Raw genomic sequence first — 144179 nt, forward strand, 5'->3', positions numbered from 1 at the left:
TATAGTAGTTATATTCTTGTACATAGGGGGCAGTATTATAGTAGTTATATTCTTGTACATAGGGGGCAGTATTATAGTAGTTATATTCTTGTACATAGGGGTAGTATTATAGTAGTTATATTCTTGTGCATAGCGGCAGTATTATAGTAGTTATATCCTTGCACATAGGGGCAGTATTATAGTAGTTATATTCCTGTAGATAGGGGGCAGTATTATAGTAGTTATATTCTTGTACATTTGGGCAGTATTATAGTAGTTATATTCTTGTACATAGGGGCAGTATTATAGTAGTTATATTCTTGTACATAGGGGGCAGTATTATAGTAGTTATATTCTTGTACATGTGGGCAGTATTATAGTAGTTATATTCTTGTACATAGGGGCAGTATTATAGTAGTTATATTCTTGTGCATAGCGGCAGTATTATAGTAGTTATATTCTTGTACATAGGGGGCAGCATTATAGTAGTTATATTCTTGTACATAGGGGCAGTATTATAGTAGTTATATTCCTGTAGATAGGGGGCAGTATTATAGTAGTTATATTCTTGTACATAGGGGCAGTATTATAGTAGTTATATTCTTGTACATAGGAGCAGTATTATAGTAGTTATATTCTTGTACATAGGGGGCAGCATTATAGTAGTTATATTCTTGTACATAGGAGCAGTATTATAGTAGAAGTATTCTTGTACATAGGAGCAGTATTATAATAGTTGTTTTCTTGTACATAGGGGGTAGTATTATAGTAGTTATATTCTTGTACATAGGAGCAGTATTATAGTAGTTATATTCTTGTACATAGGGGCAGTATTATAGTAGTTATATTCTTGTACATAGAGGCAGTATTAAAGTAGTTCTATTCTTGTACATAAGGGGCAGTATTATAGTAGTTATATTCTTGTACATAGGGGGCAGCATTATAGTAGTTATATTCTTGTACATAGGAGCAGTATTATAGTAGTTGTATTCTTGTACATAGGAGCAGTATTATAATAGTTGTATTCTTGTACATAGGGGGTAGTATTATAGTAGTTATATTCTTGTACATAGGAGCAGTATTATAGTAGTTATATTCTTGTACATAGGGGCAGTATTATAGTAGTTATTTTCTTGTACATAGGAGCAGTATTATAGTAGTTATATTCTTGTACATAGGGGCAGTATTATAGTAGTTATATTCTTGTACATAGGGGGCAGAATTATAGTAGTTATATTCTTGTACATAGGGGCAGTATTATAGTAGTTATATTCTTGTACATAGGAGCAGTATTATAGTAGTTATATTCTTGTACATAGGGGCAGTATTATAGTAGTTATATTCTTGTGCATAGCGGCAGTATTATAGTAGTTATATTCTTGTACATAGGGGCAGTATTATAGTAGTTATATTCCTGTAGATAGGGGGCAGTATTATAGTAGTTATATTCTTGTACATAGGGGCAGTATTATAGTAGTTATATTCTTGTACATAGGAGCAGTATTATAGTAGTTATATTCTTGTACTTAGGGGGCAGCATTATAGTAGTTATATTCTTGTACATATGAGCAGTATTATAGTAGTTGTATTCTTGTACATAGGAGCAGTATTATAATAGTTGTATTCTTGTACATAGGGGGTAGTATTATAGTAGTTATATTCTTGTACATAGGAGCAGTATTATAGTAGTTATATTCTTGTACATAGGGGCAGTATTATAGTAGTTATATTCTTGTACATAGAGGCAGTATTATAGTAGTTGTATTCTTGTACATAAGGGGCAGTATTATAGTAGTTATATTCTTGTACATAGGGGGCAGCATTATAGTAGTTATATTCTTGTACATAGGAGCAGTATTATAGTAGTTGTATTCTTGTACATAGGAGCAGTATTATAATAGTTGTATTCTTGTACATAGGGGGTAGTATTATAGTAGTTATATTCTTGTACATAGGAGCAGTATTATAGTAGTTATATTCTTGTACATAGGGGCAGTATTATAGTAGTTATATTCTTGTACATAGGAGCAGTATTATAGTAGTTATATTCTTGTACATAGGGGCAGTATTATAGTAGTTATATTCTTGTACATAGGGGCAGTATTATAGTAGTTATATTCTTTTACATAGGGGGCAGCATTACAGTAGTTATATTCTTGTACATAGGAGCAGTATTATAGTAGTTGTATTCTTGTACATAGGAGCAGTATTATAATAGTTGTATTCTTGTACATAGGGGGTAGTATTATAGTAGTTATATTCTTGTACATAGGAGCAGTATTATAGTAGTTATATTCTTGTACATAGGGGGCAGTATTATAGTAGTGATATTCTTGTACATGGGGGCTGTATTATAGTAGTTATATTCTTGTACATATGGGCAGTATTATAGTAGTTATATTCTTGTACATAGGGCAGTATTATAGTAGTTATATTCTTGTACATAGGGGCAGTATTATAGTAGTTATATTCTTGTACATAGAGGCAGTATTATAGTAGTTATATTCTTGTACATAGGGGCAGTATTATAGTAGTTATATTCTTGTACATAGAGGCAGTATTATAGTAGTTATATTCTTGTACATAGGGGCAGTATTATAGCAGTTATATTCTTGTACACAGCTGCCATTATTATTATTCCCACATTGACACACATTAGCTCATCGTGTCCCTGGTTCTTTTATCTTTATGAGCAGTGAATTGCCATTGTCCAAAAGAAAATAGCCTCCTATAAAAATGACCATACTGATAAGCTAGGAGTCGGCCATAAAGCTGAGCCGACCATTTGTCACCTTCATCCCAGCTCTCCTATCCCCTGGAGTATAAAGCCAGTGCACATTGCTTACAGATGAGGATGATGATGCCAGTGCCGCCTGTGTCTCCATACTGTGCCTGACACAGATAATGAGGGGTTATTGCTGAGGGCTCTGGTGACATCTCCTTACATCAGGGTCACAGACCAGGAGCAGCAAAAGGACATAGTACAGGAGGGATCTAAGGCCATGTTATCACAGTAAGTAGAGGACTATGTGCGCCCCGCCCACTTGTCTCATTTCTTGACAACTTGTTACAGCAATCACCCTCGAATGATTTTTATCCAAAACAGATTTGTTTCTGCAACTTTCTAACATACTTTTTAAGATCTCTGCTTGCTGTTAGTTATGAGGTGCATTCTTCTTCTTCGGTTGTTAATACTCCTACCTGAAAATAAAGCCACAATCAGGGGTCTGGCTTCTGAAACTCACAGTGATCCTTTTGTAATAGCCGGGGAAGGTGGGTCTAGTAATTAGATTTGAGCAAAATGATTCACACTGCACTGATCCCGTGTCCAATCCGGTCCTCTATCCAATCCGGTTCTCTGACCAATCCGGTCCTCTGACCAATCCGGTCCACTGACCAATCCTGTCCACTGACCAATCCGGTCCTCTGACCAATCCGGTCCACTGACCAATCCGGTCCTCTGTCCAATCCACTCCTCTATGGCAGCTAGACCAGGGCAGTCTTCACTTCAATCGGTGGCATCCTTAGTACCTATGGCGTTTACTAGATCTCGCACCGTAACAACATCACGGCACAATGCACATAATGGCATTTTGTGAAGCTTAGGACTAGGCCTTACAATGTCACGGAGCTTAGTCCTAGGATGGCAGGCCGAGGAGGAAGAGTGAAGAAGTGAAGACTGCCTGGTCCGCCTGTCATGGAGGATCATACTGGACAAGGAGGAAGGAAGGGAAGAAAATTGGTTTGTGGAGGTTCTCAACTTGAAATTGCTGTTAACAGGGAACAATAGACCGCATTCAATTACACACCAATGATAATATACACTTGCGCTGCGCAGTGACTTGTGGCCAAGCAACATAAGATCACAAATTCAGCAAGTTTGGATTTGTGCAAACTGTTGTGCTGCAGCAACTTGCGGGTCGCAATGTGGCCACATTTCCGCTGCCTGGTTGCAGCACAGCAGAGCGATCTTAGGTTGCATCACTTATCCATAGCTTTAGTATATCTACCTGTCCAAGTCCTCTGCAAATACATTGATAGACTAGATAAAAATTAGTGAAGCTATCACAGTGATCCTAAGTGATTATTCGACTGTGAGGCTCCAAAGACTTTGTCTCCATTAGAGGGACTCTTCACTTGATGTTACAGGCATGGACTGCAGACCGTTGGCCTGTATTGTAGTCGAGAGCTGCAATCATAGTTCAGCTAATTGTCGTTGGAAACAGTCAGCAAGCTTGTTATCTTCTTATCTGAGCTCCTGTATTTCGACCAATCTATATGCAGACATTGATTCAGCAAAGAATGTTAAGAGATTTCAGCTCTGAAGCATGCAAAGTTTAAAGAGGTTAAGCCACTAAATCACTAAATACATTTATCACAAATATATGATCACTGGGGGTGTCCCAGCCTTTCCCCAAATCTCAAGTTTCAATGGAGCACTAATGCGCATGTGTGATCACTATCAAAGTCCGGCCCCGATTGGCAATGTGCAGTAATGGGCAGTTACCTGGTGGGCCACGCTATCCAGGACTGGATAGGCAATGTGCCTTACCGGGTAATTTCCCGGCAGGCCGTACAGCCTATCGCCACAATGGTCCACCTGTCCCAAGCCCTTTAAATTCCATAATTGTTTTTTTTTATACTGCAAGTCTCAGTGTTTTACTACAGTATGCAGCACACAAAATCCCCCCCATCCTTCCTGCTGCTGGCCAGACATTCTGTGTTGGCGGAGCTAAGCCACCTTCAAGTTATTTTACCCGCTTCTGTCGTTCCTTCTTGTGCACAACCAGGCACTGAGCGGCAGACTTTCTTCTTCGCTTTGTCCTCTCTTGAAATCCAGCTCCTTATGGTGGGCAGCGATCCTGCCTGGTGACAGGGTGAGTCAGTTTCCAACTGACACGCTGAGCAAGTGAAGACTACTCAGACCAGATTTGGAGGAGACCACCTAGATGGCTGCTGTGCAGTCTCAGATGACCAGTCCAGGGATGACTGATTGTGGGCTGAATTCCCTGGGGAGATGATCAGTGCTGACTATTTTCTATATGGATTGGGCTGATTTCTGTTCTACTGGCTAATATTTTAAAAATTAATCATACTTTCAACTAGCATTTCAGAATAAGCTGTCACGTGTGTGTAGATGAGGAATAACTATTTCTGGCCATTATATGACTTTATATTCTGCATTTTCATCAGTTTTTCTCTTTGCAGGCTCTATCTGTTATTTACTATTGACTCTGAGCTGGTGGGAAAATACTAACTACTAAGATGTCTCCCATACACAGCACAGCACACAGAGAAGGATTTCTGCTCTTCACTCCTTTTAGAGCACCTAGAGAAGCAGCAGCATGACGTAAATTATACAGCAGTGCTGAGCTGTGTGAATGTGAATCAAGCTCTGATGTGGAGTTAAAGACTTGTTAGAAAGCTCAGCACAATCTTTCTGTGTCTCCCTCTGCTTATTTCCTCCTCACTCTTCCATCTCACCATCAGTGAGCTGGAATGATCTTGCTTGAGCAAGACAGATTTGAGCCGTTTTTAAGAGTGGATAAGTTCAAAAGGCCGGAGGGAGAAGAAAAAGGGGGCTACTAAGTGGAGAAAGAAGCAGATTTCTCTGATAAATTACATTACAAAGTTTCTTATATTTACTTGTACTTTATTTTAATTTATGCTAAGTTTGTTGAAAATACTGGTCCCACTTAAGTGAGTGCCTATATTAATTACCAATAATGTTTTGGTGGACTGGAGACAGTGCAGGGGAAGTTGCACTCTAAATTCCTCTCTCCTACTGTCAAAACATGCAAAATCTGAGAAGAGCAAGTTGCGAGCGGTATTGTTTTTTTCTGTTTCCCAGCCTTCTAGTATCTACCGTCAGACTGGTGAAGGGCTCCTTCACAAACCGAAAAGCTGTCTCCAATCGACTTCCCTACATCATTAGCGGAAGCCGGCACGGGTCTAAGAAATTAATATGCAGGTCAAGTCGCTGGAACGGAGAAACATTCTGCCAGCAAAGCAGTGTAGGATACCATCAGTGTGCACAGCAGAGCTATGTGCTTGCAATGTGCACACAGTTTGTTTCCTATCCACTGTATTAAGCATAATCATAGTTTGGCTTTCTGCACATTGCAAAGTATCACTCGTCTTCCACAGCCTCACCTTTTAGCAGAGTTTGTCTGTTCCGCACCCAGTTTTAAACCTCTGACACAGCTATTTCAGTTAATGACTGTTTTTCAATCTACATATGAAAATGATGATGATTGTCACCTGTTTGGTATAATTGGTTACTCATAGGCCAAACTGTAAGGCACTTACAGATGGCACAGTACACAGTAGTATCAAGCACCAGAATTAGGAAGGCACAGAAATGTGACATAAACCCGAATTATGGATAAATCATAGTTGTGTTTAGGATGGTGAGAGCATGCTCGGAAATATGGCGGTTGTATTATTCCACTAAGAGGTTCCTGTGGGAGAATATGCCATGACTTAGAATCATGTGTGTGCCCCATCTTTTTGTGCATACAGTTAGTCATGCTCCTGACCAGAAGGTGGGGTGGAGTGGGTGTGGATGAGACCTTTTGTAATATTTCACCTAGAAAACCTCATTGTCAAATGCAGGAGAGACAACGGCCCCCGATTCCTCAGAATTCTGGAGCAAAACACTTTAAAAAGTCGAAAAAATGCAAACATTCCAAAAAAAACCTTCTTCTTTCTAAGTCGAAAAAAATTAAAAAATTCCTCCAAAAAAATTTCCTAAGTTGAAAAAATTTTGCGCAATACGAGCTCGCACAAAAATGTAGTGACTTGGGCATGTATATGGTAGTTTTGTAAGTCATGTTCACACTTTGAGTATTTGGTCAGTATTTTACATCAGTATTTGTAAGCCAAAACCAGGAGTGGGTGAAAAATACTGAAGAAGTGACTGAAGAAGTGACTGGTTTCTATTATACTTTTCCTCTGATTGTTCCACTCCTGGTTTTGGCTTACAAATACGGATGTAAAATACGGATGAAATACTGAACGTGTGAACGTGGCCTTAAGGCACTGCTCCACTATCAGTATTTGGTCAGTATTTTACATCAGTATTTTTTCTCAGGTGTGGGAGCCAAAACCAGGTGAGTAACAATCAGAGAAAATGGAAACAAGTGCATCAATTCTGCATTTATCGCCCACTCCTGGTTTTGGCTCCCACTCCTGAGAAAAAATACTGACCAAATACTGATAGTGGGACCGGGGCCTTGAACGGAGAATGGGAAAAACTGGGGAGAGGCGACACTTGTTCATTAAATATATGACAAGCTGTGGCGTACCTTACTCCACAAATCTTACTCCAGTCCCTGCCTGACTGGAGTAAGATTTTTAAGATACTCCTAATTCATTAAGAGTGTGCACCTCATAATGAATCAGGAGCATCTGACTCCAACATGCCTCCTTATCAAGACAGGTGTGAACAATTCCCGGTTTTGATGAATCAGAGCCAATGTGTATTGCAGTTCTGTCCAAATTTCTATGGTGGTCTCCTCTGCAAAGAATCTGTCACGATTCCACCCCTCAGTGTGTCTGGTACAGGAGCGTGCTGAAGCTGTCAGTACTTTGATTGACAGCTCAGTGTCCACTCTGGTGCAGGGGCGTGCTGAGCTATCGCTGTTTTGATTGACAGCTCAGACATCCAATCTGAGACTGGGAGGTGCTGGCTGTCTTCAGGTGTTCATTATCCCAGGTAATTGCGCTGTTACTTAACTGAGCTGTTAGTCCCAGACCTCTGCCAGACGCACATTCAGCTTTTGTGTGATTTGTCTCTCTGTACCTTGTGTTCTGTTTGTAGATCTTTTGTAGTCTGACCTTGACCTCGTTCTGACCAGCCATCTGTTTAACCCTTTTGCTCTGATCCGCTATCTTCCTGGTATTTTGACCTCGGACCGTTACCTGACTACGCCTTTGTCTCTTCCTTCTGTTTATGATGTACCCTCCTGGCTTTTGACCTCAGGCTCCTTGTCTTCGCCAACTTATGGCTTGTCCGTGAGAACTGACTCAGCGTCACAGAATCACTCAAAGATCCAATTTGTAAGACGTTTCTGTATTTATCCCTTTCAATTTTATACTTTTTTTTGCTTTCGTGTACATTTCTTTTGTTATTTAATCTTTGTTTTTTAGAAGCACTGTACATTTTTTGTACACTAAATCTAAAATGTAACACGTTTGTTCTTTGCAGCTCTAAACGTGCCCACAACCTCAAAGAGGGAAAGTATTCCTTGATTGTCTTGATTATGTTAACCGGTGAATGCCAGAGTGCAAGAAGAGAGCCTGTCAGGGGCTTGTGTTACCCAGGCGTTGTGGCAAAAATAAGTGTGAACTGGCTGTGAGGCGTCATCCTATTTCGATAGGAGAGTGGATGAGGGAGTGTGAGAAGTGTAGTCCCCCTTACACTCACACCTGAATCACGTGTGCAGTGAGTGTTGTTCATGACACTGACAAAGAAACAAAGAACTGATCGCGTGACTCGACCATTGTGCAAAAGGGTATTTTATCTAATAGTCTTTCCCACATGCATCTTCTTATTTATTACAGTATCTTTGTTCTTCTGGATAAAGGAGAACACTGAGTCCATAGATTTTATGATGGCATCACGCAGGCTCGTGAGCTCCCGTTTCTTGCGGCCTCATAAGCCGCCATCCTGTGCGCCGTTTCTCTCGACACCACTCCGCACTGGAGCAGCTGCGCCTGGCGCTCCCTGCTCTCCTCCAGTTCCTTCCAATGCTTCTCTTCATAGGAGTCCTGTAAGAAAGAGGATTTCACTGCTAAAGATCCGCAAAAGTAGCAAATGTGTAACACCCAATAAATGTAAAATATTTACCCGCTTCTTCTAGATTCAGCAAATAGACAACATTTATTGTAGCATAAAAAGTTATACAATTTAACAATATACAGTATATATATATATTTTTATAAATTCTGTACGCTTCCAAATTGCGATTTCAATATCTCTGCTTGCTGTCGAGGTTCATTTATTACAAGTAGAGTCTTCAGCTCTTGAAAACTGTAATTAATGTATTGTTAAGTTTTTAACTTTTGATTATAAAAAAAGAACAAACTTTATTGGCTGAAATTGGAGTACCCCCTTTAGGGCTCAGGTTACTCTTCTGGGTATATGGAGACCACTTCAGCACTGAGATAACAAGATTATGGATTGCTTTTTGTGAGGTGATATTTATTCATCCCCGACCAATGTGTACAGATTATATCCAACGTTTCACCTAAATTGGCCTTTGTCAAGATTATCTGTAATGAGCGGAGGTCGGGGAAACTGGAGTGGTTAGAGTAGATGCGGGACTAGCCGCTCATTACAGATACCCTTGACAAAGGCCAATTCGGCGAAACGTTGGATATTGTCTGTACACATTGGTCGGGGATGAATAAATATCACCTCATGAAAAATCAATCTATGATCTCCTTGTTATCTCAGTGCTGAAGTTGTCTCCGTATACCATTGACAGGTATTAAAGGGCATCTGTCAGTAGGATCAACCCTCCTAAGCCGTCTATGTGGGCATGAAGGTCATATGAAGCTGAATAAAATGATACCTTGATATCTGTGATCCGATCTTTTATTCCAGAAAAATCAGCATTTTTCTTAATATGTAAATGAGCTGTTAAGATCTATGGGTGGGACCTAGATCTCCCTGAGAATCTGCCTCCAGAGCTTACTTTAGATGAAAGGAGGAGTTACTAGTGTGAGACATGTAATGACTGACAGTCTGCTCTCAGGATCTACACAGAAACTGTAGTTTTTAGAAGGGCCCTTAAAGCTGATCACAAAGTTCTCCCAGTTGGGACACTCAGCATTCAGCTCTAATCTATGGGGAAACCTTGAAGTGAGCATTAACTTTTACTAGAGGACCACCACAGAGGAAATTAAAGTGAAATCAAAGTGAATACAGGCATAACAGAGAGGCAAGCAAATCACTGGACATTCTTGTGAAGGGATGTTCCGGCACATATAGTGCCTCTAGTATAAGAGGAACCGCCCACTCAAAAGACTGGAGGGCAAGTTACAGAGCATGAGAATTGGTATAGTTACTGGACATATTGTGCATCAAAAGCGGTTTCCAATGTATTGGTGTGAATGAGGACAATAAGGCCAATACTTTTTTACAGGTATTATGTGAAATGACTGGTACAGTGTAAGGTGGTGCCCACATGAAGCTCAGCGGCCCGGTCCCATACCGTCCTCTTACTTTGATGGCATTACGCTGGGGGTGCAGCTTTAAGGCCTCCGCCTGTCTCTCGCGCTCGGTTATTCTCTTTTCCAGTTTCCGCTGCAGTTCGGTGACTCCATCATTGTTTGCTGCGGCAGTTTTTCCAAACTGAGATTTAGACTTTTTCTCTTCCAGCCTGTCAACAAAGATAAATGAAATAAAACACATCCAGCAGATACTTCTAGAAAAACGAGATGAGAAAGTGTATGTTTCTGCTCCTATTAAAGCAAGGTTGTATTAATGCGGTGCGGGCTCAGAAATAGCCGCACATTGTGGGGGATTCATTGTCACACTGAGCACTGACTTTACCCGGACTCCACAGCTTTCAGTTAAGGCGGCAGCTGAAGAGGAAAATTACATTCCCCCAGAACAAGCTTCCCCGGCCGCCCAGATCTGTCCGGAAAATAGTCACTCATTTTAGAGACCTCAGAGATCACTTCATGAATCAGGAGCAAATCTCTGCATTCAGGACGACTGGACGGATGGATGGATGGATGGATGGATGGATGGATGGACGGACGGACGGACGGACGGACGGACGGATGGGAGAAATTATAGAGAGTTAAATAGATAGAAAAAGAGAGAGAAATAGAGATACAGGTGCATCTCACTAAATTAGAATATCATCAAAAAGTTAATTTATTTCAGTTCTTCAATCCAAATAGTGAAACTCATATTATATAGAGTCATTACACACAGAGGGATCTATTATATAGAGTCATTACACACAGAGGGATCTATTATATAGAGTCATTACACACAGAGGGATCTATTATATAGAGTCATTACACACAGAGGGATCTATTATATAGAGTCATTACACACAGAGGGATCTATCCCAAGTGTTTATTTCTGTTAGTGTTGATGATTATGGCTTACAGCCAATGACAACACAAAAGTCATTATCTCAGTAAATTAGAATACTTTATAACAGCTTGAAAAATGTTTTTAAAATCTGAAATGTCTGTTCAGTAAATGCCCTCAATACTTGGTCGGGCTCCTTGTGCATCAATTACTGCATCAATGCGGCAATGTGGCATGGAGGCGATCAGCCTGTGGCCCTGCTGAGGTGTTATGGAAGCCCAGGTGGCTTTGATAGCAGCCTTCAGCTCGTCTGCATTGTTGGGTCTGGGGTCTCATCTTCCTCTTGACAATACAACAAATGAGAAATAAAGTAATGGAGATTTATAAAGGTTTGGGATTGCAGCGAACCACAGTGAGAGTCATTATCCACAAATGACGAAAACATGGAACAGTGGTGAACCTTCCCAGGAGTGGCCGGCCGACCAAAATTACCCCAAAAGCGCAGCAACAAATCTTCCAAGAGGTCACAAAAGACCCCACAACAACATCCAAAGAACTGCAAGCCTTACTTGCCTCAGTTAAAGTCAGTGTTCACGACTCCACCATAAGAAAGAGACTGGGCAAAAATGGCATGTATGGGAGAGTTCCTAGACGAAAACCACTGTGAGCAAAAAGAACATAAAGGCTTGTCTCATTTTTGCAAGAAAACATCTTGATGATCGCCAAGACTTTTTGGGAGAATACTCTGTGGACTGACGAGACAAAAGTTGAACTTTTAGGAAGGTGAATGTCCCTTTACATCTGGTGTAGAAGTAATACAGCATTTCAGAAAAGGAACCTCATATCAACAGTAAAATATGGTGGTGGTAGTGTGATGGTCTGCGGCTGTTTTGCTGCTTCAGGACCTGGAAGACTTGCTGTGGTAAATGGAACCATGAATTCTGCTGTCTACCAAAAACTCCTGAAGGAGAATGTCCGGCCATCTGTTTGTGACCTCAAGCTGAAGCGCACTTGGGTTATGCAGCAGAACAATGATCCAAAACACACCAGCAAGTCCACCTCTGAATGGCTTAAGAAAAACAAAATTAAAGACTTTGTCGTGGCCTAGTCAAATCCTGACCTTAATCAGATTGAGATACTGTGGCATGACCTTAAAAAATGCTCGGAAACCCTCCAATTGTTATGATAGGCTACAAGCACTAAGGAAAGACAGAAGATCTGTCCCTACAATAGAACTAAGCTAGATCACTACGATGTAACGGGGAACCTGATCCTGCGATCAGACCCGCTAAAGTCCTCAGCTAGTCTGAACGAAGACCTATAGATGTGAGGGAGGGATCCCTACAAGCACTAGGGACTGGGAGAAAGATGGACACCTCCTAACAGAAATAGTAGCAGTAAAAAGACAAACAGACAACATAGAACATAAAGGTCAAAAGACCTAGCTAAACTGACTGAGAAAGGTTACAAAGCACCTGGCTAGCTTAAGAGTAGAAATTACAATGAAGTCCAGCATGGCCAGAAGGGCGGAGCAGGATTAAATAGGCAAAAAGGTAATGAGACCAGCAAAATAGAAAAAACCTAACAGGAGAGTTCTAACACCAATGTGGCTGAATTACAACTATTTTGTAAAGATAAGTGGCCAAAATTCCTCCAGAGCATTGTAAAAGACTCATTGCCAGTTATCGCAGACGCTTAATTGCCGCTGTTGCTGCCAAGGGTGGCCCAACCAGTTATTAGGTTTAGGGGTAATCACTTTTTCACACAGTACCCTGTATGTTTGGATTTCTTTTTCCCTTAATAATAAAGACTTTCATTGTCTAATATTTAAATTTGCTTTGTGATCTGAAACATTGAAGTGTGACAAACATGCAAAAGAATAAGAAATCAGGAAGGGGGAAAACACTTTTTCACACCACTGTATAATATCATGGCTTAGATCTATGAAGGGAAGGGGGGTTGTCCATGCGATTGCAGACTCGTTAGGGGCTGATGAGGCTAATACAGAGATAGGAAATTCCAGGCACATTGACTACAGGAAGACGTCTGGTTTGGGCATGGTGCTGCAGTAATGCCCTGGTGCCAGGGTTGCCAACTGTCTAGAAATTCCAGGGCAGTCCGTAAAAATAGGGCACTTTTATGACATGTTCGTAAAAAAAGGTAAGACGTCCATGATTTTTTGGAAACTGAAGAAACCTATACAGATTATGTTGACTGTAATTATCATCACTTTAAAGTTCACAGTGACTGCAGCCGATCTCTTCTGGGCGGCAGACATGTATCACTTATCAACACAATGATTTATTGTGGTTTTCCAATGTGTCCGTAAAAAATATTATTTGTCAGTGATTGTTTCGTAAACTGTCCAGATAAAAGTGGGTGAAATAAATATTGAACAAGTCACCAATTTTTTTAAGTAAATATATTTCTAAAGGTGCTATTAACATGAAATGCTCACCAGATGTCGGAAACAACCCATCCAATCCACACATTATGTGTAATAATGAGAAATGACACAGGGAAAAAGTATTGAACACACTTGCTGAAATTTAGTTAATACTTCGTACAAAAGCCTTTGTTGGTGATGACAGCTTCAAGACGCTTCCTGTATAGAGAAACTAGACGCAGGCATTGCTCAGGTGTGATTTTGGCCCATTTTTCCACACAAACACTCTTAAAATCCTGAAGGCCCCACAGGCTCCTTCTATGAACTCTGAGCTTTAACGCTTATTTCACCCACTCATACAGATACACTCCTTAACAATAAAATTGTAAAACAAAGGTAAAAGGTGTGGAATGAACGAAATCACAGGATGGAGACACGTTACTGATCTGCAAATGATGAATGGAAATAATATTTTCAAATATGAACGCCTCGTCTGCTATCAATGAGGTTATTAATAGTCATCTAAGGAATATTCTGTAACGCTGAATGCACTTGGGCAAATCATCAAAATCCGCTGCTGGCAGCTCCTGTGCAATTGCCGACCAATGATGTCCCAGATGTGCTCAATGGGAGACAAGTCCGAAAATGTGCAGGCCATGGGAGCATGCATAAGAGAGCTCTGCTACTGGAAGTGGAAAAGAAGAACAAAGACAAAAAAATCTAAATAATAAAAATATGGGAGGAAGAGAAACCAATCACAAACTAAAATGTTTTTATACAAATGCACAAAGCATGGGCAACAAACAAGGAGAATTGGAACTACTAATGCAGGAAAAGGAATATGATGTCATTGGAATCACTGAAACTTGGTGGGACGATACACATGATTGGAATAAAAGGCTAAAAGGATACAACTTATTTGCAAGAAACAGACTTGATAAACGAGGAGGAGGTGTCGCATTGTATGTTAGAAAAGCGTATATCTGCACAGAGATTGAAGCTTCAGAGACTGGGAGTTCTGTGGAAACTGTTTGGGTAAGAATACAAGGAGAGAACAACGGAAAGGACACCATTGTAGGCATTTACTACAGGCCACCTGGGCAAGCTGAAGATATGGATGAACTCTTTATGTATCAAATGACCAAGTTCTCCAAAAAATATGACGTAGTGGTCATGGGAGATTTCAACTATCCAGACACTTGTTGGGAATCTCTCTCAAGTAAAACTAACAGGTCAAGCAAATTCTTATCCTCTCTTGCTGACAACTTTATCTTCCAAAAGGTAGGGGAGAAAACAAGGGGATCTGCTACTTTGGATCTAATCCTTATAAACAGGGAGGAAATGGTTGAGGAGGTAAAGGTGGCTGGGACCCTAGGAGGCAGCGATCATGCTATTATAGAATTTTGGATAACTAGAGGAGGAAGACATGTGAAGACTCAAACTTCAAGGTTAGATTTTAGAAAGGCAGATTTTAAGAGACTCAGAAAGAGAATAGGAGGGATCCAATGGCTGGATGTCCTTAAGGATAAAAATGTCCAGGAAGGATGGGAAATTTTTAAAAATGAGATTCTCAAAGCACAATCGTTAACAATCCCAAAAAGTAGGAAGAATGGGAAGCATTTAAGGAAACCAGGATGGATGAACACAGAACTTAAACACATGCTAAAAAGAAAGAAAGAAATGTTTATTAAATGGAAAGAGGGAGGCATATCTAAAGAAGATTATAATGCAGTCTGCAGATCCTGCAGGGCACGTATCAGATTAGCTAAAGCTGACAATGAATTAAGGCTTGCAAGAGATGTCAAAAGCAATAAAAAAGGATTTTGGGGGTATGTCAAAAGTAAAAGAAAAGTCAAAGATGCTATAGGATTTTTACAGGATGAAAATGGAGAAATGGTAAGAGAGGATGTTGAGAAGGCCGAACTTTTTAATTCCTATTTTGCATCTGTTTTCTCTCAGAAAGAAAATGTAACATCAACTGATCTTCACTGTCCTTTTAAAGGAATAGAGGAATCCAAGTTATCAGTAAACAGAAAGATTGTGAGGGAATATTTAGCTAACATAAATGAGTTCAAGTCTCCAGGTCCAGATGAATTACACCCCAGAGTACTGAAGGAGATCGTAGAAGAAATTTTAGAACCACTCTCCATAATCTTTGAAAATTCTTGGAGAACAGGAGAAGTCCCAGAAGACTGGAGAAGAGCAAATGTTGTTCCTATCTTCAAAAAGGGGAAGAAGGTGGACCCAGGGAACTATAGGCCGGTGAGTCTGACTTCTATACCAGGAAAGATCTTTGAACAAATTATTAAACAACATGTATGTAAGTACATGGATAAGAATGAAGTGATTAACCAGAGTCAGCATGGGTTTGTAACTAACAAGTCATGTCAGACTAACTTAATTTCCTTCTATGACAGAATCACTGACTGGGTGGATCAGGGAAATGCTGTAGATATAGTATATCTTGACTTCAGCAAAGCATTTGACAAAGTATCTCACACCATCCTTATTGAAAAAATGACCAAGTATGCAATGGACCAGGCAACTGTTAGGTGGATTCATAACTGGCTTAGTGATCGGACTCAAAGGGTGGTTGTAAATGGCTTCACATCCAGCTGGATGAATGTCTCAAGTGGGGTACCACAGGGCTCCGTCCTGGGACCTGTATTGTTCAACATCTTTATCAATGATTTAGATGAAGGAATTGAGGGTAAACTGATTAAATTTGCTGATGACACAAAGCTAGGAGGGATAGCTAATACTAGAGAAGAGAGAGAGAGGATTCAAAAAGACCTAAATAAACTGGAGCAGTGGGCAGCAACCAACAGAATGGTTTTTAACAGGGAAAAATGCAAAGTACTACATCTGGGCAATAAAAATGAAAAAAGCATATACAGAATGGGAGGAATAGAGCTAAGCAACAGTACATGTGAAAAAGACTTAGGTATACTAATAGATCATAGACTGAACATGAGTCAACAGTGTGATGCAGCAGCAAAAAAGGCAAATACAATTCTGGGATGTATTAACAGAAGCATACAGTCTAGATCACGTGAAGTCATTATCGGTCTTTACTCCTCTTTGGTCAGACCTCATCTGGAATACTGTGTACAGTTTTGGGCACCACATTTTAAAAAAGACATAGACAAACTGGAGCAAGTTCAGAGAAGAGCGACCAGAATGGTGACTGGTCTGCAAACCATGTCCTATGAGGAACGGTTGCAGGATTTGGGAATGTTTAGCTTGCAAAAAAGAAGACTGAGAGGAGACTTAATAGCTGTCTACAAATATGTCAAGGGCTGTCACATTGTAGAAGGATCATCTTTATTCTCATTTGCACAAGGAAAGACTAGAAGCAATGGGATGAAACTAAATGGGAGGAGACACAGATTAGATATTAGAAAAAACTTTTTGACAGTTAGGGTGATTAATGAGTGGAACAGGCTGCCACGAGAGGTGGTGAGTTCCCCTTCAATGGACGTCTTCAAACAGAGGCTGGACAGACATCTGTCTGAGATGATCTAGTGAATCCTGCTTTGAGCAGGGGGTTGGACCAGATGACCCAGGAGGTCCCTTCCAACTCTACCATTCTATGATTCTATGATTCTATAAGCCACGCAGGCTGCTCTCGGTAACACGAGCAACATGTGGCCTGGAGTTGATTGTTGAAAAATGGCTTCTGGAACACTATGGAGATGGTAGTACCACTGGCTCCACAATTGATCCATTCTGTACGGCAAGAGAAAATGGACAACACATACTGAGCCTAAGGCAGCACACAGCACACAAACCATTAGAAGGCAATTGGATGACATTGGGCTGTGAGCCACATATCCAGCCACAGGGGTCCATTGACCTCACACCACCACTGTCAAAGGCCATCATTCTGCAGAACTAGAGGAAATGGAGGCTGGAATGGAATGATGGGTCTCGCTTTTGATTTGGACACAATGATAGCGGGAGACAGGTCTGGAGACCACCTGATGGAATGTGTATTCATCCTGTGATGGAAAGGAAAGAGTAGGCAGCAACCCCTAAATTATAGTGAAAAAAAGAGGGTTTTTCTAGACCGACATCAATACTATGTGACATTTAAGCTCATCAAAACATACTCAACCTTTGTCTACAACTTATGGAGCGCTGCCTACTTTTCTATTTTTTAATCAATTGAAAGGTTGATTGTCTGTACCTATCTTTTTCTACTGTTTTTTAGACTAATAGACAGATGATACATACAGTAAGGAAAATAAGTATTTGATACACTGCCAATTATGCAAGTTTTCCCACCTCCAAAGAATGGAGAGGTCTTCAAGCAAGTCAGGGAAAAAGCTGTTTAGAAATACAAGTAGAGGGGAAGATTGATGGTGCAAAATACAGGGATATTCTTGAGCAAAATCTGTTTCAGTCTGTCCGTGATTTGAGACTGGGACGGAGGTTCACCTTCCAACAAGACAACGACCCAAAGCATACTGCTAAAGCAACACTCGAGTGGTTTAAGGGAAACGTGTAAATGTTTTGGAGAGGCCTAGTCAAAGCCCAGACCTTAATCCAAATGATTGCTGTTCACCAGAGGAAACCATCTGACTTGAAGGAGCTGGAGCAGTTTTGCCTTGAGGAATGGGCAAAAATCCCACTGGCCAGATGTAGAAAGCTCATAGAGACTTATCCAAAGCGACATGCAGCTGGCTGTAATTGCTGCAAAAGGAGGCTCTACAAAGCACTGACTTTAGGAGGTTGAAGAGTTCTGCACACTGAAGTCTTCAGTTATTTTGTCCTATTTGTTGTTTGCTTCACAATAAAAAGAAAACCAAATGTTCACAGTTGTAGGCATGTTCTTTACATGAACTGATGCAAACCCTCAAAAAAAGAAGTGAAATTCCAGGTTGTGTGGTAGCAAAACATAAAAATTGCCAAGGGGATGAATACTTTCTCAAGCCACTGTAGATAACCAGAGCAGAGACTTATGGGGATCCAGAGCAAAGAAATTAAAAGTTGAGAATGGGTTTTTTGTTTGTTTTTATATAATAACATTTCTTGTCTCTCTCCAAACTTTTTTGTAAACCACTTTGGCAACTTTCTAATAGATTACAGTAATGGTATAAATGCCATCTTCATTGCGGGTAATGTGCTGTCAAGAAATGGAACAGGCAGCGAGCTCTGGACCCTGCATCCTTTGTGGCCCCCTCCGATATATGAATGCCCCTGACTTTGCACTTTAATGGTTTATGTGGCGCGTGTATGGGGAAAGTCCTAGTTTACGCTGCCGCAGCCTTACTGGAGCACCACAGATCCCTGTTTTTTCCGTCCCGGTGTCGCCGTCGTTTTACCTCTGCACTATGGAGCCTCTTGCAGCTGCGATATGTAAATCTCTACAGCTTGAACGGTATTTATTAGCGCAGCTGTACCGTGTCTGCATGTAAATGAGCTGTCGAGAAAACGAGCTAATTATGCCGCCACCGCTGCTACATAAATCAGGTAATCGGGTGATTTTTACGGGATATTTTAAAATTAGCTGTTTTTTTTTTTTTTTTTTTTTTTAGAAAACCTTTCACCATAAGTAACGCACTTAGCAATTTAACACCTGAAGATTTGGGTCACTGCCACCTCCCGGCATGCAAGCGGTAATTACATATCCTTCATTATTGCTCCGTATTAAATAAAACATGAGGAAAAAATCAACAAACATAGAATAATATGGAGCATACATAGGGATCTGTGTGTGTACACTCCTCTATACAGCATATCCAGCCAGATCCCAGTGTGTATAGAATATTGTGTCGTTTCATTATTTTCTGGTTAAGATGGAATGTGAAGGCTGCATCCAATCAATGGCTAGTGACTGGCTGCAGCGGTCACATGAAGTCCTCCACTGCAAGAGGAGAGCAGGTGCTGGTAGGTGAGTATATGTTTCTCTTAATACCGCTATGGGTCTTTTTTTATTATTACAAAATGTAGGATACATGTAAAGTTTTGATAGTTTTTTACAGAATTTTTTGGGGGCATGAAAAATGGCAATTCTGAAGTTTAGAACTTTTATTTTTTGCTTTACAGCATATAACGTAGAGGTTACATAATTCAATATTTTGGTAGATTGGACTCTTGCACAATTGTTAATACCAAATATGTCATAAAATATACTTGTTTTACATTTTTCAAATCTCTATTTTTATAATGGCAAAGGGGGGAAATCAAACTATTACGTTTTTGCTTTTTAAAAAGCTTTTTTTTTACTGTCTTTTGTTATTTCTGATTAGGAAGCTTGAATCTGCTGATTTCTATTCCTCCTACTTGGTTTCTGGCATCTTTGGTAGTCGACTACTATGAGGCCCCCTTCACATGTCAGAGTCTTCAGTACGTGTGGTGACAGTTTCCACACGTACTGGAGACACTGACGCACGTAGACCCATTCAAATCAATGGATCTGTGCACATGTCAGTGTGTTTCCACGGACCCTGTGTCCGCGGGCAAAACACGCTGACATGTCTGTTTTTTGCATGCAGCAGGGGCGGCAAAACGTTGAGAACACGTGTACACTGATGACACACGGATGACATCTGTCTTTCATCAGTGTGACACGTACCATCGCCTGGGAAAAAGAGCTACAGTTAGCGCCGGGTGGAGGCAAGTCTCATCATTGTCCCCTGCGTGCACTGAGATCTGCGTGAGCAGGGGACAATGTTGAGAGTTGTATTCAGCCCCCGCTATCTACATGCAGTGTAAAATGAAGAATAAAATAAAAAACACATTATACTCACCTTAACACCTAATCCCCTGAAGCCATTGTCCCCTGTAAAAAAATAAATAAAAAAACAATATCCCTCACCTGTCCGAAGTGTAAAGAATTCATAGTGTCCCACGACTAATCCATCTGTGCGACATTTGCTCATCAGCATGAGGCGACCGCTCATGTTGAAGAGCAGGGGAGAATGACTCGATGCAGCAAGCGTGGGCCCTTGATCTGCAGTGACCTCACTGAGTTCACCGCAGTTCAGGGGTCCGCTCACTGAATCGAGTCATTTTCCACTGCTCTTCAGCATAAGCAGTCGCCTCAAGCCACCGCACATGCTGATGAAGAAATGTCGCACAGATGGATTACGGCGTGGGACACTAAGGATTCTTTACATTTCAGAGAGGTGAGGGATATTTTTTTTTATTTTTGTTTGTTTTACAGGGGACAATGGCTTCAGTGGATTAGGTGTTAAGGTGAGTATAATGTGTTTTTTATTTTATTTTTCATTTTACACTGGATGTAGAAAGTGGGGGCTGAATACAACTTTCAACATTGTCCCCTGCTAATGCGGATTTCAGCACAAGCAGGGGATAATGATGAGACTGGCCTCCAGCACTCGGGAACAGTGTGAACAGTACCGCTGTTTCCCAGGCGCCGGTAAGTGTGATACTGATGCAGCACACGAGCTGCATACAGTTACCACACAGGTACACGGATATCTCTGGTATTGGTTTTTCCAGTATCGGTAATATCAGGACGTGTGAAGGAGGCCTGAGAGCATGCTGTTCTTTTCATGGTTCAGACACATAGATAAGTAAGTCTAGACCTGCAAGGTGTAAAACCGTGTCACTTAATTCCCAGGTTGGGAATTAAGGGCCTTCCCCCATTTTTGATGGTCAGCACTTGGACTTGTCAGTTTTGTGTCTGTGTCTTGGTATCTAATGATAAAAGGAGGAAGATGTTCAGAAGTTACCGGCTGACTAGGATTCATTTGGGCATCCATTTGTTAGATGAGGTTCAATGTGGATAAATGTAAAGTTATGCACGTGGGTACTAATAGTATGCAGACATCATATGTTCTATGGGGGGTAAAACTAGGTGAGTCACTTGTAGAGAAGGATCTGGGTATACTTGTAAATGACAGACTAAATAACAGCGCGATGTCAATCAGCGGCTTCTGAAGCCAGCAGGGTATTGTCATGTAGTAAAAGAGGCAGGGATGTAATATTTCCACTTCACAAAGAGCTAATACGACCTCATCTGGAATACGCAGTTCAGTTCTGGGTACCAGCTCAAAGAAAGGAAAACCTGCAGCTAGAAAAGGTACAAAGAAGAGCCACAAAACTGATAAGGGGCATGGAGGGTCTTAGTTATTAGGAAAGATCTATTTAGTCTTCAGAAGAGACGTCTACGGGAAACATTGTACAAGTGCATAAATGGCTCGTACAAAAGATGGTCAAAAGCTTTTTCATGTAAAATCCCTCAAAAGTTAATGGGACGCTCCCTCCGTCTGAAGTAAGGAAGGTTCAATCTCCAGAGGACACAAGGCTTCTATTCCATGAGAACTATTCATCTCTAGAACAGCCGATATCAGGAGCCGGTCACAGCAAGAACCTTTATGGTTTAAAAAAAAAGCTTAGATGCTTTTATAGAAGAAAATCACATACAGTTGAGGCCAGAAGTTTACATACACGATATAAAAAGACACATATTTATTTATTTTACTCACTTATATAGCGCCATTAACTCCACGGCACTTCACAGACAATATCGGCACTGTCCCCATTGGGGGCTCACAATCTAAATTATGGTCAGTCCAGAATTCTTTAAAGGCTTAGTCTATGTAAACTTTTGACTTTGCAGTAAGTAATAGAAATGCCTTTAAACATTTTCGCTCTCTCATTCTGGCATTTGTCAAATATTAAAAGTTATGGTAATCCTAATTGACCTAAAACGGGAAAGGTTTATTCTGATTTCAAGTCAACTGTAAATGCTTACATACATGTGTAAAGCTCTTGATCAACACTCGGGATCAGACTGGATCATGCATTATGGTTGTATCTATAGCCCTTTACCTTTATTCTTTCCCTTGCTTCGGTTGAACTTGATGGACATCTGTCTTTCTACTGGACTAACTAAGTAATTATGAAGGGAGGTGTCGATTAACAGGTGTGATCCTTATAAAGGATAGACGCTATTGTGTAGTATCTACCAGAATGGAGAGAATAGAGTTAGGCGCGGGAAACGAGGAGCATTGGAGCTTTAGATAAGGTTTTTATTAGTGCCAAGGCAGTTCGGCGCCGGACCCATGCCTTTCTCAAGGTCAAAAAAACATCTACAGAATGGGAGGAATAGAACTAAGCAACAGTACGTGTAAAAAAGACTTGAGTATACTAATAGATCACAGACTTCACATGAGTCAACAGTATGATGCAGCAGCAACAAAAGCAAACACAGTTCTGGGATGTAATAAGAGATGCCTAGAGTCTAGCTCAAGAAGTAATTAACCCCCTCTAGTCCTCCTTGGTCAGACCCCATCTGGAATACTGTGACCAGTTCTGGGCACCACATTTTAAAAAAGACATCGAAAAACTGGACAAGACAAGAACTGGACAGTTCAGACAATAGCTACCAGGATGGTGACCTGTCTGCAAACTATGTCCTACGAGGAACGGTTAAAGGATCTAGGAATGTTTAGCTTGCAAAAAAGAAGGCTAATAGGAGACTTAATAGCTTTCTACAAATATCGGACGATACATCACAGTGTAGAGGGATCATCCTTATTCTCATTTGTATATGGAAATACGAGAAGCAATGGAATGAAACTGAAAGGGAGAAGATACAGATTAGATATTAGAAAAAACTTTTTGACAGTGGGGGTGATCAATGAGTAAAACTGGCTTCTATGAGAGGTGGTGAGTTCTCCTTAAATGGAAGTCTTCAAACAGAGGCTGGATGGACAACTGTCTGAGATGGTTTAGTGAATCCGGCATTGAGCAGGGGGTTGGACAACTCTAACATTCCATGATTCTATAAGTGACTGTTTAGGATCAAGCTCCAAACCTGATTTCCACATGCCCAGTGTCTCAAAAAAGTAGCATTTATCGCAGAAATCACAATGATGGACACCGCACTGACCTGAGGAGAGCGGCTTTGCCTTGGGCAGCTCTGTGGAGAGAGATCTGCTCCAAAGTGTCCAAAAGATGCTGCTGTTTTGTCTGCTTTTCCTCAAGGATCTGGTCTCTCTTTTCTTCCTCAGCTTTTCTCTGAGCTTCTTTTAGTAAAGCCAGACGTTCCCAGAGCTCCACTACTGACATCTCACAGTTCAGTCCATGCCCCGCGGTCTGAAGAGCAGAGTAACCCACAGAGCAATATCTTAGTGTCCATGAACAGCCAGATCCTTATGTGTGAGCCATGCAAACAATATAAAAATCTCACAATTGTGATTGGTTGGCAAGATTTTTTGCTACTCGAGGCAAAGCCTAATCCTGTGAATAATACCCTTAAGAAGGCCTATCGGCATACCACACATCTAGGATTACAGTGCACTCACCTGTGTTAGATCCACAAACTTTTGTCTAATGATTGGCACTGACTCCATGGCTCGTATCTCACGGATCAGCTCAAATTTCTTCCTCAGCTCCTCCTGTGCCTCCTCTAAGGCCTGGCGTAACAGCTCCCGGCTCTCCTCCGCTACTTCTTGTACTAGAGAGGGATAAAACCAGGTCGTAATAACAGATAGTGGTCCCCAAGAAGGCGACATGACAAAAGAATAGCGTAGCGTTAACGTTTCATTGACGGCTATCCTTCCCGACTCTGCTATGCAAGAGCACGATCAGACCGTGGAATGTGTTCTCAATGGCTGGCTTTGCTCTTTTGTATATAAGCGCCTGCAGTTTATTGCTGTATGTATCTGAACACTCCCATTAAGGCAGAAGTTCTTGCTGATTCTCCTGAGCACCCAGCTCCTGGCACACATACCACCGACACCTCATGGAGGGAGACGTCTTCGGTAAAGGTAACACCTCTGGGTAGACTTTCTTTTACTTTACTGTCTAAAGCGAGACTGAAGTTATGACCCAATTCTTCTATTATCACATACCTATTTGCTGCTTGTATTTCTGGAGCTTCAATCTTGCCTGTTTAGTGTTTTTGTGTCCCTCAGACACTTGCTCCACCAGGTCCCTCATCTCCTTCTCTTCTTGCAGACGTTTCTCGGCGTATTCCCGCATCAGCTTCTCCGTCTAAAGACCAAACAACCAGATGATTATAAAAATTGCAAAGTGACGATAATCTTATGATGCATAAGCCTGGAGCTCCTCCGTCTACGTCTGCAGGCTTCACTTGAGAGTAAAGGTCCCCATACACATTAGATGGGTGTTGCTCTCAGAACTTCCTCGGCCAAGTGCTCCTGTGTTTTCTATGCCAGACTCCTCGAGTGGTGTCCCATCTCCACGCAGGACAAAAGGGTCGGCCACTGGGATCCAATATTCCAATCTTCAATCTAATATTCCTTTAGGTGGGACATCTTCGCGGTGTGCAGGGTGACAGGTGAGACATGTGGCGGAGAGGTGAGATGGACAACGACCATTTCGCAACCTTCTGGTTCTTCTACAGGTCCAAGGTCCCGTAGAAGCACCAGAAGGTTGCGAAACGGCCTTAGTCCATCTCACCTCTCCCCTGTCTCCCCTATCACCTTGCACACCGCGACGATGTCCCACCTAAAGGAATAATGGACTATTAGATTGAAGATTCGCTGAGTGCTGCCTTTCTTTGCTCTTCATTGGAATTCATTTGCACTTGGCTTGTTGCACCACCAAAATAATCTAAGAGCCCCTTCACACATGGTAATTTCTGCGGATTGCACATGGTGTGGTGCCGAAATAGTTCTCTAACCCAGAACAATATTCCAATCTTTTCCTTCCCCGACATCTTCCATCAAGGGAGAGTCAGGAAGTTTTCACACACATTAGGGCTCGTTTACACGTCCGATTTTCTCGTACGAGTGCTGGGAATATTTTTCATGGATAGCACTTGTACCCATGGTATTCTATGGGGCTGTGTACATGTCTGACTTTTTCCTCGGACCGAGAGGTTCACAAAAAATTATCTGAGACATGTCAGATTTTGATCAAAATCGGCAATGCAAGTCTACACGTCCATGAAAAACAACAGACCGTACTCGGGTGACATCCAAGTGCGATCCGAATTACAGGGATTGTCAGAAAGGAGTAGGTGAAAAAGTTTTTCTTTTTTCTCTCCACGTATGAAAAAAATGATGACACTTGGATCAAACTCTGATCAGAGTAATTGGTCCGTTTTTCTCCTACGTGGAAAATAGTGACGTCTGAATGAGGCCTTAGACTGTCAGCCGATCCTGATAATATCGCTGGGTTCAGCGAACGTCAGTCTAATGTGTATGGGGCCTTAATCACAAGACAGGTAAGGGGATGATCCCCCTCTTTCTATTAAAAAACATGCTCAGCAGACTTAAGTACTGTATATGTTTGTGCCGGGCTATTGAGATATTTGTCTGACGAAAGAATGTTGGGCGACGGCTGTCCGATAAGAGAGTCATTCCCATCTTCATTAATTGGGTATTGCTCTTGTAAAAACAAGCGATTCTGCAATTTATTGCTTAAAATTTGCAGCCGTTCTTGAGACATTAAAATGTTTCTTTTGTTTAGCGCTCGTTGCCTTGGAGACCGACCACCGCTGAAGTCTAGCTTGTAAGCACTGCAACTGAAGCCAGCCGGGATTAGGAGGTAACAGCGCTCTCCAGCGATCCTGACCAGCTTCAAAGCAGCGCTCTCCAGCGATCCTGACCAGCTTCAAAGCAGAAATCTCCAGCGATCCCGGCCAGCTTCAAAGTAGCGCTTACAAATCTGATAGATAAGAGCTTGTATGTACTGCACATGTTCTCTTGTCTAGCAGCGGTGGTCGGTCTCCAAGGCGATGAGCTGAAAACAAAAGTGTTGATATCTCAAAAGCGGTTGAAGATTTTAACAAGTGGTGAATTGTAAACTTGCTTGTATTTACAAGATCTTTCTGAGAATATAGCCATTTATGAGGATGGTAATAACCCTTTAACAAAGCCCCTGACAGAGACAGTCTACAGATTAATAGCTGGAGTTTTGTAAGGAGACAGAATTTATGATTTCACTTTATCGCCAGTGACAAAATAAGGTTTCATTTTTCTGTTACCCCTATATTCACATATGCCCCCCGACATCTTCCTTTATTGTTGCGGTAAACCCCTAATGGATTAACAATTGAGACCGGCGGGTTACGATCGCCTGGGTTTTATTCATTTCTCGCTGTCACACTTGAAGTGAGGCTGTTTGTCTAGGAAATTAGAATAAGGATTAATGTCGGGTGGATAAAGGCAACAGATACAGATAAGTGAATCCTTCCTGCTTGGATGGTTCGGAGTAATTCGAGTCTGCGTGGCGGCGCTGCCAATGCCTCAGCGCTGACAGTAGCTTTACAAATCTGCCCGCTTCCACCTCTCACCTCCTCTTTCTTCATTAGGACCTTTTTCTTGTTCTCCTGGATGAGGTTCTGCCGCGCCAGCACAGCTTCCTCACGGCTCAGTTTTCCTTCCAGACGCCGGCACTCTATATCGGCTAGTTGCCTTTCCAGGTCCTTTGCCAACATTTGCCGCTGCCATTCTAGAAACTCACTCAGATCCCGGGAGCCATCAATCAGCTTCTCTATTCTGGAAAGTGTAACGCAAATTAACAGAAACTGTTGGGAATATGCAACGACAAAGGCAGCGGCTGTGTCAGGAGTTGCCAAACTAGGCAGCTGCCTAAGGCTCCCTATCCACTAAGGGGTCTGCGGAGCACAGAACCAACCAGAGGCAAACTGTACCTAACATTTGCCACCTTCTTCTACCTTAGATCGCCAGAGAATTTAGCTTAGATCACCAGGGTTTTATTTTTTAGAAAGCGGTCATGTGTGGACATTAGGAATAACATTATTTCTGGCCACTATATGACTTATATCAGCAGATATCCCCTCTGTAGGCTCTAGTAACTAGAAGTCTCAGCAGTTTCATTTTGTGTCTCTTTCTCCCTCCAGCTTCTTTCCTCTCCATAGACTTCTATAAGCAGCAGTAATAGTTTAATCCCTCACTGGAGAGAGATCTGTAGACAGATTTGAGCAGCTTATGAGAGTGAATGATTATTACAGGGAAAGAAGAAGTGACTGATGAGTGGGGAAATATACATATTTTCTAATAAAACATATTACAAAGGTTCTTATATTACTTTGTGCTGTTGATTTACCAAAAAAATAAAAAAGTAACTACTGTAGACAGATGTGTTGAAAGATTTGAGCAGTTTATAAGCGTGAATGATCATTGCAGGGAGAGATGAAATGACTGATACATGGGAAATATTAATTTTTTTCTAATAAGACATCTTACAAAGTTTCTAATATTTGCTTCTACTGTTCATTTATGATAAAAAAAAATAAACGAGGAATTACTAAAGAAAGAGTTGTAGATAGATCTGAGCAGTTTATGACCTTGAATGATCAGTGCAGGAAAAAAGTGGCTGATTAATGGGGAAATATACATGTTTTCTAATAAAACATATTACAAAGTTTCTTATGTTCACTCGTACTGTTAATTTATGATACAAAAAATAGAAAAGTAGCTACCATAGACAGATCTGTTGACAGATTAGAGCTGTTTATGAGAGTGAATGGTAATTGCAGGGAGACACTAAATGACTTACAGTATAAGTGGGAAATATACTTTTGTTTTCTATTAAGACATATTACAAAGTTTTTAATATTCACTTGTACTGTTGATTTATGATAAACAATAAAAAATAGCTATTGAAGACAGAGCTGTAGACAGATTTGAGCAGTTTATGAGCTTGATCATGTACATGTACTATGATTGATCAGTACAGGGAAAAATCGTGGCTGATTAGTGGGGAAAGAAATATTTTTCTGTAATAAGACATATTACAATGCTTTTTTTCTAAACTTTTTCTTCATTTATCAGATCTGAACATGAAGATGGCCAGATAAAATATCCAATGTCGCTCAGTACTGTAAAACCGAATGTCCATCACAATTTAGTTTCATGTCAATTATTAGGTCTTAAACTCCTGAGCTCCCCCTGCTGGAGGTTTCTAGTAGGCATATTGAAATTGTCTTCAATCTATGGAAGATAAGCAATCTTAAAGGGGTTGTCTCAACATCTCTAATGGGTAAAATTGCAAAGTGCATATAAAAACATGATTAAAAATCCTAATAGTGGGATTTTTTAAGAGTATTATGTATAAAGGGTGGCAGGTCTCCTAAGCAAGGAGTGCGGTGCTTACAACCCTTTTCTATAGAGTATGCAAGCGCTGCTCTGAAGCTCGCCAGATCACATGATCGGGCCAGTTTCAGTGCCCCTGCGATCCTTTGATGCTGCAAAGACAAAGCTGCCTGTGTATAGTTCAGGCCAGCCCAAAATGTCAATCAATCAGAAGCACACAGCCACAAACAGCCAGGGGAGAGGTTTGCTCTTGTTAGACAACCCCTTTAAGATCAACTGGGTTTCTTTGGCTTCTCCATACAAAAAATTGTTCTTAAAGAGAAACCGTCATCTTAATTTTTATTTAATAAATCAATAGTACACATGAAAATAAGCAACTTTTATGTCTTATCAGAGAAATCTGCTTCTTTCTTCTCCTGGATTGATCTTTTATTCTCAAATTTATGGGTCAAGTTTGTAAAATCTGTATTGAGACAGACTTTCCCATTACTGAGATTGGAGGTGACAGTTGGTGCATTTAAAATTATATGGAGGAAGGAGGAGCTAGAGGAACACAGACATTCCGCTGCAAGTTCTCCGGAAAGGACAGTTACACTTCTCCATAGAACTTTATGAGCACCAACTATCATCACCTATCTCAGTAATGGGAATAAGAAAACCTCATAAACCCTAGTGACAAGTGATCTGCTCCTGTTACGATACTGGCTTAGTACTGCTGGAAACCAATAGAAATAATCCGTAGATAGGCAAGAACAATCTAGGTAAGAATGTTCAGGAGCTTGGAGACTGGAAACTAGGCTAACAGCTAGACACAATACTCAAGCACTTAGTAAAAGGCAATTGCAGAACACAACAGCAGCCTCCAGTGGTAAGGAGTGGGATTGCAGAAAAATTATTAAGGTGAACAATAGCAGCCAGTAGTGGTCAAACTGTAGAAGGACAACTGGAATTCTGACAGCTCCACAGACAGCCTCAGGGGTGGTTGTCTTTTGGTGGAAATCATAGGTTTTGTTACAGTGACTATGATTGCTGGATGATGGTGTGATGTGCCGGTTCAAATGCTAATGAAAATAACTACTAAAAAGAATATTCAGGTCCATGTTCCAATCTATAGGGGGCAGTGATGTGTTTTTATACACTGACAAGCAAAAGGGTAACAATGTTTTGACCTTTTGACTTTCAGGCTCCATATCTCTCCATCCACTACTGCTTCAAACATGAGACTGCCATCATTTTATAGACAATCATCTTGGCTATCTCATATATAAATGTGACTTGCATCTATTTAGCATATGATTAGTTATGCATATTCTTGTCATGTCGCTGCATTGTTACTGTTTTGCTCCTAAAAGTCTAAAATTTTAATTTTTCATATTTTTTAAATCCACCTTTGGCTTTCAGCACTGCCTGAATGAATTCTTCTGGGCATGTTCTCTATCAGGTTCCAGCATGTCTCCACCAACATCTGATCTCAGCTCTCTTCTACACGTTCCCATAGTTGGTGCATGCTGTTGGACTCACTCGGGTATGTATACAGCTTTTTCTTCTACTCTACACACAAGTGATAGATTCATTTGAGATCTGGGGACTGTGGGGACAATCCAGCTCCTCGACGTCATTGTCATTGAACCATTTCTTGGCCAATCTTGATGTCTGCTTTGGGTCATTGTCCTGCTGGAACACTATGTCATCCTTTTTATACCCATAGTACTTGAATGTACGAAGTAACTCGTCTTGCAGGATACTCACATATAGCTCAGCATTGAGACCACCATCGATCCTGGTCAAGTATCCAACTTCATTGGCTGTGAAGCATCCCCATATCATCAGGCTTCCTCCAATAAACTTAACAGTTCCTTCAATTTCTCCACCCGTTCGCCCCTTTTTCCCTTATTTCTTCCAGACCCATTTGCACCCATCAGAGCTTCGCCTATTGACTTTCGTCTCATCGCTCCCAGTCTCCCGTTTCTAATCTTTCACTCTTCGTACTTTTTCTCAGACTCGAGCTGACACTTCTTATGAGGATATTGAAGTCGCGGCTTCTTCACCTTTTTTCTGGCCACCATTCCAGACTTGTGTAACGTGCGTTGCCCGGTGCTCGCATGGACGTCTGTGATCTATTACGAAGCTTATGAGCCTCCTCCGCTGTCGTGTTTGTCGCACCAGAGCTGATAGACCTTGTGATGAGCGACTTGTTCACTCCGATATTTTGCCTGGACGTCACCTTTTGGCTATTGGATGGACTTCATTTCACATTCTTCCTACTGTCATGGCGCTCACATGATGCAGTTTGGCAATTTTCTTGGCCGAGAGGCCGATATCGATGAGCTGGATGATGCAGTTTCTCTTTTCTTGGGAAATCTTCTTCATGGAAGCTCCTTGAGTGAAATTTCTCTTGGGAATCGACCCAATAACACACGGAGCTATTAGGGAATGTGAGAACAGGTTGTAATTTGTAGTAAACAAGAAGAAAAAGATTTTTCCACCATCAGGAGCAAAACAGTAACAATGCAGCGACATGACAAGAATCTGCATAACTAATCATATGCTAAATAGTAGTCAAATTAATGTATGAGATAGCCAAGAAGATTGTCTATAAAATGATGGAAGTCTCACGTTCAAAGCAGAAGTGGATGGAGAGATATGGAGCCTGAAAGTCAAAAGTTCAAAACATTGTTACTAGTGATGAGCGAGTGTGCTCAGTTACATCCTTTCACCGAGTAAACTCGGGTGCTGACCGAATATTTTCGTCATGCTCGTCAACTATGTTCGAGTCACAGCGGCTGTTAGACAGCTGCGACACATGCAGGGATTGCCTGTTCGTTAGTCAATCCCTGCATGTGTCGCAGCTATTTAACAGCCCAGCTCAGCATTTCGCTCACTCCCTCACAGCACCTTTCTTTCCTCTCTATGCAGTTTTTTAGGGGCGGCATGCAAGGATCACACAGCTCAGCATTTCGCTCACTCCCTCCCGGTACCACTCTTTCCCCTCTATGCGAGAATCACACAGCTCAGCGTTTTGCTCACTCCCTCCCGGTACCACTCTTTCCCCTCTATGTGAGAATCACACAGCTCAGCGTTTTGCTCATTCCCTCCCGGTACCACTCTTTCCCCTCTATGTGAGAATCACACAGCTCAGCGTTTCGCTCACTCCCTCCCGGTACCACTCTTTCTCCTCTATGCGAGAATCACTCAGCTCAGCGTTTCGCTCACTCTCTCCCGGTACCACTCTTTCCCCTCTATGTGAGAATCACACAGCTCAGTGTTTCGCTCATTCCCTACAGGTACCACTCTTTCCCCTCTATGCGAGAATCACACAGCTCTGCGTTTCGCTCACTCCCTCCCGGTACCACTCTTTCTCCTCTATGCGAGAATCACACAGCTCTGCGTTTCGCTCACTCCCTCCCGGTACCACTCTTTCTCCTCTATGCGAGAATCACACAGCTCAGCGTTTTGCTCACTCCCTCCCGGTACCTCTCTTTCCCCTCTATGTGAGAATCACACAGCTCAGCGTTTCGCTCACTCCCTCCCGGTACCACTCTTTCCCCTCTATGCGAGAATCACACAGCTCAGCGTTTCACTCACTCCCTCTCGGTACCACTCTTTCCCCTCTATGCGAGAATCACACAGCTCAGCGTTTCGCTCACTCCCTCCCGGTACCACTCTTTCCCTTCTATGCGAGAATCACACAGCTCAGCGTTTCACTCACTCCCTCCCGGTACCACTCTTTCCCCTCTATATGAGAATCACACAGCTCAGCGTTTCGCTCACTCCCTCCCGGTACCTCTCTTTCCCCTCTATATGAGAATCACACAGCTCAGCGTTTCGCTCACTCCCTCCCGGTACCTCTCTTTCTCCTCTATGCGAAAATCACACAGCTCAGCGTTTCGCTCACTCCCTCCCGGTACCACTCTTTCCCTTCTATGCGAGAATCACTCAGCTCAGCGTTTCACTCACTCCCTCCCGGTACCACTCTTTCCCCTCTATATGAGAATCACACAGCTCAGCGTTTCGCTCACTCCCTCCCGGTACCTCTCTTTCCCCTCTATATGAGAATCACACAGCTCAGCATTTCGCTCACTCCCTCCCGGTACCACTCTTTCCCCTCTATATGAGAATCACACAGCTCAGCGTTTCGCTCACTCCCTCCCGGTACCTCTCTTTCCCCTCTATATGAGAATCACACAGCTCAGCATTTCGCTCACTCCCTCCCGGTACCACTCTTTCCCCTCTATATGAGAATCACACAGCTCAGCATTTCGCTCACTCCCTCCCGGTACCACTCTTTCTCCTCTATGCGAGAATCACACAGCTCAGTGTTTCGCTCACTCCCTCCCGGTACCACTCTTTCCCTTCTATGCGAGAATCACTCAGCTCAGCGTTTCGCTCACTCCCTCCCGGTACCACTCTTTCCCTTCTATGCGAGAATCACTCGGCTCAGCGTTTCGCTCACTCCCTCCCGGTACCTCTCTTTGTCCGGGAGGGAGGTTTTTTAGGGGCGGCATGCAATTTCAATAATCTAAAATACTGTCTGTGCCTCCATTGCAGACGTTTGAGCCCGATGGTGACACAAATCACGGGTCAGACACATTTACTGGCATGAGAAAAAAAAATTAATAATGTAGTCGAAAATGAGTAATTGCTGGCTATGTGCTTTCTGCAGGCTACATAATAGTGTATAATACCATATATCCCAATAATATGTACGTGACAATTGGTCAAATGTAAATCGGCCATTTTCTAATGGCTCGCTCACAATGGAGGCAGCGGAGGGCGGCACTGCCTGTGTGCTGCACTACATGAGACTCCTCTGCGTACTCTACCTGTTCAGCTCGTCCTCCACCTGCCTCTGATATAGAGCGCCCTCTCTCAGTATGGCCGCCGCATTCAGTCTCACTGGGACATTGTCCACCTGGAGGGAATAATATGGAAGAAAACGCTCTCCAATCAATATTGCTAGGATTCATAATCTGGTGCTCCCTGCACACCGGCACCAGGTCTCCCCCTGTGCAAAGAAGGCCACCTCCGCTCCATATCTGTGCCTACTGTCTCCACAGAGCTCAGCACTAGCTGTATACATCCGTGTGCACAGAGCTCCCCCTAGTGGTAATTTTACATAAAATGGATTGTATATTTTTTTCTAAGAGGCAGGTGATGTGATAAGCCGCGGTGCCACCAGTCCCCATCGGTCTCCATTTACTTCCGGTCACGTGCCATCTAGGCATGAGGACAATAGGTGTCATCAATATCACAATAGTAGGGGTCCGACACCCGACATCCCCACCGATCAGCTGTTACGTGCAGTGGTCGGGTGTAAGCAGTGCACAGCGCCACACACTGTAGTGGCCACTCCTGGTACTGCAGGTCAGCTCTTATTCTCTCCAATAGGAGCGGAGATTTTTGAAGTTGCCACCAACATCCGAGCAGCTGATTGATGGGGGTGTCAGGTGTCAGACCCCCACTGATCTCATACTGATGACTTATTCTCTGGAAAACCTGTTTAAATATTCCAGGACTCTCTGTCGGCACAGCTGAGACTGTTTGGAAGAACATTGATCCTTGCAAGTCAACCAGTGGGCACAAAGCAAGACTTCTATGCCGTCCATAAGATGGCAGAAGATGGAGAATCCTGCGACCAGATGTGTCACTCATCCATGGAAACAGCAAATATCCCCCACGGGTTACACAGAATTGGAGTATGTGCACACTTGTGGAGGTTTTGGAGCAAAAGCTGAGCGAAAACTTTCCAAATCTCAAAACTCCTCAAAAACTTGGGTTTTCTGCAAAAACTCAGCAAAAAGACTCAGGTGTGGCCGTAGCCGTAGAGTATTTTGAAGCCTCAGAACCACTTTCTATGTAAGAACGACTTGCGGGTCTTATGTTCTGTCTTTTCAGACATTTTTTTAACCACTTCAGGTCTCCAAAAGTGTCAAATGGGTAACAGAAGCGGCGTACATTCTGAAGACCATTTCCGCTATGAAGTCGCTCCATACATACAATAAAAGTTAGATTAGCATTCACGTCTTGGAAAATGCTCGCGTTTTATTCATTGCTTGATGGATATAAAGAAAATTAAAAAAAGACAGAAAATAGTCTCCCAAAAAGTGGTTAAAAACTGCTAAAAAAATACAGTAGATGCCTCCTTAAAGCATCAAAGTTTCCTGGAGCGGTTTCCGTACGAAAATCTCAAATGAAAATTGAAAAAGCAAAACTGTAGTGTGAACATACCCTAAAGGTATGCGAACGGAGAGTTTCTTTGAAGAGTCTTTTGAAACGAGTCCACTTTGAAAAAACTTAAGAAATGGTTAAAGTGGTTACACTAGAAAATGAGTTGGCTGTAAAATGACTCTGTGTGCACAGAGCCCTAGACTCACCTTCTTTATCGGAGGCGGCTGGAGTTTCGTTTTGTTAAAGGACAATTTGTCATCTTCTTCTTTCCTTATTTCGGATAAAACGCGCTGTAAAGACACCGGAAAATGTTAAAAACTCGATCCAGCCATGAGTTCTGACATTTATTCAGTCAGTATGGCGCCACCTGGTGTTCATAATGTATAGCAACGTGCGCATCCACCTATTAAGAGCTGGTGGACGCACATGCTCAGTCACTCTCCCCACAGCCAGATCTCTGCACAGTCATCCCCTCTTCACTCCAGAGCAGGTATTGGAAAAACATTTCTCTCTGGTTGTCAGGAAAGGAGCAGAGTCTGCACAGTAATTAGCAGAACAGCTGAGAACACTGCTTCTATAGGGGTAGTTAGAAGGGACAACATTAGCAGCTGCCAGAGGGGGAAGGAGACTGATTTTATACAGACCTGCCCTCAAAAGCACTACTTGGGACAAATGGAAGTAGAAACTATTAGAAAGAGTGTTTTTCTTTATTCTAGAAACATTGAAAATTATTAAAAAAAAAAAAACACAAACAGCTAATACCAACCTTTAGGGACTTTTGTTATGAGAATGATTCATGGGATAATCCATTTCAATCATGAGAGAACATCATTGTTAAGCACCCTTAACACATGAACATATCCATTCTTTGTTTCTCCAATATCAGTCACTGAGGGGCTCTCGAGGTTTCCCTATATGTATTAGATTAGATTATTAGCTGGTACTGATAGAATTGATGGATTTGGATAGTAATCTATGGAGTGTGGGCAGCTTGAAGAGGACCTGACATATCTAGAGCATCATTTTTTGTATAGTACTGTGATGCTAGTCACTGCTCAGGGACAAGCCATGAGGTTGGGTAGTCAAGCGGTCCGGGGTCAGATACCAAGAGGGCTCATCATAAAGTAAGGGGAAAGATAGAGGCGTAGTCAGGTCATGGTCCGAGGTCAGAATTCCAGGAAGGTAGCGGATCAAAATAAAGGGGCTAGGCAAAGGGATGGTCAAAGGCAAATCCAAGGTCGGGCAACAAAGATCAGAATACAAGACAGGGAGCACAGAGCAAACACATACCACTTGAGCTAAGCTACAACTGGCAGTAATTGGAGGCAGAGAACCAGCTAAGGAGCCAGGTAATCACTCAGAACAGGAGACACATGGAGGAAGCCTGTGTAACGGGTCCGGGAGGCGGAACCTCTGAGCTACTATACAAGGGGGCGGCCCTTGTAAGGGAGCGGGTGGCAGTCTCTGGGTGAACGGACAGGGAGTTACGGCAAGTGATCAGGGCAGTCTCTGGGTAAGGGGTAGGTACGACCTGTGATGGCAGAGCCTCCGGGTAGGCTAGCAGGCAGGTGGTAGATGTGTGCTCCCAGGTGAGCAAGCGAGAGTCTCTGGAATAGCAGGTGGTCACGGCACGTGACGGCGGAACCTCCGGGCTGGCAGGCAGGTAGGTAACGGAGAAGCGCTCCCAGGTGAGCGGGCAAGAGTCTCTGGAATAGCTGATGGTCACCGCACGTGACAACGGGACCTCCGGGCTGGCAAGCAGGCAGGTAACGGAGATGCGCTCCCAGGTGAGCGGGCAAGAGTCTGGAGTAGCTGGTGGTCACAGCACGTGACAACGGAGCCTCCGGGCTGGCAAGCAGGCAGATAACGGAGAAGCGCTCCCAGGTGAGCGGGCAAGCTGGTCCATAGACAGACTGACCGGAGTAGTAAGGCAGACCGTCGGACCTCAGGCAAGCAGGCAGGTAGCTGATATGCGCTCCCAGGTGAGCGGGCAGGCTGGTCCTTTAGACAGACTGACAGGAGTAGTAAGGCAGACCGTCGGACCTCAGACTGGCAGACAGGTAACAAGTATTCAGGCAGGTACTGGCAGGTAACTAGCAGGAAACTGGCAGGAAACTGGCAGGAAACTGGCAACGGGACCTGAGGGCTGAAGCACAGGTGAGACACAGGTGCAAACAACATTGCTCGGGCACCTCCATTTTGGAGGAGGTGCCTTATATATGATGAAGTCCTCCGGCCATTGGCCGGGGACTCTTTAGGGCGGCGCGCGCGGCCCCTTTAAGAGGAGGGGAGCGCGCGCGCGCCCTAAGCACAGGGGCCGGGAAGGAGCGCGCGCTGAGAGCAGAGCAGGAGGAGGACGCCGGGACGGAGCGCGCGCTGACAGCAGAGCGGGGGGAGGAAGCCGGGCACGGAGCAGAGCGGTGAGAGGAGCAGCGTCCCTGCCTAGCAGAGGGCAGGGACGCCGGCACTACAGTACCCCCCCCTTTAGGCCCCCCCTTTTTTAGGCCAGACAGAAATTTAGCTAGGATGAGAGGGGCATGGATGTTCCCCCGGGGCTCCCACGTTCTCTCCTCAGGACCAAACCCCTTCCAATCTACCAGGAAAAAGGTCTTTCCTCTTACCCTTTTGGTGGCAAGAATGTTCTCTACCTCAAACTCGTCCTCAGCAGAAACCGGAGCAGGAGGCGTACCTGTAGACTTGGAAAAAGAGTTAAGTACCACAGGTTTGAGGAGAGACACATGGAAGGAGTTAGGGATCCGTAAGTTGGCCGGGAGTTTCAATTTATAGGCCACCGGGTTGATCTGACTGATGACCTCCAGTGGGCCGATGAACCGAGGCCCTAACTTATAGGAAGGGATCTTGAGCCGGACATATTTGGACGAGAGCCAGACTTTATCCCCAGGGCGGAATTGAGGAGGGTCCAGACGTTTTTTGTCAGCGTGTCTTTTCATACGCTCGGATGACAGAAGGAGTGCGGACCGGGTACTCTCCCATATGGAGGAAAATTTGTTAACAAGAGATTCCGCAGCCGGATTGTCCGCCGAGGTGGAGACGGGAAACGGGATCCGAGGATGCTGACCGTAGACTACAAAAAACGGGGATTTGGAGGAAGACTCGCTCTCGTGATTGTTGTACGAGAATTCGGCCCATGGTAGGAGATCCACCCAGTCAGAATGGTGGGCATTAACGAAGTGCCGAAGGTAACTGGTCAGGTTCTGATTGATCCGCTCCACTTGACCATTAGACTGTGGGTGGTAAGCGGAGGAGAAGTCCAGGGTGACGTCCAGCAATTTACAAGTGGCTCTCCAGAAACGGGAAGTGAACTGTACCCCACGATCCGACACGATGTGACGGGGCAGGCCATGAAGACGGAAGATGTGGCGGATAAAGTCTTTAGCCAGCTCGGGTGCAGACGGAAGACCTGGCAGTGGAATGAAGTGAGCCATCTTGGAGAAGCGGTCAGCGACCACCCAAATGACCGTACAACCGGCAGAGACGGGCAGATCAGTAATGAAGTCCATCGCTATATGCTGCCAGGGGGCAGCAGGTACTGGCAGAGGTAGGAGGCGGCCGGCCGGCAGGTGTCTCGGAACTTTGTTGCGGGCGCAGGACACACAGGCAGAAACAAAGTCTATTACATCCTTGTGCAGGTTAGGCCACCAGTAGTGCCGGGTAATAAGCTGGAGGGTCTTTTTCTGACCGGCGTGGCCAGCTAGTTTAGACGAATGACCCCAGTGTAGAATCTTCTCCCGCTCAGGTACTGGTACGAACGTCTTACCAGGAGGAAGACGATTTAGACTCACGGGAGCCACCTGCATTACTCTGGCGGGATCGATGATATGTTTCGGATCCTCCTCGAGATCAGACACCAGAAAGGATCGAGACAAGGCATCCGCCTTGACGTTTTTGTCAGCCGGGCGAAAATGAAGGACAAAATCAAAACGAGCAAAAAACAAGGACCACCGGGCTTGGCGCGGGTTAAGTCTCTGGGCATGCTGGAGGTAAGCCAAGTTCTTGTGGTCAGTGTAAATTATTACCGGGTGAAGAGCCCCCTCGAGCAGGTAACGCCACTCCTCCAATGCCAGTTTGATGGCCAATAACTCTCGGTCTCCTATGGAATAATTGCGCTCAGAGGAGGAGAAGAGTTTAGAGAAGAAGCCACAAGTTACCATCCTCCCGGAAGATGATTTTTGAGTAAGTACCGCTCCGGCTCCAGAGGAGGAGGCGTCAACTTCCAGGAAGAACTGCTTGTTGCCATCTGGGCGATGCAGCACCGGGGCGGAAGAGAAGGCCTGTTTAAGGGAAAGAAAGGCCTCCTCTGCTTCGGGTGGCCACTCTTTGGGATTAGTACCTTTACGGGTGAGCGCAGAAATTGGGGCCGTCCGGGAAGAGAAGTGTGGTATGAAGAGGCGGTAGTAGTTGGCGAAGCCCAGGAAACGCTGAATGGCCTTCAACCCCTCCGGTCGGGGCCATTTCTCGATGGCAGACAGTTTCTCAGGATCCATTTGAAGGCCGGTCTGAGAGATAATGTAGCCCAGAAACGGAAGCGAGGTCTGCTCAAAGAGGCACTTCTCAAATTTAGCGTAGAGATGGTTCTGCCTTAGCCTGAGCAGGACCTGACGAACGTCCCTCCGGTGAGTCTGGAGATCCGGAGAGAAGACCAAGATGTCGTCCAGGTACACCACTACGCAGGAGTAGAGAAGGTCCCGGAAGATGTCATTGACCAACTCTTGAAAGACGGCAGGAGCGTTACAGAGACCAAAGGGCATTACCAGGTATTCATAGTGGCCGTCCCGGGTGTTGAATGCCGTCTTCCATTCATCCCCCTGACGAATACGAACCAGGTTGTACGCCCCACGAAGGTCCAGTTTGGTGAAGATCCTAGCCCCCCTCAGACGATCAAATAATTCTGGAATGAGCGGAAGGGGGTACTTATTCTTCACCGTGATCAGGTTTAGGCCTCTATAGTCTATACAGGGACGGAGAGAGCCGTCCTTCTTTTTGACGAAAAAGAAGCCTGCTCCCGCCGGGGAGGTAGATTTCCGGATGAATCCTCTGGCCAGATTCTCCTCAATATATTCGGACATTGACCGGGTCTCAGCAGCGGATAAAGGATAGATACGCCCACGGGGAGGAGTAGTACCGGGTAGCAGATCGATGGGACAGTCGTATGGTCTATGTGGTGGTAATGTCTCTGCCTCCTTTTTATTAAAGACATCTGCATAAGACCAATAAGGAATCGGAAGTCCAGGTAGATTAGCTGGGGTAGGAGAGGGACGGACGGGATGGACGGGAACCAGGCAGGTTTTATGACAGTCTTGTCCCCAGCGAAGGACCTCTCCGGTTTGCCAGTCTAGCACGGGTGCATGTCTCTGGAGCCAGGGCAGACCTAGCAAGAGGGCGTGAGAGAGTCCAGGCAGAACATGAAAGGAGATACTTTCAGAATGCAGCATTCCCACCTGCAGGGTAATGGATTCGGTGATGAGTTGAATGGGGCGAGGTAAGAGGCCCCCATCCACGGCAGCGACAGACAAGGGTACAGCCAGAGGTTTGGTGGGGATGCGGTATTTCTCAACCAGGGACTGTGAAATAAGGTTCCCGGCTGCTCCAGAGTCAAGTTGGGCTAGTTCGAAATAACGGTTCTCCCCGTAGATGATCGAAACTGACAACAGCAGGGATGGAGAGGATTTATTCTTGTCTAGGTGGACCTCTCTGAGCGAACCTAGACACAGGCGTTTCCCGACCTCTCCGGGCAGGCACGGATCCGGTGCTCCTTACTGCCACAGTAGAAGCAGCTCCCCTCGGCACGGCGTGAGTCCTGACGGGTTTTGACCATCTTGGTCTGGTCGACCTGCATAGGCTCAGGAGAGTGTACCTGGGGAGAGATGGAGGGAATGACGGGTTTCTGGAAAGTAGGAGCTAAACGTGGAATCCTTCTCTCACGGGTGACCTCTTTGGCACGCTCCTGAAACCGTATGTCAATTCGGGTGGCAAGAGTTATTAAGTCATCGAGAGTGGTAGGAATGTCCCGACCGGCAAGTTCATCTTTAATACGGCCGGACAGACCCTCCCAGAAGACGGAAACCAGAGCGTCGTTATCCCAGGCCAGCTCCGAGGCAAGGGTACGGAACCGTATGGCATATTGGCCCACGGTGAGACTCCCCTGACGGAGGCGTAGCAACGATGATGCAGATGAGGTCTTCCGTCCGGGTTCGTCGAAGACTTTCCGGAAAGCCGTGAGAAAAGCAGGCAAGTTGGACACCAGGGGGTCTCCTCTCTCCCATAGAGGATTCAGCCAGGCCAGGGCCTCCCCGGTGAGATGGGACATGATGAAGGCAATTTTGGCCCGGTCGGAGTTAAACTGGTAGGACAAAAGTTCAAAATGCAGGGTGCACTGATTCAAGAAGCCCCGAGCCTGGACGGGGTCGCCTCCGAAGCGAGGAGGTGCAGAAAGCCGGGGTCCGGGGTAGGATACCATAGTATTAGTGAGCAGCGGAGCCGCCGGATTGCAAGATATGGCACTGGCAGAGGTTGTTGGTGGATCAGACAGAGTGTTCAGGCGAGTATTAACATTCCGCAGGTGACCCAGGATGGCCTCCTGTTGGGACCTCTGACGGGACAGTTCAAGAGCGAGGTCCGAGAGCGAGGGAGCTTGGGTGCCACCGGGTTCCATGGCCCGAGCAAACTGTAACGGGTCCGGGAGGCGGAACCTCTGAGCTACTATACAAGGGGGCGGCCCTTGTAAGGGAGCGGGTGGCAGTCTCTGGGTGAACGGACAGGGAGTTACGGCAAGTGATCAGGGCAGTCTCTGGGTAAGGGGTAGGTACGACCTGTGATGGCAGAGCCTCCGGGTAGGCTAGCAGGCAGGTGGTAGATGTGTGCTCCCAGGTGAGCAAGCGAGAGTCTCTGGAATAGCAGGTGGTCACGGCACGTGACGGCGGAACCTCCGGGCTGGCAGGCAGGTAGGTAACGGAGAAGCGCTCCCAGGTGAGCGGGCAAGAGTCTCTGGAATAGCTGATGGTCACCGCACGTGACAACGGGACCTCCGGGCTGGCAAGCAGGCAGGTAACGGAGATGCGCTCCCAGGTGAGCGGGCAAGAGTCTGGAGTAGCTGGTGGTCACAGCACGTGACAGCGGAGCCTCCGGGCTGGCAAGCAGGCAGATAACGGAGAAGCGCTCCCAGGTGAGCGGGCAAGCTGGTCCATAGACAGACTGACCGGAGTAGTAAGGCAGACCGTCGGACCTCAGGCAAGCAGGCAGGTAGCTGATATGCGCTCCCAGGTGAGCGGGCAGGCTGGTCCTTTAGACAGACTGACAGGAGTAGTAAGGCAGACCGTCGGACCTCAGACTGGCAGACAGGTAACAAGTATTCAGGCAGGAATCAGGCAGGTAACTGGCAGGTACTGGCAGGTAACTAGCAGGAAACTGGCAGGAAACTGGCAGGAAACTGGCAACGGGACCTGAGGGCTGAAGCACAGGTGAGACACAGGTGCAAACAACATTGCTCGGGCACCTCCATTTTGGAGGAGGTGCCTTATATATGATGAAGTCCTCCGGCCATTGGCCGGGGACTCTTTAGGGCGGCGCGCGCGGCCCCTTTAAGAGGAGGGGAGCGCGCGCGCGCGCGCCCTAAGCACAGGGGCCGGGAAGGAGCGCGCGCTGAGAGCAGAGCAGGAGGAGGACGCCGGGACGGAGCGCGCGCTGACAGCAGAGCGGGGGGAGGAAGCCGGGCACGGAGCAGAGCGGTGAGAGGAGCAGCGTCCCTGCCTAGCAGAGGGCAGGGACGCCGGCACTACAGCCTGGCACATCCTTGCCCTGACTAGGCAGCTGGACTGTCACTCAGCACACTGTCAGGAGTAATAATATATTCTTCCATCTATGAATAGTGTTCCAAAGGTAATGGATTGGTAGTAACAATCTACTGCAAATATAAAAAAACTAGTGTCATATCTTGAGGGGGTGTCCACAATAACAAGAGGTTGTCTGTGCGCCACTTCAATAGAAAGCAATGGTCCAGATCAGGGATGTCAAACTCACAGAGGGCCAAAATGAAAAACTTAGACAAAGTCGCAGGTCAACCACTATACAGTATAATGGCCCCACATAGTCCTCCATACAGAATAATGGGCCCCATATAGTCCTCCATATAGTATAATGGGCCCAACACAGTCCTCCATACAGTATAATGGCCCCACATAGTCCTCCATACAGAATAATGGGCCCCACACAGTCGTCCATATAGTATAATGGGCCTCACATAGTCCTCCATACAGTATAATGACCCCCCATAGTCCTCCATACAGTATAATGGGCCTTACATAGTCCTCCATACAGTATAATGGGCCCCACATAGTCCTCCATACAGAATAATGGGCCCACATAGTCCTCCATATAGAATAATGGGCCCCACATAGTCCTCCAACCAGAATATTGGGCCCCACATAGTCCTTCAACCAGAATACTGGGCCCCACATAATCCTCCATACAGAATAATCACTCCACATAATCCTCCATACAGAATAATGGCCCAACATAATCCTCCATACAGAATAATGGCCCCACATAATCCTCCATACAGTATAATGGGCCCCATATAGTCATCCATATAGTATAATGGGTTCCACATAGTCCTCCGTACAGTATAATGGGCCACACATAGTCCTCCATACAGTGTAATGGCCCCACATAGTCCTCCATACAGTATAATGGGTTCCACATAGTCCTCCATACAGAATAATGGGCCTCACATAGTCCTCCATACAGTATAATGGGCCTCACATAGTCCTCCATACAGTATAATGGGCCTCACATAGTCCTCCATACAGTATAATGGGCCCACATAGTCCTCCATACAGTATAATGGGCCTCACATAGTCCTCCATACAGTATAATGGGCCCACATAGTCCTCCATACAGTATAATGGGTTCCACATAGTCCTCCATACAGTATAATGGGCCTCACATAGTCCTCCATACAGTATAATGGGCCTCACATAGTCCTCCATACAGTATAATGGGCCTCACATAGTCCTCCATACAGTATAATGGGCCCACATAGTCCTCCATACAGTATAATGGGCCTCACATAGTCCTCCATACAGTATAATGGGCCTCACCTAGTCCTCCATACAGTATAATGGGTTCCACATAGTCCTCCATACAGTATAATGGTCCTCTTTAAGGGTTGTCCCAGCAATCAGACTCCACTGATGTCCTAGTGAAATGCTGGCACTTACAGCAGTGGGGAAGCTCCTTCACAGGGCTTGTTCCTACCTGTTGATCCAATAGGGATTATTCATGGATGGGGAAAGGTCAAGATGGCGCTGCTGTACCCACGGGGCATTGCACTTACTTTGGTTTTCTCTGACTTCTCGGGGTTGGCGCAATTGAACTGCCCCATGTTTGCTTCCATTAACAGCTCCTGAAATGAAGAATGAGAAGATAATACACATCATAAAGACGGAAGGGCATACAGACGTCACAGCAAAATCTCCCTGCTAAGGATGTGCCTTGTATCAGCCAGAGAGGAGAGCCCGTGCAAAGGGTCGTTCCTGCACTGGCAGACTTGGCACAAAATTCCATTTTTTCATGGCTTCTGAGCAAAACAGAGACATCTAGCTGAATACAGGTGATATGAACTGACCACAAAGTATGTTTTGGATGATTTATTACTGAAATAACTTTCATTACACTGGATCATAATAACTTAATAATCAAAAAAACGTACGCCCCTGCGATGTATGATTTGTCCACTAGATGGCGCATCTATGAAAGTATTTACTGCATGGATGACCATGCACTGTAGAGGCAAACTGGGAACAGTACAAGCTGGGGGGCAGCAACCCTGAGGGTCAACACCTATTAACACTCCCGATGGGTCTCACAAATATTCCAAATATCAATATGTCGCATATTTTGGAGTCATTGTAAGTCTGTAGAAGAGAAATAATATTGCTTCAGTTTTATTATTAATTGGTTTAACTTATTTTGTTGTTTTAACTTGTTTTGTTTTTAAAAACTTTGCAAGTCCCTCAACTGTTTCCCTGCACGACCACCTTCAGCTATCTCTGCACGACCACCTTCTGCTATCTCTGCACGACCACCTTCTGCTATCTCTGCACGACCACCTACTGCTATCTCTGCACGACCACCTACTGCTATCTCTGCACGTCCAGACACTGCTATCTCTGCACGATCACCTTCTGCTCTCTCCACAACCATCAACTGCTATCTCTGCACGACCACCTTCTGCTATCTCTGCACGACCATCTACTGCATCCTCTGCACGACCATCTACTGCTATCTCTGCACGACCACCTACTGCTATCTCTGCACGACCACCTACTGCTATCTCTGCACGACCATCTACTGCATTCTCTGCACGACCACCTTCTGCTATCTCTGCACGACCATCTACTGCTATCTCTGCACGATCATATACTGCATGACCATCTACTGCATTCTCTGCACGACCACCTTCTGTATTCTCTGCACGACCACCTTCAGCTATCTCTGCACGACCATCTACTGCATTCTCTGCACGACCACCTTCTGCTATCTCTGCACGACCATCTACTGCTATCTCTGCAAGACCCTCTACTGCTATCTCTGCACGTCCAGACACAACTATCTCTGCACGTCCAGACACTGCTATCTCTGCACGTCCAGACACTGCTATCTCTGCACGTCCAGACACTGCTATCTCTGCACGTCCAGACACTGCTATCTCTGCACGTCCAGACACTGCTATCTCTGCACGACCATCTACTGCTATCTCTGCACGACCGTCTATTGCTATCTCCGCACGACCGTCTATTGCTATCTCTGCACGTCCAGACACTGCTATCTCTGCAAGACCCTCTACTGCTATCTCTGCACGTCCAGACACTGCTATCTCTGCAAGACCCTCTACTGCTATCTCTGCACGTCCAGACACTGCTATCTCTGCACGTCCAGACACTGCTATCTCTCCACGTCCAGACACTGCTATCTCTGCACGTCCAGACACTGCTATCTCTGCACGACCGTCTACTGCTATCTCTGCACGACCGTCTATTGCTATCTCCGCACGACCGTCTATTGCTATCTCTGCACGTCAAGACACTGCTATCTCTGCATGACCATCTACTGCTATCTCTGCACGACCATCTATTGCTATCTCTGCACGACCACCTACTGCTATCTCTGCACGACCACCTACTGCTATCTCTGCACGACCTACTGCTATCTCTGCACGACCACCTACTGCTATCTCTGCACGACCATCTACTGCTATCTCTGCACGACCACCTACTGCATTCTCTGCACGACCATCTACTGCATTCTCTGCACGACCATCTACTGCATTCTCTGCACGACCATCTACTGCATTCTCTGCACGACCACCTTCTGCATTCTCTGCACGATCATCTACTGCATTCTCTGCACGATCATCTACTGCATTCTCTGCACGACCATCTACTGCATTCTCTGCACGACCATCTACTGCATTCTCTGCACGACCATCTACTGCATTCTCTGCACGACCACCTACTGCTATCTCTGCACGACCATCTACTGCATTCTCTGCACGACCACCTTCTGCTATCTCTGCACGACCATCTACTGCTATCTCCGCAAGACCATCTACTGCTATCTCCGCAAGACCATCTACTGCTATCTCTGCAAGACCCTCTACTGCATTCTCTGCATGGCCAGACACTGCTATCTCTGCACGTCCAGACACTGCTATCTCTGCACGACCACCTACTGCTCTCTCTGGTCGTCCATATACTGCTATCTCTAGAAGACCCTCTACTGCTCTCTCTGGGCGTCCATCTACTGATATCCTGCCCGCCTCTCTACTGTTACCCTGCACGGTCATCTAGTGACACCCTGCATATACTTCCACTGCCACGCTGCACATTCATCTACTTCCACCCTGCATGTCCTTTTATTGCCACCCTGCACTTCCCTTTCCTGCTACCCTGCACATACTTCTACCCTGCTCCCTCTTTTTGTCTTGTGTCCTACCTCTCTTTACCTCTGTTTTGTCTCTGACCTACGCCTATACAGCTGGTCTACCTGTCCTTGCGCTGCCATCCAATCTCTCCCAGGTCAGCAGTGTCAGTGCGGGGAGCTGTGTACAGAGGACGGTGTTGTGGGTCCGGTCAGTGTTCGGAGTGATGATCCCCCTGAATAGCTGAGGTGCCTGTCCATTGTCAGACGTGGGCAGAATCGTGCTGTATGGAGGCTTTTTCTGCCGTCTATCGGTAATCGCAGTAATGGGGCTGTTCCTATTGACGAGCTGCTCTGTTGATTTAACAGCTTTTATACAGAGAACAATCGTCCTTGCAGTGTTCCCTGTCAGGACGGCGTTTATCACATATGCTGACACGTTGCAAAAGAGGAATTGACAAGACCCGGCCAAAATAATTAACAGGGAAAGTAACGCTGGCAATTCTGATGAGGGACACGGCACCTTAGTCTATGGTATTATTGGCCACGGGCAGCTTCCACCTTCAGCCGTGAGGATGACCTATCCCCATGGGAAAAACTATAGGGGGGCCAAACAGGTAGGAACACTTGGACCCTGGTGCTTGAGGGTCTCCACAATTAAATATTTTCTATTTGAGACTAGACGCTTCAAGTTATGGCTGTGAATATTCCGGCACCCCTTCAATAGATACCGCATGTAGTAGAGAAAAATTGTAAAATCCATAAAGACATCTCCGGAGTGAGGACATATCATTCTCACATTGAACATATTTTATTATTTATAACAGGGGAAGTGAGAACCTCCATTGAAGTAGGACCTCCTGCCGTGAACAGGTAATTACCACAAGGGGATCTGATGAGAACTAGCCAACAAACCTAGGATTCGTATACTCAGAGGCAGAAAACTACAGGGGTTTCCTCTGTTCAAAGGAATTAGCTTTCTTTGTTCAAACAAATTTTCTCATACTTTCTGGAGCCAGTGGTCAGTGATGAATATTGGGATTTGCATTGATCCGATATTTATGACAGATATATTTTCGCCATCGTAGTGAAAGGACAAACATAACACAATCACTCACATCAGCGTAAGGGCGACTAAACGCCTCCAACTTATAATCGTCAGGATGGATGATGCTATCCATGCCATATTTCATCTCTATAGAAAGGTAAAATAGTAATAGGAAACATGACAACAATATCACCGTCTGGGACCTCCAGGGGTGAAGATATCCTGATAGTTGGGAATCTCATAACCTTCTAAAAGACCTAGTACATCCCATGACCAGACCCCATATGAGCTCACCAAAGAGAGGCATGAGGGCGTAACCGTGATCTAATAAAAATCAGAGTTTGGGTTTTGGTCATTTGTCAGTCCTGGAAGGCACAGCTTGCTGTAGTTATGCCCGTTTCCTAAAGGAGTACCTCCGCTAAGCTCTGAGTCATTTCTGTTACCCAGGTTTAGTACTTTTTTATCTCTATTATATGTAATTGTTTATATCGTATTGTTTTGTTCCCATTTTGTATTGTCTTGTATATTTTTAAAAACACTGCCTACTTTTCCAGATGAAATCTAGAAAATGGAAACAGCACCCCTTAAGCAATACGCTTCCGGTAAAGGGTGTCCAATCGGCCTGTAAAACCTTTTGGTAGTGGCAGCTAGTAGTTCATTTTGTTATTGTGGAGTTGGCAGTTACCGTATCGGGGGTATATATTGTGACAAAGTCGCTGACAAAGTACTAAAGGGGAGATATGTAGCACTGAGGTTGTTAGTTTCAGTAATATACAGTAATATATTCAGTAAAAATCATCCAGCACACTAAGTGCTGAGAGGAGTTAATCAGCTATGTTTAGTGCTAGGATGATTGAGCAGCTGTAGAGTGGGAGGAGTCCAGAGGATAAATACCCAGCTTTCTAGAGCAGTGTGTGGCGTGAGTCTGGAGGTAAAAGTTCTGGAGCTGTGTTTTTGTGTTAAGGAAAGCTAGACCTTGTGTTGATTGTTCCTGAAGCGGACGAATTCCCGTAGCAACAAAGCCTATGCCATATGTTATGTTTTGTTTTCCTGTTAAGCCGGGAAGGCCGTATTTGTTTTGCTAACTCTGCACTGGTTTTATGCTGTACTTTTAATAAAACCAGTGGAATATTTGAAGAACCAGTGTTCCTGTGTCTACCTCTATGTGCAGCCGAGTGAGCCGATCTACCACAATATTTACACTACCGTTCAAAAGTCTGGGGTCATTTAAAAATTTCATTATTTTTGAAAGAAAAGCACATTTTTTTTCAATGAAGCTAACATTAAATGAATCAGAAATACACTCTATACATTGTTAATGTGGTAAATGACTATTCTAGCTGCAAACGTCTTGTTTTTATTGCAGTATCTACATAGGTGCATAGAGGCCCATTTCCAGCAACCACCACTCCAGTATTTTAATGGTACATTGTGTTTGCTAACTGTGTAAGTGTGACGCCTCGCTCCCGCTCGCTGGCCCTACCCTGAGAGACGGGGGTACTCGGAACCGGGCCTCCTGGTGTAAGGTGGATGCAGTCGCCCAGGGTCATCACAGTAAAAATAAGGGACAGGAGGGACGGTGGTAATCGAGTGGATGTAATGACTACGCCACCTGTGGTGCCTGGTGATTTGCCACCAGCGCTGCGGTAGTCCTCTGAGGCGGGATGTCGTGGCAGCAGAAGATGGTACTACTCCCCACAGGCGGAGCAGGGCCTCAGGGCAGAGAAGACGGATCAGGGGGGTCGTAGTGGGTGGTACGGTGTGGTGTTGCGCTAAAATAAGGGACCGGCGGCAATGGATGCAGTTTTCCAAGCTTTACTCATGTTGTTAGGTGTCAGCTGCAAGGTTTCTCCTTGCTCCTCACGGCGCGCTGCGGCCACCAGGAAGTGGTTCAGCATACTCCGGGTAGTTCAGGTGCATCAATCAGGACCCCCTGCACCAGAGTGTTCCTAGACTTTCCCACTAGGTCCTCTCATGTCCGTATGTGGTGCGTGTTACAAGGCTGGGTCTCCCTCTGGCTTTACACAGAACAAGGGTATGGGTGGCAACTCCGCTCCATCCGTTACCCAGTGGGATCCTCTAAGCCTCCGGGCTTTTCTGACTAGGACATGAAGTAACAAAGCCAGATATCGGGGGCCGGTACCCCTTTTGCAGCAGAAATCTCTGACTAGGCCAGAATAGTGAGGACAGGTGGGGTATGCCGCTCCATCTGCATCCCCTGGGATCCTTTTACCTGTGGAGCTTGTCTCCTCTGCTCCCCTGCAGGCCTTCTTAGGTAGGGACCTTGACCGGGTAGAGATAGCCGTTAACTCTAGCCCGCTCCTCGCCTCAAGGCCGGAGACCGTGTATCTCCTGTCAGCTGCAGGTTCCACCGGAAAACCACGTTCAGTGATGAAGACCACAATCAAAGGACCTTGAACCTAAGATGGCCATTGATTAAATATGATAGAATGAGTGTAACCTAAAGTGCGTCCTCCACCCTCACCCACTACATGGTTCCCCCTATCTTTTGGTTCCCCCCATCTCCTCTATCCCGGCTGGGGCAGCACTATGGTGCCTTAAAGCCCCCTCAGGACAGGAGTGGTGTAGTTTTGAATGGATGGCTGAGTCCCGAGAGGTGCTCCACCCTTACCTCAGAGAGGAGATACCACACCTCGGTCTGAGGTGCAGTACCCCTGTGGCGACTGAACCCTCAGGGGCGCCACATAAGAAGGCTAATGGATGTTTAGAAAACCCTAGAAAACCCTTGCACAAGTATGTTAGCCCAGCTAAAAACGGTTTGGCTGATTTGAGAAGCTATAAAATTGACCTTCCTTTGAGCTAGTTGAGAATCTGGAGCATTACATTTGTTTGTTCTATGAAACTCTCAAAATGGCCAGAAAAAGAGAACTTTCATGTGAAACTCGACAGTCTATTCTTGTTCTTAGAAATGAAGGCTATTCCATGGGAGAAATTGCCAAGAAACTGAAGATTTCCTACAACGGTGTGTACTACTCCCTTCAAAGGAGAGCACAAACAGGCTCTAACCTGAGTAGAAAGAGAAGTGGGAGGCCCCGCTGCACAACTGAGCAACAAGACAAGTACATTAGAGTCTCTAGTTTGAGAAATCGACACCTCACAACTCCTCAACAGGCAGCTTCATTAAATAGTATACGCAAAACGCCAGCGTCAATGTCTACAGTGAAGAGGCGATTCTGGGATGCTGGCCTTCAGTGCAAAGTGGCAAAGAAAAAGCAACCTCTGAGACTGGCTAATAAAAGGAAAAGATTAATATGCACAAAAGAACACAAACATTGGACAGAGGAAGATTGGAAAAAAGTTTTATGGACAGACGAATCAAAGTTTGAGGAATTTGGATCACACAGAAGAACATTTGTAAGATGCAGAACAACTGAAAATATGCTGGAAGAGTGCCTGACGCCATCTGTCAAGCATGGTGGAGGTAACATGATGGTCTTGGGTTGCTTTGGTGCTGGTAACATGGGAGATTTGTACAAGGTAAATGGGATTTTGAATAAGGAAGGCTATCACTCCATTTTGCAACGCCATGCCATACCCTGAGGACACTGCTTGATTGGAGCCAATTTCATCCTACAACAGGATAATGACCCAAAGCACACCTCCAAATTATGCATGAACTATTTAGGGAAGAAGCAGGCAGCTGGTATTCTATCTGTAATGGAGTGGCCAGCGCAGTCACCAGATCTCAACCCCATTGAGCTGTTGTGGGAGCAGCTTGACCGTATGGTACCAAAAAAGTGCCCATCAAGCCAATCCAACTTGTGGAGGGGTTTCAGGAAGCATGGGGGGAAATTTCTCAAGATTACCTCAGCAAAGTAACAGCTAGAATGCCAAAGGTCTGCAATGCTGGAATAGCTGCAAAGGAGCACTCTGTGACGAAAGCAAAGTTTGAAGGAGAAAATTATTCTTTCTAATAAAAATCATTATTTCTAACCATGTCAATGTCTGGACTATATTTTCTATTCATTTTGCAACTCATTTGATAAATAAAAGTATGAGTTTTCATGGAAAACACAAAATTGTCTGGGTGACCCCAAACTTTTGAACGGTAGTGTATATATATTTCATGTGTTGAAATCAGAGGAGTATATACTATATGCTCACTGTGAGTTTCCTAATAACCGGCCTTATTAGTGGAAGCAGCTGCAGCCTCATCCATCACTCATCAGTCAATTGCGTAATTGTCCTGATAATTGGAGGAGTTGCGTCCCCTGACAAATTGGTGGCAGTGGAGGGATCTGCGTGATCTCTCCAGTGTTATTGCTGACACTGCAAATTTCTCATGAATGTACTTTGGGGAAAATTTAGCAAAGTAGCACTCCGGTGATAAATGTAATCTTTTGTCCCCATTTTAGTGATTATTGTGTATGAAGTGCTGGCACTGATTCACGTTCCCATTGCCGCTTTCTCCTGGTCTCAGCGCCATTCCGGTCCTCATCGGCACCACATGATCTATCCTGCATTGTGTCCTCACCCGCCTGGAGGGAGTAGATTATTTACATGTAACCCACCTCTGCTTTCTTACGGTTTCTCAGTTTCTTCCCTTGAAGAACGTCTTGGTCTTTGGGACTTTTGTACGTGGTGTTGGGAACCTGTGTGCAGAGATGGCGGACATTTATAGCAAATACTGAGACAACTACTGATATCATTATGCGGACAGGAGACCCTTCCCATGTGTGAATATTCCCCGCGGCTCGGCCATCACCACTTACATTCCTTATAATAATAAGGATGCTCATGTCTGCACCTCTTGTCCCCCCACCCCATCCTCCTTTCCCCCCATCCTCCTTTCCCCCCATCCTCCTGTCCTTCTTTGCCCCGTCCTCCATTCCCCCCGTCCTCCTTCCCTCCCGTCCTACTTTGCCCCATCCTCCTTTCCTCTGTCCTCCTTTCCCGTCCTCCTTTGCCCCATCCTCCTTTCCCTGATCCTCCCATCCTCCTTTCCTCCCATTCTGCTGTCTTCCTTTGCCCCATCCTCCTTTCCCCCTGTCTTCCTTTCCTCCCGTCCTCCCATCCTCCTTTCCTTCCATCCTCCTTTCCTCTGGTTCTGCTGTCCTCCTTTGCCCCCGTCCTCCTTTGCCCCCGTCCTCCTTTCCCTCCGTCCTTCTGTTCTCCTGTCCATCTTCTTCATGAATAATGCTCAAAGTAACACAACCCCATTCTGACCGGTCAGGACCCTCAGGGTCAACATGAGGCCAGAACGGGGATTTATACAGGTCCATGATTCCTCATCATTTACAGATGCAGACACTTTCTATTGTAATACACACCTCAGCTGCTGCAGAACCCCATTATACCCACCCCAGCTGCTGCAGAACCTCACATTACACACAACTTCTGAGGTGTGTATTAGGAGGTTGTGCAGCAGCTGAGGTGTATTCTGATGTACTGCAGCGGAGGTGTATTATGAGGTTCTGCGGTAGCTGATGTATATTATGAGGTTCTGCAGCAGCTGAGGTGTATTCTGTAGTTCTGCAGCAGCTAAGGTGTATTATGAGGTTCTGCAGCAGCTGAGGTGTATTCTGTAGTTCTGCAGCAGCTGAGGTGTATTATGAGGTTCTGCAGCAGCTGAGGTGTATTATGGAGGTTCTGCAGCAGCTGAGGTGTATTATGAGGTTCTGCAGCAGCTGAGGTGTATTATGAGGTTCTGCAGCAGCTGAGGTGTATTATGGAGGTTCTGCAGCAGCTGAGGTGTATTATGGAGGTTCTGCAGCAGATGAGATGTATTATGAGGTTCTGCAGCAGCTGAGGTATATTATGAGGTTCTGCAGCAGCTGAGGTGTATTATGAGGTTCTGCAGCAGCTGAGGTGTATTATGAGGTTCTGCAGCAGCTGAGGTGTATTATGAGGTTCTGCAGCAGCTGAGGTGATATTCTATCACTAAAACAGAACCTAAGAATGAAGGCTCAGCAGAACTCAGTGACTGTGGCGCCCCCTAACTGTTTATCCGTGCAAGCTTTGATGAGCATGCAGCGCTAAACCAGAGCGATCTCTTCAGTCCCTGGATTATGGGGACGTTGGACCCAACCAGGAGGAGATGGCAAATGATATCAGACGCCATCACTTTATCAGCCTTTAAAAGGATTATACAAGATTAGAAATAAAACAAGAACAGCGCTATCCCTGCCTACAGGTTGTGCGTGGTATTGCAGTGCAGTCCCTGACTGTGGGGTTAATAGACACAGTGGTAGACAGGTTCTGGGACACAAATCTGAATACACAACTGCAGCTGCTGAAGAACCTCGCTGTTCTATAAAGCAGGAGCAGCGAGTGTCAGTCACATCTTCTGCCCCGCACTGTATAACGCCCCCTAGTGGGCGACCACTGACCGGCTGGTGAGGCTTTTGGACGGGTATTTTCTGTGGCAGCGGCAGAGTTCTGGGCTTCGGCTTTGTTATACTGAACTCCTTCACTTCCGTCACTTTAGAGCCTTTTATTATATCCGGACCGTCCGCCATCTTACTATCAATGGAATCTATTAAGTTCAGCACTTCAGGTTGCCACCTAGTGGAGAAAAAAACGTGCACTCATCGCAGTGTATAACAGAGAAAACCCCTGTGCCCTGGCTGCAGGTTGTCAAAAAAATACTCACCCTCCCCAGGTCCAGAGCTGAGTCTCCGCTACAACTCCCAATGTATGTTATTGTCTGCAGCACTGATGTCAGATCGACAGCGCTGCAGACAATCACTGCTCATGCTGTTATGTCTGGCAGACAAGCTGAACTCAAAGATGTGACGTCAGGGCTTCAGGCAATAACAGAAAACAGAAGTAGAGGCGGAGAATCAGTGCTGGACCAGGGGATGGTGAGTAAGGCCCAAATACTTTTTTTTTATTATTATTATTATATATAAATTCTTTCACAGATTTTTCAGTATTTTTTTCACCCATCGAAAGCAATGAGAAAGTGCAAAAAAAATTGCAGCGTTTATTGCGATTTTTGTAGAAAGAAACTAACTTTATTAAACATGTCCTGTAGACAAATCACATGTAATCCGCTCGAAAAAAGCAGCTAAAAAGAGCATAAAAAAACACAAAAATACACTAAAATCTGCAGCATTTTTAATGCCAAGAGAGCAGGTTTAGCTGAAGACAAAGACACTGCGTGTGAACATAGCTTTACAGCGATCACTATTAGATGAAAATAACATTAACTTTATTTCAGAGACAGGTTTAACTTTCTACACAGTAATATAAAAAAATAGAAAAAAATACTGTATATATTTATTTTATTATTTATTTTTAGATTTTTTGTGCCCTTTTTATATATTTTTTTAACGTGGTAATTCTATAGCCCATGCGCCTAGGTTATACACGCCAAGCTCTGGCCCGCAGGGCGGTTTTATTTGGTCCGCAACACCAGAACCACAACCCATATGTAGGCCCATTATTCTGTATGGAGGACTATGTGGGGCCATTATACTGTATGGAGGACTATGTGGGGCCATTATACTGTATGGAGGACTATGTGGGGCCATTATACTGTATGGAGGACTATGTGGGGCCATTATTCTGTATGGAGGACTATGTGGGCCCATTATTCTGTATAGAGGACTATGTGGGCCCATTATACTGTATATAGGACTATGTGGGCCCATTATACTGTATGAAGGACTATGTGGGCCCATTATTCTGTATGGAGGACTATGTGGGCCCATTATACTGTATGGAGGACTATGTGGGCCCATTATTCAGTATGGAGGACTATGTGGGCCCATTATACTGTATGGAGGACTATGTGGGGCCATTATACTGTATGGAGGACTATGTGGGGCCATTATACTGTATGGAGGACTATGTGGGGCCATTATACTGTATGGAGGACTATGTGGGCCCATTATTCTGTATGGAGGACTATGTGGGCCCATTATTCTGTATGGAGGACTATGTGGGCCCATTATTCTGTATGGAGGACTATGTGGGGCCATTATACTGTATGGAGGACTATGTGGGGCCATTATACTGTATGGAGGACTATGTGGGGCCATTATTCTGTATGGAGGACTATGTGGGCCCATTATACTGTATGGAGGACTATGTGGGCCCATTATACTGTATGGAGGACTATGTGGGGCCATTATACTGTATGGAGGACTATGTAGGGCCATTATACTGTATAGAGGACTATGTAGGGCCATTATACTGTATGGAGGACTATGTGGGGCCATTATACTGTATGGAGGACTATGTGGGCCCATTATTCAGTATGGAGGACTATGTGGGCCCATTATTCTGTATGGAGGACTATGTGGGGCCATTATACTGTATGGAGGACTATGTGGGGCCATTATACTGTATGGAGGACTATGTGGGGCCATTATACTGTATGGAGGACTATGTGGGGCCATTATTCTGTATGGAGGACTATGTGGGGCCATTATTCTGTATGGAGGACTATGTGGGGCCATTATACTGTATGGAGGACTATGTAGGGCCATTGTACTGTATGGAGGACTATGTGGGCCCATTATACTGTACGGAGGACTATGTGGGCCCATTATACTGTATGGAGGACTATGTGGGCCCATTATTCTGTATGGAGGACTATGTGGGCCCATTATACTGTATGGAGGACTATGTGGGCCCATTATACTGTATGGAGGACTATGTGGGGCCATTATACTGTATGGAGGACTATGTGGGCCCATTATACTGTATGGAGGACTATGTGGGCCCATTATACTGTATGGAGGACTATGTGGGCCCATTATACTGTATGGAGGACTATGTGGGCCCATTATACTGTATGGAGGACTATGTGGGCCCATTATACTGTATGGATGACTATGTGGGGCCATTATTCTGTATGGAGGACTATGTGGGCCCATTATACTGTATGGAGGACTATGTGGGGCCATTATACTGTATGGAGGACTATGTGGGGCCATTATTCTGTATGCAGCACTATGTGGGGCCCATTATTCTGTATGGAGGACTATGTGGAGTCATTATTCTGTATGGAGGACTATGTGGGGCCATTATTATGTATGGATGACTATGTGGGGCCATTATTATGTATAGAGAACTATGTGGGGTCCATTATACTGTATGTATGACTATGTGGGGCCATTATTCTGTATGGAGGACTATGTGGGGCCATTATACTGTATGGAGGACTATGTGGGGCCATTATACTGTATGGAGGACTATGTGGGGCCATTATACTGTATGGAGGACTATGTGGGCCCATTATTCTGTATGGAGGACTATGTGGGGCCCATAATACTGTATGGAGGACTATGTGGGGCCATTATACTGTATGGAGGACTATGTGGGGCGATTATTCTGTATGGAGGTCTATGTGGGGCCCATTATACTGTATGGAGGACTATGTGGGCCCATTATACTATATGGAGGACTATGTGGGGCCATTATTCTGTATGCAGCACTATGTGGGGCCCATTCTTTTGTATGGAGGAATTTGTGGGGTCATTATTCTGTATGGAGGACTATGTGGGGCCATTATTCTGTATGGAGGACTATGTGGGGCCATTATTCTGTATGGAGGACTATGTGGGGCCATTATTCTGTATGGAGGACTATGTGGGGCCATTATACTGTATAGAGGACTATGTAGGGCCATTATACTGTATGGAGGACTATGTGGGGCCATTATACTGTATGGAGGACTATGTGGGCCCATTATTCAGTATGGAGGACTATGTGGGCCCATTATTCTGTATGGAGGACTATGTGGGGCCATTATACTGTATGGAGGACTATGTGGGGCCATTATACTGTATGGAGGACTATGTGGGGCCATTATTCTGTATGGAGGAATATGTGGGGCCATTATTCTGTATGGAGGACTATGTGGGGCCATTATACTGTATGGAGGACTATGTGGGGCCATTACTCTGTATGGAGGACTATGTGGGGCCATTATTCTGTATGGAGGACTATGTGGGTCCCATTATTCTGTATAGAGGACTATGTGGGACCCATTATACTGTATGGAGGTCTATGTGGGGCCCATTATACTGTATGGAGGACTATGTGGGGCCATTATTCTGTATGCAGCACTATGTGGGGCCCATTATTCTGTATGGAGGACTATGTGGGGCCATTATTCTGTATGCAGCACTATGTGGGGCCCATTATTTTGTATGGAGGACTATGTGGGCCCATTATACTGTATGGAGGACTATGTGGGCCCATTATACTGTATGGAGGACTATGTGGGGCCATTATACTGTATGGAGGACTATGCGGGGCCATTATTCTGTATGCAGCACTATGTGGGGCCCATTATTTTGTATGGAGGACTATGTGGGCCCATCATACTGTATGGAGGACTATGTGGGCCCATTATACTGTATGGAGGACTATGTGGGGCCATTATTCTGTATGCAGCACTATGTGGGGCCCATTATTCTGTATGGAGGACTATGTGGATTCATTATTCTGTTTGGAGGACTATGTAGGGCCATTATTATGTATGGATGACTATGTGGGGCCATTATTATGTATGGAGAACTATGTGGGGTCCATTATACTGTATGGAGGACTATGTGGGGCCATTATACTGTATGGATGACTATGTGGGGCCATTATACTGTATGGATGACTATGTGGGGCCATTATACTGTATGGAGGACTATGTGGGGCCATTATACTGTATGGAGGACTATGTGGGGCCATTATACTGTATGGAGGACTATGTGGGGCCATTATACTGTATGGAGGACTATGTGGGCCCATTATACTGTATGAAGGACTATGTGGGCCCATTATTCTGTATGGAGGACTATGTGGGGCCCATAATACTGTATGGAGGACTATGTGGGGCCATTATACTGTATGGAGGACTATGTGGGGCCATTATTCTGTATGGAGGTCTATGTGGGGCCCATTATACTGTATGGAGGACTATGTGGGCCCATTATACTGTATGGAGGACTATGTGGGCCCATTATACTGTATGGAGGACTATGTGGGGCCATTATTCTGTATGCAGCACTATGTGGGGCCCATTATTTTGTATGGAGGACTATGTGGGCCCATTATACTGTATGGAGGACTATGTGGGCCCATTATACTGTATGGAGGACTATGTGGGGCCATTATTCTGTATGCAGCACTATGTGGGGCCCATTATTCTGTATGGAGGACTATGTGGAGTCATTATTCTGTATGGAGGACTATGTGGGGCCATTATTATGTATGGATGACTATGTGGGGCCATTATTATGTATGGAGAACTATGTGGGGTCCATTATACTGTATGGAGGTCTATGTGGGGCCCATTATACTGTAAGGAGGACTATGTGGGCCCATTATACTGTATGGAGGACTATGTGGGGCCATTATTCTGTATGCAGCACTATGTGGGGCCCATTATTTTGTATAGAGGAATTTGTGGGGTCATTATTCTGTATGGAGGACTATGTGGGGCCATTATTCTGTATGGAGGACTATGTGGGGCCATTATTCTGTATGGAGGACTATGTGGGGCCATTATTCTGTATGGAGGACTATGTGGGCCCATTATTATGTATGCAGCACTATGTGGGGCCATTATACTGTATGGAGGACTATGTGGGCCCATTATTATGTATGCAGCACTATGTGGGGCCATTATACTGTATGGAGGACTATGTGGGGCCATTATACTGTATGGAGGACTATGTGGGGCCATTATTCTGTATGGAGGACCATGTGGGGCCATTATACTGTATAGAGGACTATGTGGGACCATTATACTGTATGGAGGACTATGTGGGGCCCATTATTCTGTAAGGAGGACTATGTGGGGCCCATAATACTGTATGGAGGACTATGTGGGGCCATTATACTGTATGGAGGACTATGTGGGGCCATTATACTGTATGGAGGACTATGTGGGGCCATTATTCTGTATGGAGGACTATGTGGGGCCCATTATACTGTATGGAGGACTATGTGGGCCCATTATTATGTATGCAGCACTATGTGGGGCCATTATACTGTATGGAGGACTATGTGGGGCCATTATACTGTATGGAGGACTATGTGGGGCCATTATACTGTATGGAGGACTATGTGGGGCCATTATACTGTATGGAGGACTATGTGGGGCCATTATTCTGTATGGAGGACCATGTGGGGCCATTATACTGTATAGAGGACTATGTGGGACCATTATACTGTATGGAGGACTATGTGGGGCCCATTATTCTGTAAGGAGGACTATGTGGGGCCCATAATACTGTATGGAGGACTATGTGGGGCCATTATACTGTATGGAGGACTATGTGGGGCCATTATACTGTATGGAGGACTATGTGGGGCCATTATTCTGTATGGAGGACTATGTGGGGCCCATTATTCTGTATGGAGGACTATGTGGGGCCCATTATACTGTATGGAGGTCTATGTGGGGCCCATTATACTGTATGGAGGACTATGTGGGGCCCTTTATTCTGTATGGAGGACTATATGGGGCCCTTTATTCTGTATGGATGACTATATGGGGCCATTATTCTGTATGGAGGACTATGTGGGGCCATTATTCTGTATGGAGGACTATGTGGGGCCATTATTATGTATGGATGACTATGTGGGGCCATTATTATGTATGGAGGACTATGTGGGGTCCATTATACTGTATGGAGGACTATGTGGGGCCATTGTACTGTATGGATGACTATGTGGGGCCATTATTCTGTATGGAGGACTATGTGGGGCCATTATACTGTATGGAGGACTATGTGGGGCCATTATACTGTATGGAGGACTATGTGGGGCCATTATACTGTATGGAGGACTATGTGGGGCCCATTATTCTGTATGGAGGACTATGTGGCGCCATTATTCTGAATAGAGGACTATGTGGGGCCATCATGCTGAATAGAGGACTATGTGTGGCCATTATACTGTATGGAGGACTATGTGGGGCCCATTTTTCTGTATGGAGGACTATGTGGGGCCATTATTCTGTATGGAGGATTATGTGGGGCCCATTATTCTGTATGGAGGACTATGTAGAGCAATTATTCTGTATGGAGGACTATGTGGGGCCCATTATACTGTATGGAGGACTATGTGGGGCCCATTATTCTGTATGGAGGACTGTGTGAGGACAATTAGACTGTATGAAGGATTATGTGGGGCCCATTATTCTGTATGAAGGACTATGTGGAGCCCATTATTCTGTATGAAGGACTATGTGAGGCCCATTATTCTGTATGGAGGACTATGTGGGGCCCATTATACTGTATGAAGGACTATGTGGGGCCCATTATACTGTATGGAGGACTATGTGGAGGCCATTATTCTGTATGGAGGACTATGTGAGGACAATTAGACTGTATGAAGGATTATGTGGGGCCCATTATTCTGTATGAAGGACTATGTGAGGCCCATTATTCTGTATGAAGGACTATGTGAGGCCCATTATTCTGTATGGAGGACTATGAGGGGCCCATTATTCTGTATGAAGGACTATGTGAGGCCCATTATTCTGTATGAAGGACTATGTGGGGCCCATTATTCTGTATGGAGGACTATGTGAGGCCCATTATTCTGTATGAAGGACTATGTGAGGCCCATTATTCTGTATGAAGGACTATGTGAGGCCCATTATTCTGTATGGAGGACTATGTGGGGCCCATTATACTGTATACTGGTTGGCCCGTGACTTTGTGCAAGTTTTTCATTTTGGCCCTTTGTGTGCTTCAGTTTGACATCCCTGTCCTAGGTAGTAGGAGGATTGAGGACTGAGAGCCTATATTAGGTCCCCACAATCGTCAGATCCCTCTATGCCGGCTCTTCCCAGCGCTGCTAGAGGTGATTGACAGGTTTCTCCCACAGTGAGAGGGAGACATATCAATCACCTGCAGCAGCGCTGGGAAGAGCCATCTGGGGACGTCACAGTATATTTTCTCTGAAAGTTTGGGCCGCATGAATCACCTGAAAGGTTCCCTTTACAGGAGCTTGTGTCCCTAATCTGCGCCCAGCCCTTCCTTCCATGCTACAAGAAGATACATTATACTCACTTCAGTAATGGATTAATCCAGTTTTCCTTCACGTAATTTGAATCATAGATCTGACTCCATTCATCTTTTATCCAAGTGCTCAGGTTTAGGACATTAAAGAAAAATCTAAGAAACTGACAAGACAAGTTAACTACTGGAAGAACACAAGCAACTCATCACCTGTATGGTCAGCATAAGGAGATTATAAATACAATGCATTACTTATCCTGTACTACTCCAGAGCTGCACTCACTATTCTGCTGGTGCAGTCACTGTGCACATACATTACATTACTGATCCTGTACTGATCCTGAGTAACATCCTGTATTATACTCCAGAGCTGCACTCACTATTCTGCTGGTGCAGTCACTGTGTACATACATTACATTACTGATCCTGTACTGATCCGGAGTTACATCCTGTATTATACTCCAGAGCTGCACTCACTATTCTGCTGGTGCAGTCACTGTGTACATACATTACATTACTGATCCTGTACTGATCCTGAGTTACATCCTGTATTATACTCCAGAGCTGCACTCACTATTCTGCTGGTGCAGTCACTGTGCACATACATTACATTACTGATCCTGAGTTACATCCTGTATTATACTTCAGAGCAGCACTCACTATTCTGCTGGTGCAGTCACTGTGTACATACATTACATTACTGATCCTGAGTTACATCCTGTATTATACTTCAGAGCTGCACTCACTATTCTGCTGCAGCAGTCACTATGTACATACATTACATTACTGATCCTGTACTGATCCTGAGTAACATCCTGTATTATACTCCAGAGCTGCACTCACTATTCTGCCGGTGCAGTCACTGTGTACATACATTACATTACTGATCCTGTACTGATCCTTAGTTACACCCTGTATTATACTCCAGAGCAGCACTCACTATTCTGCTGGTGCAGTCACTGTGTACATACATTACATTATTGATCCTGAGTTACAGCCTGTATTATACTCCAGAGCTGCACTCACTATTCTGCTGGTGCAGTCACTGTGTACATACATTACATTACTGATCCTGAGTTACATCCTGTATTATACTCCAGAGCTGCACTCACTATTCTGCCGGTACAGTCACTGTGTACATACATTACATTACTGATCCTGTACTGATCCTTAGTTACACCCGTATTATACTCCAGAGCAGCACTCACTATTCTGCCGGTGCAGTCACTGTGTACATACATTACATTACTGATCCTGTACTGATCCTTAGTTACACCCTGTATTATACTCCAGAGCTGCACTCACTATTCTGCCGGTGCAGTCACTGTGTACATACATTACATTACTGATCCTGTACTGATCCTTAGTTACACCCGTATTATACTCCAGAGCTGCACTCACTATTCTGCTGGTGCAGTCACTGTGTACATACATTACATTACTGATCCTGTACTGATCCTTAGTTACATCCTGTATTATACTCCAGAGCTGCACTCACTATTCTGCTGGTGCAGTCACTGTGTACATACATTACATTACTGATCCTTAGTTACATCCTGTATTATACTCCAGAGCTGCACTCACGATTCTGAGTGCATTTACCATGAAGAAATAAAACAACTTTGTAAATAGTGTTCAGTGTTTTGTCATCTATACGGATCTATGTGTGTCCATGGTAACAGACAACAGATAACCCCGGTGTAGTCTGATCCGACAGTCTCCTTGATTTGTTCCTTACTTCCTGCTACTATAAGAAATGGATGTTAGGAAAAAGTAGTGGAGGAAAGTAACTGAGTGACTGCAGGGTCAGACTACAAAGATTGTGTGTTGTCCTTTACTGTGGAGACACATAGCTCTGCATGGGAGCTGGGACACATTTTTAATAAAGGCTATTTACAAACTATTTTCTTTTTTAAAAGGGAATCTGTCACCAGGTTTGTGCTCCCCTATCTGAGCGCAGCACGATGTGGTTACTCACTTGCTGCTGTTTTGATCAAAAACTGTTTTCTCTGCTGTAGATCTGACAGTGCTGTGAATGCCAAGCCCTGTACAACCCGCCCATTCTCTATGTGCCTGCTGAGTGCCCGCTCCACTCATTCTCTATGTGCCTGCTGAGTGCCCGCTCCACTCATTCTCCATGTCCCTGCCGAGTGCCCGCTCCACTCATTCTCTATGTCCCTGCTGAGTGCCCGCTCCACTCATTCTCTATGTGCCTGCTGAGTGCCCGCTCCACTCATTCTCTATGTGCCTGCTGAGTGCCTGCTCCACTTATTCTCTATGCCCCTTCTGTGTGCCCGCTTCATTCATTCTCTATGTACCTGCTGAGTGCTTGCTCCACTTATCCTCCATGTCCCTGCCGATTGACGGCTCCACTTATTCTCTATGTGCCTGCTGATTGCCGGTTTCACTCATTCTCTATGTGCCTGCTGAGTGCCTCCTCCACTTATCCTCCATGTGCCTGCTGATTGCCAGCTCCACTCATTCTCCATGTGCCTGCTGAAAGCCTCCATTCATTCATTCTCTATGTGCCTACTGAGTGCCCGCTCCATTCATTCATTCTATATGTGCCTGCTGAGTGCCCGCTCCATTCATTCATTCTCTATGTGCCTACTGAGTGCCCGCACCATTCATTCATTCTCTATGTGCCTACTGAGTGCCCGCTCCATTCATTCATTCTATATGTGCCTGCTGAGTGCCCGCTCCATTCATTCATTCTCTATGTGCCTACTGAGTGCCCGCTCCATTCACTCTCTATGTGCCTACTGAGTGCCCGCTCCATTCATTCTCTATGTACCTGCTGAGTGCCTGCTCCACTTATCCTCCATGTCCCTGCTGATTGCCGGCTCCATTCATTCTCTAAGAGCCTGCTGATTGACGGCTCCATTCATTCTCTATGTGCCTGCCGAGTGCCCGCTGCACTTATTCTCTATGTGCCTGCTGAGTGCCCGCTCCATTCATTCTTTATGTGCCTGCTGAGTGCCCGCTCCATTCATTCTTTATGTGCCTGCTGAGTGTCCGCTCCATTCATTCTTTATGTGCCTGCTGAGTGCCCGCTCCATTCATTCTTTATGTGCCTGCTGAGTGCTGCGCTCAGCTTTTTCTGGCAGTCCTAAAGAGAATGAATGGAACAACGGTCGGACATCTGACCATTTTGTTATGGGGATAAAAGTGCTCCTTCGGGAATAAATTAATATTCGCCGTTCTGCCGATCAGTTCAGGTCCCAGCGGTCGGACCCCCACCTGTCAGGAGGTTCTCTTCTATCTTGTTTTCCCCAGACAGCAGAGTGTACAATGGTCTGAACCCCAGTGCTGAGCCCGATGCCGCAGGCTACTGGCCACATTACAGCAGTGCAGTGGTCACTACGCGAGACCCTAGCTGACTGCGGCACATCCTGGGCAGGATCTGGAATTTACCCTCTTGCACGGCCGGCCTGCGAAGGGATAGTAAATGCAAATTAGGGCATCTGCAGTGTGGGAAGGGAGTTTGCTCTGGGACCCTTAGGACCCCTTAGTTGCCCCCTGACAGCCCACTTGTGAATGCCATGAGGACAGTACATACAAGACCTATTCCTCTTTCTATGGTCATGGTGATTCTGTAGCTCCAGAGGCCTCATATATGTTCCTCTACGGCTGTGGATTTCTGACGGAGCGGCGCTCGGCTTCTGGCAGACGAAAGCTATTTTGGTAGCAAACAAGACTTTCCGAGAGGCAGAGAAATCTAATTATAGGCGGCTAATTTGTGAGCTGCATATGTTCATTACTGTGGAGGTTGTGGTGCGGGGTGTGATGTCACCGGTGAGTGGGCCGCATCCCACCTGGGGCGCCAATACTCTCCGCTATTACTACAGAAACAGGTGTGGGAGCGCGCTCTGCTCAGACATCTCCTCCAACGCAACAACCACCACCACTACCACGCCTTTACTGACCGCCATAGCACCCAGAGCGTGAGAAGCCGGAGTACGCGGGCTGCGTATAATACTTCTGTGTAATGGAGGATGCACAGCACACGACAAGCCCAAAGTCATCACTGCAGACACAAGAGGCCTGTGACTACCTCTGTGACTACCATCATCGGGGCCCAAAGGCCAAGCCGCTGATCCGGCCAGGACTGCGGGCCCCTTCAGATCAGCGCTGAATCCATAGCATGTAAGGACTTGAATAAAATCTCTACCTATGGCGTCTATAAACCTCACTGTTCTTACCGGCATAAATGACATTAAAGTGAACTTCTATCTTTTAACTCCTTCCTGCTACAGCTAATGATCATTTTTTGCTCTTTGGAGCAAAAGCCATAACTTTTAATTTTTCCATCTACATATGAAGACTTGCTTTTTGTTTTTTTTGCAGGACAAGTTGTAGTTTTGGATGACACCGTTTGTTCTATCATCCAAAAGAAATCCAATTATGGTGAAAAATAAATTATGATTTTATGATGTTCATTGTGCGGTAAAAAGATGACCTTACATTATGATTTTCCAGGTCACTCCGATTATGGAGATACCAAACTTGTATAGTTTTTTTTTTTATAATTTAACTGGGGGAAAAAAAATCTGAAATTTGTAAAATAAAATACATAAAAAATATTGTCTTGTGTCGCCATTTTCTAAGACTATGCTATGTGGGGTTCATGCTGTATATAAGAGGCTATGTGGGGGCTCATACTGTATATTGGAGGCTATGTGTGGGCTCATACTGTATATAGCAAGCTATGTGTGGGCTCGTACTGCATATAGGAGGCTATGTGGGGGGCTCGTACTGTATATAGGAGGCTATGTGGGGGCTCATACTGTATATAGGGGGCTATGTGGGGCTCATACGGTATATAGGAGGCTATGTGAGGGGTCCTTACCGTATATAAGGGGCTGTGTGAGGGCTCTTACGGTATATAGGGGCTGTGTGGGGGCTCTTATGGTATATAGGAGGCTATGTGGGGGCTCTTATGGTATATAGGAGGCTATGTGGGGGCTCTTACAGTATACAGGGGCTCTGTGGGGACTCATACTGTATATATGGGGAAAGCTGTCTGCAGGCTCATACAGCATATAGGGGGATGTCAGCATACTTAATTCTGCTCAATATTTAGTGATACAACATTAATATAAAATAATTATTAATATATTGATATTAATATTGAGCAGAATTAATTTCAGCCTATTGGTTTGGCCTCCACAACAGTCATGCTCTCATGTGGCCTCTTGGGAAAATTAATTGCCCACCCCTGTTTTATATGATACCATTTGGGGTACATACCTCATTTTGATCACTCTTTATTTTATTTTTTTAGCAACATGTGGAGACCAACAGCAGCAATTCTGGCATTTCATTTTTTTTTCTCTTTACGATATTTACCATTCGGAGTCGGATTAATTAATTTTTTTACTTTGATAGATTAGACATTTACGGATGCGACAATACCAAATGTTTATTTTTTAAATTCTTGAACTGGGAAAACTTTTTTTTTAATTCAAATTTTATGTATTTTTAAAAAAAATTTAAAACGGTTAAGCGGCATCGATGGGGGCTCACACTGGACCCACTAACTATGTAGTGACCATTATATTCACTGATACACCAAAACTGTAAAAACAAAACCCCAAAAACTACATTGAAATTGATTTTTTCACTCAACTTGGAATTAATTCTTGATTTTTCAGTACATTATATGGTAAAGTAAATGCTGTCGATCAAGACTACAAGCCGTCCCGCAGATAACAAGCCAACATACGGCTGTGACGACGGAAGAATAAGAAAGTTATAAAAGAAGTGGAGGAAAAAATAAAAGTGCAAAAATAAAATTTGGCGGCAGTGGAAAAAATATATAATAATAATAGCAATAATATTAAAATAAAACGTTTTATGCTTTTGATTTTTTAGAAGTTAGGAAACTAATGGTCCATATAGGGGGTATACCTTGACCATCTTGGTGAAATCTTGGCATTTGATGATTCTACCAAAGGTCTGAAGACCTAAATCTCCAATCCTAAATATGGCTATGTAACTGATCACTGCAAAAAAAAAAGAAAGAAACAGTATTAATAAGCATCAATAATAATAATACACTCTGGTCAGTGTGCTATAGACGAGAACGCATGATGTCCTTCTGGACATCTGTCAAGTCAGCAGTCTTCCCCATGATTGTGGAGCCTACTGAAACAGACAAAGGGACCTTTTTAAACGAGTAGGAAGCCTTTGCAGATGTTTTACTGAGATAATGACTTTTGTGTTTTCGTTGGCTGTAAGCCATAATCATCAACATTAACAGAAATAAACACTTGGAATAGATCACTCTGTAATGACTCTATATAATATAGGAGTTTCACTTTTTGTATTGAAGAACTGAAATAAATTAACTTTTTGATGATATTCGGTTAACCCACTGAATGGGGCTATTCACCATGTGAATCCGCAGCGGTGCAAACTGAAAATCCACGGCAGAAATCTGAGGTTCAGTTTTTGATTTCTGCTGCTGATTTTCTTTCATATCAGTTCAGCGTTCTAAGCGGAATATCAAAATGTCTCCAAAGATTTCCCTGATTTTCGGGTCATCACATCAAGGTACATTTAATCTTTCCCACCCATCAATGTAGATCTTTCCACCCCTTTCCTGCACCAAGTTGACCCGTTGTTCACTTTCATAGCTGGGAGCTCCTACTTACCAGCAAACAAAGACCGCTCTGACAGTAGATAATGCTTCCCATCCCGGGCATAGAAAGCTCGGACAACAACGTCCAGGAGATTTTTATATTGAACACATCCACAAAGAACGTCAAGGACAAACTGTTCTTCTTCATCATTAAGAATCTAGGAGAGAAAAGGCAGGAAATCTACAGGTGGATGAACTATAGATACAAGATAAATGTATCGGGACTAATGATAGAAGGAACGTGCTTAACACTAAACATTCTGTCAGCAGATTTCACAATACAAAACTGCATACATTTGTAAACAGATCTTTTAGACCTGATGAGGCTGGTGTACTTACAGTGATAATGCGTGACAGAATGGCTGTACAATACTTTTTGAATGTTTAAACTCAATTTCCTTATCTGATTGTCAGCTTCTCAATGTCCCTCTCCTTCTTGTTATGAATCTCTGCCCATCTAGCCCTACTGCCAGCTCCTTAGTGTTCCTCCTCCCTGCTGTTGCTGAATTTCGATGAATCAAGCTTCATTGACAGCTCTTCAGTGCCTCTCCTCCCTGCTGCTACTGCTGAATCTCCGAGTATCAGGCCTGATTGAGAGCTCCTCAGTGCCCCTCCTCCCTGCTGCTACTGCTGAATCTCCGAGTATCAGGCCTGATTGAGAGCTCCTCAGTGCCCCTCCTCCCTGCTGCTACTGCTGAATCTCCGAGTATCAGGCCTGATTGAGAGCTCCTCAGTGCCCCTCCTCCCTGCTGCTGAATCTACACCCAAATGACATTGTGCTGTCCCTCCTACCTGCTGTTGAGACCTCACACTGCTCAGTACAAGCTGCAGCTGACAGGCTCGGTGGGTGGAGACGGAATACACGTTGACTCATGAGTTCTGTTACACTTTGGATGGACTCATAAAATGCTCATAGTAATATTAGGATTATACAGCCATTAAGGCATGGATTTTCATAGTAAGTACACTAGTCTCAACAGGATATATATTTATATTGTATGAATCTTTCACTGCCCCTCATAAAGAGTGCGCCTAAGGTGACAATTTAAAACAATTATATAGTTGAGCTACTAATAGCGTACGGTTCATAAGATATAAATTTGCAGTGGTCTGACCACAAGGTATTAGATAATGGGTCGATTCTTCACGACTAGCACACGCTCATGCTACGCCGGTCTTGACGGAGTACAAGAAGCACCATATTCATTAAGAGGTACACGCCATTTTAATTGAGTTTAACGTATGAAGCATGAAAAACGTTGTGTCAGTCTTCACTTAGTTCCGTCATTCTATTCTTCGTCCAGGAAGATTGAGCTGAATAATTTCACCAAGCACTGATTACCATCATCTGTGTGAATACAATCAGCGAGGTCAACAGGGAAACCTCTGCACATATACGTCATTGTGATTTCAAGGCAAATTATCCCCTGAAGTTGGACGCCGGTCCTGCAGCATTCATGACGAGACGCACGAGGAAATATTATTAATCACAAGGCAAATTAACAGAGGTTTCCTTCTTCACTAAACGCCCCATAAAAAAGTCTTAAAATTAGGTAACTACAACCTTGGATGGAGAACAACGCCTGGCAAATGACAGCGCGTCATTATATATCAATAAAAAACTAGGCCTTACTGCAAAAGCAGTGAGAGAAAAAGTAAGTACACCCTTACTGCCTTTGTAGTAACTTAGCCGGGTCCTACTAATCAAATGCTCTTGATGAATTGTTTTTCAGCAAGTGTGACCGCTATAAGTGTGACCGCTATAAGTGTGACCGCTATACGTGTGACCGCTATACGTGTGACCGCTATACGTGTGACCGCTATAAGTGTGACCGTTATAAGTGTGACCGTTGTAAGTGTGACCGCTATAAGTGTGACCGCTGTAAGTGTGACCGCTGTAAGTGTGACCGCTATAAGTGTGACCGCTATAAGCGTGACCGCTATAAGTGTGACCGCTATAAGTGTGACCGGTATAAGTGTGACCGTTATAAGTGTGACCGTTGTAAGTGTGACCGCTGTAAGTGTGACCGCTGTAAGTGTGACCGCTATAAGCGTGACCGCTATAAGCGTGACCGCTATAAGTGTGACCGCTATAAGTGTGACCGCTATATGTGTGACCGCTATAAGTGTCACCGCTATAAGTGTGACCGCTATAAATGTGACCGCTATAAGTGTGACCGTTGGGTACAGCGGGGACCAGCTGCTTGGAAAGCATCGCCAAACCAGGGATTGAAGCTTGAAGAGGACAATTTGCATATTCCAGGTGCCTTCTGGGAAAAGCGAAGAGTCTCCCTCAGCTAGAAGATCGTTGGGTACAGCCGGGACCAGCTGCTTGGAAAGCATCGCCAAATTTGTTTGTCCTAGGGTATCACAAGAAAGAAGACAAACATCAAGTCAGCAGGGACAAGGAGCAGCATGGCAGATGTGACAACCTACATGGTGAGCTGCAACATGTGCTACATGTTCACAGATCGACCAGAAGATGAAACCAACTTCACCTGCCAGAAGTGTAGACTACTGGCTCTTTTAGAAGAAAAGGTGCGGGGACTGGAAGAAAGAATTGCCACATTAAAACTCATCAAGGAAAATGAAGACTTCCTGGACAGAACAGAAGCGTCACTACTGGTCACGGAAAGTGATGGAAGCGTCAGAGAACCTCCAGAGGCAGACAAGTGGAGGCAAGTGACCAAAAGAAGCAAGAAGACCATGGAGACACCACCAACCACACAACTGAGAAACAGATTCCAAGGACTTGTGGAGGACGAAGATGGCACACCTAAGGATGAGGCACTACCGGCAAGCAAAGAAGAAAAGAGTACCCAGAAACACCCAGAAGCGACGAGAAAAAGGACAGCCAAGAAGGGAAGAAGAGTGGTGGTGGTGGGAGACTCACTACTGAGGGGAACAGAAGCAGCTATCTGCAGACCGGACATAACCGCAAGAGAAATATGCTGCCTCCCAGGGGCGAAGATCAAGGATGTTACCGATAGGATACCGAAGCTCATCAGTTCCAAGGATGTCCACTCATTTCTTCTGATACATGTTGGCACCAATGACACGGCAAAAAAGGACCTACCGACAATCTGCAAGGACTTTGAAGCATTGGGGAAGAAAGTAAAAGAACTGGATGCGCAGGTAGTTTTTTCTTCTATCCTTCCAGTAGACGGGCATGGCGTCAGGAGATGGAACAGGATCCTTGATGTGAACAACTGGCTGAGACGATGGTGCAGACAACAAGGATTTGGATTCCTGGACCACGGTGTGAATTACCTCTATGACGGACTCCTTGCCAGAGACGGACTACACCTCAACAAACCCGGGAAACACACATTCGCCAGGAGACTCGCAACACTCATCAGGAGGGCGTTAAACTAGAAGAAGAGGGGATGAGAAGAAAAACGCCGGACACGAACATGAAACCAGAGAACATACTAATGAAAGATATGAAGTGCGACAAAGAAGGTCCAAGACAAGATACTTGGAAGGGAGGTAAGAAAATTTCTAATACAATCCACAGGGTGAAGATTGGAACAAAACAAAATCGTGTAAACTGCATGCTAGCAAATGCCAGAAGCCTGACAAACAAGATGGATGAACTGGAAGCAGAAATATCTACAGGTAACTATGACATAGTGGGAATAACCGAGACATGGTTAGATGAAAGCTATGACTGGGCAGTTAACTTACAGGGTTACAGTCTGTTTAGAAGGGATCGAAGAAATCGGAAAGGGGCTGGAGTCTGTCTATATGTAAAGACGTGTCTAAAGCCTACAATACGGGAGGATGTATGGGAGGGAAATGAGGAGGTCGAGTCCTTATGGGTGGAGATACATGGGGCAAAAAACAATAATAAAATTATCATAGGAGTCTGTTATAAACCGCCAAATATAGCAGAAGCCACGGAAAGTCTATTAATGAGACAAATAGACGAAGTAGCAAAAAATAACGAGGTGATTATTATGGGGGACTTCAACTACCCCGATATAGACTGGGAAACCGAAAGCTGTAGATCTCAGAAAGGAAACAGGTTTCTGTCAATTATCAAAGACAATTATTTGTCACAACTTGTGCAGGAACCAACTAGAGGGACGGCCCTTTTAGACTTAATATTAACTAACAGGCCAGACAGAATAACTGAGGTGCAGGTCGGGGGGCACCTGGGAAATAGTGACCACAACATTATACAATTCCACATGTGCTTCAGTAGGGTGCCCAGCAAGGGAGTCACAAAAACACTGAACTTCAGCTAAGAGATGCCCTTCACCTTATAGACTGGGATAGTATCTTCAGTAATAGGAGCACGGATAGAAAATGGGAAATTTTCAAAACAGTCCTACATAGTCACTGTAGAAGGTACATACCTTATGGGAATAAAAGGGCTAGGAATAGGAGGAAGCCAATGTGGCTAAATAAAGAAGTCAAGAGGGCAATGAAAAACAAAAAAAGGGCTTTCGGTAAACTTAAACAAGAAGGCAGCGAGGAAGCGCTAATATCTTATAGGGAAAAAAACAAAATCTGTAAGAAACAAATAAGAATAGCAAAAGAGGAGACAGAGAGACTAATTGCCAAGGAAAGTAAAACGAATCCCAAACTGTTCTTTAACTATATAAACAGTAAAAGGATTAAAACTGATGATGGAGTTGGCCCATTGAAAAATAACCTGGGTAAAATCATAGAGGGCGATGAGGGTAAAGCAAACCTACTCAATAGCTTCTTCTCCACTGTTTTCACAAAAGAAAACAAATTATCGGAGGAAATGCAGAGTGATAAAGTAAACCCTCCGCTAAATATCACCCACCTAACCCAGGAGGAAGTCCAGAAACGCCTAAATAATATCAAAATAGACAAGTCACCAGGCCCAGATGGCATACACCCCCGGGTACTAAAAGAATTAAGTAATGTGATAGACAGGCCGCTGTATCTTATATTCAAGCACTCTTTATGGACAGGGACTGTCCCACTGGACTGGCGCCAAGCAAATGTGGTACCAATATTCAAAAAGGGGTCTAAAAGTGACCCTGGGAACTATAGACCAGTCAGCTTAACGTCTGTTGTGGGTAAATTGTTTGAAGGATTTCTTAGAGATGCTATTGTAGAATATCTTAATGATAATAACTGTCTAACTCCATATCAACATGGATTCATGAGGGATCGCTCCTGCCAACCAAATCTGATTGCCTTCTACGAGGAGGTGAGCTCACAGCTGGACCGGGGAGAGTCAGTGGATGTTGTATACCTTGACTTCTCCAAAGCGTTTGATACCGTGCCACACAAAAGGTTGGTATATAAAATGAGAATGCTTGGTCTGGGGGATAATGTGTGCAAGTGGGTAAATAGCTGGCTGAGTGATAGAAAGCAGAGGGTGGTTATCAATGGAGTAAGCTCAGGGTGTGTCAGGGTTACTAGCGGGGTGCCTCAAGGGTCTGTCTTGGGCCCTATATTATTTAATATATTTATTAATGATCTAGTGGAAGGGTTGCATAGTAAAATAGCAATATTTGCAGATGATACTAAACGTTGTAAAGTAGTTAATACTGATGAGGATAGGGCACAGCTACAGGAGGATTTAGATAAATTGGGGAGTTGGGCCAAAAAATGGCAAATGGGGTTCAATGCCGATAAATGTAAGGTCAAGCACATGGGAAAGAAAAACAGCAGTCACCCATACATATTAAATGGGAAACCGTTGGGGAAATCTGACATGGAGAAGGACCTGGGCGTCTTGGTTAATAGCAAATTAAATTGGAGTGCCCAGTGTCAGGCAGCAGCTGCGAAGGCAAATAGAGTCATGGCATGCATCAGAAGAGGAATAGGGGCATATGATGAGAATATTGTTCTTCCTCTGTATAAAGCGCTGGTAAGGCCGCACTTAGAATATTGTGCACAGTTCTGGGCTCCGGTGCTCAGGAAAGACATATTGGAGCTAGAGAGGGTACAAAGGAGGGTGACTAAGGTAATAAAGGGAATGGAGGGACTAGAATACCCAGAGAGGTTGTCAAAATTAGGCCTATTTACGTTGGAAAAGAGAAGGCTTAGGGGAGACCTCATAAACATGTATAAATACATCAGGGGGCAGTACAGAGATCTCTCCCATGACCTGTTTATACCAAGGATGGTGACAAAGACGAGGGGGGACACTATGCGTCTGGAGGAAAGGAGGTTCCTGCACCAGCATAGAAGGGGATTCTTTACGGTCAGAGCCGTGAGACTCTGGAACTCTCTGGGAGAGGAAGTGGTGATGTCCAACTCACTTAATGAGTTCAAGAGAGGCCTGGACGCCTTTCTTGAGAACAATAAAATTACATCTTATACTTAGTGATAGTTAATTAATCCAGGGATTTAATCTGACTGCCAAATTGGAGTCGGGAAGTGAATTTTTCCTCAATGATGTAAATTGGCCTATACCGCATGTTTTTTTTTTGCCTTCCCCTGGATCAACGCTGCGGAATAGCTGCAGTGCACAAGAAATAGGCTGAACTGGATGGACGCTTGTCTTTTTTCGGCCTTATAAACTATGTAACTATAAAAGCAGTTCTGGCAGTTTACTGGTCTGGAGCATTCAGGCCTGTGTTATTCTCAAGTTTGAAAGTTACTTTCCATCCAAAAGATAGGGGATAACTAAGACCCTTTCCCACCAGCCGTTCCCACTCTCGGGCCCATGTATACAGCGGAGCAATCAGATAAACAGCAAGTAATACAATTTGCATCGGGCTGTGTATAAGGAGTGTAAATGAGCGCTGATTGAGGATTGGCGCTCGTTACGAGTAGACCACGGCGGGGGGAGATTCCACAGGAGACCACTGACTAATGAGAGCTGACGCCACGGCGTACGGCGAGCACATCGCTCACTTCTTCAATCCTGGATTAAAACTTTGACATCCGAAATGCTCAGAATCTCTCGGAGGCAGCGGAGGAATCAGATGTTCATCTGGATTTCAATTACATTTCTGGATTTGCCGGGGACAGATTTATGATTCCAAATGACATCTGTCTGACATTGTAATATCAGATCTGCAGCTCTGGAGCTCGCGGGAAGTGAGACGAGCGCGCAGGCTTCAAGTGCGCAATTAAATGCCTCATTATGAATGTCACTCCACCGCTGGCAGATATACAAAAGCCTTCTGTAAAATGATTAAGACGTCTCGCAGGAGCAATTAGAATATTTCTTCTGCTCTGACAGTTGTTAGATTGCTGGAAACCAGGATCATGCTGTGCATGGAGGTCGGACCCCCTACATACCACATACTTGTATATACAGAGAGACGCATGCCTGGTGGACGTTGGGGATCATGCGGTGCATGGAGGTCGGACCCCCTACATACCACATACGTGTATATACAGAGAGACGCATGCCTGGTGGACGTTGGGGATCATGCTGTGCATGGAGGTTGGACCCCCTACATACCACATACTTGTATATACAGAGAGACGCATGCCTGGTGGACGTTGGGGATCATGCTGTGCATGGAGGTTGGACCCCCTACATACCACATACTTGTATATACAGAGAGACGCATGCCTGGTGGACGTTGGATGCATCTACATTCTCATGCTGCATTTCTAGCAGCAGTAGCAGAAATGCCACATCGGTATTTAATACATTTGTTTTTTTGTGATAATGGCATTATTTTGATTGGTCAGGAGACGGGGGTCCTGAGAAAAGTGTAGGGGCGCCCGTCTTATCCTGCATAGGCTCAATAGAAAGTCCAAAGATCTGTATAACACCGCTCATGATCTGAGGATGAATTGCTTTTTCCTTTGACCAGCTATAGGTGCCAAGTACCTGAATACTCAGGCGGCATCCTGCTGCCTGAGCCTTCCTGTAAAGCCAGGGAGCATGATGTCAAAGGAGCGTGCCGGCTTACCATAAAAATACTTGGCACTCAAGAAAAATGTGATTCAAGGTGTTTTATTCATAAGTGTAATCCACAGACAAAAGCATAAAATTTCGGTCCAATCTTTGACCTTCATCAGATGCACCAATTGTGGTGGAAAACACAAAGAAAATGAATCAGCATCTTCCTGGAGCCATTCCTACAGTGATGCTCTGCCATACCAGGGCTCTTTATTTTGCCTTGTACTTCAGCTTCCACGGCAATTGGTATATCCGATTTGGCCGAAACGTTATGCTTTTGTCTGTTAATTGAACACCTTGAATAACATTTCTCCTGAGTGCCAAGTTTTTCTGTTGTAAGTTGGCGTACGCTCTTGTGGCATGATACTGCCTGGCTTTACATGCCGACTCAGGAAACCGCAGGCAAGCAGGGACGTCAGGAAACCGCAGGCAAGCAGGGATGTCAGGAAACCGCAGGCAAGCAGAGGGCGTCAGGAAACCGGAGGCAAGCAGCGGACGTCAGGATACCGCAGGCAAGCAGAGGACGTCAGGAAACCGCAGGCAAGCAAAGGACGTCAGGAAACCGCAGGCAGGTAGAGGACGTCAGGAAACCGCAGACAGGCAGAGTACGTCAGGAAACCGCAGAAAAGCAGGAGTACGTCAGGAAACCGCAGAAAAGCAGGAGTACGTCAGGAAAACGCAGACAAGCAGGAGTACGTCAGGAAACTGCAGACAAGCAGGAGTACGTCAGGAAACCGCAGACAAGCAGGAGTACGACAGGAAACCGCAGGCAAGCAAAGGATGACAGGAAACCGCAGGCAAGCAAAGGACGACAGGAAACCGCAGGCAAGCAAAGGACGACAGGAAACCGCAGGCAAGCAAAGGACGACAGGAAACCGCAGGCAAGCAAAGGACGACAGGAAACCGCAGGCAAGCAAAGGACGACAGGAAACCGCAGGCAAGCAAAGGACGACAGGAAACCGCAGGCAAGCAAAGGACGACAGGAAACCGCAGGCAAGCAGAGGATGTCAGAAATCGCAGGCAAGCAGGGACGTCAATAAACCACAGGCAAGCAGAGGATGACAGGAAACCGCAGGCAAGCAGAGGACGACAGGAACCTGCAAGCAGAGGACGTCAAGAAACCGCAGGCAAGCAGGGACGTCAAGAAACCGCAGGCAAGCAGGGACGTCAAGAAACCGCAGGCAAGGGGGGACGTCAAGAAACCGCAGGCAAGCAGGTGGAATGCAGGAAACTGCAAGCAGGCGGACGACTTCAGGAAAACGCAGCCAAGTAGATGGAGATCAGGAAACTGCAGGCAGGTGGCGTTCAGAAAACCACAAGTAGGCGGAGTACTTTAGGAAACCGTAGGCAAGCAGGTGGAGTGCAGGAGACTGCAGGCATTTAGCAGTAACCCTCTGGAGTAACGGGAAAGTCAGCAACCGAAGCCGTACACAGCCAGGAAGACATCCTGAAAACAACAAGTGTACACAGAGAAGAGGTCCAGAAGACCCAGGGACAGGTAGCCAGCAGAACTCCGGAGTCACTAAAAGCCGCAGACAAGTAGGAAGAAGCACTAAAAGCTGCTGATCTACAGGAGACGTCCTCCAGCCCGCACCTAGATTGCTGTGCACACACAAACTGCAAGTCTAGTCTGCAGACACTCCTTTATTCTGCAGTTCAGTGAGGGTTTGGTTGATGGCCTATACTAACGGTGGCCATATACATTAAATGAATCACAGCCATGCATGCTGATTTTAGCAAGACCAATGTATGTGGGGGGCCTTCAGACTTTTCTCATCATTTTGGGTTAATGAAGGATTGGGCATGCTGGACGTGAACCTGTATAATTGTTTTATTATTAATGCAGATAAACCATCAGAGGCGTCTAGCAATGGCCGCCTTCCTTTAGAGAATACATGAAGCTCGGCTCAGTATATGTGTACATGGAAGTCAGGAGGGATAACTTTTGGCCAATCAAGCATTCAACTAACAGTGTCACTGATGTATCAGGTTTGACAGTCGTTCTGGATCCAGCTGTAGAAGGTCGCTGCGCTTGGCTTTTCAGACACCTTCTTGATCCTTTCATCTCTGGAGTGTAGTGGTATGCTTTTTCACTAGGACCCAGCAGTGATCTCCATCTTCTGCTGCTAATTGACACACCCTTGCTTGATATAGAAAAACTCTCATTGTCTCCAGAGAGTCGCCGGTGATAGTACTATTTTCCCCTGCTCAGGCCTGGGGTACTAGCAGTCGGCTAGTTTCCTCTTGAAGTTTCTTGGTGGATTATTGTCGTCTTCTCTCTGGTGTCTTCTCAAGCTAAGAGTATCCCCTTGTCTGTTTCCCTTGTTTGTCTTTAGTTGCAGTGGGGCTGACTGATGCTCACCCCCCCTCCCTACCTAGGGCCTATCGCTAGGGGCAGTCAGGGATTAGGTTTCCTGCTCGGCGATAGATGCGGAACCTATTTAGGGACGATAGGGGAGTCAGGGTGTTGTAAGATCTGCCTAGGGGTCTCCACTCTCCCTTTCCCTAGTTGCTGGCCTTCTCCCCCTTTTCCCATCATCATACACTTGGTCCTTCCCTCACCTAGCATGACAAAGAGCTAACCGAAGTAGAAGTCATCAATATAAAATCACGGAAAAGCCCATTAAATACTAACTGGTAATACCAATACTCAATTATAACATTTATTCTGGATAAAACCTAAGAAACAAAATGCAATTTAAGTAAACTGTGCTATCTAACTTGTTAGGCCACGGCCCCACTATCAGTATTCGGTCAGTATTTTTCCTCAGGAGTGGGAGCCAAAACCAGGAGTGGGTGATGAATGCAGAATTGGTGACTTGTTTCTATTTTACCTTTTCTCTGATTGTTCCTCACCTGGTTTTGGTTCCCACTCCTGAGATAAAATACTGACCGAATACTGACCAAATACTGATAGTGGGGCCGTAACTCTGCCTGTTGCAATTCATCAGTGTTAGCAGAGACACTGAGACAAATGACAGGAAGCTGGGAGCGAGTCTTTGTGTCTCGGCTCCTGCTCTCCCGTCTGTGAAACTGCAGATAGTCATGAGAGAGAGGTAGGGTTTACTCTAAGGCTGTGTGCCCACGATGCGAATTTAATGCGTTTCTGCGGCTGCATTTCCGCCGCTTGTTAAGTTGTCTGCTATGTTTCCCAATGATAATCCCCATGTGCTGTGCACATGCTGCGCAAATTTCCGCTGCGGATTATCATTGCGGAAAAACCCGCAGCACAACCATTTCTTGTGCGTAATCGCGGCAAAATCGCCGCCATTGACTTGTACTGAACCGCATAACATCCGCATGTATACATGTCTGTATGCGGATGTTATGAGTTTCAATGCGCGGATGGTACCCAGGTCTGGAGAAGAGGAGACTCTCATTCGACCCGGGTACCATTAGTAAAAAAAGAATTAAAAAGTAAAAAAAAAACATTATACTTACCTATCCGGTGGCATCCTCTGTCCTCGGCGTCCTGCGGTGTTTTGAAGGGACCTGCGGTGACGTCATTTAGTCATGTGATGGTCACGCGACCGCTGACGTCGGCGGTCGCGTGACCTGTCAGCTGACTAAATGATGTCATGGAAGGTCCTTTCAGAACACCGCGGGACGCGGGAGGACAGACAATTGATGCAACATTTAAAGCAGCATAAGTTGGTCACACACTATATATGCCGCTAGCATGGATTTATATTGTGGGACCAACTTGTCAAGCACTTTCCAAGTGATGCTCAAAATCGCTTGGAAAAACGCTTGAAAAAACGCATGTAAAATCCACATGTACAAACCACATGCGTTTTTTCTGCCAGGGAGAGGTAGAAACGCTCAGGAAAAATCTACATCAATTCTGCATTGTGGGCACATAGCCTGAGGGCAAAGCAGGTATCAGGCACAATGCATGCTCAGAAGTGAGAAAAAGGAAGTCCCAGGATCTAAAGTGCTGGTAGAATGCTGATGATGACAAACTGCCCACTGGATGGCAACTTACAGAGTATAAGAACTGGGGTAGATCCTGGACATATTAGACCGGTATGACAATAAAAATAAATTTTAACTCCTTGGTGATGAGGGCAGCAAGACTGTGCATTTTTACACGTCTTGTGTGAAGGGATAAGGAACGATAGTCAGCCTCATTTTTAATGGAATGTTTAGGTGTGTAATTTTCATTACTACATAGCATTGTTGAAACCAAAGGTAATTTATGTGTATTTTCCCTTATCAATAAGTCATTAATAATATCTACAGTCCCTTTACCTTCAGCTTCTCACAGTAATTAAAACAGAAGCAGAACCAGTATCAAAGGACAGCAGAAAACGAGGCTGCCCAAAACTGGAGGTCCCCTTCCATGCATTACAGTAATGGGGGTTGCATCTAATAGTCACACTCCATAGAGTCAATGATCTGCTAACCTGAGAAATCTGTGTGTGGAAGGACCTGGAGGGGCTGTAGTGAAGCTTCTCCTTTTTTGGTAACGTCTTTGGGTTGGATTACACAGATGAAAGCAGGCATAAAACAGTGAGTCAGGTCAGAGAGACTACAGACAAGCGCTGTTTTATACCTTTCTCCAGCCTCTTTAACCGGATATCAGCACCCCCACTTCGTAGATCCATTGGGGACCTTGTGGTGAATATCATGGCGTCCTTTTGGAATTGTCACTTGAAGTTGAAGGTCCCACCACCAGGACTAATAACGAATAATCTCCAGTATGGACAAACCCTTTAACGCAGGTTGCTTCTGATTGCCATCCTCCTAAGAGCTAATGAACTGCTCTGAGAAATCAGTGTATGAAAGGTCCTGGAGAGGCTGTAGTGAAGCTTCTACTAAACTGTTAGCACAGATTAAATGATTGTGGGTAGTTTTTACATTTTATATCTTTGCTTTTCTTCTCATTGTCCAAATCAGGTTTTTATTTTTAATGTATTATTTCAAAAATGATGGGCAATTTTTTTGCAGGTTTGTTTTGTTATTTTTCACATATTTCAATTGAAAGCAATTTTCACAGTGGCCACTAGGCCTCATTTACAATTCACACTTCCTGTTCATTCAGGAAAGCTACATGGACATTAGCTTAGCTCTGTCTGACCATGTAATAAGCATTCTCTCATCTGGGCAAAGGTCACTGCGATCAGAGGGGGAGGAGGTGAGCTGTGACATCACCTAGTGTGAATGGTGGATCCTGTGTTATCTACTGCATATAGAGGTGTTATCAGTCATTTTACAGGAAGAGGAGGTGAGCTGTGACATCACCTATTGTGAATGGTGGATCCTGTGTTATCTACTGTATATAGAGGTGTTATCAGTCATTGTACAGTAGGAGGAGGTGAGCTGTGACATCCCCTATTGTGAATGGTGGATCCTGTGTTATCTACTGTATATAGAGGTGTTATCAGTCATTGTACAGTAGGAGGAGGTGAGCTGTGACATCCCCTATTGTGAATGGTGGATCCTGTGTTATCTACTGTATATAGAGGTGTTATCAGTCATTGTACAGTAGGAGGATGTGAGCTGTGACATCCCCTATTGTGAATGGTGGATCCTGTGCTATCTGCTGTATATAGAGGTGTTATCAGTCATTGTACAGGAGGAGGAAGTGAGCTGTGACATCCCCTATTGTGAATGGTGGATCCTGTGCTATCTACTGTATATGGAGGTGTTCTCAGTCATTGTGCAGGAGGGGGAGGAGGTGAGCTGTGAGGTCTCCCCTATTTCTGGCATGTATGAGTATTAGGCATAACTGAGCACATTCTCTTACCTGAAAGTCCTCCATAGATTCTTCTAGGAAGTGCTCCAGGCTCCGATCCTCCGGATTATACTTGCTATGGAGCTGGATTATCAGGCTGAGGCATCTTCCATAATGAGTCATCTGTAACCATACAAGTCCGGCAAGAAAGCTATGACGTCAGGACACTAAAACACGTGATTACTCCTATCTTTTTCTACGTGATACGTGACACTTTACTATAACGTCTTCACACTTTTTATTGTAATAACATAATTGCAGTCATTATAATCACTATTATCACAGAAAGTACAGATGCATTTACCTTGTCAGTGACACAATACAGTCCCTGCTAAACGCATCCCCCCCGGATATTATATTATGTAGGTACTAAGAAAAGTAGCTGCAACCATCACAACGAGGCGAACACCTGTGGTTTAGCTCTTAAAAAGTTTGTGCTCACTGAGCATTTTGAGGAGTTTATTAGAGCAGGTCCAGCAAAAAAAAAAAAATCACACAAAAAACCCTTTTCCTATTCATTTCTATTGTAAAAAAAACTTTTTCTGATGACATTGCGTGTTTTTTTTATCGCTTTTAGTTTTTGAAAAACACCTGGCAGTAAAAAAAAAAGAAAATGCATGTCAGTGGGTCCTGATAGAAAACGCTCCGAACTAAGCACTATCCAATCAAAAGGCTGCAAAAAAACATGAACGGAGAAAAAAAATGATTCAAAACCACTTAAAGGGGTCATTTCACCAGTTAAGATGGCCACATCATAGAATAGCGGCTGCAGAGCTGAGTAAAATGTAGCTTTTATTGTTTAATTTCTCCTCTCCGCTACGGAGATATTAGTGTGTAAAGTTTAGGTCGTAATTCATGTAGTTCAACTAAGCGTTACCATAGATGTCTCTGGGGGCGTGTACTTCTTTCCCTGTATGAAGTCGACCAATCATAAGCAGGCAACAATACACAAGGGAGAAAAGAACACACCCTCCTCTTCACTGATCTCTGCAGTTACTGTGTAGAGAAATAGTGTGACTGAGTTATGTATCAGTACAAACACTTCACTTCCTTTTGCTCGTTTTTGCCTCTGGGGGCGTGTACTTCTTCCCCTGCATGAGGCTGACGAATCAAGCAGGCAACAATAAACAAGGGAGAAAAGAACACACCCTCCTCACTGATCTCCGCAGCTACTGTGTAGAGAAATAGTGGAACTGAGTTATGTATCAGTACAAACATTTCACTTCCTTTTGCTCGTTTTTGCCTCTGGGGGCGTGTACTTCTTCCCCTGCATGAGGCTGACAAATCAAGCAGGCAACAATAAACAAGGGAGAAAAGAACACACCCTCCTCACTGATCTCCGCAGCTACTGTGTAGAGAAATAGCGGAGCTGAGTTATGTATCAGTACAAACATTTCACTTCCTTTTGCTCGTTTTTGCCTCTGGGGGCGTGTACTTCTTCCCCTGCATGAGGCTGACAAATCAAGCAGGCAACAATAAACAAGGGAGAAAAGAACACACCCTCCTCACTGATCTCCGCAGCTACTGTGTAGAGAAATAGTGGAACTGAGTTAGGCTATGTGCCCACGATGCAGAAATGAAGCAGAAAATTTCTGCAGCATATCTGCATCTCCCTGGCAGAAAAAACGCATGCAGATTGTGCATGCGTTTTTCCTGCAGAATACATGCGGATTCACATGCGTTTCCGCATTCAGATTGACAAGCGCTTTCCAGGCGATAGCATCACTTGGAAAGTGCTTGACAACTAGCTCACACTATATAAATCCATGCAAACGGCATGGATTTATACAGTGTGAACCGTAAAAATTAAAACAAATAAAGCTATACTCACCCCCGAGGCCCCGGTGTGTGCAGCAGCGCTCGTTCCGGTCTGGTTCCCGGCTGCAGGCATATCGCGAGGCAGAGCGGTGAAGGGCCTGCGGTCACATGACCGTGACGTCACCGCAGGTCCTCAAGCGATGCCGGCATTCAGAGAAAAGCCTTCGGAAAGGTGAGTATAAACTTTATTTGTTATTTTATTCTTTTTTTACAGGTACAATGGTACCCAGGTCTGGATGAGAGTCTCCTCTCCTCCAGAACTGGGTACCATCCGCACATAGAGACGCATAGAAGCCGCTTGTACAAATGTACAGTCGCGGTTTCTATGCGTTTCAATGCAAGTCAATGGCGGGAGTTCCGCTGCACTTCCGCAAAATTAAATGACATGCTGCGGATTTTTGTACGCAGCATAAACGCTGCGGAAAAATCTGCAGCATGTGCATAGAACATGCGGAATCCCCTTGGGGACCATGGGGTGCGGATTACCTAGTATTTCCGCTGTGGAAATTCCGCAGCATAAACGCTTGAAAAACGCTACGTGGGCACCCAGCCTTATGTATCAGTACAAACATTTCCTTTTGGTAATTTTTTCTTTTTTTTTCTTTAATTGTATAAACTAGTGAGCGGCTTCCAAGTAGAAGCCCCCAGAAGAATGGACCAGTCACTTCTTTTAACAGCTTCATGGATTTTGAAGCCAGAAAGAAGCTCCAAAGAGACTGACTATGTGCACAGCAAGTCGTTTTTACATTGTTATTTATATGTTCATTTTTTATTGCATTTTTTAAGAGCTTTTTCAGGTGGATTTCATGTGGAATCCGTCATGTCCTGTGTTCAATTTGGGAGGGTGACTGCCTGCTCTGTTTGTGTTACATACGGTATATAAAATCGTTTGGAAAAACAAGTTTGCATGAGATTTCAGAAATTTCATTCATTTTTCTGTTAGGGCTTGTTCACACATTGCATTTTTTTATTTGCAGGAAAAAAAAAAAAGTATAGTACCAGCACAGTGAATGAGATTTCTGAAATCTCATACATAGCCTATTTCTTTCCTTGTAGATTTGAAGCATCAAGGCCTTTTATGAACCTCTATTTTTCACTGTTTTCTGCAGCGCTTTTCACCCATTCAAGGGAAAAAAACACATCAAAAATGCACATATATTTCCTTCCAACATTCCAGTATTGCCAGCTGATTTTTATTCTCCAAATACTGACCATGTGCAGATTCCCCTATTGTAAAACGCTGCATTTTTTTCTGTCCAAAAAAATGGACGAAAAATATATAAAAAACACATTGTGTGAACAAGCCCATTACCCAGAAGCATGAAATCCTCAGTCTGATGGAACATGCCACAGTTTTCTTTTGTCTCACTAATATCCCTAGCCAATATTTCATTAGGACATCCGACCCGAAAAACATGGGCCACACATTAATAGGCCTTTTTATTTTTACTCTTCAGGTATGTGAACATGATGACGTTTTTCAAGCAGATTCCGCTCTGATCTCGCCTCAAAAAGCCCTAAAAGAAAACAGCAAAAAGAACGAACATACGGCACAGCAATGTCAAAAGACTTCCTCGCTCGTGTTCCGTCTTTTTGAGCTTCGAAAGCCGTAAAGCAGCTAAAAGTGACCCGGCGATTCTTCAGGCGGCTTCCAGAAGTTTATATACAAAATAAAGAAAACAAGAAAAGTCAAGACAAGAAAAATGCCAAAGACTTTCTTCAATAAAAACACAGCCAGCGTTTTTGTTACGACATAGCTTATAATCTTAATCAGCCAGACGTCTAGAATTGTTAAGCCAAGAGAAATACACTATTGTGTTTATGTTGACTTGTAAATGTATGTGTATTTCTGTGGTTCGTCAAAAAGGTCATACTATTTGTATAACCCTGACTGTTGTCTCCTCTTGGTTCGGTGAACCATGAATGTTTGCTAAATATGTTGATTAATCATTGTGTGGACCCTGTGGCTTGTTGACTCACAAAACAGGAGGACAAACTATGTAAATTCATTAAATGCTCGAACAATGAGACCTGAGCACTTTACCATTCCCCCCAACCTGTAACTGATGACCTTACACAGATGTAACTGTAAACAGGGATGTCTGTAGAGCTGCAAGCAGAATCAAGGAGAATCAGAAAGACTTTACAAGGAGAATGAGAGACATCATTCGGGACAGTAGATGGATAGCATGGCGGCTCCATCCAAAGAGACACAGATTTGGATTCTACATGATTTTGGCCTAAGGGTATATAGCCTAGACTGGAAAGATCCGGATCTGCTCCATTGACCATCAGAGATCCCATGGATACATTTGGGGAGACCAGATTGGGACGATGAAGTCACCTGGCCCCATGGATATGTTGTTTGGGGTTGCCAGGTGGGACCCTCCGGTCGCCTGGAACCCATGGAGACATTCGGAGAAGCCAGATTGGGACCAGCTGGTTATTTGGCTCCATGGAAACTCTCGGACAGGCCAGGGTGGGACTCCCGGGTCTCCATGCCTTGTACCTCGATGGACTGCTAGCTTCCTAAGCTTGCCGCTATCTTCTCTCGGTGGGGGCCTGCCAGAATCTCGGGGCCACTGGTTGAGGTAGTTGGCCCTGGAAGTCCCAAAGTCGCAGCTGTTGTATCCCAGGCGGGCCAGCGGAATGGTGAGCCTGTGTAATGTTGTACCATCTTGGGCATTAGCTGGGACTGTTCTATGTGTTTTTTGTCGGTTTTGTGGTGCAATAAAGTATTGCCACACAGTTTTACCCTCGCCCTGTGTTGTCTGACTAGTTTTACACACACGGAAGACCCCGGGTCTCCACAGTTTTCCTATAACGTCTTCCACTGCAAAAGTTCTGTGGGTACGCCGGCATCTAGACGCCGCCGTGGGCACATGCCTTTAATAAGTGATATGTATAAAACCTATGCAGGATTTGTGTCTTCTACGCCTGTTTGACATAAGTGAGTTTTTCCTCACTACTGAGCGTGATGTCCTCAATGGTCTAATTAGACTCCATCTCTTCCTGTCCACAGTAAATATGACAGTCCTAACCTATGAGGACTGCCACGGCTGCTGATCCAGTCTGAAGTTTGAGCATTTTCCAAGTCTCTGTTTGCTTGTGAATACTGGACGGCAGCTAATAAGACTGCAGAACGGCGTGATCATGAATGAAACACTTAGCGGCAAGTGAGTAATGGCGCCACACCTGCAATAATTGGCGGTGCAGATGGACCCGTGTGACCACATAGCAAATTGCAATGAAGTGACCGTGTTGAACCCATGAAGACATTTCATCATTTCCTCCGCCTTGTGAAATAGCTCAGGCTGTCATATGTTCAGGTAGTGACTATCCAGACCCTGCAAACGTACAGGGAAGTGTCTGCGAATATAAAGAATAATGGGAGCGTAATATACTGTACGTAGAAGAAATCACAACAAACCTCATCTACACATTGCTGGGAATTTCTGCAAGGAAATTGACCTGCGGTTTGGATATTGAAATCTGCAGCAGGTCATATTTTTGTGTAGATTCAAGTGGATTTCACCAATTACAATGGAGTCTGATGGGTAACATCTCTCCTTATGGAGAGTGACATACTGGTGTAAGGAGACTTATAGGCCATGCAATGCTCCTCTGGGGAATTAAATATGCAAATTACCTCTTCAGAAAGGAACTCTAGTGCCACCTATTAGAAGTGGTAATTTGCATATTTAATTTCCAAAAGGAGCATTGCAAGGCCTATAAGTCTCCTTACAATGGAAAGAGTGAAATCTGCAACAAGTCCACAAGAAAACCCGCGGGAATATTACTGCATATAGGATTTGTTCACGCGCTGCTTTTTTTCCAGTGTATTTTTTAAAGGTAAAAAATGCCTTTGTGAAATCTCATGCACCCGCTGCTTATTTTTTTTCTTGCGGATTTAAACCATCAAATCTGCAGCACGTCAATTCTTTCAGCGTTTTTCACTTATTCAAATAAATGGGGAAAAAATATATAAGACATGCACATAACAAGTATAAAAGGCACTTATTTTACTCAGGTTATTTTTGTTACACTCTGGTTTTTGGTGCAGAAAAATCTGCTGCAAATACTCAACGTGTGCACACGGCCATAGGCTGCAGATGCACTGCTAAAAAATACGCATCCAAATATGTAAAATATAGAGATTCCTTTTCATATGAAAGGGTGAAATCCGCGCTAAATCCACAAAAAGTGCTGACAAGCTGCAGACTTTAAAATTCGCACCACTATATTTAACAGGTACAGCTGAAAGCAGAAGTCTCCACACACTATATAAAAAGACACATCTGCAGGTTTATCTCAATATCTAACATGGAATCAGAATAAACCTTTCCTGTTTTAGATCATTTAGGATTACCAGAATTTTCAATATTTGCCAAATGCCAGAATAGTGAGAGAGAGAGAATGTTTTAAGGCATTTTTATAACTTAGTGCAAAGTCAAAAGTTTCCATACACTAAGATTACTATGCCTTTAAACAATTCTGGACTGCCCATATAATGATGTCATGTGTTTGGAAACTTCTGATAGGTTTTTTGGCAACATCTGAGTTAGAGACACACCTGTGGATGTATTTTAATGCACACCTGAAACACACTGCTTCTTTTGTAGCATCATGGGAAAGTCTAAAGAAATCAGGAAGAGAATTGTGGACTTGCACAAGTCTGGCTCATCCTTGGGTACAATTTCCAGATACCTGAAGGAGCCTCGTTCATCTGTACAAACAATTATATGCAAGTACAAACAAGATGGGAATGTCCAGCCATCATACCGCTCAGGAAGGAGATGGGTTCTGTGTCCCAGAGATGAACGTGCTTTGGTCCGACATGTGCATATCAACCCAAGGACAAAAGCAAAAGACCTTGTGAAGATGATGGCAGAACCTGGTGAGATTGTGTCAATATCCACAATGAAATGAGTACTGTATCAACATCGGCTGAAAGGTCATTCTGCCAGGAAGAAGTCATTACTCCAAAAGAAACATAAAAAAGACAGATTAATGTTTGCAAATGCACACAGGAACAGAAACCTTAATTTTTGGAGACATGTCCTATGGTCTGATGAAACTAAAATTCAACTTTTTGGGCATAATGACCATCATTACGTTTGGAGGAAAAAGGGAGAAGCTTGGAAGCCTAAGAACACCATCCCAACTGTGAAACATGGGGGTGGCAGCATCATGTTGTGCGGTTGTTTTGCTGCAGGAGGGACTGGTGTACTTCACAAAATAGATGGCATCATGAGAAAAGAAGATTATGTGGCAATACTGAAGCAACATCTCAAAACATCATCCAGGAAGTTAAAGCTTGGGCGGAAATTAGTCTTCCAAATGGATAATGACCCGAAGCAAACTGCCAAAATGGTAACAAAGTGGCTTAAGGATAACAAAGTCAATGTTTTGAAGTGGCCATCACAGAGCCCTGATCTCAATCCTATTGAAAATTGGGCAAAGCTGAAAAGGCTGCGAGCAAAGCGACCTACAATCCTGGATCAGTTACACCAGTTTTGTGAGGAGGAATGGGCCCAAATTCCGACCAAATATTGTGAGAAGCTTGTGGAAGGATATCCCAAACGTGTGACCCAAGTCATTCAGTTTAAGGGCAACGGTACTAAATAGTAATGAAATGTATGGAAACTTGACTTTGCAGTAAGTAATAAAAATGCCTTAAAACATTCTCTCTCATTATTCTGGCATTTGGAATATATTAAAAATTATGGTAATCCTAATTGACCTAAAACGGGAAAGCGGGAAAAGGTTTATTATGATTATGTGTGTGTGTGTGTGTGTGTGTGTGTGTGTGTGTGTGTGTGTGTGTGTGTGTGTGTGTGTGTGTGTGTGTGTGTGTGTGTGTGTGTATGTATGTATGTATATATATATATATATATATATATATATATATATATACATACACACAGTATAATATATATATATATATATATATATATATATATATATATATAGAGAACAGACCAAAAGTTTGGATACACCTTCTCATTTAAAGATTTTTCTGCATTTTCATGACTATATAATAATCAGGGAAGTAAAGGGAATAAAATTAGATCAAAAATTGGTCTCATTTCACCTGGTAACAAGTCCGTTAATGCTGGGGCGACATTGAGATCGTGGTGCCACTCTGCGATATTACACCTAATGATCCCCTACGGTGTTACATTGTGACCAGTGACGTACCACAACATAAAGTCGAAAATGTTTCCAAAAGTGTTTCATCTTCAGTTTCTGGTCGCATGTGACTCACCATATACTAAACCCTTTACCGACATATGGCGTACAGTTACGGTTATGTCATATGCCGCCTACCTTACTTTGACGCGGGCTCGCAAGCTGAGCCTGCATCTTTCCCGGCAAATGACGGCAGAATTATTCAGCCATCATCTGCCGCTAACAGTCGCCAATTGTTGATAAAGATATGCAAAAAAAAATAAAAAAATATACAGCACAGACCAAAAGATTGGACACACCTTCTCATTTAAAGATTTTTCTGTATTTTCATGACTATGAAAATTGTACATTCACACTGAAGGCATCAAAACTATGAATTAACACATGTGGAATTATATACTTAACAAAAAAGTGTGAAACAACTGAAAATATGTCTTATATTCTAGGTTCTTCAAAGTAGCCACCTTTTGCTTTGATGACTGCTTTGCACACTCTTGGCATTCTCTTGATGAGCTTCAAGAGGTCGTCACCGGAAATGGTCTTCCACCAATCTTGAAGGAGTTCCCAGAGATGCTTAGCACTTGTTGGCTCTTTTGCCTTCACTCTGCGGTCCAGCTCACCCCAAACCATCTCGATTGGGTTCAGGTCTGGTGACTGTGGAGGCCAGGTCATCTGGCGTAGCACCCCATCACTCTCCCTCTTGGTCAAATAGCCCTTACACAGCCTGGAGGTGTGTTTGGGGTCATTGTCAAGTAGAAAAATAAATGATGGTCCAACTAAACGCAAACCGGATGGAATAGCATGCTGCTGCAAGATGCTGTGGTAGCCATGCTGGTACAGTATGCCTTCAATTCTGAATAAATCCCCAACAGTGTCACCAGCAAAGCCCCCCCCACACCATCACACCTCCTCCTCCATGCTTCACGGTGGGAACCAGGCATGTAGATTCCATCCATTCACCTTTTCTGCGTTGCACAAAAACACGGTGGTTGGAACCAAAGATCTAAAATTTGGACTCATCAGACCAAAGCACAGATTTCCACTGGTCTAATGTCCATTCCTTGTGTTCTTTAGCCCAAACAAGTCTCTTCTGCTTGTTGCCTGTCCTTAGCAGTGGTTTCCTAGCAGCTATTTTACCATGAAGGCCTGCTGCACAAAGTCTCCTCTTAACAGTTGTTGAAGAGATGTGTCTGCTGCTAGAACTCTGTGTGGTATTGACCTGGTCTCTAATCTGAGCTGCTGTTAACCTGCGATTACTGAGGCTGGTGACTCGGATAAACTTATCCTCAGAAGCAGAGGTGACTCTTGGTCTTCCTTTCCTGGGGCGGTCCTCATGTGAGACAGTTTCTTTGTAGCGCTTGATGGTTTTTGCAACTGCACTTGGGGACACTTTCAAAGTTTTCCCAATTATTCGGACTGACTGACCTTCATTTCTTAAAGTAATGATGGCCACTCGTTTTTCTTTACTTAGAATTTGTATTATGGCAAGAAAAAAGCAGCTAACAGTCTATTCAGTAGGACTATCAGCTGTGTATCCACCTGACTTCTGCACAACACAACTGGTGGTCCCAACCCCATTTATAAGGCAAGAAATCCCAGTTATTAAACCTGACAGGGCACACCTGTGAAGTGAAAACCATTTCCGGTGACTACCTCTTGAAGCTCATCAAGAGAATGCCAAGAGTGTGCAAAGCAGTCATCAAAGCAAAAGGTGGCTACTTTGAAGAACCTAGAATATAAGACATATTTTCAGTTGTTTCACACTTTTTTGTTAAGTATATAATTCCACATGTGTTAATTCATAGTTTTGATGCCTTCAGTGTGAATGTACAATTTTCATAGTCAAGAAAATACAGAAAAATCTTTAAATGAGAAGGTGTGTCCAAACTTTTTGTCTGTACTGTATATAATGGCATAAATGTTTAAACAGAAAAAGTTTTCCCAGGTCATAAGTCAACAAATAAAAATAATAAACATATCCGTAACTTTGTGTCCATTTATTAAAATCTAAAATTATTTCAGCTGTACTTTAATCACCAAAAAAAAAAAAATCTCACAACTGCAGAATTGTTCCTTTTTGTTTGCTGCAATTCTTACAAAAGATGAAATAAAAAATCAAAAAAGCGTATCTAGCCTAAAATAATGTCAATGGGCGCAAAAAAAAAAAACAGCTCTCACACCTCAATCAACCAAAAAGTACAAAAGTTACTACGGATCTTGGAAAATGACATGACACAAAGCAAATGATTTTTTTCCTTTACAGAATTATTATTTGTCTTTCACCAAATACAGGTTTATCTCACTAAATTAGAATATCATCAAAAAATTTATTTATTTCAGTTCTTCAATACAAAAAGTGAAACTCCTATATTATATAGAGTCATTACACACAGAGGGATCTATTCCAAGTGTTTATTTCTGTTAATGTTTATGATTATGGCTTACAGCCAATGACAACACAAAAGTTACTATCTCAGTAAATTAAAATAATTAACAAAACACACCTGCAAAGGCTTCCTAAGCGTTTAAAACGTTCCCTTAGTCTGTTTCAGTAGGCTCCACAATTATGGGGAAGACTGCTGACTTGACAGATGTCCAGAAGGCAGTCATTGACAGACTCCACAAGGTCCCAGAGGCTGGAGGAAGAGTGGAGAGGCCACAATCCAAGCTGCTTGAGGTCTAGTGTGAAGTTTCCACAATCAGTGATGGTTTCGGGAGTCATGTCATCTGCTGGTGCCTCCGCAGATCCGCGGTCTTCCCGGTCTGCGCTCCCTGTGACGTCTTTACACCGCGCCCTCCCCTGAGCCGTCACAGGCAGCGCAGAGAGGGACAACGCCGGAGACGCTGGAGTCCGGACCTGAGCAGCGGCAGCAGGCAAGGAGGGAGGTGAGTATTGGATTTTTTTTTTTTAATGTATGGAGGCATGGGGCATAATATTAGGGGTGACATCCTGCAAGGGGCATTATATGGGGGGGGGGTGACATCCTGAATGGGGCATTATATGGGGGGTGACATGCAGCATGGGGCATTATATGGGGGGGGGTGACATCCTGAATGGGGCATTATATGGGGGGGGTGACATCCTGCAAGGGGCATTATATGGGGGGGGGTGACATCCTGAATGGGGCATTATATGGGGGGTGACATGCAGCATGGGGCATTATATGGGGGGGTGACATCCTGAATGGGGCATTATAAAGACAGGGGGGTGACATGCTGCATGTGTCATTATATGGGGGGGGTGACATCCTGAATGGGGCATTATATGGGGGGGGGGTGATATCTTGCACGGGGCATTATATGGTGGGAGAAAGGGAAATCCTGCATGGGGCATAATAAGGGGGGGAACAGCCTGCATAGGACATTATAAGGGGGAAACAGCCTGCCTATTGGGGACCTATGCTGCCTATTGGGGACCTATGCGGCCTATTGGGGACATTTACCTGCCTATTGGGGATATTTACCTGCCTATTGGGGACCTATGCTGCCTATTAGGGACCTATGCTGCCTATTGGGGACCTATGCTGCCTATTGGGGACCTATGCTGCCTATTGAGGACCGTTACCTACCTATTGAAATACCGGTTGATTTAACTTTACTTGTTCTTCATTTTAAATATTGTATTTGTTCCTGTATTGTTTTTTTTTACTACAAAATAAGATATGTGCAGTGTACATAGGAATTTGTTCATAGTTTTTTTTAAAAACTATATTCCGGCCCTCCAATGGTCTGAGGGACAGTGAACTGGCCCCCTGTTTAAAAAGTTTGAGGACCCCTGATATAGGAGTTTCACTTTTTGTATTGAAGAACTGAAATAAATTAACTTTTTGATGATATTCTAATTTAGTGAGATATATATATAGTTGCATTAGCAATTCTTACCCCGATAGATGTGCACACAATCTAATGATTCCTCTTCCGCTGACTTCCCGTTGCGTTCCTGACCCCGCTTATACCGGTATTGTGGGGTCTCTGTTTGGTTTTGTGTCTTTCTATTGTATCAGACAACCAGCGTGACATCTGATCTCTCCCTTGCTGGCATTGTGCCCACGTGCTGCCCACACGCTGTCTGTCCCTCTCTAAGCTGCCAGGGTATCGTCTTCCCAGCGTGTAAGGAGTTCTCTACAGAAGGCACTGATATTTCGGTGCCCCCCATCTCTTTTTGTGCTTTCTTTTTTCCTCCCCGTCTTCCACAATGCCGCACTAGGGCTTGTTTTTTTTGTTGTGGGACGAGTTGTACTTTTGAATGAAATCATCATTTTATTGTGTGAGTCCTGGAAAGTGGGAAAAAATTCCAGTGCGGCGAAATAGTAAAAAAAAAAAATTTTTTTTTTTTATTTTTATTCACCATTTTCACTACATGTAAAATTGACCTTGCAATCTGATTCTCCAGGTCAGATACTAAACACGTATAGTTTTTTTTTTTAGTTAAGCCTTTGTCCAAAACCCGTAATTTTGTAATTTTTTGCGGGATCTGGGGCAGTGTGAGGGCTTATTTTTTTGCACCCTGAGCTGACGCTTTTACTGTTACCATTTTGGGGTAGATACGATGTTTCAATTGCATTTTATTGCAATGTTGTCGAAAAAAATTAATTCTGCCGTTTCGATCCAATTTCTCATTCTACCGTTCACCGATTGGGTTAATTTATTTTATATTTCAATAGATCGGGCTTTTACGAAAGGCATCGATACCAAATATGTGTTTTTTTTTAATAGGGTGAGAGGGATTTGAACTTATATATTTTTTTATTTATTTATTTATTTTTTGCATATTTTTATTAACTATCCGCGGCTGTTAGCAGCAGATGATGGCTGAATAATTCAGACATCATTTGCCGGGAAAGATGCAGGCTCAGCTTGCGAGCCCGCGTCAAAGTAAGGTAGGCGGCATATGACATAACCGTAACTGTACGTCATATGTCGGTAAAGGGTTTAGTATATGGTGAGTCGCATGCGACCAGAAACTGAAGATCAAACACTTTTGGAAACATTTTGGACTTTATGTTGTGGTACGTCACTGGTCACAATGTAACACCGTAGGGAATCATTAGGTGTAATATCGCAGCGTGGCACCACGATCTCAATGTCGCCCCAGCATTAACGGACTTGTTACCAGGTGAAATGGGACCAGTTTTTGATCTAATTTTATTCCCTCTACTCCCCTGATTATTATTATTTTTTATTCCGTCATACGGTTCCAGAGATATGGCCCTTTTTATTTAAAGCTAATTTTTATGGCCTTTACAAGGAGGCGCGGCTCACAGGATCCTCGGGGGCGTGTCTTCAGTTTGCTCTGCATAATTAGCCTGTTGGCCACACCCCCTTAGTAAAAGACCATAAAAATGAGCACTAAATAAAAAGGCCCATATCTCTGTAACAGTATGGCAGATTAAAAAAAAATGCTCAGGAATAAACTGCCCACTTTTGACCTCGTCCTCTTTAAGGGTGTATTCCCAAGTTTGGAAGTCGTCACCTAACCGTGGTATAGTGAATAATGTCCAGATCCCTGGGGCTCTGACCACTAGGACTCCCACCTATGGCGAGAGCCCCTTGTGAGTGGGTCGATCAGCGCTCTAATCTTCCTGTGCTCAGCTATCTCTGACGTTCCCATTAAGAATTAATTGAGCAACAGAGCGCATGATCGACCACCGCTCTTTTCAATCGGGTGAAGAGCCCTTGTTCCCGGGACCTGTGGAGGTCCGAGCGGTCGGACCCTCAGTGATCGGGAAGTTTTCCAGACTGTGCAGGAATTTGTAGACAACTGGCAATGATGCAAATGACTACTGTACCAATGAAACAGACCACTAAGGCTATGTTCACACTAGGTGTTTTTTCAACATTTTTTTTGTTGCTTTTTTTTTAATGCAAATTTTCTGCTGCGTTTTACAGTACCAGCAAAGTCGATGAGATTTCAGAAATCTCCTGCACAGACATTGGTTTTTGTTTGATCAGTATTTTGTGCTTTGCATGTTATTTTGCAGAATAGAACATGTCACTTCTTTAAGCGTTTTTTTCTGCATTTTTTTCAGAGCTTTTTACCCATTGAAAGTAATAAGGGGTGAAAAAAACGCCTAGAGTGAACATAGCTATCAGGTTTTGGTGCGTTTTTAGTAAAAAAAAAAAAAAGTAGAGCAGTATGTGAAACTCATTTATTTTTGTAATTTTACCATCTTGTCTCTGTCATCTGAGATGGCAGTTTGGATTAGTACAGTGTAATTAAATTAGAGATGTGTACAGTGTAAACAATGGCTGAGCAAGGTGTGAGATTGAACAATACCTGTGGCCCAGGGAGGTGTGAAATTGAACAATGCCTGAGCAACCCAATGGTAGACCATAGTGTGAAAGTAAATGGTGTCCTACAAACTCAATGCACTGCCAGTGTCTTAGGTAAACTAGTTGGCCATGGTCCCACTATAAGTATTTGGTCAATATTTTTTCTCAGGAGTGGGAGCCAAAACCAGGTAAGGAACAATCAGAGAAAAGGTATAATAGAAACAAGTCACCAATTCTGCATTTATCACCCACTCCTGGTTTTAGCTCCCACTCCTGAGAAAAAATACTGACCGAATACTGACCAAATACAGATAGTGGGCTTGTGGCCATACTGACCAATACACCTCCCCCCACTGTTACATTTGTAATTCTGGTTAATATGGTTTCACATATGTCTTGCATTGGTGACCTGTGTTCATGCTTCTGTGGTGGAAGGGATCCAGAAAAATGCACCAAAACCTGCGATTTTGACGCAGCTTCTTTCCTGCCAAGCGATCAAGTTTTGCTGCAGAAAAAAAACGCTGAAAAAACGCCAAGTGTGAACATAGCCTTAGTGTCCGTTTTTTTAGAAAGGAATAAAAGCACAACATGCAGAATTTTTTTTCTTCTGTTCCCAAAAAAACCTGACATTTAAAGGGAACGACCCATCAAAAACAAGTAATACCTTTCCATGGGATAGATGATAACTTGCGGATTGTTTAGGGGATTGTGACTGCTGGGACCTGCAATATTCAGCAGAACAGGGAAGATTTATCCTAGATGGGGGGAATTTTATTACAAAATGGAGCAGCAAGTTGGATGCTTCGCTCATGCTCTATGGGGCTGCCGAAAAAGCCGAACACAAGGCTTGGCAGCCCCATATGGAATAAATGGAGCGGCGGTCGCACATGGGCATTGATGCTCCATTCTAACGGGGACATAAAGATCCCTCTTCTGCCGATCAGTGCGGGTCCTAGAGGTCAGACCCGAGCGATCAGCATGCTATCCTGTGCATAGGTGATAACAACCCCTTTAATGGAACCCAGGCGGCCCCCATAAGAATCACTGGGCTCCTCCCCTTTTGACTGCATCAGTTCACGCGACGGGACGGAACGTTGGAACCTAAGTGTGAACATGTCCTCATATCCTACATTTTCCACTATACTTCTTATGAAATTTGTCTATTTCTGCACTGCAACATTTTGTACCAGTAAGGCTATGTTCACAAGTTGCATTTTTACTGCAGGTTTTTTTCTGCAGGCAAAATCTGCTCTCTTGGCAGGAAAGAAGCTGCTTTTTTTGCTGCATTTTTTTACTGCGATTTTTTTTTTTTGTCCTTTGTTCCCCCCAAAAAAGATGATGCAACTTCCTTAGGTTTTCTGCATCGAAAACACAGCAAAACCTGATACCTGCGTTTTTTTCTCCATTTTGCACTTATTTATTGCTTCCTATGGGTGAAAAAACGCTGCATTCTGCAAAAACGCAGCAGTTTTCCAAGTCAGTCAGGAAAAAAAAAAAACAATGTGTGTGGTGTGCTGGAGATTTCTGAAATCTCATAGCTTTTGCTGGTACTGTAAAATGCAGCTGAACATTTGCATAAAAAAAAGCAGCAAAAAAAATGCAAAAATGCAACGTGTGAACATAGCCTTAGGCTATGTTCCCACGCTGAGCTTTTGGTGCGTTTTTTGACGCTGTATATTTTTGCATCACTGACCGGAGAGTGACAGCTGCATAGAAATACATGACGCTGTCACGCTCGGGTCAGAAGAGCCGCCGGCCAGTCCGAGCATTGCGATGTAATCCTCGTCCATGTTATACGGCCATCTGTCTGCACCCTAAGAAAACACAAGTAACCTAAATACTAGGTGGAGAAATGGAGCACAAATAGTGCAACATACAAAACTCATCAAAAGCTCATAGCCTTAAGGTATGTGCATACAATCAGGATTTGCTTTGCAGAAATTTCTGCAGCGTTTTTTTAATGCGTTTTTCGCGTTTTTGCCTGCGGATTTGCCATGCGTTTTTTCCAATGCATTGTATAGGAAAAAGACAAGCAAAAACGCCCAAAGAAAGGACATGCTGCTTCCGAACATGAAATTCTGTTAGGAAAAATCCTGATCATGTGTACAGATCTTGCAAAATCTCATAGAAAATGCTGGGATAAGGTTTCCAATGCGTTTCTGGGGCCAATTCCGCACGGATTTACTGCATAAAAAACGCACCGTGTGCACATACCCTAAGGGTACATTCACACCGCGTCTTTTTCCGCAGGTCCTTTTTTCAAGCAGAAGATGCTCCAGGAATTGTCCCCTTTCTTTGGAGTTTTTTTGTCATTTCCTCAGCACTTTTTCAGGGTTTTATTTTCGCTGTCGTTATTTATTTTAAAAAAAAATTGAAGCTTCTCTTTACTGATATTTTCCAGATGTTTTTTAAAATTCTACAAAACGATGAAGACAATGAAGCCAAAACGCTGACAGAATGTTCAATAAGACGCCCGGGCGCCATCTTATCCTTCCCATTGACTTCATCTGTGAAATATCGAGTGACTTCTCGGCAGAAAACACCTGAAGAATCTGAGGATCGGCGTGGAGCCGCCGGACGTCACTTCTTTAAACGCTTTGGCGCCTTTTGGAAGCCCGGACATACGGACAGAACGTCATTTTTCCCGCACAAATTAATAGGATCAGTGTTTTGATTGTTTTCTTAGCGCTTTTTCCGCCATTTTTTTAGCAGACCCGCTCATAAAATTGGATTTTTTTATTTTTTGCTCTGCTATGGAAATAAGTGACATTATCCTGCCAAAAATGATCCTTTTGGAAGGTGATCTGCATAATTTATTAAAAAGATCTTAGACCTGATGAGACTGGTGTAGTTACTTTGAAAAATCCCATTTCTGAATGGCCTGTATAATCTTCATGGTATGATAAAGGCTAAGAACTGGATATGACTATATGGATATGAATGGGGCAGAACTTTCCAAAGAGGACTACACAGCCATTGTGAGCTGGATTTTTTCCCAAAGTAAATACACCAGCCTCATCAAGTTTAAGAGGGGGTTTTTTCTATGCAAATCAACACATTCTTAATTTGCTTCTTATGCAGATGTAGGAATAATAGGAAAGCTGAGTGACAAGTGCAATAAGGAAGAGTGATACTGTTTGTCACCCAGCTTTCCCAGAAGTAGACCCCACTGTGGTGAGCCCTGCATCTGATGCCCGTGGATGATGTGGAGAATGCAGCCTAGTCTTCAGTAAAGCAGTCACTTACCTTCTGACACATTCCCTGCTTCTTTAGGAGCTCAGAACAGTCCAATAGTAGTTTCAACAGCGGTTTCTAATGCAGCGCGATGACTGCTGGGTATTGTAGTCCTAATGTTAACAGCGCAGCAGTTCTAAAATGGTTCTCTGCTAAGAGAAAAACTACTATTCCCAGAGTGCAACTCGGCCTGGTTACTATCCTTATGTTTGATCGCCGCCCTAGCAACCGGAAAATATAGAGGACGGTGATTGGTGAAAGTAGGAACACGTGGTTCTGTCCTGTTGTTTGTTTTTTTCCTGAATTAGGTGTTAATAAAGTTGGTTTTAAAATAGGAAGATGTAGTTTGTATATTGAATTAAAAATGTGATATTATATTAATGTGTAACATCAATTGCCCTGTAATTGGCCATTTTGAGACCGCCCACTCTTAAAGGGGTTGTCCAGACGTGGGGCTCTGGTTTGTAGTCACTCTGTGTGACTGCAGACTTGTGAACCCTCACAGCTCGCACAGTGTGCGCTGTCACGATTCGCTGGGAGCAGATGGTACTCACCGTCCACATTTCGACTAGACGTGCCCGGCCTTGTATTGAGCGAGGCTGTGCACGACTAGTCGGCACGTGACCACATGTATGCAAATCACTTACTTGCACTCACGTGCCAGCCCGCTCCCAGCACCGACAAATCCTGACAGCGTGCACTGTACGCGGAGGATTCACAAGTCTGCAGTCATATAGAGTGACTATAGACCTGAACCCCAAGACCTGGACAACCCCTTTAACGCTTTTTCATTTGGGCCTTCATTTTTACCTCCCCTTATCCCAAGAAACAGAACTTTTCCATCAAAGTAGCCATTTGAGGGTTTGTTTTTTTTGCAGGACTAGTTGTAGTTTTACTCATATTACTATATGATGTACTGAAAAACATGAAAAAAAATCCAAGTGAGGTGAAAAAAAAACACAAGTCCACCATTGTTTTTTGGGTTTTGTTATGACAGCGTTCATCATGCGGTATAAATTACCTGGAAACATGATTTTCCCAATCAGTATGATTATGGTAATACCAAAGTTGTTTATATACATAAATATATATCTATATATTATATGTATATGTATACATATATATATATATATATATATATAGATAGATAGATAGATAGATAGATAGATATAGATCCTAAAAATATATATTTTAATGGTTTAAAAATATTAGGAACTTCGTAAAAAAAATAACTAACTTGTGCCGCCATTTTTTCACTTTTCCGTGTGAAGGGTTCTTTTTTTATTTTGCCGTGGCGAGCTGATGTTTTTATTGGTACCGTTTTTGGAGCACATACTATGTTTTGATAGCTTTTTATTGTATTTTTTGGGGAAGGTGCGGTGACTAGAAAACACTAATCTTGACTTTTTTTTTCTTTACGGCTTTTGTTGTACGGGTTAAATCATTTCATATTTTGCGATGTCGGACTTTCACAGTTGCAGAGAAACCAAAAATGTTAATTTTTTCTTTTAGTTTTGAGAGCGCGAGGAAGGGAATGATAATTTAAAGAGTTTTTGTTTTAGTTATTTTTTTAAATTCCTTTCTAGTTTTTTTTTACGTAGTTTCCCTAGGGGACTTGATCCTGCAGTTTTTGATCACTTGCAATGCATAATGCAATACTTTAGTATATAATGCTAATAACAATCTCCTATGACTGTGCGTCAGGAGGACCAAGCTGGCCCTTATAGGTGCTTTCAGTGGGCCCGCCGCCTTTTGAGCCCACTGCAGCCGCACTACAGGAAAGTTTCTGCATCACTTGCCAGAGCGCCAGTGTCCAACGGCACATTTAGAAGATTGGTAATGGGTAGTAGAGGGGTTAAAAATCCTTCGGCGGCATAACCTTACAGAAGCCCATTGCTAAAATTTGACACGTCTGCCTATAGAATTACATGTCCTTAAACAGCTTTATTCATCAAAACTCACAGTTCAAAACAAAAGCTGTCCTCCGGATCGCAGCCGGGATGTCCACACAGTTCATAAGACCCTGTTGCCGTGGGAGACGGCCGCGCCATGTCACTCAGGGTGCATCAGATGTGGAGCCTTCACAGACCTGTGTTCAGCCTCACACAAGCCTGTACAGAACAGAGCACTGCTTGCAAACCAGAAACTGACATACCCAAACCTTTGCTGCAGGTTTTAAACAGGAATCTGTGGCCATGAGCCACCTATAAGACCCGGGCTGGAGGAAGTGGACTGCCCCACTGCCATTCCTGCAGTCCACTCCAAGAATAAAAGCCCATGCCGGGTTTTACCAAATCTGCCTTGGACAACTAGTTTGACCAAGTCCAAACTTACTTTTATCCTACACTGCAATCATATATGTATACACACCGCTGCACTACATTATGGTGGAGAATGTGGGCAGTGTGAGCTGAGGCATACCCCAACACCAGCTGCATGTCTATTATTAGGCCTGCCACTTTGCAGCCTAGGCCAACAGACAAAATGGAGGAGCTACTAAAGAAGTTTGTACTCACCCAGCGGCAACAGCAGGAGCGGGATCAGCAGCACAATCAGCAGCAGCTACTGTACCAGCAGCAGCAAAAGACTAATGGATGCCCAGGACTACGAGAAGCTGAAAGGTGAAATCCTTGCCCAACTGGGGGGTAATACTTATGTGTGAGCCCAACGCGTGTACCAGTGGTCCTTTGCGGAGTCCCGACCCGCTAGGTCTCAGGCATATAACTTGTTACAGTTGGTCAAAAAGTGGCTCCAGCCTGAGACCTTGAGCCCAGCCCAAATGGTAGAGAGGGTGGAGGTGGACCGGCTGGTGCGAACTCTGCCAGCAGCCATACAGAATTGGGTGGGGCAAGGGGACCCAGGTAATCTCGACCAGGTGGTTAGCCTGATTGAGCGGTATACAGCCACCCAGGACTTTTGAACGGGACTCTGCCCCAATGCAAATGGCACGCCGGCCCCTGCAAGCCCCGGAGTCTGGGAAAGGGTCACGGCCCTCTGGTGGGGACAGTAAGAACCAAGCCCACACTGTGGGGGTACCCCAGAGTGAGGGTGGCAGGAGACCAGTTTCTCCTAAATTGGTCTCAAGGACTGGTGGTGCCCCCGCTATTAGGTGCTGGTGATGCCAAGGGCCAGGACATATGGCTGCTAACTGCCCCCTGACTGTTGAACCCATGGACTGCAGGTTTAACCGCAGGTTGTCTAGGTATGCATGGACCATCGGCACCGCAGACCCTGTCGGAACAACAGGGGAGCTCCATCTGTGCCAAGTGCGGAGAGGTTAAACATGTGGTTGGAGTGGTAAAGACTCTTCCTTACGGGACTGTGCTGGGAAGAAGTTTGCCACTGTTTTGGACCTTGTGGGAGAGTAAGATTAACCCTCCCAGAATAAAAGTGTGTCCGGAAGTGGAACCCGAAGATCCCGACTCAGAGGTACCTGCCGTAGGGGTCGCGAACCTAGGGACAGAGTGTGAACCCAATAGGTTTCCCTTAGAGGTATTGACAATAGAGGTTTGTTTGTGTGGGGGTGTGACTGTGGCACTACTAGATGTTCAACGACCTTGTCCCGGATCTTGTCAACCCTATAGAGTAAATCTTGGTTGACCGCCATGCGTGGAAAGACAGTCTCTGCACCCGGTTGCTGAGCCACCCCATTTACCTCTATTACCCATTCTCGTGCCCGGGTCAGGGTAGGATCCTATAGCTGAGCTGTCCCAGATAGATGTATACATATATCTATCTATATATATATTATAGGCATAAATATTCTTTTAAAACTGTTGTGATAATATATTATTTTTGTCAATTAACAAAATGCAGAGTAAAGTTTGATGGATGCAAAAAAATCTCCGTAAAAATATATATAATTTTTTTTATTGATAATAGGATAGAAGGATAAGGGAGGGAGAAAATCAGGAATAGAATCAATAGGTGAAATCATAGTCAGGAGCACAGCCGGGGTCAGATACCGGGTGATCAGTAAAAGCCCAGACAGGCGAGCAGTATGAATACCGCGGAGCCTGGTGACAGAGGTGATACATGTCCGGGTAGAGATGGAACAGTCAGAAGGCCTCAGGTAGATGGTGAAGGTCCTTCTATACAGGTCCAGCAGTGATGGTGGATCTGCTGGACTTCAGGTTTTCTGTCTTTTAGATGGTTTTAGGGCAACAGTGACAACATGCAAATGCACGAGCAGCCCTGGATAATCCACGCCGGCAGGATGATAAGATCCGGCGGAAGATGGAACCTATGAGAAGAGAAGTAAATATAATGTAAGTGATGGGACTCCATAATACATGATACTACTGTGCGGTCACTGTGCCGGACGGCAGAGGAATCTCATCACACAGAGGTCAGGGATCATTGTCAGCCATCACACATGTGACAATCCCATCACTGACAGATGACATCTGCTCCACATGAATTATTCTCACTGACCGACATCACACAACATGGAGATGACTCTCACACTTACCTCGTCTCTTTTTCCCCTTTTCTCCATTTTCTGGTTTTTGTTCTTCTATACTCAGATTTGATGCAGATTTTCTTTCCTCCTCAGCTGGAAATTCTGATCGGAAAGTAAAAAAAAACCTCATTAACGACATATTCTTCTGGGATCTGCTTTGTATCTTTCATATACATAGTAGAATTGTTCTAGTCATGTCTCCTATAGTCCTGGTAATCTGGCATTACATAATAGGGCAGAATAAGTCCTATATACCACACACGACCTTATCTGAGGGGCATTAAAAGTATCACTAATATGAAGCCGCGAGCGCCCTGTGTGCCGCCATATGGTGCATCCCTAATGAGCGATATACTACTATAGGAGACGATGTCTCATTATGATGACGTAGGTCACTGGATGCCCCAACGTATCTCACAGAATCCATGAAAAAACTGTACAAAATGTAAGGAAACTGAGATACAATATGGACCCATGGGCAATATCATTGGAATCCATGAAACATGGATAACATAGTAGACCTATTACAGAAAAACCATGTGGAAATATTTGAGTCTTGATGGCAACATTTCCATTCTTTGTGCTGTAGACATGTACATACCTGACAATGGGGACGAGGATGGTAAGCTGATTATAGCGTCGTCTCTGTCAGATTGACGGAAAGATTCTTTCTGCCTGTTTGGATGAAGAAAATGTGTAAATCACAAGTAAACGCAGGATATAAGGGATTGTCTCACTAGAAGAACACCGACTATAAGGACTAATAGGACATATGACTGTCATCGTGGGGAAGGTCTCCTGCTCAAAACTATGTTCTGTGGATCAGAGCAGAAAACAACTACCAAGAATGGCTGACATGTAATACTACATCTCTCCTACAGTGTGGGCAGCAGTGAAAATGCATGACTAGCTACAATTATGGACTGCTATCACCAGCGATTTCTGAAGCCAAAAGTACAATGACCGCTAATCATGGGGCGGTGGATGCTACTTTTGATATTATCGTATTTATGTCCTATATTTGGTGTTGTGGTAATATATCAGCATGGAGCTCCCAGTAATGACCCCTTAATCTACTTACATTTCTGAGATGTTTGTACTGGATGATTGGGTACACTCGGGAGAGGACTTGGGATCCTCATCATTCATTGTCCTGGTAGCGGAGGTATGGAGCTAAATACAAGCAAAAATAAGATATGAAATACTTTTTTACTTTTAGAGGTTTTTTTTACGTATTCTGGATTTATTGATCACCTACTTACTTTAGAAAGCCTTTCAGAAGATGATATAAAATTTTGGAAGTCAAGGCTCTCATTGTCCTCACTTGTGTCCTTCTCATCCTCTGAGACCAGATAATTGCTTATATCAGAGTGATCTACAAGACATAGGTAATGAAGTGTTATTAAGGGTTGTCAGTATAACACAGTCTCCATTAATCACTATTATTAATGGGAACCAATTGTCACATTTTATGGAAGACGAGACAAACGGCCGCTTAGTCTAGGTGACGTCTCTTTCTACTTACTGATAAATAAGCTGGTGTCCTCATCTGACACAAGCTGAGGAACGTACTCCGGCTTCTGACTTAGAAGGTTGTCAAAATCTAAGTCACTCAGGAACGGATGGCCCTTGATCTCAAATGCTCCTCCTGGAAAAAAAAAAACAGAAGTGATTCGGACATTGTCAGAGACAGCTCCATATCTGAACAGTATATCTTAATCTGAACTAATAACATAAGCAAGCCAACATGAAGGAAATAGACTTAAAATCATAGTATGGAGAATTAGAAATAGGCAAGCAGATAGAGAAGTGCTGATCCTCATGGACATGAGCGATATATCCTTGGTTTAGTAAGAAATATTAATGCTGTTATATCTGTTACCTGTCCCAAGTCTATGTGCCGGATTTCTTCTGAGCAGCTCATTGATGAGGTCCTGAGCATCGGGAGGAGGAGCATGATCGCAATCCCAAATTATGTCTCCTGTTATATAGAAAATTACAGAAAATAAAAACTCTGCATTGAACTGTAAGATAAAGCAAAGGAAATAACTAAACCAATGTAACCAGTGAAAGCAATGATTGGATTATTCTACCTACCAACTTGGCCAGTTCTATAAAGCTCAGTTAGTGAGTTCTCATCAAATGGTACAGATCCCACAAGGAATTCGTGCAGGATGATCCCCAGTGACCACCAGTCAAGAGGTCTTCCGTAGCCTTCGTTCAGGAAGACCTCTGGGGCGATGTAATATGGGGTGCCACAGATCTGGAAACGAACAGAAGATCAAGATGAGAATCGATGAAACGATTATTGTGAAAAGTTCTCGCCATAAAAACACAATGACAAAAGACAAAATATCAGTGGAAAAGTTCTCTAGAAATGAAGAATGTAGAGAAGAGACAATAGTGTAATGAGATTTGTAAAGAACAAGCTAAGTTCCTGTAAGTGATGCTGACCTCGCTGTCCAGGAACTCTCTGTAGATGTCCACCGCTAATTCCTTGTGGACGTTGGTTTTTGGTATCATGAGACCAAGTTTGGAAGCTCCAAAATCGGTGACTTTTATGTGTCCAGCAGATGTAATCAGGAGGCTGTGAAAGAGAAGATGGTTTTAGACTCACAGACCATGTGATAATAGATGATAGCTTTACCCCTTTATTATACTACAGGGGGCACTTACTTATCTGGCTTCAGGTCTCTGTGCACCACACCATAGCTATGGAGGTATTCTACAGCAACAACCGCTTCTGCAAAGTACAAGCGGGCCAAGGGGACAGATAACGGACCCCTGGTGCTTAGGAGGGTCCCACAGTCTCCACCTGTAGAAGAAAGGAAATATGAGCGGTGAGGGGTTTATACAGCAGATCGCCATGATGTATGATGAGAAGTGAGCGGAGACATTGGGGCAGGAGAGAATATATACAGATATCATGTATAGTGCACATAATATTAGTCTGAAGTCATGGTGAAACGTCGTCCATGTCACTAATAACATAAAGTGATGTCACATCTCGTCTACAGCTGGAGATACTGACGTGCTCAGTGCGGACATACAAGGAGATCACACACATCAATGACTTTCCAGGCATCTTGGTAATAGATAACCTGTAGTAAATGCTCTGTGGGGATGTAACCGTCCACGGGGAGAATCCTAATGATGAGATGTCAGCAGACATGAGCTGAGTATAATACAATGTACGTGTCCTACCTCCTACATACTCCATGACCATACACAGGTGAGATCTCGTAGGGAAGGAGCAGAGCATGGAGGCCACAAAGGGACAATCAGCGAATGTCAGGATGTCCCTCTCCAGAAAGGCCGCTGGTTTATCCAGGTTCCGCTTGGCCATTTTCTTCATGGCAAAGATCTGTTTTGAGTCTTTGTGGTGCACTAAGTAGACGGCCCTGGAGAGAAGGAGAATCCATGGGTTATAATGAATCATTATTAGCAGTCCGTCTATAGAAGTTATTATTAGTGTTGAGCGAGTATGTTCTGTTAACCCTTTCGCCGAGTATGCTCGGGCCGAGCTCCGAGTATTTACAGCTGCTCGGTGATATGGTTGAATCGCTCCCGTGTGCTTGATTTACAACTGTTTGACAGTTTTAATACATGTGAGGAATGTCTATTTCTTACACATTCCTCACATGTAATAAAGCTGTCAAACAGTTGGAAATCATGCACACGGGAGCGATTCAACCATATCACCGAGCAGCGGTAAATACTCGGAGCTCGGCCCGAGCATACTCGGAACAGAACATACTCGGTCAACACTAGTTATTATATGATCTTCTGTACTAATGTTTAATACTAGAAGTCCGGCCGTCACTAGAAATCCACATCTAGAAATACATGAAATAGCACTATATAGATCACCTATGGGAGGTCTGCACAAGCCACGTCTGTCAGACCCTCACCCAGGTCACATTATCACCTATGTGAGGTCTGCACAATGCCATATCTGCCCTCACCTAGGTCACATTATCACCTATGGGAGGTCTGCACAATGCCACGTCTGCCCTCACCCAGGTCACATTATCACCTATGGGAGGTCTGCACAATGCCACGTCTGCCCTCACCCAGGTCACATTATCACCTATGGGAGATCTGCACAATGCCACGTCTGCCCTCACCCAGGTCACATTATCACCTATGGGAGGTCTGCACAATGCCACGTCTGCCCTCACCCAGGTCACATTATCACCTATTGGAGGTGTGCAAAATGCCACGTCTGCCCTCACCTAGGTCACATTATCACCTATGTGAGGTCTGCACAATGCCACGTCTGCCCTCACCCAGGTCACATCATCACCTATGGGAGGTCTGCACAATGCCACGTCTGCCCTCACCCAGGTCACATTATCACCTATGGGAGGTCTGTACAATGCCACGTCTGCCCTCACCCAGGTCACATTATCATCTATGGGAGGTCTGCGCATTGCCACGTCTGACCTCACCCAGCTCACATTATCACCTATTGGAGGTCTGCACAATGCCACGTCTGTCCTCGCCCAGGTCACATTATCACCTATGGGAGGTCTGCACAATGCCACGTCTGCCCTCACCCAGGTCACATTATCACCTATGGGAGGTCTGCACAATGCCACGTCTGCCCTCACCCAGGTCACATTATCACCTATGGGAAGTCTGCACAATGCCACGTCTGCCCTCACCCAGGTCACATTATCACCTATGGGAGGTCTGCACAATGCCACGTCTGCCCTCACCCAGGTCATATTATCACCTATGGGAGGTCTGCACAATGCCACGTCTGCCCTCACCCAGGTCACATTATCACCTATGGGAGGTCTGCACAATGCCATGTCTGCCCTCACCCAGGTCACATTATCACCTATGGGAGGTCTGCACAGTGCCACGTCTGTCCTCACCCAGGTCATATTATCACCTATGGGAGGTCTGCACAATGCCACGTCTGCCCTCACCCAGGTCATATTATCACCTATGGGAGGTCTGCACAATGCCACGTCTGCCCTCACCCAGGTCACATTATCACCTATGGGAGGTCTGCACAATGCCAAGTTTGCCCTCACCCAGGTCACATTATCACCTATGGGAGGTCTGCACAATGCCACGTCTGTCCTCACCCAGGTCATATTATCACCTATGGGAGGTCTGCACAATGCCACGTCTGCCCTCACCCAGGTCACATTATCACCTATGGGAGGTCTGCACAGTGCCACGTCTGTCCTCACCCAGGTCATATTATCACCTATGGGAGGTCTGCACAATGCCACGTCTGTCCTCGCCCAGGTCATATTATCACCTATGGGTGGTCTGCACAATGCCACGTCTGCCCTCACCCAGGTCACATTATCACCTATGGGAGGTCTGCACAATGCCACGTCTGTCCTCACCCAGGTCACATTATCACCTATGGGAGGTCTGCACAATGCCACCTCTGCCCTCACCCAGGTCACATTATCACCTATGGGTGGTCTGCACAATGCCACTTCTGCCCTCACCCAGGTCACATTACAGATGAGAGAATCTACCGATATTCATCCCGGGCAGATTCGCTATATTTCACCAGTAGATACTATTCAGTCCAAATAAAAATTGGTCTAAATTGAAAGTCGTCCAATGGCCGTAAGAAGTTTATTATGCTCCCCCCACACATTACAAGGCATAATTGCTCAACTGTATATAGCTGAGCTGAATAGTGATCATTAGATGTGGACAGTGGTGTGGACTCATCATGTCCCTATGATAACACTGAATGGCAGCACAGCATTGTCATAGGGAACCCTTAGAAATGTGGATGATACAACAGAAATCTCACCCATAACATCCGCTGCTGATCAGTTTGGATGTTTCGTAGTCGCTGATATGCGGCTTTCTCGCCGGGATCAATGATTCCATCAAGTTCTAGAAAAGAAGAAAGAATGATATTAAGATACAGAAGATACAGGAAAAAAGCTCCAGATACAGAAACTTCTCCCCTATATTATGTCCCAGCGGATGTGCACTGATCCGATGTAGGGAGGATACAAGCCGGACGCTCCGCAGACACGGATGTAATATAAGGGGGGATCCTCCCGGGGTTATATGGAGGATAATACTGGACGGCTCATTCACACCCCATGATCCGGTGATACACAGACATCTCCCTCTATGATACTTACATCAGCAGATTCTTGGATCTCCGGGATCTCACAGATTACACTGTCAGGATCCGCCAACTCAGCTGTTTCTAAAATAGTGATAAAACGAAGAAGAAATAAAATGTATTAGATGATATTAATCCTACATAGATAATACAGCAATATAACGGGGAAATGACAAGACGTCTGTGAATGGGATTAATACTCGTTATATGGGGATTCTAATATGGGAGCGTACGGCGCATCCATAGACATCAGTAGCATCGCTATCTGTAGGGAGTGGCAGAGGGTGCGGCTGGGGCGCGCTCAGAGGGTCCTACCAGGAGCATCATACATCATATTATGCATAGGGGAGCTGTGGGCTCACAATACGATATATAGGGGAGCTTTGTGCTCATCATACTTTGTATACGGGGAGCTGTGGGTCCATCATATTGTGCATAGGGGAGCTGTGTGCTCATCATACTGTGTATACGGGAGCTTTGGGCCCATCATACTGTGTATAGGAGAGCTGTGTGCCCATCATACTGTGTATAAGTGAGCTTTTGGCCCATCAAACTGTGTATACGGGAGCTGTGGGCTCATCATACTGTGTATTGGGGAGCTGTGGGCCCATCATACTGTGTAGAGCGGAGCTGTGGGTCATTCATACTGTCTATAGGGGAGCTGTGGGCCATTCATATTGTGTATACTGTGTATAGGGGAGCTGTGGACCCATCATACTGTGTATAAAGGAACTGTGGGTCAATCATACTATATATGGGGGAGCTGTGGGTCCATCATACTGCGTATAGGGTAGCTGTGGGCCCATTATCCTGTGTATAAGGTAGCTTTCAGCCCATCATACTTTGTATAGGGGAGCTGTGTGTTCATCATACTGTGTAAAGTGTCACTGTGGGTCCATCATACTGTATATAGGGGAGCTATGGGGGCATTATACTGTGTATAGGTGAGCTGTGGGCCCATCATACTGTATATAGGGGAGCTGTGGGGGCATTATACTGTATATAGTGGAGCTGTGGGAGCATTATACTGTGTATAGGGGAGCTATGGGTCCATCATACTGTGTATAGAATAGCTGTACATGGGGGTCTCAGGGGACATTATTAAATGGGCACTTGAGCATTATTATTATCGGGGCACTCAGAGTATTGTGACCGACAAAGATCCATATGTGGACTTTATCACTTTTATAGGGGCAAAATGTGGAAACTTTTCTAGGACACTTGCACAGGGCAATGATATTTTCTAGGGGGAAATTTTACTATCTAGAGGGAACAAAGGGGGCAATTTACTTTGTAAGAATCACATTGGTGGCATTACTATGTGGGGCAGTAAGAGGATCCCTGTTTTTGTGCGGCACAGCAGCTGCAGTAATAGGGACACATAGGGCAGCAGCGGCTCAGTATTGGGGTATCAGCAGGATGAGGAGTTTGTGCAGGTTGGGAATAGATGGGGACGTGGCAGGAAATGTGAGAAGTCTAATGTGTTTGGAAATATCTGGATATTCCTTGTAGAAGGTCGGGTGGTCGCTCACCTGTAATCAGATCGCTGTTCAGCTCCGGCTGACTCATATTAGGGTCAGCGATTCCCGGGATAAGATTTTGTTCATCTTTGGTGTCGCCTTCTGCTGTTTCCTGATAGATATAATATATGTAATTAATATGTGGAAGATGTCACTAAATCACCAAACACATAAATCAGGAAGGAGTAAACCTGCATTTATAGATGCACCAATTGTAACTGCACAAATCACGCGCCATCTTGAGAACAAGGGCAGCTTGTGGTTGCTTCAATAAAATCAGTGTTTTCTCAGCAGGAGATTATCACTAGAGGACTATCTGTCTCACGTCATCTAGTCCTATTGTTCTGTGCAACCTCGCCAGCACCTCTGAGTAGCAGCTTTCTGCCCATGCACAGTGTACACAGAAAGCTACCAATCACTGGTGTGGGCGGGGTTATACACAGATATCTGCCAATCACTTGTGTGGGGTTATATAAAGAAAACTGCCAATCACTGGTGTGGGTGGGGTTATACACAGAAATGTGCCAATCACTGGTGTGGGCGGGGTTATACAGGGCTCAGCATTCAGAGCACTGCCAGATCTGCAGCAGAGAAAACAGTGATTATATCAGAACTGCTGCCTCCAGTAAGGTTATCGATACATCACTGGAATCAGGGTCTCTGCCCCTCCATCATGCTGCTCTCAGATGAGTAGCAAAAACCTGGTGACAGATTCCCTATAATATAAATGCTATTATGTAACGCAATGGTGTCATCTCCTCTTAGAATAGCGACGTCCTGGGGTTATATGGGGATAATACTGGACGGATCATTCACACCCCATGATCCGGTGATACACAGACATCTCCCCCTATGATACTTACATCAGCAGATTCTTGGATCTCCGGGATCTCACAGATTACACTGACAGGATCCGCCAACTCAGCTGTTTCTAAAATAGTGATAAAACAATGAAAAAATAAAATGTATTAGACGATATTAATCCTACATAGATAATACAGCAATATAACGGGGAAATGACAAGACGTCTGTGAATGGGATTAATATTCGTTATATGGGGATTCTAATATGGGAGTGTACGGCGCATCCATAGACATCAGTAGCATCGCTATCTGTAGGGAGTGGCAGAGGTTGCGGCTGGGGCGCGCTCAGGGGGTCCTACCAGGAGTATCATACATCATATTATGCATAGGGGAGCTGTGGGCTCACAATACGATATACATGGGAGCTATGTGCTCATCATACTGTGTATAGGGGGAGCTGTGGGTCCATCATATTGTGCATCAGGTAGCTATGGGCCCATCAAACTGAGTATAGGGGAAGCTGTGGGTCCATCATACTGTGTATAGGGGAGCTGTACATTGGGGTACTCAGGGGACATTATTAAAGCGCACCTGTCAGCAGGATTGGCTCAGTAAACTACATACACTGTCAGGTGGGTGACATTACACTTATTAATATGATACCTTGGTTGATGAAATACATCATATGGTTCTTGTGTAATCTTCACTTTCATTTTGGAGATAATGATATGCTCAAGCTTCGGGGTGGCTCTGTAGGGGGCGCTCTCTCTGGTGATCTGCTTTCATATTCATTTGTATGCTCTTATGACAGCTCACTGTGCCTTCACTGACCTGCCTGCTATTTTACCTAGCCCTACACTACTAGATGCATTATGTAAAATAGGAGGCATGTCAGTGAAGGCACAGTGAGCTGTCATAAGAGCATACAGATGAATATGAAAGCAGATCACCAGACAGAGTGCCCCCCACAGGCCGCCCCGAAACACGAGCATATCATTATCTCCAAACTGAAAGTAAAGATTACACAAGAACCACAGGACGGATTTCATCAACCAAGGTATCATTTACTCAGTCGCCTACCTGACAGTGTATGCAGTTTACTGAGCACAATCCTACTGACCGATGCGCTTTAAATGTTAAATGGGCACTTGAGCATTATTATTATAGGGGCACTCAGAGTATTGTGACTGTCAAAGGTGCACATTATGGCATTATCACTTTCTGGGACAAAATGTGGAAACTTTTCTAGGACACTTGATCAGGGCAATGATATTTTCTAGGGGTCAATTTTACCATTTAGAGGGTAGAAAAGGGGAAATTTACTATGAAAGGGGCACATTGGTGGCATTACTATGTGGGGCAGTAAGAGGATCCCTGTTATTGTGCCGCACAGCAGCTGCAGTAATAGGGACACATAGGGCAGCAGCGGCTCAGTATTGATGTATCAGCAGGATGAGGAGTTTGTGGAGGTTGGGAATAGATGGGGACGGGGCTGGAAATGTAAGATGTCAGAATTGTCTTTGTTGTAATCTCTGCAGACGAGTCCTGGCCGGAAGTTGTTATGTCAGTCTGGGCCAGATGGAAAAGATGGGAAAAGTGATCGACTCCATCAGAAAGAACATAATATGTAACCATCTATAACTACTGTAATCTCATATAAATCTAACATTATCCCCGTCCTCTGTAATATCTGGATATTCCTTGTAGAAGGTCGGGTGATCGCTCACCTGTAATCAGATCGCTGTTCAGCTCCGGCTGACTCATATCAGAGTCAGGGATTTCCGGGATTAGACTTTGCTCATCTTTGGTGTCGCCTTCTGGTGTTTCCTGATAGATATAATATATGTAATTAATATGTGGAACCTTCCTCTAAATCACCAAATACATAAATCAGGACGGACTAAACCAGATCTTTTGAGATCTGACCGGTGATCTGGAGAAGATCAGAAAACAAGAACGTGTGATAGAGAAGATGATGGCTCCTTACCGGGCGTTCCGATGAGCGGGCCGGACGTTCCAGTATACACAGGACTTTTTCGGCCAGTTCTTTAATAAAAGCCAAATCTCCATATTGAGATCTTTTTTCAGCCTATAAAGAAGAAAGGAAACAAAAAGGAAAATTCTGAGATGAGAAAGGTGACAATGGAGGCCGCCATTGTCTGTGACATCTGCTCCTCTCTCTGCAGATACAAGACTACATATCTGGGGACTCGTCGTGCTTTATATGGAGGAAAGAAGAATCTTCTATCCCACCATTATTATCTATTATCAGGTCCCTCAGACCCTCATTCATCTGAACTGTATTGCAGCCCAGAGACCGACTCTCTGCACCACAATACCTATAGCAGCCACCGGCCAATCAGAGGCCAGCAGCTGATGTCGGCATTGCGGCACGGCTGCACATGACGCCATTCCTAAGCGCCCCGGCTGTGGAGGAGGAAGAGGTCAGGTGAGATGAATTTTTTTATGTGTATGTAAAAAGCAGCAGAATGGGGGACATTGTTACAAGATGGGGCCAGGATGGGGACATTACTATAAGATGGAAAACAGGATGGTGACATTACTATAAAATGGGTCCAGAATGGGGACATTATTATAAGATGGGACCAGGATGGGGACATTACTATAAGATGGGACCAGGATGGGGACATTACTATAAGATGGGACCAGAATGGGGACATTACTATAAGATGGGGACCAGGATGGGGACATTACTATAAGATGGTGACATTACTATAAGATAGAGAACAGGATAGTGACATTATTATAAGTTGGAGACCAGAATGATGATATCACTATAAGATGGGGACATTACTATAAGATGGGACCATAATGGGGACATTATTAAAAGATCGGGAACATGATGGTGACATTACTATAAGAGAGTGACCAGGATGGGGACATTACTATAGGAAGGTGACATTACTATAAGATGGGAACAGGATGGTGACATTACTTTAAGATAGGACCAGGAAGGGGACAATATTATAAGATGGGACCAGGTTGGTGACATTACTATAAGATGGGGACAAGGGTGGGGACATTGCTATAAGATAGAGAACAGGATGGTGACATTATTATAAGTTGGAGACCAGGATGGGGACATTACTATAAGATGAGGAACAGGATGGGGACATTACTATACGATGGGACAAGGATGGGGACATTAGTATAAGATGGTGACATTATAAGATGAGACCAGGATGGAGACATTATTATAAGATGGGGAACAGGATGGTGACATTACTATATGATGGGACCAGGATGGGGACATTACTATAAGATGGGACCAGGATGAGGACATTAGTATTAGATGGGACCAGTATGGGGACATTACTATAAGATGTGTCCAGTATGGGGACATTAGTATAAGATAGGACCAGGATGGGGACATTAGTATAATATGGGGATCAGGATTATTATGGAGAAGTTTTGTACGGAGCTTCCACCACTTACCTGCTGTAGTAATGTCTTGATGTTCTGAGATAAATCCATCAAATACTCTGAGGTGAGATGACCTTCTTGGTATTTGGTCAGGCAGCCCTTTACTAGCTCCAGCACCAGCCGGTGAGTGAAGCTAAGGACGCCGTCGGGTGGTAGAAGCTCAATGTCAGGGCGATTGGTGGTAAGAATCTCCCTTAGTGCTTCTACCTGAAGATTGTCCATAAGTAATTCAGCCATAGCAAGAAACTGCAAGTGCAATCAGTCACTATGGAATAGCGAGAAACTGCAAGTGCGATCAGTAACTATGGAATTGTGAGAAACTACAAGTGCAATCAGTCACTATGGAATAGCGAGAAACTGCAAGTGCGCGCAAGTCACTATGGAATAGCGAGAAACTACAAGTGCGATCAGTCACTATGGAATAGCGAAAAACTGCAAATGCGCTCAGTCACTATGAAGCCAACAAAGGCACCTGTGACCCTGTGTACATTGTATAAGTAGAGACCGTGAGCTGTGATGTCATAATGGCCGACAATCACCAGTGATGTCATAATGGAATCTTGTGATGGAATCTTCAAGGTGCAGCTCTGCACAAATAGATGCTGCCTGGTGATATTTAATGTGGAAACACCATAGAATTACATATGTCTCCATGTTTTGATGACCGTTCTCGTTTATTTCCAATCAGAACACAACCATTATAAGGGTAGGTTCACACGGTGCGTTTTTGCAGCATTTTTCTCTGCACCAAAAACCACATTGTTTTTGCAGTGTTTTTACTTCAGATGAATGGGTGAAAAACGCTGCAAAACCCCTGAAAGAACTGACAAGCTGCAGATTTTAGAAAAATGCAAGGAAAAAATGCAGGGTGTGAATGAGATTTCAGAAATATCCAGCACTAAGCTGATACTGTAAAACGCAGTTTGCAACAGAAAAAAAAGATCGCTAAAACAGGGCAACTTGTGAACATACCCAAAAGATATACTCCGCCATATTCTGGGAAATATTGTGTGTATTTATTACCTCACGTGTCTTTTTTTCTCCATAGACATTTACCTCTTTGGCTGCAGAGTTTCCTATTACCAGCTGTGACTGTGATAAATCATTCACATCATTAATATTAATGGCTGTTCTCTGTGATCTTCCTTCCTTTCCCGTGTGGGTTTAGGTGGTGATCGTGCGGCTGCAGGAGCGGAGAGCGGCTGTCAGACCCGGCCAGACTCCCTATAAAGATGGTTTATTACAAAGATCTCCGAGCATCAAATCAGTCACAAAAAGACGAAAAATGTATTATACAAAGTGATACCTGTTATTGTAATATGCAAAATACACGCTGGGTTTCCTCCTTTGTGAAGCTTTACCCCTTTAACCCCTTAGTGACAGAGCCAATTTTGGACTAAATCGCCAGGCCAAATTTTAGAAATCTGACCAGTGTCACTTTATGAGGTAATAACTCTGGAACGCTGCAACGTATCCCACTGATTCTGAAACTGTTTTCATGACATATTGTACTTCATGTTAGTTGAGAATGTTGGTCGATATGATTTGAGATTATTTCTGAAAATATCAAAAACTTGACAAAAAAAATTAAAATTTTGCAATTTTCAGACTTTACTAGTGATGGGCGAGCACTAAAATGCTCGGGTGCTTGTTTCTCAGGTCGAGCACATTGGAATACTCGGGTGCTCGACCCGAGCAACGAGCCCAATGTAAGTCTATGGGAAACACGAGCAGTTTTCCGGCGGCTCCCCCAGGCGGTCTGCAGAGGGACTAAAAATTGCCTAAATTGATGGGAACAGTGCTCAAATGACATGGGAACAGCATGAGGAAAACCCCTGGAAGCATTTCGGACTCCCAGGTCACGGCTGTCAACAAAGTTGTCAGAGGTATTACGCTACTTTTACGGACTTTCAATAAAACGTACAAAAACGAAACCATAATGGACTTTCCTGGGAAAAATGTTAAGGAACATCCTTTCCAGGATAATGACTTGTATATAAGGCAAAATAAATAACCAAAAACAAAAATGCTCATCCACACCTTGGGCTATGTTCACACATAGCGTTTTTGATGTGGTTTTGCACTTTTGCATTGCTTTCAACGGTGAAAAATACATTCACCAGTAAGTGTCATTTTAACATTTTACAACCTTATCTGTCCATGTGGTGTGTGACACATCATCAGACACATATTGTTTCATTGATGAAGGCGGGATTGTGAAAGTCACAAACACTATTTTTACAGCCTTACTATTCTTAAAGGGCCAGCAGTCGGCTATGCTTTGCTGTTCCCATTATTAAATAGTGGGTTTCCTATACTGTTAGTGCGTATGAAGTGACTGCAAGGGCTGGCAAAAATTTGCACGCAACCCAATACCCCTTTGAAGAGACATAGACGAGGGTCTCAGTAAAAAAAAATTTCCCATTATAAAGGAGCGGGTCTCCTATAGTGGTAATGCCCATGCTGTGACTGCAAGGGCTGCCAAAATTTGGGAAAAACCCACTAACAATTTAAAGACACATAGAGCTGGGCCACAGTAACGACATGTTCCCATTACAAAGGAGACGGTCTGCTATCCAGTTATAGGGTATGCTGTGAGTCCAACGGCAGCCAAAATTTAGGAAAAACCCCACTAACAATTTAAAGGGAATGTGTCACCCCCCTGGGCGATATCAGACCTCTACTATGGGCATACAGGTGATAGAAAAGTAAATCTATACTTACCTGTATGGCCCATAGCACAGGTCTGATAGCAGAGAAATATGGTTTTATAAAGTCTGCTTTCCTGCTCTGCCTCCCCTCCTGGTCATGCGCAAAGCGCCTTTCCCATGGAGCGCGATTTGTTGCCCTCCGGCCCCGTTTGGCTGGATACTGCCAGTGAAGCGGAAGTCTCAGTGACTCACCGTCGCTTGCGCAATACAAGGCTGCGGCGCAGTATGCAGCCAAATGGGGCCGGAGGGAAACAAAGCGCTTTCCATGGGAGCGGCGCTTTGCGCATGCGCTGGAGGGGAGGCAGAGCAGGGCACGTCACAGGGCCTGTCATATGGCCCTGTGACATGCAGGGGAGTGAGGGGAATATGGTAATTTAGCACAGAGGCGGCGATATAGGGGAATAGTAAGCAGATAGGAGGGTTTTGCCTGGCGTACCCCGGACGCCAAGCCTCTGGAAAACAGACTTTATAAAACCAGATTTCTCTGCAATCAGACCTCTGCTATGGGCCATACAGGTAAGTATAAATGTACTTTTCTATACCCTGTATGGTCATATTAGAGGTCTGATATCGCCCAGGGGGTGACAGATTCCCTTTAAAGACACATAGAGCTGGGCCACAGTAATGACATGTTCCCATTAGAAAGGAGAGGGTCTGCTATCCAGTTATAGGGTATGCAGTGAGTCCAACGGCTGCCAAAATTTAGGAAAAACCCCACTAACAATTTAAAGACGCATAGAGCTGGGCCACAGTAACGACATATTCCCATTAAAAAGGAGAGGGTCTGCTATCCAGTTATAATGTATGCAGTGAGTCCAATAGCTGCCAAAATTTAGGAAAAACCCCACTAACAGTTTAAAGACACATAGAGCTGGGCCACAGTAATGACATGTTCCCATTAGAAAGGAGAGGGTCTGCTATCCAGTTATAGGCTATGCAGTGAGTCCAACGGCTGCCAAAATTTAGGAAAACCCCAATAACAATTGAAAGACACATAGAGCTGGGCCACAGTAACGAGTATGACATGTTCCCATTAAAAAGGAGTGGGTCTTCTATACTGTTTGCTTATGGAGTGAATGCAACGGCTGCCAAAAATGTGGAGGAACTCCAGTGTCCCTTGCAAGAGACGTAGAGGTCGGAGGGCCTCCTGAAAACAATGTTCCCATTATTAGGAAGTGGGTTTCTCGTACTGTTTGCCTATGCAACGGCTTCCAAAAATTGAGAGGAACTCCAATGCGCCTTGCAAGAGACGTAGGTATGGTGATATTGTAGATATGGTGGTGATATGAAGGAGGATGTGAAGGATGAGGGTGAGGAGAAGGACAAGAGCAAATAGACAAAATCAGGAAGCGTATACCCATGTCTGGATGTGAAGACATAGGTGCATGGGAATAGAGTTAGACCTCACAAAAAAAGACACTGTATTTGAGTTTATGTTACGCTACTATCATTCGGTGGTGTTGAGAAGTCTGGCCCAATCCAGCCCTTGTTCATTTTTATAAGAGCCAGCCTGTCAGCATTTTCAATTGACAGGCGGATGTGCCTATCGGTTATAATTCCACCAGCGGCACTAAAAACCCACTCTGACAAAACGCTAGCGGCAGGGCAGGCCAGGACCTCCGAGGCGTAGAGAGCCAGTTCATGCCACGTGTCCAGCTTGGATACCCAATAATTATAAGGCACAGAGGAATCACGGAGGACACTGGTATGGTCGTCAAGATACTCCCTCACCATCTTCCGAATCTTTTCCCTCCTTGGGAGAGTACTCTGCGCCTCAGGGCCTGTGCGATGGGAGGGTCTGAGAAAACTCTCCCACAACTTTGACAGTGTTCCCCTGCCTCTGCTGGATTGTATTTGTGTCTCTCTCGCCTGTACTCCTTGGTTGTACAACGAACTGTGACCTCTTCCACCAGCATTTTCATATGGGAATTTTTTATATAATTGCGCAACAATGGCCTTCTCGTACTGCACCATTTTATTAGGCCTGTCCTGCAAGGGAATAAGAGACAGAAAGTTCTCCTTGTAGTGTGCGTCTAGAAGTGTCACCAACCAGTAATGACTGTCACCCAAAATTTGAACGACGCGAGGGTCACGGGAAAAGCAGCGTAACATAAACTCAGCCATGCTGTTAGACTACTAACAGGCAAGACTTCCGTGTTTGTACCAAGAGGATGACTGACCATGCTCTCCTCCTCCTCCTCCCTGTTCTCAGGCCATCCACGCTAAACAGACGGTATTACAGTTGTGCAGGTAGTACCGTCTATAGCGCAGGAAACTAGCTCCTGTTTTTCCTCCTCTTCCTCATTATTACCCAATCCATGTTGGGATAAGATGAGGCTGGGTTGTGTGGAATCACCCTGTATGGTTCCTTGCTCCATCTCATCGTGCTCCGCCTGCAATGCATCCTCTTTAAATATGAGCAGAGCGTTTCAGAAGACAGAGAAGAGGGATGGTGGCGCTAATTATGGTGTCATTGCCACTCACCATCTTGGTGGAGTACTCAAAGTTTTGGAGGATGGTACATACGTCTGACATCCATGTCCACTCCTGATGTCTTATGTGTGGAGTCTGACCTGAATACTGATGGCCTTGTTGTTGCTGGTAGTCAACAACTGCCCTCTTCTGCTCACAAATCCTTCCCAACATCTGCAATGTAGAGTTCCAACGCGTGGGGACATCTCAGATCAGTCGGTGAGCTGGAAGCCGCAAACGCCGCTGGAGCATGGCTAGGGCGGCGGAAGCTGAAGCTGACTTTCTAAAATGGGCACACAGGTGGTGTACTTTGACAAGCAGGTCCGGCAGATCTGGGTAGGTTTTGAGAAACCGCTGAACCACGAGGTTAGCACATGGGCCAGACATGGTACGTGTATGAGCTCACCTCGCCTCATAACCGCCACCAGGTTCAGGGCCATTGTCCCACACGACCATGCCTGGCTGTAGGGTCAGTGGTGTCAGCCATAGATCTGCCTGCTCTTTCAGAGCTGTTCACAACTCTTCAGCTTTGTGCGCTTTGTCACCTAAGCATATTAGCTTCAGCACAGCCTGTTGCCATTTGGCCAAGGCAGTGCTGCAGTGCTTCCAGCTTGTGACTGATGTGGTAATTTCGGAGATGGAGGCTGAAGAGGAGGAGGGGGAGGTGCAGGAGCTGTAGAATGTGGGGGCAACCCTGATTGACCGAGGACCCACAATCCTTGGCATCAGGAGGACGTGTTCCGTCCCAAGGTTTGACTGGTTCCAGCTTCCACTATATTAACCCAGTGTGCCGTCCGCGAGATGTACCATTCCTGCCTACAACCACTTGTCCATGTGTCCGTGGTTAGGTGGACTTTCCCAGTAACTGTGTTGTTGAGTGCACGGCTAATGTTGTGGGACACGTGCTCGTGTAATGCGGGGATGGCACACCGGGAGAAATAGTGGCAGCTGGGGACCGAGTACCGAGGGACGGCCAACGTCATCAGGTTGCGGAAAGCTTCCATCTCCACGAGCCTAAAAGGCAACATTTCAAGTGCAAGCAATCGTAAAATGTTTGAATTTAGTAGTGTGGCCTGAGGGGTGTTGGCTGCATATTTCTGCTTGCATTCCAAAGACTGGGGTAGATATAAATGAACACTGTGCTGGGACAAGGACATGGACGTGCTTGCTGATGGTGCTAGTTGAGAGTGTGCAACGACACGTGCAGGGTGGGAGGCATCTTGGCATGCGCCATGGACAGAGGATCAGCGTGCAAGCACAACAGCAGAAGAAGCAGTGGTGTCACCTGCAGACACTGTTTCTGGACCCTGAAGTTCGGCTCACTTATTTGCTGCCATGTGCCTGATGCCGGTGGTGGTCAGGCAGCTATTTTTGCTACCCCTGCTGATGCTGGCCTGGCAGGTGGTGCAAATGGCCTTTTTGGGGTTATCTGCAGAGTTTTTAAAATACAACCAGACTTGGGAAGACCTAACAGTTTTACTGGCAACTTCCGTCATGTTGGCGTTACGAGGAATGCTTTCCTTGTGTCTGCGCCACCACACTGCTTCTTCCTGCCTTTTGTCCTTGCTCTGTATGTCCCCCTGCCAGGTTGGGTCAGTTACTATATCATCCACCACCTCATCTTCCACTTTCACACCCTGGTCCTCCTCCTGACTTTCTGGCAATTGTGTCTCATCATCATCATCATCCACCTCTTGGCACAGTAATTGCACTCTCCCACCATTGCCTTCATGTGACCGTGGCTGCTCCAATATTTGGGCATCGCTGCATGCGTTCTCCTCTTGAGTTGCTTGAAGCTGGCCAGGCGAGAGGCCCGAATCTACAAATGGAAAAGTGAACAGCTCTTCTGAGTGTCCGAATGTTGAATCAGTTGTCTCCGGGCACTCAGTATGATGCGAAGAAGGGGGCTCAGGGTGAAGAATATGCGGTCCAGACTCACGGCTACTGAGACTTGACCGTGTAGCAGACAGGGTGGTGGTGGTGGCAAAGTGACTGGAAGCATTATCTGCTATCCAACCAACAACTTTTTGACATTGCTCTGGGTTCAATAGTGGTGTACTGTGGTCCCCTAGTAATTGGGACAGGTCGAGCGACAAGATGTGGGTGTTTGTTGTGGCACAATTTCAGCTTGCCCACGGCCACGTTCTCTGCCTCGGCCTCTGCATGCACCATCACCAGCATATCCACTTCCCCATCCCTTGCCATGCACCTTTCCCATTTTAAAAGGAGGACAATATTTTCCATGTTCACAAGAAATGGCTGATTTTGGAACGCAGATATATGTGATACGTCTGACAGAGAACCATGGTTTTAAATAGCAGGCCTGTAATTTACTAATATTATTCTACACAGAGATCTAGTGTGAAGAGCTTGACCGACACACTGCATCGAAATGAAAATGGAAGAAATGGCTGATTTTCGAACACTGTTATAGGTGATATGTCTGACAGAGAACCACGGTTTTAAATAGCAGGCCTGTAATTTACTATAATTATTCTACACAGAGACCTAGTGTGAATAGCTTGACCGACACACTGCAACGAAATGAAAATGGAAGAAATGGCTGATTTTCGAACACTGCTATAGGTGATATGTCTTTATTGCTGAAATATGGAACAGATCTGGCTGTATTCTGCAGTGCTAATGTAGCTCCCCGAGGGCTCGGCCGCTACAGGGGTATTGCACCTCAGACCAGAGGTGTGATATTCCACTCCCAGGTAAGGATGGAGTATGGACCAGGGCTCAGTTAGCTGCATACAGCACACACACCCCATTTCCGAGGGACAGCTCAACGGTGCTCCCACTAGACAGAAGTGCAGGCACGACCGACTATGTCCCTGTCTGGAGTGGGGAGGGGGGTGGAACACCCAGTGCTGTAGGGGCAGATAGGGGTTGGTTCCTGAGCATAGGAAGGAGCCCATTGGTTGCTGGTCACCTGGGCTCATGGTCAGAGGGAGGTATAAAAGGTGGGCACCATCTTAGATCTAGGTTCTGTCCAGAGAGGAGAAGACAGGGAGTAGAGGCTCTGTAGGAGCTCTACTCCAGAAGGGCCTAGTGAGAGGCCGAGGAGGAGGTGAAGGGGAGCTGAGATTTTGGCTCATCTCAGCTCCAAGAGAACGGAACAGAAAGAACAGGAAGGAACGGAAAGGGAGAAGAAGAGACAGAGAAACAGAAGGGCTCAGGAACAAGAAGGTGGAAGAGACCCTAAGATCCCATGAGAATCCAGGGTGAAGGGTCAGGCAGATTAAGGGTACCGGATCCCAAGTTGGTGGAGGAGAAACTACCCTCAGCCAAAGACCGGTCGTCGTGATCATTTATTGGTGCGACACCTCATCAAACCTGCTAGGAAGGCACCATATAGGACAGCGGAGGACGGGGCTCACATTTAACCGCACAAGTCCGCGGCAGCTGGACAAAAGTGGGTCACTGGTGAGGCAGGCCAGAGAAAGGACAAAAGGGGGTCCTGAGCCATACTCTTGAACTGCCTGGGAGTTGACCGAGCCCCACACCTGGTGGACGCAGCACGGCTCGGGCGGTCACTGCTGACAGAAGTGACCCGGAACAAATGAACTGTGATAAAGACCCTGGACTGTAACTTGTTGTCCTGGTGCTCCTTCACGCCTCCAGCACTATCAGCACTGGGACTCTCACTACCATCACTCCCACCATCCACTACACTGCCCTGGGGCCGCACTCTTCCCGTGGGGAGTCACAGCATCCCAGCTGCACACGTCATCAGCCCCAGCGGACTGCCTTGCAGCGGCGGTTCCTAATAACCGCAATCCACGGGTGGCGTAGTCGGACATTATCTAAAGTACAGTAGCAGACTACCATTGGTCTGACCACCCTGAGCCGCGGGACCGGGCCGCCACTACTACCCCCATCGTTCCCCTATCGCCCGGATCCGCGTGCCCCACGGCCCAGGGGGCGAGTCACTAACAAGCACATGGAGCAGAAAAATGGTGTACCTTGGATTGTTTTTTAAGCAAATAACCAGGATTAAGCTAAAAAAAAAATTGCCCTGGCCCCTGATATCTGGGGCTATGTCTACAAATATCTGAAATTATTACAGCAGCAGCAGACAGGACGTTCAATGGACCCTCTTGCACTATATGCACTGCAGTCAGCCGCATACACTGCCTGCCTGTCTAACTCCTGCTGTCACCACTGAATATATGCAGCTGGATTAGTCCTCAGAAGGACTGTTAGTTAAGATGGATATACTGTATATATATGTAGTGGAATACCTATACTAACTAGAAACAAGCAAATCTCTCCTAGACTCAGCATCACCTCTCCCTTCTCTACCTGTTTCGGGGTAGACTATGACGAGCATGGCGGCACCAGGTCTTATATACACCTGATGATGTTGTGTGGCCAGCCAATCACTATAATGCCACAACTAACATGGCTACGGCATTACAGCGAGTGGCAGGCAATCCCTGCATGTTCATTGGTTCTGTAAAGAGCGCTAAACATGCAGGGAGGGGACCCGAGTTTCCGTCCGAGCAACCCAGAAATACTCGCTGAGCGCCGAACTTGTCGAGCACCGTGATGCTTGGCCGAGTACCGAGTAGTGGCGAGCACGTTCGCTCATCACTAAACTTTATATTTTTATTCCCTTAAATCAGATAGTTAGACCACACAAAATCGTTAATAAATAACATTTCCCATATGCCTCCTTTACATCTGCATCATTTTTGACACAATTTTATTTTGTTAGGAAGATCTCAAGTTCTCAATTTTTCAACAAATTTACAAAACCTATTTCTTTAGGGACCTATTCAGATTTAAATGGACTTTGAGGGTCCTATATATTGGAAACTCCACAAAAGTGATGCCATTTTAAAAACCGCACCCCTCAGATACTTCAAAACTGTTGTCAGGAAATGTTTTAACCCTTTAAGTGTTACACAAGAATGAATTCAAAGTAGAATGCAAAAAAAAAAAAAAAATTACCTCTAAAATGCTGCTTTAGCCCCAATTGTTTCACTTTTTCAAGAGCTAACACCAAAAAGTGGACCATACAGTTTGTTACCCACTTTCTTATGAGCGCGGCAATATCGGAAAGAGCAATAGATGAATTTTGGAACACAAATTTAGCTGAAATAGATGGCGGGCACCATGTCGCATTTACAGGGCCCCTCGGGTGCCTAAACAGCAGAAGCCAGCCACAACTGACCCCATTTTGGAAACAACACCCCTCAAGGATTTTATGCATGGATATAGTGAGCATTTTGAACCCACAGGTACTACACAGAATTTGATAACATTAGGTCGTCATATTGAAAATATTAATTTTTTTCACAAAAATCTTGCTTTAGCCCCAAATTTCTGAGTTTTGTAAGAGGTAATGTGTCACCCTGGCCTGGATGCCACAAGTGTAATTAAAGCTGTGTCTGAGAGCAAGGGGGAGGTTCTCTAGTCAGGGGAACATTAGCATGCAGTACCTCCTGTCTCAGGCCAGTAGGGGGAGCAGGCTGCCCCTATAAAAGCTGGTGCTGGGGGCAGGGTTAGAGAGAACTTGATGGCCTGTCTCAGCACTGAGACTTGTCCCAGAGCAGAGCAGGGACAGACAGTTGCACTGCACCTAAGAGGAAGTGTGGCAGGAGGAGAGCCACAAGCCAGAGACAACAGGCGAAGAGAGGCTGTCTTGGCAGATAAAAGACTTACTTTACCAGACTTTGGTGTCTGAGGCTGGGAGGATTCCACATTCTCCAGCAGATAACCAGTTCGCAAGGGACTGTATATCCCTTGGCCTAAGAAGCCTGGAGGCCCTGCCACAACCGAAGGGACCAGTAAAGCCGTACAAGGCTGGGAACAGAAAGGAACCCACGTCGCAGGCCATACAGGCGAGAATACACGGAAAGCTCGGAAACGTGGGCTGTTACCCTATAACGAGGAGATAGCCAGAAGGAGCGCAGAAAGCACGGTAGGCCTACACCCTCACCCTGACCAGGGCCAATTTCCCCGTTGCTCTCAGACATCCAGGTCCCCTCCTAGCCGGGACTGTTTATGGGTCAGTTTACCTGTTTTAGTAAAGACCCTGGACTGCAACTTGTTGTCTGTGTGCTCCTTGCTCCTCCAGCACTATCGGCACCGGGACTCTCACTACCATCACTCCCACCATCCACCACACTGCCCTGGGGCCGCACTCTTCCCGTGGGGAGTCACACCATCCCAGCTGCATATATCATCAGCCCCAGCGGTCTGCCCTGCAGCGGCGGTTCCTAATGACCGCAAATCCACGGGTGGCGTAGTCGGACATAATCAATAGCACATAACGGACTACCACTGGCCTGACCACCCTGAGCCACGGAAACGGGTTGCCACTACTACACCCATCGTTCCCTATTGCCCGGATCCGAGTGCCCCACGGCCCAGGGGGCGAGTCAGCTTTGGCGTAGTCGGCAGGATTTCGTGCCCGCAACCACCGGGTACTGCGTGCCTGAAAAAGACTTTTGTAACTTACCTGTGGCGAAGTTTCCCGCCGTCCAGAGTCGTTTCCCGCCATCCGGAGCCAATTCCCGCCATCAGACGCCATCTTGGACCGTTTCCCGCCGTCTTCTGCCGTCTTCCCGCCATCCGCAGCTGCTTCCCGCCATCGGACGCCATCTTCAGGACGCCGCGCGGGAAGAAGAGGAGTGTGGACGTCAAAACCGCGCGAGATCTGAAGCTCCGCCCCACGCACCGACGCTGCGCAAGGTCCTGGAAGGGAGAGAGAGCGACGCTGACGTCATCGGAGCGCGACGCCAGGTCCTCGTCCATAGCAGCAGCGGAGCCGCGGCCTACAGAAGAGGATCGTCGGAAGGTAGGCCACGCTTAACTACGGGGGAGGAAGATGTCGGATACAGAGGCGCCCACTACCACCAACGCAGCTGCAGCAGCGGTGATGCCCTTTTCCCTGCCCTACATCCCTGGAGCGGCCTGGCTGCCCAAGTACTCAGGGGAGCCCCATGCCCTAACTGACTTTAAGGAAAGGCTGTACAGTTTGTTCCAGGTTTACCCCCTGACAGAGGAACAGAAGGTCAGCATCCTAACAGGGCAGTTAACTGGCGCAGCCCAAAGGGAGGTAAAATCATGGCCCACTGAGGAGAAAAGGACTGTGAAGGGTATTCTGGCCCGGCTGCGGGGTACCTTTGACACACGTACCTCCGCTGAAATTAAAATGAGGTTCTATGGATGTAAGCAGCGGGCACAGGACAGCATCAGAGACTATGCCCTAAATCTGCAGGAAGCCTTGAGGGCTATTCAACAAACTGACCCTGGCAGTGTGCAGGAAACGGATAAGCTGCTAACAGAACAATTCATAGAAGGTCTGCTGTCTAGCGCCCACAGGGCCCAACTGCGCCTCATGTTCTTTCAGAACCCCGACCTGACCTTTGCCCAATTTAAGGATAGGGCCATAAGGGTGCTCCGTGAATCTGCAACCAGTGGCGCTATAACCCCCCGGCGCCCTGCTCTCACCTACCACCAGGAGGCGGCGCCCTCCTCTATGGACCCCGTGGGGGCTGATGCACAGGCCCTGAACCAAGCCCCGTCGAAAGACCTGCACCACCAAGTCCAGGAGCTGACCAGGAGCGTCGCGGCGTTGACCAGGACCATCCAGGCATTGCAAGTGGACCCGTCAAGACCCATCGAGCTGGCTTCAAGTCCGGAGGATGTCCCGTGGCGTCGACAGAGGAGGATCCCGTCGTTCCGAGGGAGGCCCACAGACCGCTACGCAGAGGATGGACAGCCCATTTGCCGTCGATGCAACCAGCCCGGACACATTTCCAGGTACTGTAATTTAAACGGGTCCAACCTGGGGCAGAGGGCCAACCCCCAGGCATAAGATCACCAGGCCCTTACAATTGGCGTAATAAGTACGTTGGGGGGCGCCCGGTTTTACCCGTGGTGCTGGACGGTATCCCCATGAGCGCCTTGCTGGATACTGGGTCACAAGTAACCACTATCCCTTATGTACTTTTTAAGCAGTATTGGACTGATGCTGATATCACACGGTATCCAGACAGTAACTTGAGCATCATCGCCAGTAATGGCTTACCCGTGCCGCAGATGGGGTTCAAGGAGATGACCATTAAAATTGGTAAAGTTGAACTGCCGGCACAGGGAGTAATTATTGTGGACATTGACCGTCGTGAAAGTCACCCTAAAATAACTGTGGGTACTTACGTGATTGAAAATTGTCTTTCAGAGGTAATTGTAATCTTACAACAGGTGGCCGTGAATGCTAGTTCCAGCCAACAGACAGTCCTCAACAAGGAGATAAAAGCCCTGATGAGACGGCAGCAGGTAGAACTGTCTGGTGGTGAGATCGGTAGCGTAAGACTGAGTGACCCATTCCCCATTTCCATGCCTCCCAAAAGTGAAATGATGATCTGGTGTCGGACTGCAATCGGGTTGAGAGGTAGAGACTACCAAGCCATGGTAGAACCCGTGTACTCAGACAGCAGGCCCACAATTTTGACAGCCCGGGGGGTGGTTGATGTCCGTCATGGGAGGGTGCCCGTCCGCATCCTCAACATTGGGGAGAGGGAGGTACACTTACCCAGGTACGCTACACTCGCCAAGCTGTTTGTGGTCGAACACAAAGCTATCAGGGCCGTGGAACCCTTGCCTCCATCTCCTCAGGCGGAGGGTAATGGCTCCCAGAAACAAAAGGAGGACTGGTGCCAGAAACTCCATGTGGGTGCTGACTCCACTCCCCTGCACCAAAAACAAGGAGTCTAGCGGGTGGTACAGGAGTACGAGAGAGTCTTTAGTAAGCACCCGCTAGACTTCGGCAGAGTAAAGGGGATAGAACACCTCATCCCCACAGGGAGCCACCCACCAATAAAAGAAAGACACAGACCTGTACCCCCTGCACATTATCAGAACGCAAAGGGCATGCTAAGAGAGATTAAAGAAGCTGGGGTCATTAGAGACAGCTGTAGCCCCTGGGCAGCCCCCTTGGTTCTGGTGAAAAAGAAAGACGGCTCCATGAGAATGTGCGTCGACTATAGACAAATCAACCGTATCACCCACAAAGACGCATATCCGCTGCCTAGAATAGAGGAGACTTTAGCCGCACTAAAATCAGCTAACTTCTTTTCTACTTTGGACCTTACTAGCGGGTACTGGCAGGTTCCTGTGGCAGAGGCTGACAAGGAGAAGACCGCCTTCACCACCCCGATGGGACTGAGTGAGTTCAACTGTATGCCTTTCGGGCTCTGCAACGCACCAGGGACCTTCCAGCGGCTGATGGAATGCTGTCTAGGGCACCGAAACTTCGAGATGGTCCTCCTTTACCTGGACGACGTGATCGTCTATTCGAAGACCTACAAGGACCATCTCAAACACCTGGCCGAGGTGTTCGAAGCCCTGGCAGGCTATGGCCTGAAGGTGAAACCATCGAAGTGTCACCTGCTGAAACCAAAGGTCCAGTACCTAGGGCACGTGGTAAGCGCGGAAGGAGTGGCCCCCGACCCTGACAAGGTCACGGCAATCAAGAGCTGGCCAAGCCCCTCGAACATCAAAGAGGTGAGACAGTTTCTCGGGTTGGTAGGCTACTACCGAAGGTTCATCCCCGGGTTCACTAAGATGGCAGCTCCTATGCAGGACCTCCTGATCGGACAGTCTAAGTCCAGAAGTCAAAAGCCACCCTTCAAGTGGGATAAACCGGAAGAGGAGTCCTTCCGCCAGCTAAAGATAGCCCTCACGGGGGATGAGATCCTGGCCTACCCTGATTATGGCCAGCCTTTCATTCTCCACACAGACGACAGTAATGTGGGACTGGGAGCCGTACTGTCCCAAAACCAACAGGGCAGAGAGCGGGTGATCGCATACGCCAGTCGGAAGCTGAGGCCCACCGAGAGGAACCCGGAGAATTACAGCTCCTTCAAGCTTGAATTCTTGGCGGTGGTATGGGCCGTGACGGAACGCTTCAAGCATTACCTGGCCTCCGCGAAGTTCACCGTGTACACGGACAACAACCCGTTGACACACCTGGACAATGCAAGACTGGGTGCCCTAGAACAGCGGTGGATGGCCCGTCTCTCCAACTATGACTTCGTGATCAAGTACCGGGCAGGCAAAACCAATGCCAACGCGGACGCCCTATCAAGGATGCCTCACTTACCTGAAGGTGACGAAGACCCAGAAGAGCTGGAGGAGGTAGAACTCCCCGCGTTTCACCGGTATGGAGCCGTCAATACTCTCACCGCGTGAAGGAGGAGGATCTAACCACTGTGATGATCAATCCCCTACCTCACCACAGCTGGGCCAAGACCCAAGATAGTGACCCTGCAGTCCGCCTGGTGAAAGATCTGCTGACCCGGGAAGACGCCCGCTTAGATCCAGATGCCCCAGAGGAAGCCAAGCAGCTATGGAAGGAGAAGAGCAAGCTGTTCCTCTACGAAGGCAAGTTGTGCAGAAGGATTGTTAACCACCGGACGCACGAGCTGACCTGGCAAGTCGTGGTCCCAAGACGGGATGCAGCCATGGTCCTGGGGGCTTACCATGACAGAGCGGGACACTTCGGTTGGAAGAAATTGGAGTTCCTGCTAAGAGGAAGGTTCTTTTGGGTCGGCATGAGAGGAGCTGTAGAAAAGTGGTGCAGAGACTGTGGCCCTTGTCACCTGAGGAGGAAGGACCGCACCAGCCAGAAGACACCCTTGAGGCCCATCGTTACCACGCAGCTGGTAGCTCTGGACCACCTCAAATTGGCTCCAAGCCGGTCTGGATACATCTATGCCCTGACAATCGTGGACCACTATTCCCGTTTTCTAGTGGTGGTCCCGGTAAAGGACTTGACAGCCCAAACAGCGGCCAGAGCCTTCCAGCAATATTTCTGCCGTCCACACGGGTATCCGGAACAGGTCCTGACAGACCAGGGTCCAGCGTTCGAGGCTGAAATCTTCCAGGAGTTCTGCAACCTCTATGGCTGTAAGAAGATTCGGACAATGCCTTACCACCCACAAACCAACGGGATGTGTGAGAAGATGAACAATATAGTTATTGATCTCCTGAAGACGTTGCCCCTGGAGGAACGCAGCCTGTGGCCAGAAAAACTGCCGGACCTGATAGACTTATACAATCATATCCCGGTGAATGCTACCAACTGCACCCCAGCTTACCTGATGCGAGCCAGACCGGGTAAGCTGCCCGTAGACCTGGAGATGGGAGTCCTAACGCCTGAGGACACCTCCCCAGATGCGGATTGGGATACGGAAAGGCAACTGCAGTACAAGAAGGTACAGGAGAGTGTGGAGAAGAGCCTGGCCCAGGTGAGAGAGAGGCAAGAAAAACTCTTCAACCAACACGCCCCTGCTGGTCCCCTGGAACCTGGTGAGCAGGTCCTGAAGCGGAAGAGAAGGCTACATAAGTTGGACGACCAGTGGGAAAGGGAACCCTACACAGTACTGCAGTCTGATCACGACAACCCGAAGGTGTGCGTGATCACCAAGGACGGAGGAGAAACCACTAGTACCGTCTCCAGAGACCACCTCAAAAGATGCCCCGAGCAACTCCGTAGTGCAGAAGAGGATCAGAGTGACCTTGAACCCGCAGAGGACAAGGAAGAAATGATCAGCACTGTTCTCGGAGAGTTCCCTCAGTCCTGGACTCGCATAAATGATGCCATAGTGGTACCCGTCCTGCATTTCCTGCAACCGGCACAGCAACAACCAACACCAGAGCCGGAAGGTGAAGAGGAGCAAGCAGTTCCAGAGGCAGAAGAGCCTGTACCAGCAGCCCAGGAGAGTCAACCCTCTGCTGACAGTGAGCCTGCCATGCCTGCGGTAAGCCAAAGGACCCGCAGACAGCTGCCTGCCCTACCTGTACACTCAGCTGGTAGCTGTACCCCTAACGCTAGTGGGGAAAGCCAGGTTGGTCCACCACCAGACAGTGGGCTACGTAGATCAACCAGGAGCACAAAGGGGCAGATAACCGCTCGCTGGAAAATATAGAGTGTACTAAAATTGTAAATAACCCTGTTGCCAAATGTTGAATTGTTTGCCAAGTTATATGCATGTTTGGTAATTCTGTGTTTCAGTTTCTTGCAGCTACCGTAAGGACTCACAGGTTATGGACTTTTTATAACCGGGACCTTGTATGGACTGCGTTCGGAGCCTAACCCAGGAATGAACTAAGACTGTAAAGGACTTGGGGTAGGACAGACCCCCACCTGGTTAAGGCTCCCCGTTGTGCTGGTGACATGGACACCCTGTCACAGGCCACACTGTGACCTTAAGAACTCAATTTGTGCGTCACTTTCCTGATAATGTTTTATGGTATGCATATTGTCTTTGTTTATTGTTTAGTCCCGGAGTACTAAATTTCACTAGGGGGGGATGTGTCACCATGGCCTGGATGCCACAAGTGTAATTAAAGCTGTGTCTGAGAGCAAGGGGGAGGTTCTCTAGTCAGGGGAACATTAGCATGCAATGCCTCCTGTCTCAGGCCAGTAGGGGGAGCAGGCTGCCCCTATAAAAGCTGGTACTGGGGGCAGGGTTAGAGAGAACTTGATGGCCTGTCTCAGCACTGAGACTTGTCCCAGAGCAGAGCAGGGAAAGACAGTTGCACTGCACCTAAGAGGAAGTGTGGCAGGAGGAGAGCCACAAGCCAGAGACAAGAGGCGAAGAGAGCCTGTCTTGGCAGATAAAAGACTTACTTTACCAGACTTTGGTGTCTGAGGCTGGGAGGATTCCACATTCTCCAGCAGATAACCAGTTCGCAAGGGACTGTATATTCCTTGGCCTAAGAAGCCTGGAGACCCTGCCACAACCGAAGGGACCAGTAAAGCCGTACAAGGCTGGGAGCAGAAAGGAACCCACGTCGCAGGCCATACAGGCGAGAATACACGGAAAGCTCGGAAACGTGGGCTGTTACCCTATAACGAGGAGATAGCCAGAAGGAGCGCAGAAAGCACGGTAGGCCTACACCCTCACCCTGACCAGGGCCAATTTCCCCGTTGCTCTCAGACATCCAGGTCCCCTCCTAGCCGGGACTGTTTATGGGTCAGTTTACCTGTTTTAGTAAAGACCCTGGACTGCAACTTGTTGTCTGTGTGCTCCTTGCTCCTCCAGCACTATCGGCACCGGGACTCTCACTACCATCACTCCCACCATCCACCACACTGCCCTGGGGCCGCACTCTTCCCGTGGGGAGTCACACCATCCCAGCTGCATATATCATCAGCCCCAGCGGTCTGCCCTGCAGCGGCGGTTCCTAATGACCGCAAATCCACGGGTGGCATAGTCGGACATAATCAATAGCACATAACGGACTACCACTGGCCTGACCACCCTGAGCCACGGAACCGGGTTGCCACTACTACCCCCATTGTTCCCTATTGCCCGGATCCGAGTGCCCCACGGCCCAGGGGGCGAATCAGTAACACCAAAAACTGGACCCTATAATTCATTTACTACTTTCTTACGAGTGTGGTGATACCCCACATGTAGTCAAAAAGTTCTGTTTGGACAAGAGGCAAGACTCGGAACGGAAGGAGCAATATATGAATTTTGATTCACAATATTTTTATTGAATTTTGTCAACATTTAAACACGAACTTGAACATGGTTCGTATGGGAGGCGGGAAGGGGGGGATTTGTGAATGGGGAAGGAGGGTAGTCAGGTATATTAGCATTGTTTATCCAAGATAATATAAATCAGAACAAAACAGAACAAGTAAAAGCGAATACGCTTAGCAATGACACATTGGAACAACATGTTGCACCTGTGTGAAAGGTTTGGGAATGACGATTGTCTGTCTATGATTTCCCTTTAATCGGGGAATTTTTTTGACCATAATGACCATTTTTTTAAGTTTCTTGTTGAGCCATTTATGCTGGAAGCATATCTGAACTCGTACAATTTATGGAGTGAGATTCTGCCTAGAAGTTCGAAGAAACGAGGGGGATCTGGTTTCTTCCAGTTGTATGCGACTGAATTTTTTATTACCAGGCAAATGTGAATGATAAGGTATCTAGTGTGTGAGGTCAGTGATTCCAACTCTAAGGACAAGATAGTCTTCTGGGGTGTAAGGGCGATTTCTTGGTTGGTTAGGTTATTAATTAGTTTAGACGTCTGAGCCCAAATTTTTTTAATTTGGGGCAATTCCAAAAAATGTGGATCAGATTTCCATATTGCCCTCAGTTTCTCCAACAGAGAGGGGAATTGTTGGGGTCTATATGCGAGAGCCTTAAAGGGGTATAGTACCAGCGTGATAGCGTTTTATAGTATCTGTAACGGGTCTGGGAGGCGGAACCTCTGAACAACTATACAAGGGGGCAGCCCTTGTAAGGAAGCGGGTGGCTCCTAGGGAAGATGGGCAGGTAGTCACGGCAAGTGACAGGGGCAGTCTCTGGGTAGAAAGACGGGTACTCACGGCAGGTGACAGGGACAGTCTCTGAGTAGAAAGACGGGTTCTCACGGCAAGTGACAGGGACAGTCTCTGAGTAGAAAGACGGGTTCTCACGGCAAGTGACAGGGACAGTCTCTGGGTAGAAGGACAGCAGGCAGGTGGCTGGTGAGCGCTCCCAGGTGAGCGGGCGAGAGTCTTTGGACAGGCAGGTGGTAACGGCAAGTGATGGCAGAGCCTCCAGGTAGGCTAGCAGACAGGTAGCAGGTGAGCGCTCCCAGGTGAGCAGGCAAGAGTCTCTGGACAGGCAGGTGGTCACGGCAAGTGACGGCGGAGCCTCCAGGTAGGCTAGCAGACAGGTAGCAGGTGAGCGCTCCCAGGTGAGCAGGCAAGAGTCTCTGGACAGGCAGGTGGTCACGGCAAGTGACGACGGAGCCTCCAGGTAGGCTAGCAGACAGGTAGCAGGCGAGCGCTCCCAGGTGAGCGGGCAGGCTGGTCCATTGACAGACTGACAGGTGTCGGAAGGCAGACCGTCGGACCGCAGGCTTGCAAGCAGGTAAACGGATATCAGGCAGGTATCAAGCAGGAATCTGGCAGGTGACTGGCAGGTAACTGGTAACGGGACCTGAGGGCTGAAGCAGAGTGAAGGCTTTGCAACAACATTGCTCGGGCACCTCCATTTTGGAGGAGGTACCTTATATATGGTGAGGTCCTCCGGCCATTGGCCGGGGACTCCTTAGGACGGCGCGCGCGGCCCCTTTAAGAGAGGGGGAGCGCGCGCGCCCTAAGCACAGTGGCCGGGAAGCAGCACGCGCTGCCAGCAGAGCGGGAGGAGGACGCCGGGCACGGAGTGGAGAGGTGAGGGGAACAGCGTCCCTGCCTAGCAGGAGGCAGGGACGCCGACGCTACAGTACCCCCCCCTTTAGGCCCCCCCTTTTTTAGGCCAGACAGAAATTTATCAAGGATGAGAGGGGCATGGATGTTCTCCCGGGGCTCCCACGTTCTCTCCTCAGGACCAAACCCCTTCCAATCTACCAGAAAAAAGGTTTTTCCTCTTACCCTTTTGGTGGCCAGAATGTTCTCTACCTCAAACTCGTTTTCAGCGGAAACCGGAGCAGGAGGCGTGCCTGTAGACTTGGAAAAAGAGTTAAGTACCACGGGTTTGAGGAGAGATACATGGAAGGAGTTAGGGATCCGCAAGTTGGCCGGGAGTTTCAATTTATAGGCCACTGGGTTGATTTGTTTGATAACTTCTAGTGGGCCGATGAACCGAGGCTAACGAGAGATTCCGCAGCCGGATTGTCCACCGAGGTGGAGACGGGAAATGGGATCCGAGGATGCTGACCGAAGACTACAAAAAACGGGGATTTGGAGGAAGATTCGCTCTCGTGATTATTGTAAGAGAATTCGGCCCATGACAGGAGATCCACCCAGTCTGAATGGTGGGCATTAACGAAGTGCCGGAGGTAACTGGTCAGGATCTGATTGATCCGCTCCACTTGACCATTGGACTGTGGATGGTATGCGGAGGAGAAGTCCAGGGTGACGTCTAGCAGCTTACATGTGGCTCTCCAGAAGCGTGAGGTGAACTGAACCCCACGATCCGACACGATGTGGAGGGGCAGGCCATGGAGACGGAAGATGTGGCAGATAAAGTCTTTAGCCAGCTCGGGTGCAGACGGGAGGCCTGGCAGGGGAATGAAATGAGCCATTTTGGAAAAGCGGTCAGCGACCACCCAAATGACCGTACAACCGGCAGAGACAGGGAGATCTGTTATGAAGTCCATAGCTATATGCTGCCAGGGGGCAGCAGGTACTGGAAGAGGAAGGAGGCGACCGGCTGGCAGGTGTCTCGGAACCTTGTTGCGGGCGCAGGATACACAGGCAGAAACAAAGTCTATTACGTCCTTGTGCAGGGTAGGCCACCAGTAGTGCCGGGTGATAAGCTGGAGGGTCTTTTTCTGACCGCCATGGCCAGCAAGCTTAGACGAGTGACCCCAGTGTAGGATCTTCTCCCGATCAGGTACCGTTACGAACGTCTTACCGGGAGGGAGACGATTTAGACTCACGGGGGCCACCTGCATTACTCTGGCGGGATCGATGATGTGTTTAGGTTCCTCCTCAAGATCAGACACCAGGAAGGATCGGGACAAGGCGTCAGCTTTGATGTTTTTGTCAGCCGGGCGAAAATGAAGAACAAAATCAAAGCGAGCAAAAAACAAGGACCACCGGGCTTGGCGCGGGTTAAGTCTCTGGGCACCCTGGAGGTAAGCCAAGTTCTTGTGGTCCGTGTAAATTATTACCGGGTGAAGAGCCCCCTCGAGCAGGTAAAGCCACTCCTCCAATGCCAGCTTAATGGCCAATAACTCTCGGTCTCCTATAGAATAGTTGCGCTCGGAAGAGGAGAAGAGTTTGGAGAAGAAGCCGCAAGTTACCATTCTCCCGGAAGACGGTTTTTGGGTAAGTACCGCTCCGTCTCCAGAGGAGGAGGCGTCAACTTCCAGGAAGAATTGCTTGTTGCTGTCCGGGCGATGCAGCACCGGGGCGGAAGAGAAAGCCTGTTTTAAGGAAAGAAAGGCTTCCTCAGCTTCGGGCGGCCATTCTCTGGGATTAATGCCCTTACGGGTGAGCGCAGAGATTGGGGCAGTCCGGGAAGAGAAGTGCGGTATGAAGAGGCGGTAGTAGTTGGTGAAGCCCAGGAACCGCTGAATAGCCTTCAACCCCTCTGGTCGAGGCCACTTCTCGATGGCAGACAGTTTCTCAGGATCCATTCGTAGGCCGGTCTGAGAAATTATGTAGCCCAAAAACGGAAGCGAGGTCTGCTCAAAGAGGCACTTCTCATATTTAGCGTAGAGGTGGTTCTGCCTGAGCCTCAGCAGAACCTGACGAACATCCCTCCGGTGTGTGGAGAGATCCGGAGAGAAGACCAAGATGTCTTCCAGGTACACCACTACGCAGGAGTAGAGAAGGTCCCGGAAGATGTCATTGACCAACTCTTGAAAGACGGCGGGAGCGTTACAGAGACCGAAGGGCATTACCAGGTATTCATAGTGTCCGTCCCGAGTGTTGAATGCCGTCTTCCATTCATCCCCCTGACGGATACGGACCAGGTTATACGCCCCACGGAGGTCCAGCTTGGTGAAGATTCTAGCCCCCCTCAGACGGTCAAATAATTCCGGAATGAGCGGAAGGGGGTATTTATTCTTCACCGTGATCTGGTTAAGGCCTCTATAGTCTATACAGGGACGGAGTGAGCCATCCTTCTTTTTGACGAAGAAGAAGCCTGCTCCCGCCAGGGAAGTAGATTTCTGGATGAATCCCCGGGCCAGATTCTCCTCAATATATTCTGACATGGATTGGGTCTCAGCAGCGGACAAAGGGTAAATGCGCCCACGGGGAGGAGTAGCGCCGGGCATCAGGTCGATTGGGCAGTCGTATGGTCTATGAGGGGGTAATGTCTCTGCCTCCTTTTTATTAAAGACGTCCGCATACGACCAATAAGGAGCCGGAAGACCAGGTAGATTGGCTGGAGTAGGAGAAGGACGGACAGGATGGACGGGAACTAAACAAGTCTTATGGCAGTCCTGTCCCCAGCGAAGGACTTCTCCGGTCTGCCAATCAAGCACGGGTGCATGTCTCTGAAGCCAAGGTAGGCCTAGTAAGAGAGCGTGAGAGAGTCCAGGCAGAACATGAAAGAAGATGCTCTCAGAGTGCAGCATTCCCACCTGCAGGGTTATGGATTCGGTGATGAGTTGGATGGGATGTGGTAAGAGGCCCCCATCCACGGCAGCGACAGATAAGGGTACAGCTAGAGGTTTGGTGGGAATGCGGTATTTCTCTACCAGAGACTGAGAAATGAGATTTCCGGCAGCTCCGGAGTCAAGTTGGGCTAGTTCAAAATAACGGTTCTTCCCGCAGATGATAGAGACCGACAGCAACAGAGATGGAGAGGGTTTACTCTTGTCTAGGACGACCTCTCTGAGCGATCCTAGACACAGGCGTTTCCCGACCTCTCCGGGCAGGAACGGATCCAGTGCTCCTTACTGCCACAGTAGAAGCAGCTCCCCTCGGCACGGCGTAGCTCTTGACGGGTTTTGACCATCTTGGTCTGGTCGACCTGCATAGGCTCGGGTGAGTGCGCCTGGGGAGTAGTGGGAGAAGTGACAGGTTTCTGAAAGGTAGAGGCTAAACGTGGAAACCTCCTCTCACGGGTGACCTCTTTGGCGCGTTCCTGGAACCGGATGTCAATCCGGGTGGCAAGAGTTATTAAGTCGTCGAGAGTGGTAGGTATGTCCTGACCGGCGAGTTCATCTTTAATACGGCCGGACAGACCCTCCCAAAAGACAGACACCAGGGCGTCGTTATCCCAGGCCAGCTCCGAAGCAAGGGTACGGAACCGTATGGCATATTGGCCCACGGTGAGATTTCCTTGATGGAGGCGTAGCAGAGATGATGCGGATGAGGTCTTCCGTCCGGGTTCGTCGAAGACTTTCCGGAAAGCCGTGAGAAAGGCTGGCAGGTTGGACACCAGGGGGTCTCCTCTCTCCCATAGAGGATTTAGCCAAGCCAGTGCCTCCCCCGTGAGATGGGACATGATGAAGGCTACTTTGGCCCGGTCGGAGATAAACTGGTGGGACAGGAGTTCAAAGTGCAGGGTGCACTGGTTTATGAAGCCCCGAGCTTGAGCGGGGTCGCCTCCGAAGCGTGGAGGTGCAGAAAGCCGAGGTCCGGGGCAGGAAGCCATGGTATTGGTGGGCAGCGGCGCTGCCGGGCTGCGAGTCATGACACTAGCGGTGGTTGCTGGTGGAGCAGTCAGAGTGTCCAGGCGAGAGTTGACATTCCGCAGATGACTCAGGATGGACTCCTGTTGGGACCTCTGACGGGACAGTTCATGACATAGGTCCGAGAGCGAGGGAGCTTGGGTGCCACCGGGTTCCATGGCCCGAGCAAACTGTAACGGGTCTGGGAGGCGGAACCTCTGAGCAACTATACAAGGGGGCGGTCCTTGTAAGGAAGCGGGTGGCTCCTAGGGAAGACGGGCAGGTAGTCACGGCAAGTGACAGGGGCAGTCTCTGGGTAGAAGGGCAGGTAGTCACGGCAAGTGACAGGGACAGTCTCTGAGTAGAAGGACGGGTACTCACGGCAGGTGACAGGGACAGTCTCTGAGTAGAAGGACGGGTTCTCACGGCAAGTGACAGGGACAGTCTCTGGGTAGAAGGACAGCAGGCAGGTGGCTGGTGAGCGCTCCCAGGTGAGCGGGCGAGAGTCTTTGGACAGGCAGGTGGTCACGGCAAGTGACGGCAGAGCCTCCAGGTAGGCTAGCAGACAGGTAGCAGGTGAGCGCTCCCAGGTGAGCAGGCAAGAGTCTCTGGACAGGCAGGTGGTCACGGCAAGTGATGGCAGAGCCTCCAGGTAGGCTAGCAGACAGGTAGCAGGTGAGCGCTCCCAGGTGAGCAGGCAAGAGTCTCTGGACAGGCAGGTGGTCACGGCAAGTGACGGCGGAGCCTCCAGGTAGGCTAGCAGACAGGTAGCAGGTGAGCGCTCCCAGGTGAGCAGGCAAGAGTCTCTGGACAGGCAGGTGGTCACGGCAAGTGACAGCGGAGCCTCCAAGTAGGCTAGCAGACAGGTAGCAGGCGAGCGCTCCCAGGTGAGCGGGCAGGCTGGTCCATAGACAGACTGACAGGTGTCGGAAGGCAGACCGTCGGACCGCAGGCTTGCAAGCAGGTAAACGGATATCAGGCAGGTATCAAGCAGGAATCTGGCAGGTGACTGGCAGGTAACTGGTAACGGGACCTGAGGGCTGAAGCAGAGTGAAGGCTTTGCAACAACATTGCTCGGGCACCTCCATTTTGGAGGAGGTGCCTTATATATGGTGAGGTCCTCCGGCCATTGGCCGGGGACTCCTTAGGACGGCGCGCGCGGCCCCTTTAAGAGAGGGGCAGCGCGCGCGCCCTAAGCACAGTGGCCGGGAAGCAGCGCGCGCTGCCAGCAGAGCGGGAGGAGGACGCCGGGCACGGAGTGGAGAGGTGAGGGGAACAGCTTCCCTGCCTAGCAGGAGGCAGGGACGCCGACGCTACAGTATCCCTCATGTATCGCCATGCAAATGTTGGAGGAATATGACGAGCAGAGGGCGTTTTCCCACATCTCCATTGTGAAGGATGTATTTAAGTCTACTTCCCATTTTTTCATGAATGTAGTTTTTTTTAAAAGTGCGTCTTTGTTAAAGCTCGAGTAGATATATTTCAGACTCCAGAAGAAGTTGTGGTTTGTATTGTGAAGTAAGTTTGTAGAGGCCTCAGACATTGATTTCCTGTTGGATAGAAATATCCCAATCATGTCCTTAGTCATTGAGTAGTAGAAGAACTCGTCGGATGTCAATTTAAATTTGGATTTTAGTTCTGGAAAGGGAATAAAGTTGCTACCATTAAAAATGTCTTTGATATTGATTATGCCTATGATGGGCCAATGAGAGGGGAATGGGTGATTGTAGATTGCTGCGATATATGAAAGAGGAAAACTCAGTGAGTTATTTGAATTGTTTTTGCTTCTATTGAGAGGAATGAATTTTCCTCAAGCAAATAAAGCAGCTTGGAAGATAGGGTGGGATGGAGTATACCGGGATTTCTTGAAAAGTTTATTAAGGAGTAGATTTTGGGGAAGACGGTTACCATTGAGCAGTGTCTCCAATTCAATCCATGCTGGAGGGTGTTTTGAATGTAACCAGTATTGGCTTTGTTTAATTAAATTTGCTAAATAGTAAGCGTTCACATTGATGAGACCAATGCCACCATTAACTTTGCTTTTATATAGCAAGGCTGTCGGGGTCCTCGCTTTTTTACCGCTCCAAATGAATGTATTGATAAGGCGTTGCATCTTGGTTATGTATGGGGCGGGAATAATTAAGGGAAGGTTTCTTAGTACGTATAAGATTTTAGGTAGTACAAATGCTTTCAGGATTAGCGACTTGCCTAACCACGATAGATCTTTGTCGTTAAAGTATTGTAAATCTTTATTTATTGTTTCTGTAACTGAATCTATATTTTTGGTGATAATTGAGTTTATATTTTTTGTGATGATGATTCCTAGGTATGTGAATTCCTCCTCTTCTCAAACGTAGTTAAAGTCTTTTTTGATTTTATTTATTGTGCATTTGCTTAGGTTGATTTGGATTATTTTTGATTTTTTGTTGTTTATTTTGAAATACGATATTTCCGAGAATTTTTCCAGGGTGTTTGTTACCTCTTTGACGGAATTGAGGGGGTCGGCTAGTGTAAGGAGGATATCATCTGCAAACAGACTAATTTTAAATTGTCGGGAGCCTGCCTGTATACCTTTGATATTTTCATTTTCCCTGATTTTCTGTGCAAGGGGTTCAATTGCCAAAGCAAACAAAAGAGGTGATAGGGGGCAACCCTGCCTGGTTCCGTTGTTTATTTTTATTGGGCTAGATAAATGATTGCTGGCGTATATTTTGGCAGAGGGGTTAGAGTATAAGGCGAGGATGGAAGACAACATTTTTTCATCAAAACCAAATTTCATTAGTGCAAGTTTTAAATATAGCCAGTTGAGACGGTCGAATGCTTTTTCAGCGTCAGGAGAATTGATGGGGTTTTGGATAAATTCAATAATTTGATAATATTAATGAGGCGTCTCATTCCGTCTGTAGACTGTCTTTTTTCGACAAAGCCAATTTGGTCGTTGTTTATTAAGGTAGATAATATAGATTTTAATCTATTTGCCAACACTTTGGAGTATAGTTTAACGTCGGTGTTTATAAGGGAGATGGGCCTGAAGTTTTTGACATCCTCCGGATTTCCTTTGGGTTTGGGTATCAGTATGATTATGGCTTCTAGCATTTCGTCTGGGAATGAGCCCTGAGACGCTGCCTTATTGAATACTTGGGTGAGGTGAGGGGTAAGAATAGATTCGAATGTTTTGAAATATTCGTTGGTGAATCCGTCGTGAATTTGTTGATGAGTTCTTTGTTAGGCTTTGGTATGGAATCATTTGTGTTAATATTATATAGTTTATGATGGTATTTCTCAGACGTGGAGACTATCTCTTTTGGGTGATGTTTAAGTGTGCCATCCTCCGATAGAACTTTATTAATTCTGTTTTGTATCCTCTTTTTCTTAATGCGGTTCATCATAAATTTGGTCGGTTTGTTGAAGGATGCATAAACTTTAAATTGTGAATTCTTGATTAGAGATTCAAGGGGGCAAATAATTCTTTTTTGAGTTCTACTCTTAAATTGTTAATTTCTTGGCCAGTTTTTTGAGAGGGTGGGCAAGTGTTGGTTTGGATCTCCTCCTTAGATCTAATTAGGGCTTGGAGTTCTATCATTTTAGCCCTATTCTTCTTTTTGATGGAGGATGACAGTTTCAGCAATGTCCCTCTGAGGACTGCCTTATGAGCATTCCACAGAGTAAATGGACTAATGGTTTCATCTTCATTTTCAATGAAGTATTGTTTTAAATTTTCCTCAATTATAGATCTATACTCTGGTGAATAGAGGAGGGACGGGTTGCATTTCCAGAGAAAGCTATTAGTGAGGGGAGGGCCAAGCCTAATTTCTCCCAGCAAAGTGGAGTGGTCAGAGATAGTTTTTTGGGATAATTTCAATTTTTTCAATTTTTGAGATGGAAAAGACATCAGTTAGAATAAGGTCTATTCTAGACGCAGTCTGGTGGACGTCTGAAAAAAACGTGTACTCTTTTGAGGTAGTGTTGATACACCTAAATGCGTCAAACAGCTCGTTTTTTATTAGCCACGGGTTTAGGGAAGCAGATAGACATCTTCTGGGGGATGAGGAGTCCATATGACCATCAGGAACCATATTGAAATCACCCAGTATAAACAGTTCTCCCTTCTTGATTTTGGAAATCTTTTTCATCACCTTGTTAAGAAAGCTGATTTGTCTTTTGTTGGGAGCATAAATGTTTACAATTGTACAGGTCTTGTTATTGACCCTACAAACAAGAATATGATCTCTGCCATTTGGGTCAGAAACCTCTTCTTCAAGTTT

The 144179-nt window shown here is 45.5% G+C and overlaps 2 protein-coding genes across 5 annotated transcripts; both read right to left on the reverse strand.

The window, feature by feature from the left end:
* Positions 1 to 8495: 8495 nt before the first annotated feature.
* Positions 8496 to 99406, reverse strand: LOC141162609 (cilia- and flagella-associated protein 99-like). 4 transcript variants are annotated; one of them, XM_073648884.1, is made up of 17 exons: positions 99290 to 99377; positions 86774 to 86947; positions 81773 to 81883; positions 68182 to 68326; positions 67436 to 67530; positions 61577 to 61689; positions 53828 to 54107; positions 52115 to 52195; positions 43950 to 44018; positions 34804 to 34887; positions 33253 to 33341; positions 26665 to 26869; positions 24254 to 24395; positions 23705 to 23856; positions 23290 to 23495; positions 10211 to 10367; positions 8496 to 8751 (listed from the first exon to the last, which is right to left on the reverse strand). In XM_073648884.1, the coding sequence occupies exons 2-17, from the start codon at positions 86855 to 86857 to the stop codon at positions 8590 to 8592; spliced, it is 2175 nt and encodes a 724-aa protein (XP_073504985.1). In that variant the 5' UTR covers positions 86858 to 86947; positions 99290 to 99377; the 3' UTR covers positions 8496 to 8589. The 4 variants fall into 4 exon arrangements, with proteins under 4 accessions (XP_073504985.1, XP_073504993.1, XP_073505002.1 ...); XM_073648901.1 differs by having other exon boundaries at positions 8500 to 8751; positions 53933 to 54107; XM_073648892.1 differs by lacking the exon at positions 86774 to 86947 and having other exon boundaries at positions 8497 to 8751; positions 99290 to 99406.
* LOC141193612 (microtubule-associated serine/threonine-protein kinase 3-like) lies at positions 99356 to 114595 on the reverse strand. Its single transcript, XM_073662164.1, has 16 exons — positions 114506 to 114595; positions 114090 to 114116; positions 113944 to 114010; positions 112244 to 112311; positions 109534 to 109619; positions 106944 to 107140; positions 106416 to 106554; positions 106194 to 106326; positions 105837 to 106002; positions 105622 to 105720; positions 105265 to 105387; positions 105002 to 105114; positions 104821 to 104912; positions 104341 to 104414; positions 103749 to 103841; positions 99356 to 99576 (listed from the first exon to the last, which is right to left on the reverse strand). The coding sequence occupies exons 1-16, from the start codon at positions 114593 to 114595 to the stop codon at positions 99356 to 99358; spliced, it is 1788 nt and encodes a 595-aa protein (XP_073518265.1).
* Between the last annotated feature and the right edge of the window lie 29584 nt (positions 114596 to 144179).

Source organism: Phyllobates terribilis, unplaced genomic scaffold, assembly GCF_046119375.1.
Source record: "Phyllobates terribilis strain yellow unplaced genomic scaffold, ASM4611937v1 Scaffold_1__5_contigs__length_1240528914, whole genome shotgun sequence".
Lineage (NCBI taxonomy): Eukaryota > Metazoa > Chordata > Amphibia > Anura > Dendrobatidae > Phyllobates > Phyllobates terribilis.

Bases quoted from the DNA above. Each gene is read 5' to 3' on its own strand.
- LOC141162609 (XM_073648884.1), bottom strand. From the start codon at position 86,857: ATGTCTTCATGGGTTCAACACGGTCACTTCATTGCAATTTGCTATGTG. The intron at 54,108-61,576 runs GTGAGTATAATG...TTTCTCCACTAG, and splicing joins TGGATTAATCCATTACTGAA to GTGGCAACCTGAAGTGCTGA. The intron at 23,496-23,704 runs GTGAGTGCACTG...TCTGCTCTTCAG, and splicing joins AGTTTGTGGATCTAACACAG to ACCGCGGGGCATGGACTGAA.
- LOC141193612 (XM_073662164.1), bottom strand. From the start codon at position 114,595: ATGGCGTCATGTGCAGCCGTGCCGCAATGCCGACATCAGCTGCTGGCC. The intron at 106,327-106,415 runs GTAAGTGCCCCC...TCTCTTTCACAG, and splicing joins AGAGACCTGAAGCCAGATAA to CCTCCTGATTACATCTGCTG. The intron at 106,003-106,193 runs GTCAGCATCACT...GTTCGTTTCCAG, and splicing joins GAGAGTTCCTGGACAGCGAG to ATCTGTGGCACCCCATATTA.